Source organism: Ixodes scapularis, unplaced genomic scaffold, assembly GCF_016920785.2.
Source record: "Ixodes scapularis isolate PalLabHiFi unplaced genomic scaffold, ASM1692078v2 PGA_scaffold4__175_contigs__length_147842914, whole genome shotgun sequence".
NCBI classification, from domain to species: Eukaryota; Metazoa; Arthropoda; class Arachnida; order Ixodida; family Ixodidae; genus Ixodes; species Ixodes scapularis.
This window is the reverse complement of record NW_024609879.1, coordinates 121,415,476-121,551,074: the sequence shown is the minus strand read 5'-3', so window position 1 is coordinate 121,551,074 and position 135,599 is coordinate 121,415,476. Positions and strand designations below refer to the sequence as shown.

Below are 135,599 nucleotides of genomic sequence, written 5' to 3'. Positions count from 1 at the left end.
TCTGTTGCGCCCCCCCCCCCCATAGTCTACTCTACGCCTATGGATAGCAGGGTGTTGAACCCAAGTTTTCTTCGTTCCGGTTCAGGGCCAATGGTTCAGGTCCGGTTCAACAACGGAATAAAAGAAACAACCGTCCCTATTGGTTCAAGCTGGGTCCTATTCTCCCGCTAATAATTATTTGTGTATGTATGATTGGACTGCCGAAAGTTAGCCTCAATAGCTGTCTTGCGTCTCGGCTATATTTAAGAAATCTAGTCAGTGCAATAGCACTGCTAGCCGGCGGGGAATTGAACGTCTTTCCACATTTTTGTAAGCTCCGTCAATTTTGACCCCATGAACGACCCATCGGTTTTTCCTGTGGCTGTCTGTCCCCTCCTTTCCCTGGTATCCTGAGTAACGACCAGTGTTGTACACGTTCCTCAAAAAAATAAACGAAAGCTCGTTCCTCGTTCCTTCTGATTTTTGGAACGCGTTCCCGTTACAAGTTCCATATGTGGAAAAGAAACTCGTTCCCGTTACAGTTAAAGAAATGGAACGCATCGTTACATATACGTTACATTTGTATTTTTTGTTAATTACCATATTATTTATATCAAGCAGAGTTTTTTTTTTTTTTTTATCTATCCCATTAGTAGTCAACATACGAGTTTGTATGTCGTGATGGGATGGCACCAGGAGTAGAAAACACGCGGAAGTAGGGTTTCATTTGTTGATATATTCATGTTAAAAATCTCAGCTATTAACCATGTCCATGTTTGTAGTGGACAATTCAGACGAGCCAAATGTACTTTTACCCAAGATTGCACGAGCGTTTTACAACAACCTCACACGCTTCAATTTAACAGAGTCCCATGTTAGAACTTAACAACAGTTGCTTCTCGATGTTGCTGTCCGCTAGACGAGCAAGTAAAGGAGAGGGTAGGGCTTTTGGAAAGTCAGTCTTGAAAGCTACAAATACTTCAATGTGAAGCTTGGATTTGTTGTTCAGTTTGAAGGTGGGGGACAAGAGAAGGAATACGGATTATTTTTTGTGCATCTTTTAAGTGAATAATGTTCGGGATACAAGCGCGAGTCCGATATCTGGCAATCTGTGACCTTGTAATTGTAGGTCTCGTTATTGAAGTTTAAAAACGGCTGCAGTCGGAATAAGATCTCTGGGTGTATGAGGATTTGTGGAACCAAAGAAATTAGCTGAGTTTGAAACAACCTTTTTTTTTTTGTCTTTTCCTACGACTAAAAGTTTTGCTTTTTGTACAGCAGTTTCCGGCACTCAAAAAAATATCAATGCCCACCAGCTCTCCTGCACCTGAAACTGTTAGCAAGCGAGGACCACACAAAATAATCCATAAGATTAGTAGCCAAAAAGTTAAATAGATCCTGCACTTCGTAAAGATATTGTTTTTGAACTTTCATACTTTCCCTGTTAAAAACAAAATAAAAATTACCCCACTGGACTAAAAAAAAAACGCCGTTACTCTTTCCGTTCCAGTAAAAATGTAACGCGTTCCCGTTCCAGTTCCAGCGATACAAAATGGAACGGCGGCGTTCCTTCGTTCCTCCTAAAAGGAACGCGTTCCAGGAACGCCGTTCCTTGGAACGCCGTTTCATACAACACTGGTAACGACCCGGCCGCAGATACGTCTGATGAGTGAAAAGCTGACCTTTTATTGTCAGAACGTTCGCGGCTTGCGCGCGAAGTCAAATTACTTTTTCGAAAGTGTCGTGACCTCAGGCCTTGATGTATATACTGTGTTGCCGAAACGTGGCTTCATGATGACATAGATTAAGTATTTTCCGGTTGCATACAATGTGTTTCGTAGCGACAGAGACTACAAACCCGTCGGTGAGCGCTATGGTGGAGGCGTTTTGATTGCTCTCAACAGTGCAGTGCTGGCTCTACGCCGTTTTGATCTTGAAATGCACGAGGAGTGTGTCTGGCTAGAAATTAAGTTCGCAGGTGGCCAGCATTTGTTAGTAGGAAACTACTATTTGCCTCCTTCCATGTCTAGTGTCAAGTTCGGTGCCGTTCTCCTTGACTTCTCGAGCAAACTTGATCCTGAAAGGTACAAAATCGTTATTTTTGGTGATTTTAATGTTCCTGTTACATGGTGGGAATTGGATCACAGATCAGACGGGTTGAGCAAGGCGTTGCACCGCGTTAACTTCTTTAGTTTTAATGGCTTTGAGCTGGACGATTGATTGGCGGATGCCTGTGGTAATGTATTGGACGTATTTCTAGTAACGAACGAATATTCAATTGTGCCAGTCACCGAACCGCTCGTTCCCATTGATATTTCGTACGTCCCGTTTGGTGTTATCTAAATATTTCTAAACATGTGCGGCGTAGATCGGTTGATAGATTCGACTACTTCAAGGTTGATTACCTTGGCCTTTGTTGGTTTCTGGCGCTGGCAGTTGGGAGGCCGTTTATAGCGCTGCCTATGTCGATATAGCTGTTTCTGAATTGTAACTGAAGGCTTGTCACGCTGCATATCCAGGAATGTACGTCGCTCTCAAAAATATCGTGCGTGGTTTTCCTGCGAACTTCGTCGAGTCTTACGTAAAAAATTCCATCTACGCAGGTTGTCAAAAGGATCACACGCCAGGCATTGCGCACAAAAAATACCGACAATGCAGAGCGCTGGCTAAACATCTTACCAAGCGTGACAGACAGGTCTTCCATTCCCTTGTTCAGCAGAACGTGATTCGGCGCCCTGAAGAGTTCTTAAACTTCACGCGCAATCGCACCAAACATAAACACATCAGATATAACATCACCAGTTCCACACACAGAATAGAAGAAATCAAGAACGTACAGCTGAACTATTTTTATCAAAATGTTGGGGAAGCCAGAAGCAGTTTATAAATCCTACATAAAAAAAAGAACATGCATTTTTTTTTCTTGAATTGATAACCACAAATATTATTTTTCTATTTTACTCCTGAACGAAAAAAAATCAACGTTTCGGTCGGATTTTGGTTCGCAGACAAATAGAGGCGTTTTCAGTTCCCGCTGGGTTCGATACCCTGGTTATGGCGGCTCAGATTTGACGCTCGTGAAGAAAGGTGTAATAGAGCCCCGTCGCGCGCATCAGATCTGAGCCGCCATAGCTGACCTGATGCCTCGCCGGGATGCCCAGCTACTGAAATGGGCTGGACATCTTGTTCTTGTATTAATTCATCATTAATGATGAATTCACACAAAGCCAGCGTTGTGCGTCTGATGTCTAAAAAGGTTAAGAACCTGTTGCACGGCCACAGTGTGGGCCTGTCGCCTTTACGCAAATTACGTATGGAGGGGCGATCGTCTGCCCTGCTGAATCCATACCATCTAGAACAGGGGCGCCCATAAACTATGGCTCTTCGCGGGCTCAAGTGCGGTTCGCGGCTCCCAGGTAAGCGTGTCTTCCTTCCCCTCCTGTGCCCCAGGACCAAATGAATTCTAAAAAAAAACTAAAAAAAAAGCTCAAGTTTTGGTTTAGTTGTGTACTACATTACCTACATAAAGCTGGACTGCGTTTTGACATAGATATGTCCAGTGACTCTGTTTCCTTTATTGTTCTAAAAACAATTTCGAGCCGGATACGCATAACGGGCGTCAGGGGCAGTGGCTGACTAGCGAACTATGCATCCATAATCACGGTGAATTAACCTGAGACTGCGGTATAGAAGAGAAGCATCAAAACGTAGAAGGGGCAAAAAGTAGAGAGGACGAAGTCTCATTTGGGATGTCGTCCTTTCTATTTTATGTCCCTTCTACGTTTCGATGTTCTATACAGTAGATTAAACGGGCACGTCGAATTATGGCTCCACTTTTATTCTCCCCTTTCAGAGCGTGCAAAATATGCATGCAAAATACTCTACATCTTAGTTGCATAAGGGGCCCTAAGGCATGCAAGGCACGCGATCGGCACTACAAAGAGACAGTCGTTATCCCACGAATTTACACCAACAACTGTCTCTCAACCCCGTTACCCCTTGTCACCATGGGACACCACCAGCGGCCACTGCTTAGCAGGATAATCCCACTGAATCTTGAAGAGTAGAGAGCCATTACCACGATACAGGTCGCCGTCCCCACAAAGGTGAGACAGATGATGACACCCAGCGTTGCCACCCGCTGGTTTGAGTCCTGATTCACCATCTTCAGCTCCTCTTCAGCCGCCACGTCAACGAGCGTCTCGTTGGGCATCAGTAGGGTGTGATTGGCGATGATGGTCCAACCGGCGGTGCCACTTCCCGTCGAAGAGGGCACCGACGAAGACACGCCGAGTTTTGTCGAAACTGCGTACGTCGAAACGTCGTCGCTGCTGAGGCTGCCTGTCCTCCAGACACTCCTGCTGACTCCTGGCGTGCTGGGCCTTTCGGTCGTGTCGTTCAGCAGCAGTTGTATCTTGTTGATGAGGTCGCTGAGGAAGGTCCGGCTGTCCTTCGTTTTGATGAGGGACCCGAAGAACTTCTCGTCGAAGCTGTTGTCGAAACTGTTGTCGAAGTCGCGCTCTCTGAAGCACGACACGGCGGTGGTTGTCGCGGCGATGATCCACAAGCCCAGCGCGTAGCAGCTTGCTCCCTGCACCATCGTCGTGGTTCGCAGTCGGCGCAGACGAGCCCCTCTGCCCGCTGGTCGACTCTGCTCAGCAGGACGGTGCTTGGGCAGCTCGGCCATGGCACGTCGGAAAAGCTCTAACGGGGAGCTTTGAACGTTGGAGGTTCCGACTGGCTGTGCCTGCTCTTCTTCCTCTTTCGCGGGATGATGGAGACCGAAAATCAAATTTGCTTCAAAACTGAAATATGATGTATTGCATTTGGGCATCTGCTTAGATATTAAACAAGAAGTAGTTGTTTTCGCAAGAATAAAGCATGTAAAAAAAAACCCATTCAAAATATATTTTTTTAAAAAATAGCAGTCCTGTGTTAATCTACAGTTCAGTCACAGCTATAGCTGCGACACCTCACGGCGAAGTCTTTGGGCCTCGGCGTCGCTTCACGCACCGTAGGACGCATGAACAAAAGGGTTCGGAACAAAATGGGCATGTGTTTTGTTCCGAATGCTTTTGGTTTGTTACATTTGGTTCGAAACTTTTTGTTTCTTTCTTGTTCCGGAGCACGTGAAAGCGCATCTCGCGGCCCGAGCTCTTGGCATTGACAGTGACTTTTTTTTTATTATTTTATTTTCGAGAGGGCGCATGCAATGGGCATCGGGTACTACAAAAATTGAAAGACGTTTAAAAATCTCTAATGCTTAACTAGAGCGCAGCTCTTGAGGAGAAGAGGAGGGTAATGTCCTCTTCCTTTCCTCCTGCCCTCCTCCTCTCCCGTCCTCTACTCCTCCCGCTGAATTTGTTCATGGATGACGTGACACGAGGTCATGTGACGTCATTTTCCCCGCTAAATTTAGCGGGGCGGTTACGCCGACGGCGACGCCGCGAAACGCGGAAACGGGCGCCTAAGCTGCGCTCTAAAACTTGCTAACGCCGTGAGGAAAAAAATTGACCGCATCTCCACGTGGTGAATGATGTTGATTGGTGCGAAGCTCTGGTGGTGCCTGTCTGCGTAGACGCTGAGCCGCAGCATGCCGAGCCTTTTGTTCGTTTCCATCCATGTCAGAAAGAGAATGTGTGGTATGGAACGTGGTTATATACGCATGTGAGCATTTGACCGCAGCGTCCTCTCGTCTATAAACCTTGAGCCAATATATACAAAGTTTAACGCGATTATATACGCATTTGACTGCAGCGCCCTCTCCTGTATAGACGTCGAGCGGCTACATGCAACGTTTCATCCATGACATCCCCAGCTCTTGAGTTACTACCACATCTCAGAGCCCCCTACTCGTCCCGTAGTCGTGGCCGAGTGCTTAAAGGGGTCCTGCAATCATATATAAGCGTCTGCCTTTTTTGCGATTTCCACGTCTCTTGGGGTTCGGGCCAGCCAGCGGGCACGGAGGGAGTAACTAAATATCAGTGCGTCATATTCTAACCGGACGACGCGGAAACCTCCTCCACCGACGAGGGCGACCCGCGGTACCGAAAGCGCGGAAAATGTGACGTCTTTGGTCCTGCGCTTACTACTTGTCAGAGCCGCTAAAAGCTTCTTTGTAGTCGAAATAAAAAATATAAGTGGCGCGAACCCTTTAAATTATTTAATAAAGTAGTTTTTATTCAGTATTTTAGATCAGACAAGAAATGAATGCAGTTCATAAAGTACGGAAACAAGAAATGACCCGTCGACATACCCGCCACCAAGCGGTGGAAAAGGCGGCGCATTGTAGAAAGGAGTAGTGGGATACATAGAGTTATTATAATGTACGCTAGAGGTTCAACTGGCGCTAGTGTCTATGTGACTTCCGTGACGCAAATCGAAGCAGACAGCAACCAGTCTACTTTTGCGGTGCTCCTGTGCATTCCTATGGGAAAACGCGCGTGCATTTTGTCTCTTCGCCGGAAAATAACACGGAACACTTTGGTTATTTGGGTCGTACCAAATAGTATGTACCCTGATTAACACTGTAAGAGTGTAATTGCTTTAGTTAGCGCATTTTTCTTCATTAGTGAACGATTTTTAACTTCGCTATATTTCAACTCCAAACGTGTGTTCCGCAGCAGGTGTGTAAAAACAAGCAACGATTCAAAGCAAAATTACAATCGAAATGAATATAGAGTGTATTCAAGGCTCCCCAGCGTTCCAGTGACGCTTATATATTGCTAATATGCCAGTCCTGTCACTATATGAAAATGACCCCGTCGTGCATGCGCACTGATAAAAATATTCAAAACATAAATAATAAAGTATGTGGGCTATGAAAGGTGTCACTTCGTATTGTTTTCTCAGCCGGGCAGCTTTTATCGGGCACTTGTTCTCAAATATTTTGATCGTGCTGGTGATATTTTGGACGTAGAAGTTCGCAGAGCAGAAAGAATAAAGCGGTATACTTACTTATTTAAAATCGGAATATATTACGCGGCCTTCAATTTATTTGGATCGTACATGCGCAGGTACTTACTGATCCAGTGTTTCTGCGTAGTTCTTGCCGTCTCCCTTAATTTCCAGATGTCCTTCGTTCGTACGTCGTGTTCGCGCTAAAAGTGTCCGACAGTGCACATAAATATACGTACGAAGCCGTTTTAGCACCGTTTTTAATGCGATGAATTTGAAACAAAAACGCCGTAACTGGCCAATTATTTCGTCGGCCTGTCTGAGAAATGTTCCAAGCTACCTAGTACGTACGAATTATTCGTGATATTTGCTCTTATGATCGAGCGCAGGGAGAAAATGCACTCACTTTTTCCCATAGAAATGCATTACCGGAAGTCAATTTTCGACTGGTCGCTGTCTGCTTCAATTTGCGTCAGCACACCAGCGCCACTTGAACCTCTAGCGTACATTATAATAACTCTATGGTGGGATCCAACCTCCTTGAGTGGGATTAGGCGCCGACACGGAAAGGTCCCGGATGTACGTGGCGGCGCTGCGGTCGTATGGACAGGATAGGACAGGAGGATCCGACCGGCTCCGAGCGTTCCGAAGGCCTTCGGCGAGAAGCTTTGTCTTGCGGTTTGGCCGTTTTTCGGAGCTCAAAGTGGCTCCCATTCTGAACTGATCTTTACCCCGTGTTTGCTGTCGTTTGTGGCCAATGAAGTGTCATGCCGAATTAGTATTTTATCACGCAGCAAATGTAATGAGAGCCGCTCTGGCTGCTCGCTGCATACAGCCTATCCAAAACATGCTTTAGTGGCGTCCTCTCGCGCCGTCGACACGGAGTGCGGCGGCCGTGAGCGCTCGATAAAGTTCACGGCCACTCTCAAGCAACCAAGGACGTCATGAGGGAGGTTGTCTTTTGCTTGTTTTTGTAATTTTAATTCGCCTATAACTTTTAAAATTAAGGGAATTTCGAGAAAAGAAAAGTTTCACTAAATTACTATGTTCAGTGCGCTCAGGTTCGGTGCAAATTAAAAACCAGTAAAAAAGTACTTGCAAAAAGTACTAGAAATCCATTCACCAAAGTAAAAAACTTTCAGCCTTTTTACTTTGGTGTAGAAGAAAGACCAGCAAAGCTGTACTACGGTGGACGACCTGAAGGACAGCTTCTTGGACGACCTCAAGGGCGACGCCTAGGACGACCTAAAGGACGACCTCAAGGAGGATTTCTAGGATGTCCTCAAGGACGACTTCGAGGACGACTTCTAGGACAACACCTACAGGGTGAAACAAGGAGACGCCAGGCTCTTTAAATCGACCGGAAAATTCGGTTTCTTAACCTATCGCGCTATGACTTTGTGCAGCGTTGCCCACAGATGATGCTTTTTTTTTTTTTTTTTTTTTGTAAAATTTGCGAAGAGCGAACTTACCTGAGGAACAAGTAAAGAAAGAAAAAGGCTTAGCTCCTATGGAAACGCAGCGACGCCACCGGTCTGCAAACAACACGGCGCCGTTTCGTACAGGAGACAAGAGATGGCGCAAGCGGTCGCGACGCCAACTGCCGCCAACGAACGAGCAGACGACGCCGAGAGCCGGCCCTTTAGCAGACAAGGAACTGCAGTTCCTTGCTGTTACCGCCTGTCTTTTTTGTTTCTGCGACTGCCGCCGCCTGCAGAACGCGCGCCGCTTTTGTGTCGAAAAGATCGTCTGCTAAAAAGGCCTGCTCTCGGCGCCGTATTCGCGACTCCAACTAACTATAGGTGGCGCCACTCATTTTCCAAGATGGCGGGTTTAGTGAGGGTCAGAGATGCGTGCCGCTGTTGAGCCTGTCTAGTGTGCTGGCTTCACTGAGCGACATAAATTATTCCTGGTAATACGAAGAAGCTAATGTTTTGTGAGCGCAGGTCACCTCTTTAACCTGAAAACAAGAACGGTGTTTAGCGTTTTATTTGCGGAAGATGGCGCGTTTTAATTCTGGAGCGAAACCGAAACTTACCTCTGTTTTGGATTTAATTTCTCGATATAGGTCTCAATTCCGGATTCTTTCATGACTCAAGATGTGTCTTACATCGTAATTATTTACTTAGAAAACTTGTTCGCGGAAACTTTATTTTGTGACATACCGTTCCATCAAGGCTGATATTCGTAGTTATTGAAAAAAAAAAAATCAATGCTGATATCTGTGCGTTCTCGCTGCCTATTTCTCACTCAGATAATTGTCATGGAAATAATGACAATTATCCCAGCACAAGAATAAAAGAATAATTCAAATTTTTACATTATGTCAACGAAACGCATAAACTAATAAACGCTGCTCTCACTGCGACAACCCAAAGACGGAATCCGAGTCAGACAGCTGAAGTGTGTGTTTTTATAGCACCGCGTGACGCGTTGGACTTCATATTACATCCAGTGTTTGACTGTTTGCCTATCTTGATAACTATGTCAGTTTTTTATATGCTAAAAAGAAAACAGAATTATACCTTTATTATACCTTTCTGGAAAGACTACTATGGTTAAATAGCGTATTCTCGTGATCTTGGCGTTAATTGGAGGCATATATTGCCGCGATTTGTATTAATAATAATAATATTAAAATTCACATATTTGAATAAGTAATTCTGCAAGCTCTAATATAATGTTGCTTATAATCTAATTTTAAGCGCGCGAAGAAATATGACAATGAAAGCTGTGCTAATTATCATCACTGGTTCCAATTGCTGCATTTTAGTTACCAAGAAAATAAAAAAATAGTCTAAAATCAGTGAAAACATTTTAGCTAATGTGAGAAATTCATGTAAAGTTACATTAATTGTGGGTAAAGTATATTGTGCTGTCAAAGTCGCGACTTTTGACAATCGGCGAAACGTCCAAAGTCGCCGCCAATATACTTCCAGATCAAATGCCCTAAAATAAAAAAAAAAAAAAAAATAAAAAAAAACGTTTTTTTTAATTACATTTTTTTTATAACATTTATTGACTTTTGTATCTGCTTGCCGTCCTTTTGCCAATCTCAGCCTTTCCAGTTCGAAAGAACACCTACCTGCTTGCACGTCTGCTCACTGCAGCACGTTTCGGTGGTGTTGGAAGGCGTTGAAACAGTAGTGAGTTTCAATATTGCGTATACGGGCGAACTCAAGCCCTGTGTGTTTGCGTTAGCTTTGCGTATTCCACACTGCGCGTGCGCGGAGCCCGAAATTGCGGTCTTGGATGGCGCATAGCGATGAGGAGCACGCACAACGTGGGGCACGCAACTCTTACACAAAAGCACATCGCTTGCGTTTGCTTCTATGCGCAATACTAAAACTCTCCAGTAAGGTACAATCCCATACCGGCTGCAGCACTACGTTGGACAGTGAAGAGTGTTGTTTGCATTCAGAAACGACATTTTGAGAGCCATGATCGCGAGCAGTTCGGCCATGCCCGCTGAGCTGCAGAATCGGGGGACCCTCACTAGAGCGCTTCCCGTTTCCGCCGCGGGAGGGCGAGCGTCCAGCTGGAGACGCGAATACTCGTTCCAACGTTACTAAAACACTCAGTTGGGAAACTCCCATAGAGACAGCTTTGAAAAAGTGGCCCCAATCCGTCTCCGAGCACCGAGCTAATGACGAACACAACGCCACCATTTCTCCCGCAGCGGCCTCTCGAAGAACTGCACGTGACTTCTATTTTGGCTTAAGAACGGATATAGCGGTAGAGGTTACAGGGGTGCCACCCCAGTCTCCCCGGCGGACGCGCCGCGTTCAACTACTGACGTTAAAATGCGCCTAGGTCAGGACGTGCTACCTGAAAGGCCCGCTGAGGCATGGTTGTATGAAAACTATATTAATTGTTCCGCAAAACCTTGCGAACTAAAGATAATAAAAACATCACGCGCCCATCATTTGGTACTAAACTCCAATAAATTCCATACAAAAAGAGTCTTTTCCGTTTGTTTTTACGCAAAAACAGGCTTTCAAAAAGCTCAAGGGGACCACAGTACAGACAAACGATAAAGAGTGGCGCTGTTGTCGCATTTAGCTCGGTCTCGGTGGACGCCAGCGGCCCAGGTTTCGACGGCGAGTTTCCCAACTGAGTGTTTTAGTAACGTTGGCTCGTTCGTTGGCGGCGTTTGTTGCGCCATCTCTTGTCTCCCGTGCGAAACGGCGCCGTGTTGTTTGCAGACCGGTGGCGTCGCTGCGTTTCCATAGGAGCTAAGCCTTTTTCTTTCTTTACTTTTTCCTCAGGTAAGTTCGCTCTTCCCAAATTTTCCAAAAAAAAAAAAAGCACCATCTGTGGGCAACGCTGCACAAAGTCGTAGCGCGATAGGTTAAGAAACCGAATTTTCCGGTCGATTTAAAGAGCCTGGCGTCTCCTTGTTACACCTTGTAGAGAAATTCAGCATCTCCACTTTGGTGAAAACCAGAGTGGAAAGGCTAAAAATGTTGCCGCCGTCGCTCATAGATAGCGCTAGCTGTCCAGAGTTTGTGTCGACATTCTTTTGGTGATGGACACGGAGGGGAACTATCCTTAACAGCTCCGCTGTAAAAGAAATAAAAGGCATGAATGGCTCTAAAGGCTGGACACTCGTTACACTTAGTCTACAAGCCGACGTCGTAGGCAAATATTTGTATACAAAGCTGCTTCATCTTGGGGTGGCAGAATAAATTTTAGGGGAGGGCCCGCCACCCGTCGCCTCCCCTCGGCGCTGTCCTTGCTTCACAGTAAAAGCACACTCCGGTGATATATCGACACGTTCAGATTAGTACGCCAGGGCCGTAGCTTCCGCCGTACTGGCATGTTATGCGACCGCGGCTTCCTAGCCTATCCAGTATTTCTTGCTACCTGGGAGTGGCAGCCGCCACTCCCAGGCATAGGGAGGCTGGGGAGGCTCTAGTGAGGGTGGGTGCAACTCAAAAGCTGGAGAGCGTTTGCAATTTAAGGGCGGCGCCTGAGAGAGAGGATTCGAGAAAGGATATGCGCCAATGTTGCCTGCACAAGAGCAGACGCCCGCTTTGTTGCAACTCTGTTGCTCCTCTCGCCTCCCACTGCAAGCAACGAACGCCTTGGCGCAGCCTCTCTCGCTTCCTTCTCACTCCGAGAATGGACTTCTTCCAAAACCGACGCGCCCCGTCGCGGCGAAATACCACGCAGTGCACTCTGGGAACTAGTTGGCCACTCAGTTTCGGTTTCGACTGAGCAGCTTCATCTCATGCTATCACGCCGCGACCGAACGCGCTGCTTGCGTTTTCGATTATCTGACTTTTCACGAACGTACAATACACTCATTCTCGGGCGATACAAAACGAAGACCGGGGCACTTTCCTTGGTTCCCGAAACACCGGATATTGTGCGTGCGTATGCGAACGTAGTAAGTCGTGGCTTGGTCACCTCACCCCACGAGTGCATCTTTGAGCTCACTGTCAGTAATCCCGTCTAGTACCAGTAAACTACAACTGAAATTTGTTCGTCTGGATTCTTACACGCATTTTGTTTGCCAGATGTCCGCTTCTCGTTACTTCATTGGGCGAAAAGCAAGCCGCATCCTCACAGGAGTATCAAAGCTGAACCCAGCGTTGACGCATAAACTTTTTAAGAAAACGCAATAAATTCGACCTCACTACTGCACAAAAGTTACTATGATGTCTTCCTCGTGTCATCATATATCTCCCACTAGCATTTTATGTTGATAGAGGATTAACTTTTCACAAACGCTGAGATCGGATAGTTACGACGGAGGCCCTAACAAGCGTCCTCTACTCCTCGCTAAGCCTTTTTGGACGAGCTTTTACTGACGCCCGAGATCTGTGCCGGGAACGGTGTGTCTGAAATTATCTCGGCATACTCAGGCAGGAAGAAAGCAAACACATAACAAATATTATGGCCATCAGCAGCCGTCAAATGCGCTTTGAATTCGTTCGAGCACTTGTCTGAAGAATGTCGCACCGTGCGCCGGACGGGCATGCATGAACCCCAATGCGGTGCGCATAGGGGTTCATGCCCGTCTGACGCACTACCGGCGAATGGTGCGACATTCTTCACACAAGTGCTCGACTTTTGCATTCTTAAAACGGCCTGTATGCGCGAATTTGCCTATATGATTGCAGGATAACTTTATGCGCATACGCGATGTTGAATATTAGTGGAATGCAAGTGGGTGGGGGGGACTTACTTCGTGCAGTGCTGCGGGTCAGTACAGATAAGAGATACGTGTGTTAAAATTGAGCTTTTCAATGGCCCCTCCGAGTTTTACCTCGCGTACTCAGGCACATTAAGAAAAACAGTAATTGCAAAAAGTAATATTTCGCCTATGGATGCACGAAGCAAACTTCCCGGTCAACAACACTAACGTAAAGGCGCGACCTCGATATATGCATACCTATTGGTTGCTACAGCTTGTTGATTCGTACACAAGCAAGATCTCCGAGCACCCGAGCTTCGCAGCGTCGAGATTCCCAGCACTGGCTCGTCCACATACCTCGATTGGAACGCTAACAGGAAGGCTCAAGTACAAAAATACGACAAGCATGTGTTAAGACAAGCTATACGTCTCGGGATTGTGCTAAAGCTTCTAGGTATGACCATTTAGGTTAGTTTAGAGACCACAAATGACGCTCTCGGGACCAGAAAACAAACTCTTGTCGACGTGTCTATCGAAACCGAAACCATGCCACCCTCCTCCCTGGCCAACTAGTTCCCAGAGTGCAACGCGCGCCGTGTTGCATGCAGGGCTTTATGGAAACGTCGAGAGGAGAAAGCAGGGTTGTCAGACAAGCAGCAACGTCCAAGATGGCGGAATTTACCATTTTTCGCGTTAAAAAAATGCTTAACCTATCGAAACAAAACTGGTGGCTATGGAAAAGTAATCTTTTATACCTTGTGTAAATTATTCAAGCACCCCAATGGGTTCTTATGACCTGAGTAAGGAAATAAAACGACCCTTTGCCCCGTAGACTCCCAGCAAAATTTAGCAATTAAATGGCGTCCAAGTCCCGTGATCCTCGATCTAGCAGTTGCACCCACCCTCACTTGAGCCTCTCTACCCAGGCATACCCGATATTTCTTGCTTCAGTCACTAGATTATCACCATAACTAGATAGTGCCAAAACATAAAGCATTGCAGTTTGCTAACTATTGAAAAAAAATACAGCATTGATTTTTTGAAAATGCGCAAATCGGATAGTATAAAAGCTAAGGTTATTGAGGTTAAGAAAGTGTTCTAACGTTTGGCAACTACTACGTCAATTTCGCCACTTCCCGCTGGTTTCAAAAGAACCAAATATTCAGTTGGCAACGCCGCGACAGTAGCAATGGCCGCCCTTGCTCGGAAGGGGCAGTGTAAATACGAGAAATCGAACTGCTTATTCGCGTACCAGGTAATTTAAGGGTAATGAACGATCACCTGGAGCCATTTCAAGTTACATCGGGAAGACATGGGTCCCATTTGTGCCTTCGCAAAGCTCTAGGAGTGAGTGCAGTACCTCTGTAGACGTCGGCGTGCGGAGGTGTGTCAGTGAGGACACCTGTGTATTTCGTAGCGCTGTGTTGGTGTAAGCTTTGACAACTCCGATGCACTGAACGTTTAACAGCGAGATCATGATGGTTCGACAGAGAGATAGGTGAGTGAAAGCCCATTTTTTAATTAATATGAATATCGCGGTCGTATTGATTCTAAAATGGTCGGTGTGTGGCGTGCATGTGTGGGCTTTCCTCCGTCTGGCGTACCCAAATTCACCGACCAATGTTGCCCGCTGACCATAGTTGCCAGACTACCGCTACTGCGGCGGGTGTATGAGGGAAAGGGAGAAGATTTCAAAGAAGAGGGGAAGGAGGCGGAGGAGGAAATGTAAATAGAGGGAGAGAGTGTAAATAGAGGGGGGGGGGAGCGTAGCGCGTTTTCTCCGCCGCCAGCGTGGGGTCGCTGGTGTCGTCGCGCTACCCTCGCCGTCGACGACGCTTGTTTGCGTTGTGCTCGCGCCATCCGTTTTGCCTCCTGCTTTGAGACGCTGGCGTCATTTGCGCGTAATTTGACATCGCCGTAAAAACGTGCTCGCGCCGCGCACGCGGGAATTCGTTTAGATGACCCGTAATAATTACTTCCTTGGTTTATCTGTAGCGATGAAGCGATAGGCTCAAGAATGCACCTGGTTCGGCCGTTGATGGAATTACATTTGCCAACGCGAACAAGCGTCGTCGACGGCGAGGGTAGCGCGCTGGTAGCGTGCAGAGTACGGCTCTGGTAGCGTGACGACACCAGCGACCCGACGCTGGCGGCGGGGAAAACGCGCTACGCTCCCCCGCAGGCCCCCCCCCCCCCCCCTATTTACATCCTCTCTCCCTGTACACGCATTTCCTCCTCCGCCTCCTTCCCCTCTCTTCTTTGAAATCTTCTCCCTTTCCCTCATACACCCGCCGCAGTAGCGGTAGTCTGGCAACTATGGTCAGCGGGCAACATTGGTCGGCGAATTTGGGTACGCCAGACGGAGGAAAGCCCATGTGTGTCTATGTTACGTATGAGGTGTAGACATCGGATGCGGTTGCCAAATCGGTTTATTTCCGATGGAGCTTCCGTTGTAGCCTGGCATTCGTGATGGAGCCTGGTGTTCGTTGGTGTTCGTTTCGAGCGGTTGCGTTACAGTTTATACTGCGGGAAGTTTGTCATCTCCAGTGGGCGTCTGGTGTCTTCGATGCAAATGAGATATTTTGCTAGCGCCACTGCAAGCCTGGGATATTTAGCGTGCGTTCCGCAGCAGTGGTATTCGACCGCACGATGCTGATCCAGTTCGAAACTAGCAAGGGTGGACACTGAACCCAGGATCCGTGCTTGACAGCGTTACGTATTCACTAGACCAGAAACACGGTGTTTACGTCGTTATCAAAGTAGCATGTAGTCGTATAAAAATGCGTTGTATGGTAAATTTCGCTGCAGATGAAACGCAGTCTGATAGAAGTAGCTGAGATTTGGCAAACGTTTGGTGAAGTGTGGGTGAGTTGTTGTTTTGTTGACTTCCCAATCGCTTGCTTTCACAACTCTACAGGGTGTGTCTAACAAAAAATAAACAGTCTTTTTTTCTTTTTTCTCCGCAAACATAATTTACGGATTGTCGAGCACTCCTTCTCCTCCCAAACGTAGAGCTAGTGGTCCTGACTGGGTGCCAAAGCTTCAGACCTTGCCATTACCCGATTCAAACGATATAAGCGATTCTCGGAAATTTTATATGAGAAAGGTGGGGTCCGTTCCGGATAGTCGACGCCATTCATCCCTATGTAGTTGTGGACTTCTCCAGCCCCCATTTTCTCCTTAAAAATTTCCGAAAATAGCTTATAAAGTTTGTATTAGGCGACGGCGAGCACCTGATCAGACACTTTTGGTGTCTGATTAGGAGCTTGCCGTCACCTAATACAAAATGTGACGCTAGAGATCCGGATCTCTAGCAATACATTTTGGCAAATGCTAAGCGTTTGGCTATATGTAAAATAATTTCTCTGGTAAAAAAAAAAAAAAAAAAAAAATCAATTAATGAAATAGATATTGAGTTAGTGAGCCTAGATTTGAGAGTTTCCAAATGTTTGATTGGGGCCATGTAGTTTTAGGGCTGCGTTTTACAATATAAGGTGCGAGGAGGAGTCAAAAGTGTCTGAATGTCTGCAGGAGTCTCTCAAGTTTCGCACCGCTATCCTGTCCGCCGTGTGACGGCCCCCGCTTGCGTGCATGTACCTAACCTGCCCAGTAGGTGTTCGCCATTAAATTGCAAGAGCTGTCCACGGTCCCAGTTGCTTCCTTCAAAATCTAGGCTCTCTACCCCTGGTATTCTCTGTTCACGCCAACAGCGCCGTGGAAGGTGCATGCTCATTGGACCAGTCGCACGTCTCTTTTGGCATGTGATCACGCTCCTGCCCCTATCCACAGCAGACCGCTCAGTCGGGTGAAGAAAGCAAAGTGGTTTATTCATCTGGCAAGCGCTTAGCCTCCATCGCACTGTCAACTTAGGAGTGACCAGCTGTCTCGATCTCACTTGTTTGTTCTCTGGTAACTCCCGACTTCCTTAGGATGTACTCCGAGTGGCTGGTGCTTCCCGTGACCGAGGATGCTCGTGAGCGCTGCACGAGCGTGCTCCAGAAGTTTCCCTGCGCCGCGGGGAGGAACGTGGTGACGGCTGTACTCCACTCCCTGGCCTCCAACTTGGGCATCAGCAGTGCAAAGTGCGAGCCGAGCACCCTGGTGTCTGACATCGAGGTCAACTGGTGCATGGAGGTACCGTAGCCATCCCTATAACTGGAATTTGGGTGAACCGTAGTTGGGGACAGGTTAAGGGTTTGGGGGAAGCTCCTCCCACCTGTTTATACTTTAGCTGAGCGAACACTTAAAAGGGGGCAACCGTGTCTCTAGTGTTCACTTCGCTTAAGTGAAAGGACGTTTAGCCGAGCACCTTGAACTCTTTACCTCTCACCAACTATATTCTGTTTCACAATAGTGTGGCGAACTGAAGGAGGCTGTGGCCCTTCTTGACCCAAAATGAGTGTCGGAGCAAGGCACGTGACAACACTTCATGGTTGAAGCTGCAGAGGCCTCGTTACTGCCACGACAACAGCGCTGTCCGCGGCAAAACATGGTTCTAGGCTTCTTTTCCTTTTAACGGCATTTGGACTCGTGCAGTTTTGTCTCTATCATGAATACTGTAAAACCCTTAATGTTCGCGAGCCCTCAGTTTTCGCGAATTTTACGAACTGAAGAATTCGCAAAATTTAAGGGCGCGCGAAAATTTTGGTTTTTAAGATTTTCAATGCAGGCGTCTGGAATTCACGAAATTTAGTGGTCGCGACTGCGTCATCTGTGATCGATTCGCGAAAAATAGGGGCCGCGAAAATAAAGGGTTTTACAGTATGTAAAAAATGAGGAGTCAATATTCACAAATTTATTTGTTTCAGTAATATGTAAACCAAGAAATGACACCACATCCATATCCCCTCCCAATTTTTTTCTTCTTGTGGCACCATGGACATTGGCAATCACAGTCATGTAATCAACCGCTTCCGCTTAAGGCATCGTCATGCATTAGCACCTGCCACAGATTTGCGGTTAAATTGATCGTATGCTTGTCTCATGAACCTTTCCCAAAGAACTTGCTACCTTAGTGACGACAGTGTTGCGGCGGTGGACGTTCACCCGAGGTTGGTTGGTTTCGTGACGACTCTTGGCCTGCAGACGAAAGCGGGTTCCTTCGGGCCTCGCATTTGGCGCAGTGACACGCGCTTCCGTGATGGGGGGTCACATGGCTCGCTCCGATGCTCTTATTGGGTCGTGGGGGTTGTAGTCTCCACGGTTCGCCAAGTTATTGTGATACGGAGTGCTTAGAAGATCTTAAAAGGTGCAATGATTTGTGGTCTTTGGGCAGTTAATTGCAGGAACTGGCCTATGTCGCCTACAAAACGAGAGCACAAAACCGTTTTTTGTTGCATGTGCTAGTTTTTATAAAAGCTAGAACAAAGAAAGAAATGAAGCAAATAGATCAATCTAACCAGCTTGTTTCGTTAAACTGCTGTTGCTTGCATGGATTGTGTGAACTCCAATCTTTCTGCACGCGCGGCAACCGTGCTGGAGTTCTGCGCGAGCTGAGCATGAGACGGTACAAGCCATCTCTTGCGCTTGCCCCTGTCTCCTGTGAAGTACAGTTATGGCGGCGTCATGCATGCGAAGAACGCTTAGTGAGACCGGTCTGGTGAAGGTTGGGACAGTCCTCAGCTCACACCGTTTTTCGAGTGACGTGCTCAATGATGTCAATGGAAGTACCACCTTTGGTTGTCTTCAGGGCCTCCTGCCCTACCTCCATGGTTGTCGACTTTTGAAGGTCTGATTCGGTTACAACCGAGCACTGTACCCGCTCAGCACCATTGAAGATCACGGCAAGCAAGCGAGGCAAAAGGCGGGTAGAGTAGTGGTGGAGAGGAAATGGTTTCGTTGACCTCCAATAGAGGGCGCCTCGAAAACTTGTGCACTCCCTATAACGTGCCACTAGTGTGGCAAAGAAAGAAAAATTGTTTTTTTCTTTGAGATTACGCAGCGGAATCGTGGTAGTTCGGAGGAAGGTGGCATGTTTCCTCTCGTTTTTTGTTTTTTGAAACTAAAATCGTTGCAATGCACCTTTCAGTACAAAACGTTCCCACTTCCTGCGCAGGTGATCTGCTTTGGCCTCCAGCTTCCGCTGTCGGAGCACGAGGCCATCAGGGACTGTGTGCACGTGTACTGCGAGTGGATGCAGGCCCTGACCCAGCCCAAGGCGTGCGTCCCCAGGCCCGTCCAGGAGGATGCCAACCAGTACGTCCGCAGGATGCTGCGACACCTCTACAATCTGTTCGTGCCTCGTGAAGACTGCCGTGAGTCAATCGCTTGGCGCGCTACGGCTTTGACCGTTTTTGTGCTACAAAGCACCAGTCAGTCAGTAAACCAATCAATCAGTCAGTCGTTTGAGCTGTGAGTTGAGCCCTTTCCATCGGTACTGGCTGTGTCAGGATGTACATGAAATACTGTGTTTTAAAAGAACCTGGAAATGTTCTTTTCATTTTGTCTAATTAGGACTCTGAATAGAAGACCTCACATTCATAGAGCAGCAGATAGGCATTTATGCGGCTTGCTCTTACATTTTTGTCTTCTGCTACACTTTTTAATGTGAAAACATTAATTGACCCATGGAGCGAAGCCAGTGTTGTCTGTAACCGTGAAAAACAGCACCGAAATTCCATCTGCAGCAGCGAAAAACGGCAGCATTCGCGCATCGCAGCATTGGCTGCGACGTGTCATAGTTCCAAGAAACGCCACCCCACGGAGAAGCCCTCTCCTGGCGCTGTGGCCTGCGCGCCAATAAAAGGAAAAGGGTGGCGTGTGCGTGGCTGCTGCTCTGTCCCCCCCCTTGGATCATGTGTCAGAGGTGTCCAGAAGGGGGGGGAGTGGAGAGTGGAGTTGGAAATTCCCGCTTCCTTTCCTTGTGCACTACTGTATTACGTATTCTACACTCTGCTTTCAGCCATGTCGCGCCGCCCGGCCGGCCTCTGCGGAGGACAGCAGGAATGCACTGCAATGCTTGTAGGAATGCACTCCGCGTAGGAATACTATTGCATTCCTACATGTAAGCAGTCTTAAGTGTCCTGTAATTTTTTTCTTCCTATTGTACAAACTTGTTTCCAAAACAAAGAAAGAAAGAGTACCTCTTGGCGATGGATGGCCTGCTTGGCTTGCCTCACAAGAGGTTGAACGCAGGGTGATATAAGCCTGAAAAGTACCAAAACATAAAAAAAGAAAGCAGTTTCAGCATAAAAAATACCAAGCCTAGGAAAAACAATTTATTTACCTCGTTAGGGCAGGCACGTCTCAAAATAAATGTTTGTTGAAGAAAAACAATTTTTGGCTCAATATTTAGGTTACAATAGGAATACAGTCTAAGCTCATTACAACAGACCTGGTTACAACAGACATTTGGATATAACATACTGATTTGTGAAGTTTGGTTGGTTTTCCTCTACATACCATTGACTCAACTTCATATCTGCATACAACACAGTACCCTTACAACAGACTGAAATCTTGGTCAAAATCAAGGTCTGTTTTAATGATCTTAGACTGTATTTTGATTTGTGAGTGAAACCGAAATTGTACCCTTCTGGGATGGTGATGATAGCATTTGTAGTCAAATAGTGTGCATTCTGTGCAGGCATGGGCAAAATACATGCAAATATGTATCGAAATACAAATACAAAATACTTCATCAAAAATGTATTTAATTACAAATCTAATTACATTTCCAAAAAAGCATTTAAGTACAAGTTACAAATACAACCAAATGTATTTGGTCTCCTCCAAATACTTTTCCAAATACATTCCTAAAAATTTTGCATTGCACATTCGGGAGTTTGTGTGCGAGGCTCTAGTAACGTAATAGAAATATAATCACAAAAAAAAAAATGTAATCAGCTTGAACGTAATAGGTGAAAAAAGTACAGAGCCTCAAGCAGCTTTTTTTGTCGATTACATTTTGGTATAGACCAACAAAAAACTGAGACGACCAAGACGCGCAGCACTAGCTAGAGAATTGTTTATTGTTGCAACTCGCACCAGTTACGAAAATCTAAACGACCCGCGCATTTAGAATGTTCCAGGCAAAAATATGGATGGAAATCAGGCTGGAAAGCATCACAAGTTGTCACAGGCACACATTTAGCCAGTCTGCCTGTGAACGTCGATTTCCTCACCATTCTTGCCCTGGACTAGCACCGTAATCACAAAGTCACTAAACGCTTGTGCTTGATTGAGATACGCTGCTTTCGGTGCAAAACGTAGTTTTCTTCCTGCTCTGGACAGTGACAATAAATTTGAGGCATGTATTTTCGCCCACAAAATTGTATGTAATTATAATTGTATTTGAAATACCCTCGTTTTAGTATTTAAATACACACGTCAAATACATCACACAATTTGTAATTAAATACAAATGCAGAATACACAAAGTATTTGAAATATGTATTTCAAATACTTGTAATTGAAATACTGCCCATCCCTGATTCTGAGGTACAGCGAACTCAGAGTGCACACTACGGTAGTTGGTTGCAAATGCTATCATCATCATCCCACAGGGATACAATTTCGGTTTTGCCTGCAAATCTAAAACTTTGTATTGTAACATAAATATTAGGCAAAAAGTGTTTTTTATTCGACAAACATTTATTTTGAGACATGCCTGTCCTAACCAGGCAGAAAAAAACTTTTTTTTTCTAGGCTCAGTGTTTTTTTTAAAGGGAAGTTGAAGAGGTCCTTGAATTCAAACAAACCGTAAAAGTTGTAATGTAGGCTTCTTAAAAATTATGTGTCTTAGTTTTATTTCGATATTATTAGTAGGAGCATCGTAATAGCCATTTAAACCTTCGGCATATATCCGCCCGTTGTGGTGCGCCGACAGTAGGAAAGCGCGAGAGCGGAGAGTTAGATGTCCCTTGCTCACCACTAAGCTGGCTTGGGGATGCCATCAATTACGTTGCTACCTCCGGACAGATAACAGGCGGCAGAGAGGATCACCGCATGCCCGGTGGCAAACACTGGACGAATTTGTGAAAATAAACGCTGTTTACATTTCCTTCTGCCCAAAATAAGTGTGATAACTGAATTCACAAGACAAAAATTCTAGAAATCCACACCTAACTCAGATTTCTTGAAGAGTGCTTCAGCTTCTCTTTAAGCCCAGTTTCAGAACCAGGTGTAAATCTCAGGTATGCCTGTTGCCAGAAACAGTTTGTTTTTGCATTGACATTCCACTCATAACACTTGCTCTACTCTAAGCATATCTGCCTGATGCAGCTTGGCTGGGGTAGGCATTCTTGATTGCACATAACGTTTCCAAGAGTTGCGGTAGAATTATTGTAAGACAAGCACGTAAACAGTGCTTTGCATTCCTTTGCAGAGAATGACAACATGATCAGTCGTCAGGCCGTGCTGTGTCATCACGTTCTCAGACGACTTCAGTCAGTTGCTCAAGACTCTACAACCATTGAGAAAGAGACCTGGGACGAGATCCTCCTCTTCCTATTGGCTGTCAATGATGTCCTCCTGGCTCCACCCTCCAGAAAAGGTGCCAGTTTTTGTCTGATCCAACAGAGCAAAAAGCTATATGAATGGGATTGCCCGCTCAATAGTAATGCAGCATCTTAAAAGGTGCCATGCTGAAGAGGCATGGAGTGTTTCTGAAAACTACCAATATCAATCTATTGTTGCCAGTTAATCCCTTCGTCCTGAAAGTTACACTGGAACTGGCGTATAATGACCCTACACTTGTGGAAATAAACTGTTGTAATAGGAACCCGCTACTGTAGAGAAACCATCAAATTTCCAGTGGGGCTAGTTACTGTACTGTAAATGATAGTTTTTTTGTAACAAACTACTGATCCAACTAACTTCTGACATAAGAAACAACTGTTGTAATAGGCTAGTAATAGAACAAACTAACTACTGATATAACAAATGGCTCATAGGACAAAGTGACATAACGAACGATAACAAACTCGTGATGTAACAAACTACTGTGTAATGAACTGCTAATGTAACAAACTACTGATGTGGCACACTACTGATGTGACAAACTACTGATGTAGCAAACTTCTAATGTAATAAACTACAGTTGTAACAAGCTACTGATGTAAAGAACTACTGATGTGCTACCAACAAGCTGCTGATGGAACTAACTACTTTTGCTGGTGTAACAAACTGCTGATGTGTCAAGCACATTTCTGAAAACTGGGAAGTTTGGTTCAAAATAGTCAAACCATGCCATTAAAACGGCTGTAGGACCGTTCGTCGAATGACAATTCGTCACATGTCAACTGATAGCAGGGCTATTCGTCATTTAGGGCAATTCTTCATAGGGCAGTTCGTCACCGACAATTCGTCAAACTATTAACAGATATTTCTTATTTTTGTAACATTCCTGGTGTTTATCAATCATAGTTCTTCCAAGTGAGTACAATTACCAGCAACCCCCTTCCTTGATTTTATTATTTTTTTCTCGACACGAAAAGTTAGACTTCTACTAGTATCTAATAGATGCTGACTAATTATATCTTGTCCACCACAATCTTGGCACTTCTCTCAGTCGCTAATGAAAAAAATGGATGTGACGAATTTCCCCACTACGAGTTGCCCTATTGCAAATTGTTTTTTGATGAATGGCCCGTATCCCTCCCCCTTGAGACAATCCTAGTTTAGCTTATTTCGGACGTGTGGGCACAAAGTGTGAAACCAAGACGGAACGGTCCCCGCGAGGTAGAGACACATCGGCGCGCCTTGCGGAGACCACTTTGCCGAGTCTCCGAGGCTTCCTCGGTGCAGACGACATGGGCAGCCACCTGTGCGAGCGAATCCTGACTGCACTGTTCGAGGTTTGGCTACTGGCCTGCCACCGCTGCTTCCCCTCGCCCAACCTGTGGAAGACCCTGCGGGAGTTGTGTTGCACCTGGCGGCACCGGGGCGCCCTGGTGGAGCAGTGGAACAGGGTCAACCTGCTCCTCACTGCCCGCATGCTCAGGCTCATGTACGGCCACCATTATCCGGACCTCAAGCTGGGTGAGCATCCGGCATGTCGGTCGCTTCTTTTCCTTCTTTGGCAAGCAAGACGTTGGTGTGCTGGAAATAGGGTGTCATCCTATTTTCAGGTTTTTGGTACGGAGCTTTGGACTGGTGGGATGAAAACTGTAGTGAATCTTTTTCGAATGCTCGTTGCCTTTCGCCGTGCATTAGTTGCATGCTTGAGGATCACGAGATGCTGAAGTGTTAAAGGGGGACAAAAACCTAAGTTTCAAAATTTTTTGAAAAAATTAATTTTTCAATTTTAAGGTTTTTGGTTTTAGAAACTAATTATACACCCTTACACTAAATTTCATAACCGTGCGCCTAATAGTTACATTGATATAAAATATTTTCAACACATTGTGAGGCACTAACAAAGTAAAGGAGTTCAATGTGTGAATGCATTTTTTTCAGTTCCAATTTTGCTGCAAATTTCATACGAAGGAATCTTTTGTTTGAAGATAAAATCATTCTGATACCACAATCAAGATGTTTCTGAACTAAAATTTACTGGGGGAATCGGGCTATCTACTTCATTTTGTTTTAAGTTAAAGTCTTCATTGAGAAAAGGCAATGTTTTCAAAAATTGACATAGGACAGTTATACATCTCATATTTCGAGGTAATCACTCTTCCTGAAATATTTACATTTGAGTTATAAAAAGTAGATAGCCTGAAGTCCCACATCCTTCACTTTATATTCAAACAGTTAAAATGATGCTTAATAGCTTCAATGCATACCATAGATTTCTTAACGAAGAGTGACACATCTTCTTATGCAGGTATGTAGAGTTGTCCTAGAGAGCTGAAAGTTTCCATAGTGCATCTTCATCTGAAGTTAAATTTCCCCCGCAAATTTCATTCCGATCGCTCAAGTAGTTCAGAAGTTCAACCTTTATCCAGTGTCCTCCCTTAACGTAGGTGAGCAACTTGTGCTGGAGGCGGGACAACTGAAAGATATCCCTGCCGTTTTCGTCCTGTGACCGACTCTAGGCACTCGATTTGTGCAGAAAAGTATAAGAACCCCAGCTCTAATGCTTTCTCGGAGCTACCTTCTGAGGCTATTCCTCGAGGCAACTTCCCGTAGCTACTCCCGAGGCTGCTGCCTGTTCTTTGACCGGTCCTGTCCCTAGCGTGTCCCTTGAACTTCCTGATTTGCCCGTCTGCTCGGTTCGCTGCACTCCGGACCGACTTTTTTTCCGCTTTCCCTTGTGGCACGCCCTCCAGAGGAGGATGCCCAGGTACTTCCAGCGGAGATGACCGGGGAGCAGGTGGCGCAGGCCTGGTACCGCTTCCTTCAGCTGCTGGGGGACCCGGTGGACCTCTGCCGCCCAGAGCTCATCAGCCAGACGCCGGGCTTCTACAGCCTGCTGGAGACTGCGGACACCGTCGTGGACCCCTTTCAGAACCCCTGCCTGTCTGCGCTGCCCCACATATTCCAGAGGGCCATGGCGGGGCTGGCCACTCTGGTGGACGCTTTCCTCGGTGAGGGGGGTTGGGGGTGGCACATAGAAAATCTGATGGCACCCGGGAACCGAAGGCTGAAAGCCCAATCGTACGGCGTCGTTTTCTTGCATTACGGGAGCTCGCATGTGCTGACTTTGAGTTAGGAACGCGAGTCACGGGGACATCCGTGTTTAACCGTGGAAACCAATTCACGGAGCAGCTTTGCGTGTGATGTGGGAAGCACGGGTGTCCGGGCGGCTTGCATTCAAACCACAATGTAAGAGAATGAAAGAAAAATTTGTTATGTGAAAGGGCCTTAAGAGGAGGTGCTCACGATACATGACATGGGTCGGCTTGAATATGCGGTTTTCAAATGTCATAAAAGAAAGGGGAAACATATTCCTTTTCCTTGTTCAGAACTCTCTTTGTATTAAAGGCCTCCAAGTTGAACCAGCACCTGTCTTGTCATGTGTGTGCATTTGCTTAGCTTTCGTTATTGAGCTTTCGTCACGCTTCACGAATACCAACTGGCCCAAGATAAAGACGGGCACGAAAAGAAGCATGAAAATAAACAGAAAAGCCATCTGTCGGTCACCCCACTCTTTTTCATTTTTCCGTTTCTTCCGATTAAAGGGCAACTCCGCTCAATTCCGAAAAATTTAGGCTTACATGTGATTCCATTTCACAAAGCACTACTAAACAGCTCTACGTCCTCAAATTCGTGAAATGTGGAATATTATTTGTGTAATCTTAATTTAAATATCAGCTGATACCGAAACCGAAACTTCGGTTGCGTCAGACAACATTGATCTCGTGTCGTCAGAGTCATGGCCACGTAAGTCGAACCACGCGGTCTTGTGATGTTTTGTGGGGGCAAGGTACAGAACATGCAACGTGGGCAGGTCGCTTCGCATAGCGTGGACGGTGATGGCCCGGGGGAGAGGGGGAGGGGGAGAAGACGAAAGAGGAGAAGGGGAGCGGAGAAACAGACCAATAAGCGCGGAGGGCAGCGCAAACTAGCGCATCCGCGTTACGGTGATCACGTGGACGCCGTTCAGCCAACACCGGTAAGAGAAACTCATGACGTCATCATTCAGTTTCGCTCTGAGAAGTAAAAACAAACATAACGTGAGAATGACGTAGTCATGCCTCTGACCTAGTGGCTCAACGTTGGCTGCTCCAAATCCGTCACATTGACTTCGCTGACGATTGCGCCTCACGTCGCACGCTGGAGTTGGCAGATTTCGGCGACTTGGTTGATTTGAAAGTTTGCTGGCCAGTTTATTAAATATATAGACGGAATGAGACAGTAATATTTGACATGGGGTCTTCCTATATGATACTGAAGAGGGCTACATAGTTTTCTAAATATCAAAAATTAAGCGGAGTTGCCCTTTAACGCCGTTTCCCTTCGTCCGTGTTGTGGCGTCTGCAAGAACGAATTACACGAGGCTTCTTTTTGAAACGAAGCACGAAATCTATGGCACACAAAAAAATGAAACGTGTTTCGCTGCGATAATGCTTAAAAACAGAAGCTGCTGCCTGTTGTGTCTCTCAAGGAAGCCGACGTTATCCGAGAAACTCCCAGAGAGAATGTGCCCTCTGTCTGTGGTTCAATAGTTGTTGAGAGCCTAGGAAATGTGGGGCATGGCTTGTCATGTTCACGCATCTTGCTTTTCGGTTCAATCTTGGGCCTACATGTCAGCCAGTGCCGCAGTCTCATTGGCTGAGAAGCAACGGTGAGATACGTGGGACTCGCCATGCCTTGCGTTAGTGACTATCATGGGTTTCTTTGATAGAAGTTGCGAGCTTTTTGGGGCGAGTTAAGGACGTCATGTGGTAATGCTGTGTGGCCAACCGCTTTTGGTTTGCGTTGACCCAGAGATGAAATCCCATCTCGCGGTCTGCCGTTGTGCTTGTGGCAGGAATCAGCCACGTGGCCATTGAAGACGATCACCAGAAGTCCTTCTCGTCTCACTCGAGCGCGTCGTCCGTGTCGGGGGCGTCGCAGACCAGCTCCGGTCTGACGACGACCACTCCGCCGCACCAGCGGAGGGGACCGAACCGCATCACTGCCATTCCCAACTTCAAAGGTAAGCGAACACGATCCACTCCGGAAAGGAACCAAGGATTGCAGGTCATCGACATGGCATTATAGAAACTCTGGTGTTATTTTATGATTGAAACAGACCGCGAAGGAAATACCACGTGTCTTAGACAAACTACTTACTGTTCGGGAAACTTTAGGTGGTCTTGTGACGACGTGATGCCACATGACTTAGCAGTCGCACGACGTCATGTGACTTGACGTCAGGGTGTCGCGTGACATGCTGATGTCAAGGTTATATATAATATATAGACCTAATGGGGCTATACTGCTTATATTTTTGTGGACAAGAAAGAATTGACAAGCGTAAACTGAAAATAAAGGTTTAATCAACGAACTTGTGCCAAAAACGAAAAAAAGAATGAGCGTCGAGGTGTCGGCATGACGGCTGGCTAGTGCAAGAGTAAGTTGGTAAGGCCACGCTGGGCTCTTTGTTTAATACACTTGGTATCTCGAACATTTGGCCTAGAATGTTCGAGCGTCGATCTACGGCGAGACTTACTCGGCAAAGCCATGTTGGCCTCCTTATCTACCTTAAAATACCGAGTGTCTGCCGATACTACCCTAAGCGCCCATCCCTAAATGTTGTAACATCTGAAAAAAAATATGCGCAGTACTAAAAATGGTGACCTATCAAGAGCCCATCCCCCATTTTTTTGCAATTATCTCAAAATTTTGAGTGGGTGCTTGGTCGGTACTTTACGGTATTACACTCTGTATCTCGAACATTTGGCCTAGAATGTTCGAGCATCAAATTTTTGGGGTAACAGTTAACGTGTAGTATTTTTTAGAAGTATGGAGTACGTAGTGTTGCCTCTCGGCCATGCATGCAGCAATATGACCTAGACCTGTTCGTCGGTCAAGCATAACTCGTCGCTTTTTCTTATGAAACCCACTCCCATAAAATCTTTTCTGCTAGATTTAGTGGGGAAATTTTTCCGCTAGATTTAGCGGGGAAATTTTTCCGCTAGATTTAGCGGGGAAATTTTTCCGCTATTTAGCGGGGAAATTTTTTCCGCTAGATTTAGTGCGATAATTTTTCCGCTATATATAGCTGGGAAATTGTTTCCGCTAGATTTAGCGGGGCAAATTTTCCGCTAGATCTAGCGGGGAAACTTTCTCGCTAGATTTTGCGGGGAAATTTTCCCGCTAGATTTAGCGGGGAAATTTTCCCGCTAGATTTAGTGGGGAAATTTACCCATAATGCACCGCGCGGTTACGCCGACGGCGACGGCGCTCAAGCCGGAAACTGGCGCCTAAGAGCTGCGTTCTAAAAATACCTCAGATCTACTCGACTGCGTCTAACAGGCATGTCCAAGCCCGGGGTGTTCAACCGCTCTGCCACGTCTTCGGGCGGTGCGCCGGTTGTTGTCGCCGGCGCATCCGCGCTGGCGGCGGTGCAGTCGGTGCTACCGCCTTCGACCCAGCCAGCGACGCCATCGCCCTTGCAAGTCCGCTCGTCGCCGGCGTCGATGCGTCCGCGCTGCAACTCGATCCTGCACCTCTACGGGTCCTGGCTGTTTGAGGCGGCGCTGGTGGGCTCGGAGCTGGACACCCAGCACACTCCGTCACAGTCTCAGGGCGACGGTGAGTCCTTGGCGTGTTGTTTCTTAAATACTATAGTTGTTGGGGGAGAGCGTTGGTAAGGATGTAACTTTAGAAAGAGCTTTATGCATAAAGACAGTGGATGGAAGGACACATCTTTCAACTTTCAACACACAGATGATTTACTGCCAGCACGCATCGTCTTGGGAGACTCACTAGAGGAGAGGGAAAGTTGGAAGTAAGGGGAAGGGGAAGAAGGGGGGCGGCAGAGGGCCTAACCAGATAGGTTAGGCCCTTTGCTGCTTCTTCCCTTTCTGAGAGTAACGGCCAGCAGGTCGTGCGGGTATCCGGTGTCTATAAATATGCATGACAGTCTATTTGTTTCAGGCAAAGCAAGAAGGAAAGCGAATTAGACGCTCACATTTAGACAACATAATGTTGTTCTAACTCTGAGAGGTGGCAACAGCAGTTAGTACTACTGCTAGCCGGGGGTACCTGATTAGCTCCACACTGTAGTGACACATGCACGAATGCAAATGCATGTCAGTATGATGCGCATCCAGATCAAAAGGGGTGAGGATCAACCCTAGGATCTCTGGGTTCTTCGAAGCAAGCTTTTGCTCCACGCCCTGCAAGGTGTGGAGCGCTGGCACACTTTGCATATAGATATCAAGGTCGGGTTGCATGCTATCTGGTTAGGCCCTCGAACGAATTCGGAAAGGTTTATCATTCCTCGATATCACCTGCTGCAGTTCAGTAAAAACGTAGGGGTCTACTGCGGTCAGACGATTGCATATAAAGGATTCAGTTGTACTGCCACTTAACCAGTGATCTGAACATAAATGGCAAGGATTTAATCACCAGACTTATGTCTAGAGCAGAGAAGTGGGCGCATCACGATTTGGTGCTGCCAGCTCCGTTGCCATGCCGGCCTCCGTCGTACGCGGCATCTTTTTGCACGTGTTACGGATTCTAGTCAGTCGGCTCCGAATGCTATGGTCTCGCTGTCCTCGGCATCTTGTCTCGGCCGCGACGGCTGGACGCCACAACCTCACTGTACTCGATATCTTGTTGCAGCCGTAACGGTTTTTGGCCTGTCAGTTCTGAACGGTACGGTCTCTTGGTCGTTGGATCCCAGGCAGTGCCGAGAGCAGCGTCCACTCCCGCTCAAGCTCGGTGCTCGACTCCGGGGGCAGCGGCCGTGGAGGAGCGCAGTCGAGCTTGCCTGGCGTGCCAGAGTGGATCGAGGTCCCGCCGTGCCTCAGTGCGGAGAGCTTCGAGGCCGGGCAGGCCGAGGCAGTGGGTGCCCTCTGCCGCCTGTTCTGCGCCAAGCGCACGGGCGAGGAGGTCCTTCCGGTGTACTTCTCCCGCTTCTACCTGGCGCTGCGCCACAGCCTCAGCAACATTGAGGTGACGTGACGCCTGCTCTTTAAAAGCGACGGTTGCATGGGGGAACCCTGCACAGACCTTCCTTGCCCGCATTGGTTGTGCCCTAGCTAGCAAAGAGAGTATCAGCAGCAGAGTGCAGCTCTGTTGCTGACACTCTTTTAAAGTGGGCTGGACATAGTCCAGAGTTTTCCCCAGAAATTTCTGAGATGTGGACATTTGTCAATTTCCAGGGTGTTCGGGGGAGAATTGCTGAGAGTTTTGAGGCTCTCGGTACTTTCTCTGACGCACAGTAGTGATCTTGTTTGCAGGTATTATACAGTTCTGTTGCATAGTGCCACGTGAGTCTGCCTAAGGTGCCACTCTAGGGCGTTGTGCTTTTTGAAGATCGGCTTCATCTTGTCCAGTGGAGGCAGAATAGAGAGGTGGGCTGGACGTAGCAGGGGCGGGCTTTTAGCCAGACTGGTGGGCGGGAAAACCACTGCCACACACTGTGGGGAGAACCCTGGGTTTGACACTCACCCATGGCTGACCATGGCCTCCGAGATCCTGAAGCGAGCGAACGGCACGAACGCTTCTCTGGCCGTCCCATTCGTGTGGAAAGGGTGTATGCGGAAGAAGAGGAGGCGCTCTCAACCCAGGCATAGAATTAGCCGTTTCAATGGTTTCAGCATGACAGAAGGGAGACGATTCAAAGAAAAAGTTGTGTTACGTCGAGTTTCTGCAGCTTCTACTTATAGATTTTTTTGTCTTGTGGTAGAACAGTGAAAAGATGCTTTGGGGAAGGAGATAGGGAAGTTGTGATGCTTATTTAATTTGAAATATTCATCTGGACATGTGGCAGCTAGTGCTACAAGCACGCCTTTTGATATATTTAACTGCAATCTGTAGTGCATAAAAAGCCCTAGAAAAAATTTAGCTCCGCACGTAACGAATTCGGATTTCCCGAAATAAAAATAATCATGCTGTACTTCTTTTTTTTTTAATCTTCGCACATTGTTTGACATAGCTTATTGAGCTTGAGCACGAGATTTGATACTATCAAAGTGCAGTCCTCGTGTTGTCCTTCTTTTTATATATTTTTTTATTACTTATTGCACAATTTATGGGGGTCATATTGCAGCGTTTGCTTCTACTAGAAGCACCTTGAACCTGGCGTCACACTGCTTATACATCAAACAAAAGACAGTCTGCAGATATCAGTCACCACGATATCCGTGGTTCAAATGCTGCATGCCAAGTGTCTCCAACCCCTTGCCATGCGGCATTCAAAGCGCAGATCTCGTGGTGACTCGCATTCGAATCTGTTTGCAGACTGTCTTTTGTATGTTGTGCAAGCAGTGTGACCCGGCTTTAAAGTGATACTTTAACGAAATTTGAAATATACCCGTGGGGTTCAAAAATAGGTTGAATATGATCCACAATATCCGTAAATGACGATCACGTGTTTGTATTTTGAGCCTGGTGGATGTATTTTTGGTTATAAACGGCCCACTCTGGCAAGCGCTCGGAGAGCAGCCAGCGGAGAGCACGCGACATCCAACGCAATCGTGACGCAAAGCTGCGGCAAGGCCACGGGCGAGGCTCATGTCGAGGGGATAGCCCAGTCGTTCCAGCCACCGAAGCGGCTGCTTTTGTATGAATTTATAGTGACAGGTTAATCTTCTGTAATCTTGTAGGGGGACAATAGCGACTTCTGCGACACACAAAAGGCATTTTCGGGAAGAGGGGAGTTCCTCCTGCCCCTCTTCTCTCGTCGTGGCCGGAGGCGAGACAACCTCCGTCACTAGCTGTTAAGGTTCCTAGACGGGCATTACAAACGAGGCGTTAGCAACATCCACCAGGTGCTCTTTGCTAATTGTTTAATTCGTTTTAAAATTCCTTTTCGTGTCTTTGTTAACACGATATTGGTGTGTCCGATTGATACTGCTCCTTTGAACAGATATAGTCAAAAAATAAGCGCCGAAATTTTGTTGTAGTATCCCTTTAAGGAAAAAATTATGGCGGTGAAATACGACCACCTCGCAATGAATTTGCCGTTTTATTTTTATAAACTTTGTGATAATTGTAGGTATTGAATCAAAAGGTGGGGCGTTATCTAGTAAACATCTGGTTTTTGGCACATGAAGCACAAACCGCCGCATCCCGTTATGCACCTTGTGATGTAACTTAATTGATATGCAAACAGACAATGGGACCTCAAGAAAAATAACTCTGGTTTATTAATAAATTTCAACCTCATTGCAGCCTGGTTTATTCGGTATTCAAACTTCCAACCTGCTTTATTTACAGATGCCAAGCATTGAATTTTTAGATTAGACGTGAAGTACTTTGCGACGCAGTGCCTTCGAGCAGTTTCTTCCGATACGCAGCTCTGCCTGTCTGTCATAGTCATGCCTATGTTGACCAGGAATGGCCATTCAAACTTCTCTATTACAATTCTAGAATTTTTTGTCTCATGGTCGTCTCTTGTAGTGCAAATTAAACTCCAGATAAAATTAAACTTCGTTCAGGAAAAAAAAAATAATATTTTCTTGAATAAAAACAGCCATAATGTACTTTTTTTTATATTTTCGCATATTGTTTGACATAGCTTTTCGATCTTGAGTACAAGCTTTAATACTACAAATGTGCAATCCTTGTGAGATCCTTCTTTTTGTATTTTGTTATTTATTATGTAAATTATGCAAATCATAATGTTGTTTGCTTGTACTCTAAGCATGTTTAGGGCAAAAATTATGACGGTAAGATACGACCCATATTGTGGATGCGCGCACTTGTACGTATGTGCCGGCGAGGGTATGCGTTGTGTAGTCACGTATGTGTGCATGTTCATGGAGAGAGGCGATAGTATGACGGCGGCGCAGCCGGTGACGAAAAAAAATGCCGCGTTGCTCGTGCTCTGGAAGTGCATTCGCTGCACGCACACTGAACAGTACGAAAGCATATACATGCACACACACATGCTTCAGCATCTGTTTCTCCCCCAATGTGGTTTCTCTCCCAATGCCCCAAACATGCTACCAAAAAACATGCTGCTAAAAAATAAAGAAAAAGTGCTTTGTAGACTTGAATGCAAGGTCCGTACCTGGCCTGGGTCGTTCATGAATGTAGCCGTAAAGCCCGAGCTTGGCGCGCAAGCTCGACTGGGCCGTCCTATGGCTTGCGGGCTGGCCTGTACCAGTGCAGATCGCTACCTGTGACACTGACGGCTTCGCCGCTCTGTGATGACTAGGAGGATATCACCACCTCGTGGTGAGCGACGGAGTTAGCGCAATTACGCTCATACTGCTAAGGTGTTAGTCGAATGTGACGGCCAGAAACGCTTTCGCACTCGCGCTTCAAGATCTCAGAGGCCATGGGCTGACACACTTGCATGGTTTGATGTGTTTGCGCGTGACCAGTGGCGTAGTGCCACGTGGAGGGGGGTGTGTTTAGCGGTACGCTAACACTCCTCTTTCAATGGGGACTGCGAAGTAGGTTAAGAACTGCGCACCATCTGTAAGGCTCGGAGGCACTTTTTTTTTCAGGTTACACGTGCGGTGGCATTTCAGAGAAAACATTGCGATTCCCCCAAAGAAGTGCGCTGATGATACAGACAAGAAGTCCTTTATACACTTACAATTCCTTTGACACGCGTCACATCGTTGCGATAGAGAGGGCTGCTCGTTAAAAACCCCCCCAAGTGCTATTGCAGCTTCATCGCCTTTGACAAAAGGTCTGAGCCAGATGATTTTTTACAACGATAGATGTTATGGGCTCTTCTCTTGACTGAAAATGACGTCCGTTGATGTTGTAGTAACAGTTGTTGTAGTAATTGTTGTCATTGATGTTGTAGTTGGCCATGTAGGGTGTCCATCGCTGGAATCAAACCTGGGTCTGTCGCTTGTGAAGCGGGCGCATTACCACTAGGCCACACTACAGCATTAATAGCCCACTCTAAACATAGGGTTTTTGTAGTACACGATTGCCCACTGCACGCACTCTCCGTAAAAAAAGTGGCCTATAAAAAATTGCTGTCGTAGCATTGTCAATGTCAAGAGCTTGTGCAGGAAGACACGCTTTTGCGCGCTCTTGATATAAAAAAAAGAAACAAAAGCGTTCAGAACAAAATAAAACAAAACAAAAGCGTTCAGAACAAAACAGGTGTTTATTCTGTTCCGAACACTTATGTTCACTCACCCCACTGCCCCACTGTGCGTGAACGTGACACCCATGCCCAGCGACTTTGCCGTGATGTGTCGCAGCAATCGCTGTGACTGCACTGTAGATTAACGCAGGACTGCTTACTTTTTTTTCTTAAATGGAATGTTTTGCATGGCTCGCTCCTAGCAGTCCTAGAGCGCAGCTCTTGGGCGCCCGTTTCCTGCTTGAGCGGCGTTGCCGTCGGCGTAACCGCATGTTGCATTATGGGACGTTCCCCATAATGACGTCACACGCAATGATGTCACGCGGAAGAAATTTTCCCGCTAAATTTAGTGGGGAAATTTTCCCGCTAACCTTAGCAGGAAAATTTTACCCTCGTGACGTCACACGTGATGTCACATGTGACCCTCCCCTCCTTTTCCTCAAGAGCTGCGCTGTAATTCGGCATTACAGAGAATAGTGAACGCTTTTCATTCCTTTGATAACACACTCAAGTTCACATTCAAAGTTCTTTATTTTCTTCATTTGGAGATGAGAGGCAAAGAAAAAGGCAAGTCTGATGTTGCTTGACAGGTCCCTGTCTGAATGTTCGCCACATTGGAAATAATGCAAACGCAACATAAACTAGTAACAGCTGTGTTAGGGAGAAAAACAAAGTGATATGATAACCCAAATTTTGGCTATTCACAACAGCTACCGGAAACTCCTTAACAAACATTGAACATAAATTTTTTTTTTCTGGTTTCTTATTTCTATGTTCAGTTGTAATGGTGCATTCTTAAAGGGGCTGTGTGACGATATTGGATAGGAATGTTATTCACTTTACAAGAGCTTACTGGCACTGATGGGGCCCAAGTATTCGCAACTCCAGCCCGCCGCTCGCCCGCCCTCTCGCGGACAAACGGAGAACTAGAAGAGCAAAAAGGTGTGTGGCGGCTGCGCAGAGGTGGTGGCAGGGACTGTCGGCCTTGGTGCCTTGCTACTGCTATTACCGCATGGTTCTGGTCGGCTTGTTCGTGCGGGAAGCGCTTTTAACGAAAAAAGTGAGCTCGTTGAAAAAGGGATTCTTGTGTTCCACTTCGCAACAGCATTGCATGAAGAAACCGGGATGTCTAATTTCACGAGAAACGTTTCGTATATCGCATGTGCTGCAGAATTCTGGTCTTGTCGTCTTCAGCTCAATCTGTGCTCAACGTGACTGCAAATGATCCTGTTAGTATTGTAGAGCTCTAGCCTGCGGTCAACGAAAGGTTTGTTCTTTGCCTTAAGTAGGAGAAAACTGGTCGTGCAACGGTATGTCGAGCAATAGACATCGGGAATGAGTTTGTGTTTTAAGGCCAGTACAGGGAACATGACCATTTGTTCCAAGCACTTTCAAAAGATAGGTTACACCTAGTTGCTTTCTGGAAATTACAAAGGCAATTAAAGAAATGTTCGAAGCACTTTAAGAGTGTCTGTGTTAGCCGGGCGTTCGTGACGTGTATAGAAGGGACAGTTTTGGCGAGGCAAGTCGCAGCATTGCAAATGACAAGGTAGACAAATGGACAGTATATGAAACACGCTGATCACGTTAATAGTCAGTTTTAGCATGGTGTTACCGCAGGCTATCGTGAGCACTGCAACGCTCCTGGCGCACGCTGAAAATTAGGCTTCAAAGGCGCAGCGTGAACTTCCGGTTGCAATAATGCACCGTACGGTAGCCTGCAATCACGTGGTCCTAAAACCTCATATTAGCAACCATAGCGCAGTTTGATCACGTGTTGCTGTACACTAAAACCGCGACGATGAGCAGTGAGTTGTGAGCCTGTGACACGAAGACATCAATACAGTGAACGCTGCTTTTCCGCAGCTTGACGGTTGCCATGCGCAACACACCTTTTAGAGCACTAATAGCCAAGCAAAGCGCAAACATGATATCTTCATCACCCTCAAACATATTCTGCCACAAACAGTGGCGCAGCCGGTGCCTAAAATGCTTTCACCTTCCACAAAGCTTCTCAAGTTGAGCTTCCACGACTTTTAAACATCACCATGTTTGTTTTTCTAATGCACATCAACGTCTCCGTCACCTGTAATATGCTCCTGCTTTGACTGCTTGGCCTTTGTAGATACATAAATTATTTTGAACGCACCGACCAGCGTCAGCGAGCAGGTGCACGGGAAATCCTGCAGAATCTATCCCCGTCTCTTCCGCCATCTTGGAACTACCGCTCCGCCATCTATAAGGCGTTGGAGTTGTGAATACTCGCTCACAAAGCCACTGACCAAAAAGCTCCTTTTTCACTGCGTAATTTCGAGACTACAAGTGGATGCTTTCTTTCAGTCCCTCCTTCACTAAACTTGGATTGCATTATTGGTGTTGTCAACAATGCGATCCCCAGTATTTTGTCATCAAGCCTGCCGACCCCTGCAGTGACAATACTTAAATGCGGCTCATGCAGCGGGAGACGAGCACTGCATGAGGCATTCAGTTTGGGCTCCTGACAATCAATGCCTTGAAATTGCGTATTGGCTCCTGCCCATTAGCTTCAATGCCGGGAATAGCCAAACCTTAACTGTGTGTGTTGTACCCAGCACGTGCCTTGTGCCTTGCTAACTGCAGTGCATGGCTATGATAGACATTGTTGCATATATATGCGGTCTAAGCTCGTTATAAACAGACCTTGATTTTGACCAAGATTTAGGTCTGTCGTAAAAGGAGTATGTTGTATGCAGATACGAAGTTGAGTCAATGATATGTAGAGGAAAACCAATCAAACTTCAAAAATCGGTATGTTATATCCAAGTGTCTGTTGTAACCAGGTCTGTTGTAATGAGCTTAAACTGTAATGGGCTCCAGACCATGTGGCCACTTGTTCTGGCTGCGAGTTGAGGGGTTGAACGCAGCTCGTTTTTCTCATTTTTATTGCGACTGTCGTTTTTTGTGGAGAAAAGCAACTAACGTGTGTTTCACAGGTTATGAATATCAAGGAATAAAGGCTGGTTCACACTGCCCCATTTTGTTACGTTAAGTTACGTTACGAAATATTACGTTGAAGTCACCGGGACCTCTATGCTTCGTATTAAGCGAGGCTACCAGTTTAAGGAGAAAGCATGACACACGACGTTCGAGACACGAATGTTTCGGTGACTTATACGTAACATAACTTAACGTAAGAAAATGGGGCAGTGTGAGCCAGCCTTAATTCTAAGCGGTATTTACTGAAGGTACCAAAATTGTTACATTGCCCCTGTAAGGTTTACAGTCAGCAACCCTTGTAGTCTTGTAAACTGTCCTGTCACAACATTCTGAGGAGCCTGTTATTCCTAAACCTCCATGTGTTTCTTGAAACCCAGATTCCTAAGAATGATTGCTTAATGCACCGCTTAGAGGGCATGGCGGTCCTTGAATTTGCTTGCTGCTTGCTACCGTGCAGAGCAAGGCCCAGGTGGTTGCGAGCGTGCTGCTCAACTCGTGCGACCTGTTCCGCCAGGACATGGAGGGGGTCAACGTCCTCCTCCCCCTCTTCTTTCAAGCCCTCGAGTCTGTCTTCTGCCCCGACCGGGAGTCCAAGATAAGGCAAGGAATCTGGCTTCTGCTTCTCTCTCGACCTACCATATTGTTGCGAATGGAAAACGATTGACAAGCTAAAACTGAAGATAAAGGTTCAATTGGCAAACTCGTGCCAAAAACAGAAGAAAGAACGAGCATTGAGATGTCGGCGTGACAGCTGGCTTGTGCGAGGGTGAGTCGGCAAGGCCACATTGGGTCCCTTATCTACTACGCTGAATATTTCAAAAAATTTGGTCTAGAATGTTAGGGCTTCGAGCTAGGGCGAGACTGACTCGGCAAGGCCATGTTGGCCTTCTTATCTATTGCTCTCGGTATCTCGAACATTCGGTGTAGAATGTTTGAGTGTCGAACATTTGGGGTAAGAGTAAACTCGAAACTTCTAGAAGCATGGAGTAGCGTTCCCTCTCGGCAATATTTGTGGATGTCGACATGGTCCTAAGATCACCTGGTCTGGAATCTTTTCATCAAGCTGTGGGAAAGTTTTCCCTGTTGACAAACTGAAGCACCAGATGTGCGTTGCCGACGTTTGGAGTCAATTGATCAGACTGCTTGGAGCACCTATAACTAGAGGTGTGCGAATACCAAAATCCTTCGAAGCGAATAGAATCGAATAATAAATGTTACGAATTGGATCGAATATTTTCGAATACTAATAGTAGTTTCGAATGAGAACATCATTTAAAACAAATATTTTTTATTTGGTGTGAATTAAACAAGAACGCTCAATCAAGAAACAACTGTTTTTTTCCAACAAACCTTTATGAAAAGGTCAATTTTATTGCAATAACAAAAACGACACTCATGTGACTGATAAAACACATGAAATAAAAGATTGGTCAATCAAGGAGTCAAGTTACAGCACGTAAATGAAAGTACACAAGTGGAGGCGGGGCGGCAAGTAACGAAACCACGTGACTGTAAACGAATGTATACAAGCAGTGGCGGGTCGGCAGGCCACCATACAAAGTTGAAGACCGCGTCGCGCAGCTGCACCGACTTTGCGCCATTTCTTCCCCTGTTTAATAGTTCTGCCATAAGTGGCTGCCACAAAGAAGCAATAAATTAAGAATACATTGTTTGTTTGTTGTTTTTTTTTGGTGGAGGGAGCAAGTCCCACTTTTACCAGTAAAAACGGGTAGAAATAAATAACAAAATAAATACTGGCGAACTGATGAACCGGAAAATCAAGCAAAAAAATAACACGAGCCAGATATCGCCGATAGTCGATGTCAGCCGTAAATCCATATCCAAATCCATATCCGAATCCATAGCACCTTGGCTGCCTCGGCTACTGTAGTGAGTGTGGTCAGTCGCTTTTGTGCTCACGACGATGCGCGTGCCGTTGCAAATCAAAATCCCTCATCAAATCTATCGCAGCATTTGTGCTACGACCACTTCGCCAACTCCGCAATACAGACATCATGGCAAGCAAAAGACAGATCGCGCCACCGCGTGCAATTACGTTTTAGTGATTGATACAAAAAGAAAGGCACTTAGGTTGGCTTTTTGGGTTCGCCAAGCTCGAAACCATACTCCGTTGTCTAAGAACAAAACAGGGAACTTGACCGCGAGTTGACACTAATCAGCGAGTTCCGCATTATTCATAGTTTTCGAAGTATTCGAAGAATTCAAATACTTCGAACAGCAGAAGTGCGAAGCGAATCGAATCGAATGGCAAGCATTATTCTCGAAGTATTGGAAGTTTAGAATATTCGCACACCCTTACTTATAATGGATGGGCGTGGGTTTGGAGAAACCATTGTGAAAGAAGTTCCTGGATTTGTGTACTCTCATAGAACCCTACGGACCTGTCGAAAAGATGCATGATTAGAAACGCCACCATACTCGAGACCTTGGGATCATTTTATTTTGGAATTAAAACGCCATACGAGGGTTGAGACATCCGGTTTAAAAAGATTATCAAAATATTTCAACGTGCATCTTTTTTAAACTTTCTTTTCACTTGTTTTTAATTTTGCGTGGATCAGTGCTGTGGTGACAAAAGTTACTAGGGCAGAAACCGCCAAAGCTTTCAGACCAGTCAGTAGTTTATCAAGGACCGTGATATAGATTTTTATGCCTGTTACGAGCATTAATTGTATCACATTATTCATGGGTATTATAAAATTAATGTGCAAGATTATATAACTTTTTCACAGGGCTATTCTACGAGACAGAGACATAGTTTTTCCATAGTTCCATTCATGCCTCGTAATACCGTAATTGTTTTAAATATTCGTTTTTTCCACGGACCGTGGAGGAGTGGAACGAGCTTCCCCAAGAGACAATTGAGCAGGGATCTCTTGATTTGTTTGCCGCGCGTTTAGTATAATAATATTTTTTCTGTCTGTTACTGTGTGGCGGAGGATGTGAGTGCCTGTACAGTTGACTTTGTGTATTGCGTTTCATTATGCTTGTACCTCACCTGCTATGATCTCCATGTGAGATTAGCAGTATTACTAAATAAAAATAAATAAATAAATAAAATAAAAATAGTAGTGGAAAATCGAGGATCTGTTGTGTTATCTAAAAAACACAAGTCCTGTCGATGCTGATACTGTGGAAAGTTGCTCAGCTTGACAGTCGCAGTGCGAATTCTAACGTCGAAGCCAGTGAGAGTGGGTAGTACTGAACTCGCCATGATAAAGCCAACTCATGTTGTATGTTTCATTGGGCTCAGCTGCCAAATTGAATGAAAACAAAACTTCAGGGCTGGACGACATACCTAGTCGTATACGAACGGAGTGTTCTGGTATTTTGTCCTACTTTTTGTTTGCATTGTTTGATAGTTCAATGACCTCTGGATGCTTGCCCACCAAATGGAAAAGAGCTCATGTGGTTCCGGTTCTCAAATACGGCCAAAAAGATAGGGTTAACATTTACAGGCCCATCTTCCTACTGTGTGTGCACTCAAAAATACTACCGTATTTACTCGCATAATGAACACACTTTTTTTCTAAAAAAATTGACAGATATTTGGGGGGAGCGTTCATTACACGGGTAAAATTTTTGCATTTACACACTTCCTACAAATGTCAAATTAGGTGCCAATATGGCACAACAAGGTACTGTGGCATGTCTCCAGTGACGGAGACGCATTCACGGCTGGTCGGGGGCGCACCACAATAACCATGCTTTATAAATTGCAAACCTTTTTAGGGCGCTTTCGGGGTGCCTTTTGCCGAAGGAAAAGCGCCCTACAAAGCTCACTTAGCACAAAAAGCAACGCGACCGTTCTTAGGCGATATATAATTGCTAGTATCTGGCGGGCGTGCTCAGGTATATCCATGACTACGACTAGTGACTACGCCTATAAGAACTCAGGGTATAAGAATTCGTACAAAGTCCAACCCACGACCGACCCCCGAAGCCCACTCGCATAGATCAAGCTTCGTTCAAGGAGACAAGAACTCGTACAAAGTCCAACCAACCGCGGACCCCGAAGCCCCGCACAGATCAAGTTTCGTTTAGGGAGAGGCTACCAGACACTCTCAGCCTACAGCGCATCTGTTCAAGACTTTTAGAATCTTGATCAGCGAAACATATAAAAACATATAAAAGCACTTTTCCCGTAAAAGAACATGCTTCCACAGGGGGCTACTGTCAAAGAGTGATTTTGCCCTCTGTCTTCAGATTGTGTGGGAGTAACGTGCCATTGAACTTTAAACTTCCTTTTTATTTGTGCCGCAGGTTGGTGCCCAACATTTCTCAGGTGGAGCTCCGCTGGTCTTCCACCCACCTGCTCTTGTCCATGCTCCCACTTCCACTGCATTACGGAAACCTTCTGCTGAAAGGTATGCTCCCGCTAAAACCTTCTTGAGATCATTAATGCTTGTACCCTTGACTTTAGGATGATATTTATACGTCATTACCTGATTGAGTAAAAAAAACAATTACACTAGAACCTCGTTGATATGTTTTTCAGGGAAACGCAACAAAAAGAAAGGAGCCAAGAAAACATAGGAACCGACAACGCTTTGGGGGCCCATAAATGAGACAGGAAATCAGTCTCACTCTGTGGTTCATTTCAAGCAAACTTTTGCAGCTGTAAAAAATGACCAGAGTTTTTCAAATATAGGTTGACTGTTTGTTGGGAACTGTTACTTAAAATTAGGGGTCTTTATGTAATCATAATTATAAACTGTTGACTTATGAGAGAGAGCAGAATTTCTGAGCCGATCAAGCGATTCCAGGCGCTTTCCCGTGTCAGCCGCTGCTCCTAGCACGTCGGTGCAGAGCGGTGAAGACGCATGCATCGCTGTAAAGGGTGCAAATATTTGAATCGAACGATGCAAGCTCTGAAACTTTGGCATCTGGTCCTAACCACTAGAGCTAGATTTAGACGGAGACCGAGCATTTGGCGAGGCTCAGTTTATTTTTGCGATGAAAAAAAGCAGTTCTATTTTATCCCAAACCTGTGGTACTTCATTTGTACTAAATTCTTTAGGGGTATATAGTATGTATCTGTTGCATTGTTAATAAATTTTGGTATATATATATATATATATATATATATATATATATATATATATATATATATATATATATATATATATATTGATAAAGGATATGGTATTCGGTGTTAGCTGTGCCGGACGTTTCGCTGCCCATGCAGTGCATCGTCGGTTTGGTTTATGTCGTCCTCTGTTTCGATCTCGTCTGCAGACTTTGGGTCAAGCCAGACAGTGACCTTCCAGTCCCTGAGACCACGCCTGATGAACCTTCTGATTGGAGCGCTCCAGAACGAGACGGATTCAACCAACACGCAGATGCTTCTGGGTGGGTGTTTGGTTCCGCTACCATTGAGAGATGCTTCTGACCAGCTAAAATCCGATTCACGAACACATGGAGACACTGTGTTCGCTCCCAGATATTTCTGTGCGATACACATACAATATGAAGTGCTCGTGTTAGAAATGTGAAATAATTACATAAAATATGTGTGCTCTATTAGTAACGCAATTTTTTTTTTCAGTCTTTTGAATAGTATATGTTGAAAAATTCCAACTAAGCACATTACCATAGGCGCTTGAGGAAAAGATTAGCGAATAGCTACCGGGATCGTCTTTATTTGTTTGTGCAACCGTGGGCGTGCAATGCAACAGTACCGACAGTAGTACGGTACTTTTGGGCAAGCGAGGAGAGATGAAGCAATTAGAAGCGTAGCCTGTGGCAACGGTTACACAAAGACAAGCGGGTGCTACAGCTATGTGATGCGTGGTCACGCAATTCTTTATTGGTCTCAGTTTGGAACAGAGAAAGGTGTGAGCAGCGTACACACAAGGTACCGCTGTGGAACATGTTCCACAGCGGTACCTTGTGTGGAGGCTGCTCGTTGGTCATCCTCAAGTTTGCGTGTGTCTCGCCTCGTACCTCGGCAGTGCTTGATATTTGACCAAGTTTATGGAGGAGAAACTAGGAAAGTACTATTCTTGTTGTTCTAATCCCGATCGTTTCTCTGATCTGGCCGATTTCAGGCGGTCTTCTGTTCTGCGTGCAAGACGCAACCGCCCACGAGGAGGCCAATCAGGTGACCCAGCCGGCTTCGACGGGTCAGGACAATGCCAACATGACCTACTCCAACCTTCTTTGCTCCGGTGAGCCTGACATCTTGTCACCTTCTGCTTTTTTGAAAGTTAGTTTTCACGAGTCCCCATGATGCCTGCAACTTGCTATAAAATGCAGAGCACGCGTTCCTAGAGCCATCAAGTGAGTTATGCTTACGGTAATGTCGGCACTCCATTCTCAGTCTTTTTGTGGACGCCGCCATTTTGGCACGCAGTGCAGAGTGAGTGCAATTGACTATTTTTTAAAATAAGAAATTGTGACTTTTCCGAGCCTTACATGCGGTGTCGGGAGGTTCAGGTGATGCCGGCTTCCACAGTCACAGACTGTTTTAGTGATTCCGGAGGACAAAAGACCGTTTCCGACGATTTAAAACAATGCTTCGGATAACTAGCAACGCTGACTTTGAGCACCAACATAGCCAATGCGTAGTAACTCCAAAGCACTCGCAGCTGTGTGAACACACTCCTCTATTTTTTTGGATCTCGGTGGTGGCCGGGATACGTAAAGCTGGTCCTGAAGCGAAGCTTTGCCTGAGCCATGCCAAGCGCAAGTTCGTCTGCTTCTTTTGGAGGAGTTGCGGTGACGTCAGAAATACGCCGAGCTTTGATTGGCTGTGGTTGAAGGATAGTGGGTAGACCTTGAGGTCTGCCCACTATCCTTCCAATGGGAGCCAATCAGATCTCGGTGTTCTGACGTCACCACAATCCCTGCAAAAGAAGCAGACGAACTGGCGCTCCGCATAGGCTCTTCAACCGGGTTTCTAGGAACGCAGGGGTTCAAAGTACCCTCGTAAGTATTTCTCGGTCATCTCCACCCCTGAGTAAAGCGTTTTACATGTTTAAACACTATTTTAGAGGATTTGAGTCACCTTGTGATGCACAGTTAGGAGTCAATCACTCCCTAGTATGTGAAATATTGTTTCGAGGGCCTGTTGGCTTCTGCACTGCTTTATTGTATCAATGCCAAGTTTAAAGACCCATGGTCTGAGCGAGTGCCAGTTCCCACACTCTTGACGAGATTACATTTAGATTTCAGCCCTGCGTTTTTTCGGTGTTTATTGCTCGGAATACTGGAGGCAGCAGCAGTGCGAGCATGTGACTTTGAAGATGATTTGATGGTGTTGACCCGTGTGGCGGTATAATTGGTGGAATTGGATGAGGGACTGAAACATTTTAGAGAACAAGCCAGGTTACTGAAAACTGGGACTTGGATTTGCAGCAGCCGGTGTTGGTCGTGCGATGAGCAAGCGAATTTCGCGGGGAATGAAACTCTCTCGGTGAAATGCAGGACTGTGTTGGTGGATGTGGTTTCTGTAACCAAACAAATTGCTTGTTAGAAAGTGATACATAATTTTTTTGTACATTCCAACTTCTAAGTCGTGTTGGTGGGCCAACTTGAGTTGTAACCAGACATTTTATGACCTGTGAATTTTAGTCGAGATGCCAAAAGTTCATGGTTGCGACATTTTTTCTTTTGTCTACATCGAATTCTTTTTTCGGCACAAACTAGAAGGCTTTTTGATCCTTTTTTGTGTCCTGGTTGGGTGAAAACTTGTACGTGGTGAGTTTTGAAGTAACATTCTACTTTTTTGTGGGCGGTACTTGGCGAGAATTCCCATTGATTGCACCTTTGAAGTTGAGTCTGTTTGCTTTGTTAGGACCGTCTTCAAAAAAGAAGATTATCTGTTCGCAACATTTTAGTGGCTTCCATCTGTAGGCCACAGAGCAAAGTTACAGTAGTTTTCAGAGTGTTTGTGACAAGCGTTTCTGACGTGGAATATGTCAGAAAACCTTCTTTCTTGAACTGTGCTGTCTCTCTGCATGGCTGGTGCTGGGGCTATTTTTAATTTGAAACTTGGTGCCTTCGCTGGATGGTTGGTTTAAATGTGCAAAAGACTAACCTTTTGGAAACCAACTTTCGTTGTCAATCAAATAATTTATGACTTATTTTTCTTTCCTGTTTTATTTTGGTGTTAACTGTTTAGTTATAAAAAATAGAATCATAAGAAACTTGACAAAAAAAAAATCGGCATGCATTTAGAAAATTTGCGGATTGCCCTCGCACATTTTCAGGCACAGCCGTGCCTTGGGATTTTTAGACGTAGCACAAGTAATATTCATTATACTCCATTTCGCCTTAAAGTCTACTGCAACAGAGCCCACGAGTCATGTTCGCCAATCCAGAGCTCCACGCATTCCAGGTGGCTTCATGCATCGCCCATCCAGAAGGTCACATGATATGCTCTGAGCTATGAATTGGTTCTGGTGGCTCGTAGCATCCATTGCAGTACATCCTAAGCCAAGACTCACACATGTGTTGGGGGATGCTCAAAATGTGAACCCAGGTTTGTCTCGGTGCCTCAAAAGCCCGACTAAACGGCAAACCGAATGTCGTTGATAGTTTTTGGACCTCTTTCCTTTCTAAAGTGTGGTTTCGGCTGGCATCCCACCCCAAATGCTCTCACTTCCTTTTTTTCTTTTTTTTTTTTTACAGCAAAAGTCATGTAGAGCTAAATAAAGGGAAAAAGAAAGGTTTTTTCAAGGGCTGCCATTGTAATTTACAAAAGTATGTCTGGATGGTGCATTGGTTTTGTGAAGATGTTGGAGTAAAGACTTACACTAATAAAAAATTGCGAGCTAAAAAAAACAAAAAACTTCATACGGCTGTGTGGGGTTAGGTCTTTCTAAATTAAAAGTGAAAAAAATAAAACAAAACAAAAAAACTTGTGGGTTATTGGGCTGTTTCGTTACACAAAACAGGAAACAAGAACAAAGTCAATTACTTCCTTCACTCAGTTTGTTATTTTTATACAATCAAACATATGAAACATAAAGAACGACATTTTTTTTCTTTCACATTGGCCAATAAAAGAAAAAAAGCTTAGCTCCATGCTGCTTCTTGGAAAATTGTGCTTTTTTTATTTGTAACTGTTGATTAAAACATACTTGCTCTTTGATAAAAAGAAAAAAAGCACAACCCAGCCACACTTTTATGCTAAATTACAGTGTTGGAGCCTGTGAAACCAGTTGTTAAGACTTATTTAAAATAAATCCGATTCCTTGGGCCCCCGCTGTGCAACGAAGCAGGCAAATGGCGCTACTACCACTTTGTTTTGGTTTGGGGGCTGGCTGTTGTTGACCTTGCTTGCAGATGAGGAGTCCCCGCGGTGGTTGCGCAGGGAGAAATCGCATAGCTTGTCCTCAGAATCTGACTGGGACCCGTTTGGAGCTGATGGCCTCGGTAAACCCTCAGTGAGCTCTCTCACCCGTGGGGCTGCGCTTGCCTGGTGGCCGGTGTGTCTGTGTCGGGTGTCTCTTTTGGTGTTCTTGCGTGGTGCGGCGGTGCTAATGCTGGATGGCTGCTCAGTCGTTGCGACGGTTTGTGGTTTTCTGTGGTCTGCTCGGTGGAGGCTGCTTCGCTTGGCGTCCCGCTTGTGGTGTCGAAAGAAAGCTGTCCTCTACGAAAGGAAGCTGTCTTTTTTCGTTTTAACCCCTTAAAGGAAAGCTGAAGAGGTTCTTGAAAGAGAATGAGTCAGGGGTAAATTCTAGAGTGTTTTTATGACGTGAAACTGGATACCGCATTCGTTTTCCCCAAAGGTGTAAGTAAATGCAAGAAAACACGAAAAACCTCCAACCAGTTGTTACGTCACGAAAGGATCTTTCGGCCGCCAAAAAAGTGTCGCTTGTGTAGGCAGCGCGAGTATTCACAAGCTTGCTAGGTATGTTCCCCCACACTGACACCAGTCGGGACGTCTTTTTCTGGCCGTTTTGAAAATAGCAAGAGTCGCCGTGCACAGCTTTGATAGTCGCTGAAGATGCGCGAAAGCGGAGATCCCGAAAACTCCTTTTATGACGTAACGCTCCGGGAAGGCTATTTTAGTGGTACTTTGAAAATGACTTTCTGCAGCCTCCGTGCACCAAACTGAAAAATAATTCCTATGTTCGTGATCCTGGAGGGCAAATAAAAACAGTTTTACAGTTTCCCTTTAAAGAGCAACTCTGGTTAAATTTTGATGTGAGATAACAATGCAGTCCTACATCGTATCATCTGAAAAGCCTACACGTAAAATATTGCGACACGATTCCGCCTAAAGTTTATTAAACCGGCCAACAAAGCCGGAGCAACTCCACAGTCGCCGAAGTCCACCCAATCTAGCGTACAATGAGTGGTGCGCGGAGCAGTGCAGTTAGCATCGCTGTGTGGACACTGCCAACACTGTGCGGAACGCCAACAACTTGAAGGATTGTTTTGTTTATTTCTTACTTTTCGAGGCGCGAGGGCGAGAGAGAAAAAAGAGAGTGCAGCGCGCCGTTCACAGCTTTCGTTGATGACAGCCGACGTCTCCGTACCACTTGGTGTCCAGTAGTTGACGAGCAGGACCAATGTTGCCTGCTGCAGGCAAGGTTTCGGTTTCGCCTTGTGATTTTCGTTCAAACGAGGTTTGGAAGGAAACTATTAAACTTTTCGGAAACGAATGACATACAACTGTTTATTAGTAGTTTTGACACAATAATTACCTGCAATCCCAGAATTTTCGGAATTAGAGTTGTTTAAAGCACAAAATAAGCAAAAATTAAAAAAAAAAAGAAAATAGTTTTTTTTTTGCAATTTGAAAAGTTTATTTATTTCTGCACATTTTCCATTGTCACAGTGTTCCTAGAAAGTCCTATTTCGGGCTGAAGATCACTTCTTTCGAAAGCAAGTAGCGGGTGACCACGCCTCCTTTTGGGATACGCTCCTCATTTATAAATTTTCCAACAAAACAAATTTCAACACCAGATCTAAAAGCTTGTCCAGTAACAGATAATCTTCAAAATTATCTGGCAACTATTGCACACCTTTTTTTCTTTTTTAACCAGGACAATCCCGAGACGCTGTGCGTGTTTTTTCCACGTGTGTACCGTGTGAACTTTCAAGCACCTGTGTTTTTGCGACGACAAAATGTCGGCATTGAATGCTGTTCTTTCATTCAATGGTGGTAGCATTGCACAAGCAAATATTTTGAAGTCCTGTTGATGAAACCCCGTGTGGAACACCATCAAGTGGCTGAGGGAAGTTGACTGCTCACAAATATACTTTACGGACCGAGCGACACAACAGGTCACAAGAGAAGCTCAGCAAGCAAGGTGATAAGCCTAAAAGCGAAGTCATGACTTTAGCAATGACTTCGAAGTTGGCGGCTATCGACAAAATGACTCTGAGGCTGTTGGTGCCAATAGCAATTTGGTGTTCACCTGTTTTTTTACTTTAAAGTCAGTTACCTCAAAACAGTGTTTTTCAGTACATAGGTACCATTATTTCTTTAACCTGCCATTATAGAGGGTTGACTTTTTATTCCTACTACCTAAATAGGCTTGAAAAGTACTGAACTAGAATTAAAAATGTGCACCTAACAGTTTTTGTTTTACAGATTTTTTAATGCACTAAGAAAACTAAAATTTTAGTATTAGAATTAAAAAAATTGAGAAACATTTATTTTCAATTAATTTATATACTTCTAGATCAATAATACATTTTTTCGAACAAAATGATATTTAATATAACAGGAATACTCCTAGTAGTCACTGAGAAAATGTTCCTTAGCATGGCCTAAATTGCATGGAGAGTATAGGACTTACCCTGGTCCCCTTCACCATTTTTGGACGAGCCTAGCTTGTCAACTTGGAGTTGTCCCCAAACCGTCTGGGACGAGAATGGCTTGTCTGCTGTCCCCTGTTCACGCGCTGAACCATTTTGGACAAACCAGGTTCGCTCATGGCTTAGTTTGTGGTTAAGTTAGCGGCTCTGCCAACAAATGGCACCCCTGGATGTCTAAAAATTTTGTTCCCATTCCATTTGTGGTCATAAGTTTGATTTTGTGGGCAATGAATGTGCAATTTCAAAGACAACAATATAACAGTTGAGGGTCAGAAGTTCTCCAGAACTAAAAACGGTTAAGGGGTTTAATGAACCTTTTTTGAGTAACAGGCGCACTCTGGGGGTTGTCTACAAACTACTGATGGAGGGCAGCCCAACGTGCATCCACCTCTAGCTCTCCACCGTTGTGAGTTAACCTGGCACACGCAGGGCACAACCCGTATTAGACCGCCATATTTGCCCGATAGTGGCGTCCCCTAATGTCGCTAGAATTGCAAACACCCCTAACGCTAAAAAAAGAAAAAGAATTGTTAGAAAGAAACGAACACGCATAGATGGGTGTTGACAGTGTTGGTCGTGCGGGACGGTGCTCTCCAGAAATGGTAGCAGAAGGAAGCAAGGATCAGGGGAGAGTGTGTCATGCATGCGCAGAAACCTTTTGGAAAAAAGTTCATTCGATTCGGTATATTGTAAGTTTTTTTGTTTTGGTATTAGAAATTTCAATATGCCAAATCTCTTATTTCGGAATATTAGAATTTACAATGTAAACCAAAGTTTTAATTTGGAATATTCGATTTTCTAATATGCCATATTTTTCATTTGGAACATTAGAATTTGCAATATACCAGATTTTCAATATGAAATGTTGGAAATTCCAATATACTAAATTTTCAGTTGGGTGTATTGGAATTCTGAATACTATATGAATTTTGGGTATTGAAATTTCCAATATACGAATTTGGTATATATTGGAAATGTCTGGGCCATTACAGAGATCCTTTTGGGATAGGCAGGTGTCGCAGTGGGGAAGGGGCACGTTTGTTCCCGATGTTCTCTAGTGTACCGCATTCACTCGAGAAACATGCGCACATTTTACAAACAAGGCCCGCACCTTCTGCTTTCCCGCAGAGCACAGATGCATCCAAGCTTTGCATTCTACAAAAGAAATGTACCTAATACAGAATCTGAGACAAAACAATTATTCGCAAAGGGAATGTCGCCACAACTCGAATCACAACTTGGCCTCCCCCTTCTAAAAACACGCAGAACCGCATCCACCCTAACCATACTGCCCAAGTTTTATCACCACTTCCCTTTCCAGATTAACTTGTACTGGACACGCGCACCACACACCTCACGTCGCCTAGATGATTCTTGCAAACTGCTCTATTCCTAGGACTAATACCTTTAAGCTTTCCTCCTTGCAGCTGGCTATCAGCTACTGGAACAGATTGATTCAATAGCAGTGATATTTTTACGACTTAGACAGCATAATCTTTTCATTGTTATTCTTTGTTTTTTCTTTCTTTCGTTTGGCCAATGTGCCCTACATACACAAAGGACTGTGTGCCCCGCCTATGTAAAGCCCCACGTAATAAATGAAATGAAATTTGCACAGATAAGATTTCCTCGTGATGTCTGTCCCGTAAGCTTCTGCGATGCTCCCGTCGATCGCATGATCGGCTATTTGTGAGTTCTGTGGGAAAGTGGACTCGCAGTCTTTGTTCGTGAACAGTGCTCCTGTTATCCGAGCAAATGTGGTTAGTCAGAATCAGTACGAGCCTAAGTGGGTTACGAAGAATTGAGTCAGTTGTTCGTGGGATTTTCATTTTACTTCCAAAGAGTGGATGGAATACGGGAGGTAGGGTCTGCATTTCAGTTTTACAATGTAAACCACCGCCCTCTTATATTTATTTTTGTCAATAGTGTAGTGTTAGTATCATAAGAAGCACATAAAAGCTTGAATTAACAGAAAATTACATTAAAAAATCTTTTCTTTGCCAGAAATTCTTTATGGATGCATTCGTCATTGAGCAGTTTATTAACTTGGGAAGCATGCAACCCAGTAGGCGCATACTGCGACGTCCTTGTGCAATCTGTACTCCAGTGCTGCATTTCTGAATCACATTGTTGCAGCATTGCATTTTCATTCAAAGTTGGGACAATGAGAAGAATGTAGGATTTAAACAAGCCACCTAAATAGTATACTTCTATAATTCAATAATGCTTTTAAGATAGCTTTTGTTTTTTTATAATTTAATGAGGTGAGTTTCACGGCTACCTGCAGTGCCATATTTTGCTAAAGCTATGATATGGGTCACATATTATGAGTGTTTATAATATGATTCTTTTACAATTTTCTACTTGGCGACAAAAGCCATACAATTTTCACGAAATGGGACAACACACTGTGTCAGGAGGCTGATTTACGATTTTTGCATTAGAAATTTCTTGGAATCTCCTCTCGCAGGTGAGTACGATTTGTATCGCCTTTGTTGTTTGGAACTTCCTGCCGGTCTGTTTGGGTTTATGTTGTCAGCTTCGCTCATTAATCCCGTACTGTTTCTACAGTTGGTGATGCCAACACTTTTTTGTTTGTTGTTTTTAACATTCGGCATTTATGAATGGTTTTGTGGCGTGTTTGCTTCCCCGGCTTTTAGACCTGCCTGGTGTGGGTTCACTTCTTGTCAGCCTGTCTGTATCCTGCGACAATCAATGTTACTCTGTCTTTTTGTGACTAATACCTGCTTTCTGTGGAATGATGGCCACTTTGCATATGGCCAAGGCACTGTCGTTGAGCTGCAAGTGTTTCGCTTGTACATATTCTTGTGTTGCGCCTCGTGCAAGAGGTGAGATCTCTGTGTTTGGTATAATGTTCAGTTATGAACCTTTATATTTTAATAAAGCAAACCTGGGATTTGCCTTAGAAAGTATAAAATTGCTAAGGAACCATGTGCCCATGTCAATTGTTAAGCAAGCTAACCCTTGGTTTGACGGTTTATTTTTATTTTCATTGTTTTTGGTAGAAATTCCAGTCATCCCTTTCGTTTTGTTGCTTTATGACTTGCCATACAATACCGATCATATGCCCATGTCTCTATACCCAATTGCTACCTACTTTTGAAACATTTGAAATATTGGCAAATTACGTATCAAGTGCCCACTGCAGCAAACCTCGCAGCCTTTACTGAATCACTCAGCTTTGTGGAGAGTCAATCCTGTGTTGCCTGCATTGAGCTGGCTGTCTTAGAATCACTGGATAGGTTTCCTGAGTATTGCACTCCCTTTCTCTTTGCCAACAATTTTTTTTTTTTTTGGTTGGCGGTTTTGGACTTGCTCTAAATTAGTCACACCTGGGTCGCTGTGACGCGTCATTGCACTGTGAGAGTTTTTCATTCTATCATCAACTTTTAATCTGTACGTGCAATCAGTTGATTAATCTTCCTTATCTGCATTTATCTCCAAAAAGGGTATAGTAATCTTCATTTCTTTTTCCTTGTTTTATAAATTATTTTTTTGATACTGCCACCACTACCAAAATTCAGCTCCACTAGTGGCGGCATCTAGTGGAGGCAGTGGGAACCTGGGTGCTCACTTATCTGGCTCTTTTTCCGTTTGCGAAAGCATCATTTTGTTTTAAAACAAAAGGTAAAAGCCTGTTTGCAAGGTCTGTTGTTGGAGGTCAATATGGAACGATTGGTGCTTGAAAATTGATCACTTGGGGGCATAAAAAAATGTTGGTGTACGAGAAAATTATTTTATAGAACAACCTGTCACTGCGCATTCGAATGAGCTTACTCAGCTCAAAGTAGAGCGTACAGAAAGAAACCCTGCTGGCAAATGGACCAAAAAGGGAGTTTCAGTACTCCAAAAACCCATCCAGTGACTAGGCTATCTTCTGCAAGGATTTCTCTTGTGCTAATCGCGATGCCTGGTGGCTTTCCCCGACGGTCTATTTCGCAAGATTCGGCCAATGCACTGTTTGTGCGTTCCATCTACCTGGTCTGCCACCGGCTCATCTCTTCGTGGAAGACGGACATGCACGTTTCGCTGGCTGCCCTGGAGGTGCTTTCGGGACTGGCTAGGATACGCCAGCCCCAGCAGGGTGGGTGGCCTCTCCTTGCTTCTCGGGATTGTTTTCTTTTCTCATCTTCTATTGTTTTAAAGCAGAAGGCTTTAAAACAATAAAAGATTGTTTAAAAAAACTAAAAATTTTTTTTTTTTAGAGCAATATTGACGGCGAGAGATTTATCCGAAATTCTGCGCGAAAAGTCCATGACGTCACGGGTTATTCTGGAATGACCATCTCGGTTGTGAAGGCAAAGCCGATCCACCTCTCCTCCGCATGACCGTAATGCCGAAAGAGGAAACACGTGGAAAGGAGGTGACTGCCAACTAAATTGCGTCTCGTGCCATCAATATTGCTCTAAAAAATTTTTTTTTTTTCTTAAAATTAATTTTTTGATTTACATGTCCCAAGCAGTCTGTTAAATTTTTTTTTCTTTTCAGGGACCCTTTAAGTTTTAATTATTGATTTTATGGGCCATGTTACAATTGTAATTTCGAAAACGCCGCCCTGACATGTCGCAGCTGTCGCCGTGACTATACTGCGTATTAACACGGGATTGCTCCATTTTTTTCTTTGACTTTGACCTGTGTTCGTGCGCTGCTTTCATTGATTCCTCTTGTATTCACGTCAGACTCCCTGGAGTGTCGGCGTGCCGTGAAGTGGATCTGCGACTTCGTGGTGTACCAGTGCCAGCGTCCCCCGCCGTTCCACTCCCGCGACCTCCACTCGACCATCGTGGCGGCCTTCCAGTGCCTCACCACGTGGCTCATGGCGCACCCACTGCTGTTGCAGGACAAAGAGTGCGTGCACTACGTGCTCGAGGTGGTCGAACTCGGCATCTCCGGCTCCAAGTCTCAGGCAGGTGGCAGCACTGTTTGAACCTAGAAATAACGTGTGCTCAGGTTTGACAGTGTTTGAAACCGTTTGATTGAGCGCAAGAACTCTGACTTCGCGAGAAGAAGTGCCCTGCTCAACGTCCGACGCCTCGAGTCGCACGGGGCGTAAGGGTGCAGCTTTGTTTTTTTGGGGGTGCCGGTCTTGACGGTTGTTTCTTTTTCTCTTTATGTGATGTCAGAAAGATGGCGTGTTTTTACTGAGATTCTGGTGATGCCATTTTTCTCTAAGAGTTTGGTGGCAGGGCCTCTTTTGTTCCAATAGACTAGTAATAATATTTTACAGCCATAGATCTAGTGTATTTGGAGAGGATGTCTTTTGGCTTTAAGCGAGTGCAAGTTACGGCAGTCATTCGAATCGGAAGGGACCAAGCCCCCGAAATACTATGTCGATAATACAGTGATGGCAAGGGCGAGCTGGTATAAGTTCACCATTTTCTTAAGATACCCGAGTCTGGGTGGAAAAACTTAAAGCAACCAAAGCAGAAGAAATCAAAAAGGTGACAAGAAAGCGGTGCTAACTACTTGCCTGCAGTGCGCACGTAGGTTGTGAGACGAGCTTCAGTTAAGAAACAGTGCCTACATTTGTATGAGATGTTTAAACTTCTTTTTATGAAAACATTATTTTGGCTTTTTACGCCACACAGATGAAGTTAATAACTTCTGATCAATGGTACTGTTTAGCTACATTCCCCCCATCCCACAATGGTGATTTCATGCATGGCAGTGCATAAAATCACCGTTTCGCCTCATTTCGTTATCGTCTTTCCCAAACGGCAGGGGGGTGTACAGCGTGTACAGCCTGCCTCAGACAAGGCTGTACACGCAGTGCACGTCTGCTATGACGGACGGCGAAACTTATCCTTCCGCCACCAGTTCTCTGACAAGAAATAAAGTTTCTGATGACGAAGCTTCGGGCAGCGGCTGGCATAACCGTGAAGGGGTCATTTTTGTGTGCTTGCAGCCCAAGGTTTCCGACGTCCCCCTGCTCAAAGCCGAGAAGGAACTGAAGCCGTCTTCGCTGCGAGTCAAGGATGCTGCGGAGGCTGCACTTTCCTGCATGATGGACCACGTGGTGAGACTCACTGCCCCAAACTGGTTGCATTATTGCGAGTCAATTCTAGTCTAAAAGGTTAAAGTGCAAATTCCCGCAAAAATATTCCCGAACATATTTTTTTTATTTATTGTTTGTCTATAATTTAATGCTTCCTACGTGCATTGAAATCAAAGACTAATAAGTAAGAAAGATTTATATCTCGCTGAAAAAGAGCAGAAAGCAGTGCTCTTCTCGCCAAATCGGGGCATTGAGCTTTCTACTTTCTGCTTCGTTCGCCTGTTACGTCGCGTCCCATGCAACCAAATCGGAATGCAAAAGATGGGAACGACAACTGGAAAAGTAATGTCTTATTGCAAGCAAATTGGACTGCGAAATAAATGCAAATAAAGATTTATACCTTATGTTTTTGCTCTAGTATGGTAAGGGTTACATAAATAAAAAGTTGTTAAGCCATACTTCAGATTTGCAGTAATTCTTTCCTCCACATTGTTATCAGTGATAGAAATTAAGGCCCATACGCACTTTCGCGTTTGAACGCGTTTGAGTGCGTTGCGGAGTCCTTGCGGCCAGGCGCGGTCGCTTGCGGAGCGACGCGCACCTTCCCGCAACGCTCGGTAGCGCGACGCAAACGAGTAGAGACTCGCTCAACTTTCCGAAGCATTGCGGTGCGTTCGACCCATCAGAAACCGAGAGAGGGGAGGAGGGTGACGTGTTCGCTCGTGCCACTTGGCCGACTCGGCGAGACGTATCCGGTTCTCCGCTCGTAGAACTTGCTTTTTCGTTTTGGGAAGCGTTGGGGAGTGTATTTTCCAAGGCTGCAATGGTTCAAGCTTTACAAAACGTCGGGAAAGCCAGCGGGATTGTCCCAAGATCGAACAGTTCGACGCTGTCACTGTGCACCGCCATGTTGGCTTGGATTTCGCTTACTATTGGTGAGCCACTAGCGACGATAGCGCATTCTTATTGGCTCTTGACTGCGGTTGACTGCGTGTCAATACAACTGTGCGTACAAGTTTGGCGCAAGCGCTCTTCGCAACGCAACGCGTCTGCTTGCCGCTACAGAACGCACCGCGCTCAAACGCGAATGTGCGTATGGGCCTTTAGAATGGGTTGATGTATTAATCTTATGTTTAAAACCACGTAGAGTGATAAAGAGTCACTATTTTCTAGCTACAGTGATTTAAATCAAATGAAGCCAATTTAAATCAAATAGTAAATCTAAATTACCAAATTAAAAAAAAAATTGTGATTTTTTTTTGTTATTATAAACGTGAAATTAGAAAAATAAATGTACGGACAACTGCACACAGTGTCTCTGAAATGCTGAGCATGGTTGTGTTTTTCTTCTTTTTTCTGCCCCGAAGTCAGGTTTCTTATGGAGGTAGTTCACCAGCTTTCATGTGTTTTTATCCTTTCACTTTTAGTGTAAGGGCAAAGTTGAGATGTTCTGGGGATTTGGTGGTGTTGAAATCGAAGTGTTGCTCGCGACTTTTGGCTGGAGAGTTGATTCGATTAGGACTGGTTCGGTAGAGAAGGACCACAAAACACAGTTGTACTGCATTTTGTACCAGTAATAGTCGCTTTTACAAGTTTCCCGTCATCTATTGGTGGAGGTTAAAGAATACACGCGGATGCCATAGCCAGTCACCGTCGCCACGATTGACACGTTGACGGTGTTTTGGGAGCTTGTGTTCTTACTGATAATCCCACACCGCTCGGATGGTGCGTTTTCATTAGAGGTGCGCAAATATTCTAAACTTCAAATAATTCGTGAATAGCATTTGCCATTAAGTTTGGTTCACAGCACCCTTTTACCGTTCGAAGTACAGTAGAACCTCAACAATTCAATCTCGGTTTATTCAGAATCCTGCATAATTCGCAAAATTTCCACGGTCCCATGATTTCTCATGAAAATATGACCGGATAATCAGATGAGCACTCCGCGTGTGCCTACACGGTCAGTTTGCCAATTCAGTCTTCCAGGTTCAATTTTTAGTCGCTAGGTGGTGCCAGTTGGCATCCAGATTCGGCAGAAAAAACAAAGATGCCACGCATCTTCGCTGATCTGTTTCCTGCTTGCTGGTCCATGCGCTTTGTAGTCTCTTTATTTTTTTGGGCTTGGGCAGGTGTTGGGCAGGCTTTGTCACTCTCGCCTCACTTGGAGTTGATGATCGGTGTCAGTGACCGGTACTCTTGGTGCCGTGCCGCTGTGTTTTGGGACATTACTGATCCACATGTAAGCGATTTAGCGAGCGACGAGATGAGCGACGGCGACAGCAACGAGAGTCAGCGACAAGCGACGGAAATTTCTCATTGTTACCCGTCGTGTCGCTCATTGCCTTGGTTGCTTGCTCCTGTCGCTTTTATGCGATATGCCTTGTTGCGCGATTGACCGAGCGACAGCGAAGCAGGTTGCCGTCGCTTGTCTCGTCGTTTGCCAAATCGCTTACATGCAACCAGTCATGGAGCAGGAAGATACCACCAGTGCTAGTGCCTGTATTGTCCCTTGGATTGACGATGAGGGAGAGAAGCTTTGCTCCCGCATTAAAGGACAGTGACGGTGAGTCGTTCGGCATGAGGTTGACTGACTTCTTAAACACGGAAGAGAATGAGTAAACCTACTATGCAGACCTTGAGGGCGAAATCACTGAGTGTGACGGCAGAGGTTGATGACAATGATGAGCCACCTCGGGGCCCCACTTTAGGGGAAGTTATACAGTCGCTGAATATCGTCCGCAGCTTTGTGGAATGTAACGACGGTGATTCTGAGATGTTGCGCCTAGTTAGACTTCTTGAAAATATGACGGTCGGCGCCGCTAGTTACAGAACGCAACAGTCCCATATCGCTGATTCCTTCGGGTAATGCTCTCTCATTTTGACTACTCGTTTTGAATCAAATGTTTCCTTCAAGATTCAAGGCTTCGTGCACAATTTTTTGTTGTTTTCTTTAGTTTTTAAATAATTCGCAAACTCGCTTAACTCACATTTTTTTCGGTGCCTGACTGACTTCGAATTAATGAAGTTCTACTGTATTAGAGCTATTCGAAGTTAGTATAAAATGACAAATAACGTCTTTGGAATTTTTTACTTCTCGCGTCGAGCTTCACCGCTTTGCACCGGCGCCGCAGCATCCATCTTTCCTGCATCGCACCGGTGCACACGCGTCAAACTTTATTGTTCTGCACCAGCGTGCTAGGAGGAACAACCAATCTCTGGGACCATCTGAGTTGGCTGGACGATCGCAGACATCTTGCTCGCCCAATCTCAAAAAAATTACCGGCGTGGGAGAAAGTGCTTGCTTAGAACGTGAACCGAAGTGGTAGCATTAGAGGCCCGTAATACCCCGTTTGAGAAAAACAACATAAAGGGTCGACGCCCAGTTCACGTTACCCATGTCACGCGGTGCATGTAGGTGCACCGTGAGCTGACTCACGCTTAATCCCCGGCAGGACAAGAAAGGCAGAGAAGTCTCTCGGTCACATAGCCCCTAGCGTTAGCTTCCCGCCCGAGATAACGCTTCGAAGTATTGTGGGCTTTGAGCAAAATGTCGTTCTCGTCCTGCCGGTCACTGGTCACGAGTGTCAACAACACGGGTCTCCGACGATTGACGGCCGTCGCAGTCGAGAATCGCCGTTCTCTCCTGTCGCGACAGGGCTACTTCCCCAAGCTGGCGGGTCCGGAGACGCTGTCGTCTCTTCTAGACGAGGAAGCGCTGCTCAAGTTTGGCCACCCAGACTTGGCAATGCCCGTGCCGGAGGCCGTCGGGAAGCACTTTCGCTACTTCGTCACTCAGAACTCCGCCATTGTCGCCATCCTCGAGGAGAATCTCGGCAACGATCAAGGTGCGGAGAATTTCGGTACACCTTGAGTTGAAGGCACTTTGAGCTCTCCCCCAGATCATTTTTAGTGCTTAAATATGACACGGACAGTCGCCGACTGATTTTTCACACTTTGCAGGGACCAAAAGAAAATGTCCGAATAATAGAGCAGGCCCAAAAATCATGGGATTAAAAAAACTTGCCTTTATTACGTTTAAGCAGGGTTAAAAAAGGCCATAAATAGTGCTATGCTTCAGGTTACGGCTGTGCGCCTTGCTTCAGGTTACGCCTCCATTTGCATTCGGCAACTTTTAGCTTTAGAATCGCTGCCTTCTTTTCTAGCATTATGGCTGAGTACTTTCTGCGCTTCTTAGGGACACATCGTGGCGGCGGAAGAACGGATGGGGCAATGACGTCCAAGTTAGCATAGTCCGAAAACTTGATTCAGCGAGACGAGATTGAGATGAGAGGTGCAAGTCCACGACTGCAATGGAAAATGAACAAAGCAAAATGGTAACAACAGTGATGATGATAATGATGCGCACCTAGAGAAAAAAAAACATATAGCGTCACCTAGCAGTAGGGCTTAGCAGTGCTCAAGCAGTGCTGCCAAACCAAGCCATTCCATGTAAGCCCAACATAGGATACAAAATGACCGCTTCTTGGTGGTGTTTCCTGCTGATTGCTCGCGATGAACTTCCAGACTTGAAGCCGTTCTAAACATCGGTCGTGAATATGCACTATTTCTACAGAATAGGTTACGGTTTCTTCTTTAGGTCCGAAATATCGAAAAGTCGGAATTATTGGCGTCCGAAAAATCGGTCGGCGACTGTATGTGACAAAAACAAAAGCAAAAATACCTTGCAAAAAAGAAAAATTGTGAAATGTTAACGTTGTAAGACACATTTTGAGTCAAGAATGATTCCAAACATGCTTTTTTTTTTTTTTTTGAGACGTTGACCCCGAAATAGAGGCGTGTTTGGAATCGCTCTTAACTCAAGATTGGCCTCACGATGTAAACATTGCACTAAAAATGTTTTCTTGAGCTGGGTGAGGGGGGGTAGTACATTGTTTTTGTGACAGACGTGTCACGTTCAGGCTCTTAAACAATGTTATTTTTGGCAGTTCAGTGTCCTTTTAACTGCTATTAATTCTCATGACCTGTTGCTTTCAGGAGCCCTTCCAACTGTGACCTTGTTAGTAAGGGTGCCATTTGGAAGACACGCCTGGACTATGCAACTACGTCATCTTCCGAGGCACAAGGTGCGAGGCATTTGATTTCTTTTACGATTTTCAGCTCGTCCTATAGCAGGCTAGGTAGGTGGATGCATCTGGCTGGGTTGGGGCCAAACTCCAGGCATATTTTCCCGGGTATAGTTGGGCTTTTTGAAGATGCCTCCAAACCAGTTTAGGCTTTCTAGATGCGGTTCCAACTGGGCTTGGTGGGGCCTTTCAAATGCCACGTAAACCGTGATAAACGTTCCAGATGATCTAGATCAGGGGTCTCCAAACGTCTTGGCTGAGGGGCCGGATCGGGGATCTGTCACACTCTCAAAGGCCGGACTAAAAACGAGTGAATGTAAATGAGGAAATACTAAAGTAAACTTTATAAAGCATTTAAGTGATAAATTTTAAACTACAGTAGAAAAGGCACTCTTTTTCGCCCACAATGTGGGAAGAAGTAAAAGCGATAGCTGCAGCACGTTCGTGCAAGCTGGCAAAATGGTGTCGTCACGCACCTAAGAACAGTGGTGCAAAGTGTTTCATGCACCCTGCCGTCGTGGTTGGCATCATGGATACCACCGACGACTGCCATGAGCGCTCTGCGACAGGTGAAGTAAGCAGGCAGGGTGAGACACCGGATGCGTGCGTCGATTTACTTCGTAAACTTGCCAGGTCGACGGCGGTGCCAGCGTGCGTCGTCGGCACACTGACCTCGGACGCCATGCGGAGGCTTAATTCCGCCATGGCGAGGCCGCTGAACTAGTCATTTTTGCAGTTACTAAGGTCAACGTCGAAGTCGCTGGTTACGACGAGCGGGACGGTGTTGTGGTGCAGAGCGCGGAATCGGCGAAGCGCGAAATCGGTGAAATGTTGGTTGCGGGTTGGCCATGTGGAAGGTCTTAGCCCTCGGGCGCCACGGAATTCTGCCGTAAACCGAGCCGTTCCTTCCGCGCTCGCTCCTGGGACGGAGTACGGCCTTGGCGCGGCAGCACCATTAGGAAGACTCTGACTTAAACCGAACCACCAGCATGCCAATGGTGGCTTGGTTTGTCCTTGGAGAGCTTTCCTGTATCGTGACGACAAGTTTTCAGGCAGGAGGCATCCGAAGGCCGGTTTACACATTTTCATTTAAGTGTGATCAAGCACATTGTGACCGCTCGTAATCGCTTACGAGGAGAGAGAGCACGCAGGCACTATCTGTCGGATCTAACACCTTCGACCTGCATATCTTTCGTACATCATTCCTTCACTGTGTGCTTGATATAAATCATACGACATTAAAAAAGATACTCTTTTTTATGGATAGTGCGTAGATTTTATTTCGCAAGTACTGTAAAACCTTCACTCTAGTAGTCAGATGTACGGGGCCCGATCGAGCAAACGAAACGCGGTTTCTCGACCTGCAAAAATAAACTGCATCGCAGAAAGCCGAAACTCTGTGAGAACGTGATGCAAGCGGCGGTGACAGAATGCAAAAGTCTGAGAACATGACGTCACCCGGATCGATTTATATGTACGAGACAACGAATTTCTTCCACGAGCCGACGTCCATCAAAGTTTAATATTTGTCGAGCCAGAAAATTACATGTGGGTGCCTGTAGCATTAATTGTGGTGAAAAAAAAAAAAAAAAACTTGTCAGCGAGAAAGACGATACTGGTTGCCTTCTTTCTGACAAATCTCTTTTACGAAAACAGATGCTACAGGTGCCCGCAATGTCATTTCTTGGTTCAATAAATATATTAGGCTTATAGAAAATTTTTTTTTGTATCCAATATCTTTTGAGCCATGTAAGGTCGTGTTCTCTAACTTTCGCATTTTGCCACCACCACTAGCATGACATCCTTGTTGAGTTCCACTCAAAGAGAATGTGTAATCCTGCTCAAATGCAGACGTGTTATCCAGCCTTGTGGGCCATGGTGTGACAACCAAGTCTTTGCAAAATCATTGCAGTTTCTCTTTTTGCCAACCCTAAAGCGGCGGCCTCTCTTTTCGTTTAAATACGCAGTCCGGGGCTCGGAGTACGGTTGCCAACCCGGGACGTCCCATGCCGCAGTACGACCCTCCGCTGCACAACCATCCGCCTCCGAGTTACTTTCCTGAGACCACGGCGGACATTCCCACCTGCGAGATGTGAGCACCCGGTGGCAGGAGGGTTGAGTGTTTTGGCGCAAAAGGTTTCAAAGTCATTTCAGTGAAGATGTCATTGTGTTACGTGACACCCTGACATCAAGTCATAAGTGAAGAAATCATAGTATCATATAACACCCTGATATCAAGTCAAATAAGTGAAGACGTCATAGTGTCATGTGACATATGATGTGAAGCCCTCACATCAAGGTCATATAAGTGAATATGTCCCAGTGTCACGTGACATGTCATGTGACATCCTGACATCAAGTCATATAAGTGAAGACGTCACAGTGACATGTGACATGTCATGTGACACCCTGACATCAAGGAGATATAAGTTGTGACATCATGTAACATCATGTCACTTGCCATGATGATATCCATTGAGATGATCAAGTCACATGACAGATCATCGGGTCATGTCGCATGACGTCACGAGGTCACATGACATCGTGCGACCCCTCAACGTGACGTGACTTAGTCACGTGACCTCACAGGGAAAAAAGTAGCCTCACGAACAGTGCTGTACAGTGCAGACTGTGTTCTAGATCAAAACAAAGTAAAGCCGTATATAAAAACTTATTTCCCAGAAGTTTGGGTTTTTCTTATCAAGGACAAATCTGATTCCAGGGATTTCTTTTTTTTTTTTTGGTTTTCCTTGATTGTGATAAAGCTGGGTCAGGGGCTAGTTTTCGGTGTTCATTGGTAGGTACGAAAACATAAAGACAGAAGCCATTTGTAATCGAAGAGTCGAGACTTGTTGTGACCTCTCCCGTGATGGTCCTTGTCGTGGTAGCGACAAGAGCATTCCGGATCCGACGAGCTCCACGCTGACCCGGGAGGAGGCGCAGATGTTGGGCTTCCTGGACCAGCAAGCCAAGATGGAGAAGAGCGTGTGCCGGCGATGGGAAGATGCCATGTGGCAGCCCGGAGCGCTCAGCCCGAGCACCGACTGCAAGGCACCGAGGCAGGGAACACTCTTCTTTACCTTGTTTTGCTTTCAACTTTTATGTACCCCCGCACTCCTCACACGGACACTATGAGCTCTAAAGCTCTATCTGACCTTTTGCTGCACTTGCAGCTCTCACAATCCCCGTTAACACTGTTTGTGAAAGAGTTTGGATCGCATTTCACTCCTGGCCTGGACCGGCACTAATTCTAAAATCGACGGGCATCTCAAAGAAACGTGGCAGTCACTTCACGCTTGTATCGTGTGTAGCATTATTTAATATACTTATCTCTGTGGCAACCATCAGGCTACCCGGTGATGGAGTCGAGTGCTTTGATATCCGAGGCTTTTGGTGTCTATTTCTGTGAAGACTGGACGTGGTAAATCTGCATTTCTTTCGCTATGATAAAATTGTCATCTCTGTGGGCTTAGACAAAGTAAATAAAAAAGTGAAAGCCGTTTACAACTTCCTGTAACGCCGAATTGGAGCGCAGCTCTTGAGGAGGAGGAGTGGAGGGTATATTCCTCCTCCTCCCTCGTGATCATGCCTGCTAGTCCTCCTCCCCTCCTGCTCCCCCTCCCTCTCCTTTACCACCTCCTCGTCCTTCAAGCTCCTCCCCTCCCCTCACCTCCGCCTCCTCGTCTCTCCTCCCCCCGTCCTCCACCTTCGTACTGCTTTCCTCCTTGCCGCTCAAGCCGGAAAGGGTCGCGTAAGAGCTGTGCTCTGAAATATAGAGTCAGGACAAATAATTTGGAGGGTTGAAATTTTATTGATTGGGGAAAAACCGTGGTGTATATTGGAAACTGCGTTGCATATCCGGCCAAGGTTTACGCTAATAACGTACAAAGCCAACGTACGCAATTGTTATACCAATGTACCTTAAAGTTTGCTCCGCGAGTTTCCAATTTACGTCCTGGATGAAAACCCCATTATTAATTTAACTAAACCGCCATGATCAGCCGCCGTGGCATGATGTTCAGCAGCCTCTCCAGTGTAGCAGCCAACCAGGACATGAAAAAAAAAAAGCATGTAGTTAAGCAGTGGGCAAATGTTCCCAGGGTTTATGCTTGACATCCACGCTTAGACAGTTAGAAGTTAAAATGCTGCCTACCTTTTTTTGTCTGCTGTGTGTAAGCAGCAAAACTTTTCACTTCTAAGCTTACAAGGGTTTCAAGGTGACGTGATCACCAGACTAAAAGTGTGATGGACACTGGAAGATGGGCACTCGGCCGAGTATAATATAAAAAAGAAAACACTTATAATAAGTGAAACAAGCGTAAAAAAAGACACTTTAGAGAAGCTACAGGCAGGCACACCATCTTAAACTTGATAAGGGACTTACCCCAAACATGGTGTTGTGATTTGTTTAGATCTGACGCAAGATGAACTTCAATACTTGATGATGAAAGAGGGTCATGAAAGTCGTCACATGCTTGGAACACACCTATAATGAATGTAGGGAAGCCGGTCTGAACTGTGTTAATGACGTTTACAATGTTTTCGTCGAACGTCTTAACAATGCTGTCGGCCATGTTAAATTCGAATGAAAAATATTCAAGCTCTAGATACTTAGAGTGTGTAGTTCCAGTAGCAAAGGAAGGAAGAGGCCCCGAGCTATGACATTCCCTAAGTTCCAAATGTGCTCCAAGCAAGGGGGGGGGGGGGGGGGGGGGCGGGGGCGAGAGGGAACGGAGGGGAGGGTATGCCCCTCCTCCTCATCCGTACTCTCTCGTCGTCCCCTTCTCCTCCTCCTGTGCTCCTCCTCCTCTTTTGAGGTATCTCAATTTTGCGATATACCGCACTGAACTATGTAATATATTGTGGTATTTTTGCTCACCGCTTGTACGGAGAAAGGGAATATACTTGTCAGATCTGGAAGCTCCAATGTGATTTACGATTGATGAGACCACTTGCTTGCACAACACGTATCTGGCATCTCCTCTCCTCCTCCTCCTCAACCTCACCGTCCTCCTCCTCCTCTTCGTCTTGTACGACTTGCACGCTCCAACTGATAACGAAGCTGGTAGATGCTCCTCCGAGTGGCCCGCCTAACACCTCTCAAGGTACGCAAGACCGTCGGAGGGAACAATTTCCCAGCTTTCGTTCTTCTCCTCCTCCTTTCTTCCTAGCGTGCAGTGCATATCGTCGCCAAAGTTCGGCGTCCAAAATCCCCACAATATATACAAATATAGAGCAAGCTCCTCCTATACTGGTGCTTTAAATAGCACTCTTATCCCAGTCCTTGATTGTTATGAAGGAAGCCTTGTGATCTGAGAAGTGGCAGGATATGTGTTCCAGGTGATGGACCAAAGGCTCATTTTGAAAGACGAGGTCTATGCACGTGTTTCGAGAGGTCGTCACAGCGGTGTGAGCTGTTACGAGGGAGAGAAATGGGAGGTTTTCCTGCATAAGTGGTATGAAGTTCTTATTCTTCTTTAAGTCTGCATTAAAGTCCCCCACTACTAACATGGGTGTGGACCCACGTGTGCTTAACGCAAGTCGCAGAAAATGCACGATATCTTTGGTGAGTGCTGTAGGCGAGATATACAGAGCCACCACTACCAAGCCGTTGTCGAACTTGGCGCCACAAAGTTCTCCAACTTCGTCTGACGTTCCAAATATCTCGATGGGTACGGCAGACAGACCCTTACGCACGTAGATGGCCACCCCTGCCGCTCTGTTGTGCTCTCTACTGACGCCGCAGCAGTACTGGTAGTCCATGATTTCTACCGCCTGTTTTGGATCCATCCACGTTTCCGAGAGGCAAAGTACAGATGCATGGCGTAGGACGGGGTCGTGGTGCACGTCCTTGGAATGCGCCGGCAGAGAGCGAACATTAAGTGCGGCGACCGAGAACAAGTGCGGTTGCTTAATCATTGCGTAGCACTTAGCAGTGACAGTTTGGAGTTTGTGTGACTGCAGCCGACGAAACTCATCGAGTAGTACCCTGTCGGGATTGGGCTTGCCGTGGTAGAACGTAAAGTCATTGTCCACATTGGTGAGGTAGAGCCCGTTGATGTCTGTAGCACGACTCAGTGCCACGTATACCAATTTCTGTGGATGACTTTTGGCATACGAGTACACCACGTTTTCATACGTGCCTCCCTGTGATTTGTGAATGGTGATAGCACTTGCTTGCACAACGGGTAGCTGGCATCTCCTCAGGGATATCCTTGACTTCTTATCAATGACGCAAGTGACTGTGCGTCTTTCGATAGGTGTCCAATTTTGCTGAATATTTCTGTCGAGTGCCCGTAACTGCCGGGATTTTGCGGCCGCCACGGTTCCAATCGCAATTTTGGAACCAAGCTCACCGAAATGCAGCCAGATGCGTTCCGGCTCTCGGAGCGTATCGTATTGTATGTACTGCAGTATTCCAACAGAGCCATTGACCAGACCATCGGAAACATCGACATTGAGTGTGAGCATATATGGTTTTCCAATGCATAGCATTATATTAGCTGACAGGTTTCCGAGTTCGGCCTTGGGCAGCGTTTCGGCCTTGCGCATTGCCTCTGTCTTCTCCTGCATAGACCTGAATCCAACGATTGTGTCCCGTGCCGGACATGCCACACAATTATCTTCGGTTGCAATGGCCGTGTTCGTATTGTAGTAGTCCGATTCCTTGTTGGAGTAGTACAAGCGGATGCCACCGGGACAACACGTTTCTGCTTGTTGTTGCGTGACGAACCGACTCTGGATCAATGCGATTTCTTCGGAATCCAATTCTGCACCGTCTCCAATTTTGGTAAGTATGGTGGAAAACCTGAGATCGCTTTGCCTTACAACCTTCGTGAGGACAAAGTATGACAAATGGTGCCATGCGATTTCCGTGTTAAACACACTGTTCGTCTTGACGCGCTTGAAAACCTCGGCGGCACGAACGGGGGGAAGCTGGCGCAGGTCTCCGCAGAGGATGATGTCTAACCCGCCGAAAGGCTCTAGATATTTGCAAGTGATGATGCGGAGTCGCGAGTCCACTTTCTGAAGCATGTCGGCGGACATCATGCTAACCTCATCGATAATCACGCACCTGACGTTCCTGAACGCATAGCGGAACGTGTTCAACTCGTTGTCCCGGAGTCCGCCATCCCTATTGATGGTAAGTCTGAACGCTGCATGTACAGTTATTCCACCAAGCGCGACCGCCGCTTTTCCAGTTGTAGCACAGGCAACATAGGCGTTTACATTATCTGAACCAGCAGGGTTGCAATATCTGTTGTAGACGTCCATGATGAGACGCAGTACAAATGTCTTCCCACATCCAGCCACTCCCGTGAAGAAGATTTGTAGTGGCGGAGAGTCCGGTATAGTGAGTCTATGCACGACTTCTCGGACGATCTCGTACTGCTCCTCATTCGTCTTGCGCATTGTGTCCAGGTATTGATCTCTGCTCATGACGTCTTGGCGCGTGCACACGGCGGGGCACTGCTTAAACGGGGCATTGGATTGGACCATACCGATGTCTAGGAGATCGGAGTCGTTGTTTTCCATGGCCATCGGGTGCAGTCTCACATCTGGGAGCTCAGAAGTGGCACAATGTTCCCCGTCATTTGACTGGAGCATGGAATTACAAACGGCACGAATTTGCTCAATGTCTACGTCACTGTGGTACCGTGCCTTGTTCTCTAGAATGACGTCGATGTTTTGCTCATACAGACGCTCGAAACAGTTTTGGTCTAAGATGTCAACTTCTTTGCGGAATGGATAGAAAAGCAGGACATGTTCTCGCTTGAAGTTGACTGAATCGTCTACGGAGTAACCGCGGTAGCGAAGTATCCGTCGCTGATTCCTCTTTTTGTAGGTATATATGTTGTACTCGGTAGCGAACTCTGCTAGAGTAACAGGTTCCAATTCGGGAATGCGGTCTTCGTAGCGCTCGATCATCGTCCGTTTCCATACATCAGTGCTTGATTCTACTAAGCCTTCCTGCGCCATCTGAGCGTTAGACTTCCGAATGCGCGTCCTTTCCTCGGGCCATGCAGAGTTCACGAAGACAACTTTGCGACTCGTCTCCGACATATCCTGGTTGAGCAAACACCATGCGGCCTCCTGTGCGGACAGTTCAATGGCATTCAACATTTTCACACCTAGATGTCTCAGTGCCTGAGAATAGGCCATATCCCCCTTCTCCTTGACAATTTCTTGCACTGCTCGATTGAGGTTCGACATACCTCGGTTGGCCTTGTTTACATATTCCACCACGTAGGCAGCACACGCGTACGTGTCGAGGACGATCTGAAGATCCATGTTAGAATCGAGAATTGATGCAACCCATGGGTTAAAGTAATTCACCCACTTTTGGTGCACAGTACGGGGTAGCATGATGGTGGCACGAGGAGTGCCTGCTCGGAGAACAGAAATGTACTCCGCCTTGTCCGCGACACCGTGATGTTCCCAAAACTGCTCCATGGAGTCATAATTTGTCGTTTCCAGGGCCTGATGCATGGCCTCGTACTTGTTTAGGAGGCTCTCGATTTTCTTCTTCTGCGCTTCATTGTCCACAGTGGGGAAAGGCACTACGACCATACATTCATCGATGGGCATAAAAGGCGCGTTAAAGCGGCATCTGGTGGTGTTGTGCTTGTAGCAGGTATGCGTGTGTTGGTGCACCTGAGTCCGCTCCCGCTTCAAGCATCCGTTGTCGATGGAAAGCAGAACGTTGGCTATTTCAAGAGTCTGGGGCATGAGCATCGAGAGCTCCTCGTTGGGCGCGTTATGAAGCCAAAGGAGAATGTGCGCGTGTGCCGACCCGCGGTGCTGAAATTCGATCCGCTTAAAGTAGTCGACGACTATGTACGGCCTAAAAGGCGATACACGGGTGTTGCGGAGAATGTTGAGAATGACACGCACCAATCGGTCGAAATATATGGCACAGACCACGGGATCGTCATTTACTAGCTGTGCTCGATAAATGCTGTTCATTTGCTCACGTGGTACTTCGATCTCGCCGGGCTTCAACCGAAGGCGTTGAAGCAACTGCAAAAGGTCGGGCCAGTGCATTTCCGAGGCAGAAAGAGTGAGGAACGCGGTCGGCTTACCCAACTGCCGTATCATAGCAAAGAGGTCTTTCTTGCGTTTTGTCCAGTACTGCACGGTGTTGGGAATACCATGCATGAAAGCCATGTCGTGCTCGACCGCTTGCTGCACAAAATCCTTGTCGAGCAACTGTTGCTTCGTTAGTGTTTCCAGTGCCTTTATGTTACGGAAGGCCACACACATGTCACCGGCTACTCGGTGCCTAAACACTTTCATGGCCATGTACAGTACGTGCTGCGGGGTGGCCCCTCGACGGTCTGATCTGCGGATCTCACTCATGGCGTGTGTGAAGACTGTCGGTTTTGCGCTGGCATCTACTCGGCGCGGCTCACCGAGATAGATCTGTGGGAACGAAAGCTCCTCTGAGTGTTCGTCATAAAGTATGCTCACGGGCCTTTTTCCCTCACCTGGCGCAATCGCTAGAAACTTGTCTTCGTCCCATACGAGAGTGTGCTGAGCCAGAGTCATGGCTGTAGCCACTTGGATCGGATCGTTGAGGTCTGAGCATTGCGGGAGCAACTCGATCTCGTCGTGTTCGTCCACTTCTACGATATCCCCCAAACGGGCAAAATCGCACTTTATATTATAATGCTTGTACAGCGTGCTATCACACAGCAGCTTAAGCCACGGCAGCAGATCACATTTTTTTACTGCCCCTGCCAGGTAGGTCGTCTTCGCAAACATGCGCCGCTTCAAATGTACATTGAGGGCTCGGTCTTGTTCGATGGCACGAGGCAACATTGTCACCATGTCGTCCACATCAACACAGACGTTCACTACTGGTCCCTTAATGCCGTGTTGACCTGCACCGTGCATCAGCCGTCGCAGTTGCATGAAAGGAATTCGTGGAGATATGAGTCTCTCACTCACCGCGTTCAATTGTGGGAGGTGGGCTGGCTTCGGGGGATATACATAACCGTTACTTGAGGAAAGATGAGGAATATGACCCTTGTGCACTGATTGTATGCAGGTCGAGCACAGTTTGAATTGGGTTAGGTCCGAGTTTGGAAATGATTGCTCTAGGGTCTCGTGACATCTGTCCGGTAGCGGTTGCAAGTCGTTTTGGAACCAGAGCCGATCACAGACTGAACATACGCTCCCAAACGGGTTGTCTCTAAACAGCCGTTGGAAAATTTTTGTTGCACCGTCAGGCTTAGCGATCCTTGCCTTTTGCTTGGCTTCCGCTGTGGCGGCGCTCACTCCTGGCTGCTCTCGGCGGCGGCGATGAGCCTCTGCCTCGGCGTCGCGCACTTCCGGGTCCTCTCGATAGCGGCTTCTGGCTTCCGCTTCGGCGGCGCTCACTCCTGGCTGCTCTCGGCGGCGGCGATGAGCCTCAGCCTCGGCGTCGCGCACTTCCGGGTCCTCTCGACGGCGGCGCTTAGATTGAGCTTCAGCAGCGCTCACTTCTGGCTGCTCTCGGCGGCGGCGATGAGCCTCTGCCTCGGCGTCGCGCACTTCCGGGTCCTCTCGATAGCGGCTTCTGGCTTCCGCTTCGGCGGCGCTCACTCCTGGCTGCTCTCGGCGGCGGCGATGAGCCTCAGCCTCGGCGTCGCGCACTTCCGGGTCCTCTCGACGGCGGCGCTTAGATTGGGCTTCAGCAGCGCTAACTTCTGGCTGCTCTCGGCGGCGGCGATGAGCCTCTGCCTCGGCGTCGCGCACTTCCGGGTCCTCTCGATAGCGGCTTCTGGCTTCCGCTTCGGCGGCGCTCACTCCTGGCTGCTCTCGGCGGCGGCGATGAGCCTCTGCCTCGGCTTCGCGCACTTCCGGGTCCTCTCGACGGCGGCGCTTAGATTCAGCTTCAGCAGCGCTTACTTCTGGGTGCTCTCGGTGACGGCGATGAGCTTCTGCTTCGGCGTCGCGCACTTCCGGGTCCTCTCGATAGCGGCTTCTGGCTTCCGCTTCGGCGGCGCTCACTCCTGGCTGCTCTCGACGGCGGCGATGAGCTTCTGCTTCGACGTCGCGCACTTCAGGGTCCTCTCGACGGCGGCGCTTAGATTGAGCTTCAGCAGCGCTCACTTCTGGCTGCTCTCGGCGGCGGCGATGAGCCTCTGCCTCGGCGTCGCGCACTTCCGGGTCTTGTCGACGGCGCTGTTTAGCTTCAGCTTCGGCGGCACGCACTGCAGGATCTTGGCGCCGGCGGCGCTGAGCCTCTGCTCGGGCAGTGCGTTTAGCAGCAGCTGCTTCATCTGACTCGCTCATTTTGTGAAAAAAGAACTGCCTGATTACGTCTCGTCGTCGTCGTCTTTGTGATATCACTCATGCTGGATCACGGCGCCGGCGGTGCTGACCCTCTGCTCGTGCAGCACGTTTAGCAGCAGCTGCTAAAGCCCCTCCATCCTGACAAAAGTGGCTGCATTGATTGTTGTGGAAATGCTCGAGACACGTGCCGGGCACCAATTCTGGGAAGAACATGGCCAGTGTAACATGGCATCTGAAATCTAGTTTGAATGTGCACTGTGCCGCCATGATCTTTCCAAAGTCTGCACGTTGCACGTGCCTTGTGCATCGACGCACCGTGCGCTACTTTTAAGAAATGAACGCACTTTAGCAGCTTTTAGCTTCTCTTTGTTCTATTATTTTTCTGCTGCAGGGTTTTTCAACCGTGCAGCAGGAAAGCCGAAGCCGGCCGAGGGATAAGAGATAAGAGTCTTTTAAAATAATTTTTCGGAGAAATGAAAATTCGGATTTGTCCGCCCTGCTCATCCTCCCTGCTCCCCTGCGTTCTCCTCTTCCCCTCGCGGGGGCCACGTGATCTCGGGGGGGGGGGGGGGGGGGGGGGGGGGGGGAGGAGGAGGAGGAGGAGGAGGGAAGGGGAGGGGAGGGGGTAGTCACGTGACCCTCCCGAGGCCACGTGACCCCCCGCTGAAGTCAGGTGACGTGACCTTGGCGGGGGGAGGGGGGAGGAGGAGGAGCGGAGGGGGAGGAGGAGGAGGGGCGACGCCGACGCCGACGCCAACGCCGACGCCGCACAGGCTGGAAACGGGTCATGTGACCCCCTCCCGCCGAGGTCACGTGACCCACCCGGACCATACTACACAATGAGGGGAGGAGGAGAAGGAGGGGGAGGAAGAGGAGGAGGAGGGGAGGAGAAGGGGGAGGAGGAGGAGAGGGAGGGGCGCGGTTACGCCGACGGCGACGCCGCTCAGGCCGGAAACGGGCCCCTAAGAGCTGCGCTCTAAAATGGATGGTAGAAGGAATTATGTTAAGAGGTGAGCTGTAGTGCGCAAAAGCGAGGGGAAAAGCAGCCATGTACGGAATATAAAATATGCTCTCACACCGGGTTTGGTGAGGGACAGTCTAGAAATACAGAACGGCAGATTGGACTGCCTGGTCGTGGCCATCGCTGTAACATTTAGTGGTTTTGCTGGCTTTCCTGCAGCGTCTGCCAAGAGTTCCAGACAGCTCGGCTCTTCCTGTCGCACCTTGGCTTTCTCTGGGACGACACTTCAAAGGTACGACGCAGTTTTATGCACCCCCAGGAACAAAAGACACTTCAACAAACTGACGGTAAACTACAGGGTGGGGTCCCTTTAGTGCAAGGGTGCACAACATGCGGCCCGCATACGTGAGACTGCGAGATGGGCTCAAGACAGAAACCAGTGGGATGATGCCAGATATTGAAAAACCTGTCTGCCAGATATTGAAAACCTGCACGTTCCCAATAAACATTTTTTTGGCTCGCGTCATTTTTGAGTTGTCACCCCTGCACTAGTGCATTATTGTTTTGAAAGAAGGCATTAATCGGTTTCTTGCAGCATATTCTGCTATGATTAGTCGTGTGCAAATTGTGGATTTTGAGTTCAAAGTGAATAGTGGTTTTGACCAAATATTTTTTAATTGAATATTGAATAGTTTTTCTGAAGCTTTTACTACTGCTGCACCGTGCTTCATTGAAAACCCAGCTAAACCGGTGAAGATTGTTCCTAACCTTCCTCTTGTCCATTTATAAGCTAATTTTAATCTAACTATATTTATCTACTGTGACCTCAGGATCGTGACGTCGGAATGCCTTGGGATGGTAAGTAAACAATGAATTTTACATAAAATTAAACCTTTAAGCCCAGCTACAGCTAATTGAGTAGATTTACAGATCGTGCTATAGCATATGCAAATAATCTTTCTTAAACCTTGAACTCGAAAAAAAAAAAAAAAGGATCACGAATGATGAACGTCGGTTTTCAGGGAATGTCTGCATAAGATATACTTTTGCATAACAGCCACAGTTTAACTTAGAAAATTTTACTGCAATGTAGATAACAGCAGTGACAAAGTTTGTTTCTTTTTAAACACACTAGGCGCACGCGTGCACCACCCCACTTTGAAAGTGTGCTTTTCTGCCAAGCACGCTGTTGTGATATTCAGACTTTTTCAAATTGTTGATGGCGGCGCTTCTTACCGAGAACCGGTGCATTGTGGAAAAGCAGCACCTGTGGAGGCTCTGCAGTGCACCTGTGCTCGGTAAGAAGCACTTAACGAGGCAAGGGTTTCCCCAGGAACTGAAATTAGGGGGGGGGTGTCTAAATTTTAAGGGGTGGCCGGGGCATTGAAAAGAGAGGAGTCGTTGCGAATTAAGGAGGTGCCTTCAGAAAAACAAGGGGGGGGGGGGGGGGGGGGGTGTCCCCCTAGGGGGTGTGTAGGGAAATCACTGCAACGGGGCTAACCCACCGCTATCAACACTTAAAAAAAATGATTATCGCCGTTCATCTCAAAGCGAATATCGAATAGTGTATTATTTGAAACTACTGTTCGAAATTTTGGATATTTGCACAACACTAGCTATGATTTACTAAGGGAAGAAGGCAGATGAAGTGATTTTAGAGGGAAATTAATGAACGAGTAAAGGACCATAGGTCACAATCGATTCTCATTGTTTTTAGAGAACATTACTGCTGGTTTGCCTCAAAATTAATTCAACACATCGATAGACACGTTGTGAATATGAGGAATTAGGTCCTCAAATTGTCTACAGTACCAAAAAAAAAAAAAAAAAGAAAATAATTGCGGACATTTGTGCATAAGTCATTACTAAGCGGTTTTTAACGAATTTAACGGGGCTTTATTTGCCAATAGAGATTATTATTATAATTATATTATTAACTAGTCGCCCAAAGTATAGGTCAAAATGGTTTTCTATTTTTTTTTTCGCATAGCTGTTGAACTTTTATTTTGAAATTCATTCCTCACCATTTTTTTTCAAACTGAAAGGTTCCACTGGCAACACTGTAAACATGACAGGTGTTGTAATTTGGGCAGTACAACTATGGTGCCTGGATCGGGTCTTTGACTGGTGTGTTTAGCGTCCTATCCCACCCATACATCAAAAGTGGTCCCGATGTGGCAACAAATGACGCGAGTGTCATGCTGTTGCCTGTCGCGATCCTGGCGGTTGGCCGTAGAAATGCTGGCGAAAAGCTCGAGCGAACGCGAGTGTCGCTGTCTTCACGGCGTCCCTTTAGGCGTCCCAACTCCCGCTGCTTTAGCTTCCGTGAACTGTCACAGTGCAAAGCGACCTGCAGCAGAACAGGCATCTGCTACATACACCACAGCTGGTGGAACGCCGCCAGGGTCGCGACCGGCGACAGCATGACACTTCTATGACGTCATCAGGCGGAAATCGAGGGACCACTTTTTTGGCCGCGGTAAACACACCAGTCGAAGACGCGCTCCAGGCACCATAGTACAACTTGTTCTCAACAGGTTAAAGTTTGATGGTGTGCAGCAAGTGCTGGGGAAGCTCACCCTAGCACAACAAAACGAATATGTGACATACCGCGTTTTTTAGGGGCGAAGCTCCTTAGGGTCTAGCCTTGTCCGTCCGGCGTCCATGCTCACATTGATTGCCATCCCATCTGTCTTCTTAAAAAAATAAAAAATGTTTGTGCAGTCGACAGGATTCGAACCTCTGCGGGAAGACTCCAATGGATTTCTGATCCATCGCCTTAACCACTCGGCCACGACTGCGAGACCAGTGGGGGGCTCTGAGATGTAGTAGTAACTCAAGAGCTGGGATGTCATGGATGAAACGTTGCATGTAGCCGCTCAACGTCTATACAGGAGAGGGTGCTACGATCAAATGCGTATAAAATCGCGTTAAACTTTGCATGCATTGGCTCAACGTTTATAGACGAGAGGGCGCTGCGGTCAAATGCTCAAATGCTTACATAACCAAGTTCCATACCACACATTCCATACCAATGCAACCCGGAACTCAGCACTACCTATGAGCAATAAAAAAAAAAATCAGCACCATCAGCACTACCTATGAACCACCAGCACAGCCAGAGCTTCGCCCCAATCAACATCATTCACCACGTGGAGATGCGGTCATTTTTTTTTAGACTGCCTGCTCAGCCTGCAAGCTTCACAACATGTGATGTCACCCCACTTGAAATTGCGGGAGAATTTGAACATCTGGTCTCGGTACTGCCTCCTGCCTCTTCGTTTGCCTTTTTCTCAATAGCTATTCTGAATTTGTTAATAATACAAAATACTATTAAAATGTGCCGGCAAAAGTGAAGTCAAGATGTTCCAAAAATTGCATGTTCGCATTCGGGTGGCTCAAAAAGAGCTGCCGGAGCTCTCCTCGAAGAGCCAAGGTACAAATCAGCGAATGAATCGATTGGTGTCGTTCCAGGGATCATCTTCAGACGGACAGCCCCTCATGGCACTCGACCAGAACCAGCCAGGCTTTTACGCTGCCCTTGAAGCCCTGGACAACATCTCGTCACGTACAAATGACACCGTGTTCATCTTCTACGTCAAGGAAGGCCAGTCCACCGCTGCCGAGATTCTCGGTAACGTGGTGAGTGCACCTTCACCAACGAGAGAGACGTAGACGTGGCAAGCGGCTGGGATGAATAAAGCCTGTAGGGAATTGTTCGATATCTTTGCTCGCCATATTTACCCGATTCTAACTCACACCCAGGTTTTTTTTTTACAGCGAAGCTGTTTATGGGTAGGTTTTTCCCTGGATCCGTGGATTTTTCGTGTGCGTCAACAAAAACTCGGGTCCTGCATTTGATGCAAAGTCGCTTCATTCTATGCAAATGCTTATACATTGCACTGTTACATTTTGGAAGTTGAGATTGATGTTTATTAGCGTTTCTTAGTCACCTTGAAGCACATGGTTTAAATTTAGAATGTGCATCAATATTGTATAAGTGATTAGAGACCATAAACATACATTTTAGTCGGGGTATTTTTCGACGGATCGAGAATAGTGGCAGTCCTAGTGTTTTCAACATACCTAGAAGTGAGTCAAATCGCTTATATTTGGATAAAATAAAGCTCGCCGCCTTTCTTAGAATTTTTAGAGTTGATCAATATGAGTTCTTTTTTAAGGGTGTGCGAATACCGAATAGTAGTTATCGAATTGAATACCGAATCGAATTAAGAAAAAGAAAAGCCAAATATCAAATCGAATATTGAATAGTAATTTTATTTGTAGGAATTTTTCAAAATGTGCTGTGAATGAGATTTATTATATGTGCAGAGTATGCGCCTGGTGCAGAATATGCATCTCATTCGAAACAAAAGATCAATTGTATAAAAGTTCTGATGAAAAAAAAAAAAAGAAAAGCAGTTGCTAATGGACGTTGGGCGCTAAAGATCCAATTTTATGGCGCAAACATAATCTACCTACCCCAAGCGTCCCGAAAAACCTAAAGTTACTGCCACGCGTGCCTTATTTTCTTGTTAAAAGCACGACCTAAAACTGCGACATATTCTTTTTTATATTTATATATCTCAGAAAAGGGGCATTTTGCAATATTTGGTCTCAATTTTAAGGGAGAAAAAGGGCACCCTGGATTTTATTTTATATAAATAAACAGATAGCTGTTAAATCTGAGTGAACAGGCTTAAATGATATAATCTGAAGTAAGAAAAAACACGTGGTTAGGTGGTGCAAGTCACCGTCCAGTGGCCGCTATGCATCCATTTCTCCGTCCATCTATCCTGTTTTAAAGAGCCTAGATGGCTTAGATTTAAAAAAGGGAGCAAGCAGAACTGAAACCATGGAGACGGCTCCTGCGCAGACTGTGCAGCACATGCGTAAGTGCGCATGTGTTGTGTAGTCAGTGTAGTCGCGTGGAAAGAAAACAAGGGCAAACGTAAGAGCAGCCTTGACGCCTGCCCGATCGACGCTTTTTTTTCGTTACCTTCTCGGAGTTTGTAATTCAAACGCAGCTATTAAACGATTGGAAACCCTCTCAAATCAAGGTACACTATTTTTTCGTTCCGTTTCGTTTCTGATTGGAATTTGCGGCTTGCTGTTCCGAAAGAATGATGACAACAACGTGCGGCTGGTTTCATCGGCGTAATTAACGTGGTTTTCTTTTGTGATCTCGCAGTCGCCGATTTCTGTCAGTGTGGCAAGTGTGTTCTACATCGGCGCTTCGATTTGAAACGAGGGCCTTTACTCGTGAAAAGAATTGACCAGCAATTCCCCTCTGGAAGCGGCGCAAGCGGGATGTTTCGGTTGTGATTAGAGGTTAGATTGCGTCCCGATCATGAGTAAATCTGCGTGCTACAAAGTTTGTGGCCTTCGTTACTTTTCTTTTTCTAACCTGTGCGTTAGATTCTTGTGGAATGATAGGACCAAAAGGTGTTTCTCGCATGGTTTGTCGAACATCACGGCGCTAACATCGGGGGAGAGACTGCTCTTTTGTCAGCTGTGCGCCGACCGTGCGTCTTTGGCCGAATACCTATATTGAATATTCGAGTGGCCGAATACTAGGAATTCGATTCGCGAACCAAATCATTCGGGAACTTGCTATTCGATTCGAATTCGTATATTCAAGTATTCGCACACCCCTAGTTTTTTTATATGAGTCCCAAATCATCGCAGCATGCTCTAATGTAGGCCTAATATAGGTTTTGTAAGCCATTAACTTTGCCAAGGGTAGAGAACTGTTAGGATTTCATCTTAAAAACCAAAGTTTTTTCATAGCTGTACGACATATTTCATTAATATGTTTAACCCAGCTTAAGTCTTTCGAGATTGTTAACTCGACGTATCTAAAACCGTCGACCCCAACTAATGGACAACCACCAAACTCGAAAAGAAAATAAATATTATTTTTGTTTTTTTTAGCTATTCTATCAAAAACAGTTTTCTAGTTATTTATTTCCATCTCCCACCTTGAACACCGATTCTGAATAGACCTAAGAGACATACTTAGCTTGCATTGGTCATTTTAATTTATAATTGTTGAATAAATTAAATAATTATCCGCAAATAACCGTACAGTAACATCCGGATTTACTTCAGCAGGCTAATTTTGAACACATGCCGTATATTTTTATGTACTGCACTCAGTTTGATAAATATGCCCCGATCCTCTCTATGACACTGCGATTCACCCCATACAAAGACACTTTATGAAGTAGCTTACAATGAGGCACTCGATGAAATGCTTTAGTTAGGTCAAGGATCTACCTAAAGTGGTAAGAGACATCACAGTCCGGAATGTGACGGAAGGCAACACTTGGAGGCTGGGTGTCGGAAAGAGATGCCCGGTGACTATAGTAGAGGCACGCTCCCGCAGTCTCGACGATCGTGTCTGCTTCTTTTCCTGTCAACTCCCTCTCAACCTCCGCACATCTTCACGACTCCAGGCGAGCAGCCGTAACGTGCACCCCCAGTTCCTGGAGTTCCTGCGGTCTCTGGGCTGGCCCGTTGACGTTGGCATGCACACGGGCTGGACCGGCCACGTCTCCACCTCCTGGAGGGTCACCAGCGGCGACTTCAACATCGGTACAGTCTTCCCGGCTCTTTCGGATCGTGGGGCCGCACCATCGCTCCCGTAGTTATTGTTGGGGGAGATGGAAATTTATTGGTTGGATACACTGCTGTGTGGACAAAATTTTCAGGAAGAAGCTGCGTAAGTATTTGCATTTTTGCCTCGTTATTATAGAAAATTCACATTATCGAAGATTTTTCGGGGGAGTCAAAGATGGTTTTCATACTCATACTCATACAGCTTTCATACTTTGCACAAATACCGCTTAAAACGAATCAATGGCGTTAATGACCTATGAAGCACGTCTTCGTTTTTCATCACACGCAATAGAAGTCGCAGAAAACAATTTAAGAAAAACGAGCAGCGTTCAGCCCCTCGACATGCAGCCAGGACAATCGGCCACGTGAGCTGGAGTTGATTACATGCCGCCAGTATTGATCATAGTCACGCGCTGAGGTTGGCAAGGCTCAGGACATGCACTGAGTTCCAGACATTGTTATGGTTCGGCTGTTGCCGTCATTGCAGCGATTGGACACGGGCCACTACCCGAATGCTGGTCCTGCTATTGATTGTCACGAGTCGTAATTAAAGGGGTACTCCACCGATTTTTTGAGCTACCTCAACTAACTATATTTTCTGACTCCTCGGCCTTTAGCCTTTCCGGTATGCTATTTAGCATCGCGAAATTCATAATAGGTATTGTGAAATCGGCAAATGAAAATGGTGCAAAAACCAATATTCAAATATTCGCACACTTTTCAGTGCCGTGACGTCAGTGGCAGGCAGGCTTGCCAGTCAAGCAAGTAGTCTAAAAATAGAATATGCCAATCATTTGTTCCGTGCTGGAGCGCGGATACGGGAGCGAGCTTCCAAAGCACTCATTTGACACCAAGAAACTGCTTCAAATCCGTTGGGAACAGCTTCTGTAGTCCAAAAAGTTAACCCCTGCCTTCCACTGACGTCACTTTGTTGTTGCCAGTAGAGACTTTCAGTTTGAAAAACACGGTGAAGACCAAAACTGTAAATTCAATAAGTTCGCGAAAAAACAATATTTTGACCTAATATTTGGGATACTATTTTAGCAATGTTTGTTGGTTAGTTTAGCAAAATTTCAAGCAAATCGGAGACAATGAAAAAACCGATGGAGTACCCCTTTAAGTGCCCATGGAATGCTTGGGTCAATCCACTAGTGCTAGTAAGCTCTTGTAAAGTGAGACATTCCAAGCAAATATTGTTGCACGGCCCTCTTAAATTCAAAGGTGGCCTGGAATGGTATTGGTGCATTTGTTTTGTTTACTGATTTGCATGAAGGACGGTCACGGGGTGAACGTTCGAAAGCTTACACGGATGTGAAAGACATAGCTTATCTTTGGTAAACCTGAAGGCGTTTTTTTCTTCTTCAAGAGTTCAAATAGGAAAGGGGAAGACAATCATGCTGTTGACTATCGCCTGTGACTGGATTGCCCTTGTTTTCTTGCCTGCAGGAAGGTGTCCCTCTAGGCTGTTAGAATTGCCAAGATTCTCTGTACCTTCTCGTAGGCTTTCTTAGTCCAAAACAGCTTTTTTACAGCGGAGCTGTTAAGGGCTAGGTTCCCCACGATTGGGGAACCTAGCTTCTTGTTTGGTGCATACATGTGTGCGTCTGTTCGTGGCGTGCTATCATTGCGAGCTGAGACGGCATTGCTGCATGGCGTGGACGGCACCACAAACACGGAGCTCAAAATGGGACGCTTTACAAACGTCTGTGTGCAGCGTTCCACTAAATCTTTATTTACCCATCGGCTTTATCTTAAACATTGCGCATTCTTACGAACCGCGGTCGCGAAGATCCGGGAGGTTGAGCAGGTTTGCGGTGGACCTTACTTTAATGGAGACGGACTTTGATTTTACACTCTGCCATTACATTCCAGGATATGGGGTGTTTGCTGACCTTGCGATCCCTGAATGGGTTACTACTTGTGTCATCTTTCTGACTTCATTTCTTTTTGTCCGAACTAATTCTTTTGTTAACGAAACAAAGTTTTATAGTGTTATCTCCATCGTTTTCCTCTCACATGCATGTACTACGACTTCGTGGTTGCGTAAATCGGGAAGGAATTGCGTAAACAAAGATAAGTGTCTTTTCTTCCTTTGTTTCACTTTGTCATGGACGTCCTCTAAGTGTAAGGTCCGCGGCCGCGTCATTTGGGTAGAACAAATGTTTGTGGAGTTCGCGTAGGGGTATTTGGGTTGGGCGGTCACTCTGTGGTTTTTTTTGGAAATCGATATTCGTCCAGAGAGTGGGGTGGGTGATGACTGGGGAGATTACGGTAATTATGTTTTACTCGGTAATGCTGCGACGAGATGTTTATAACCAAGGTTTGTTCGATTAAATATATGGTCAGAGAGTACTGTAGTGTCCCGTCCACGTTCAAGGCTGCTGGCACTGTTTTTTTGGGCTCTATCGCTTGTATCAAATTACCTCTTATATCAAACTTCTTTGCTGTCCCGTTAACTTCGTTATAACGAGGGATTACTGTATTAGTAATTACATTTGATAGTATAACTTTAACGCAAAAGGACGATAGAGAGATCAACTCGCCGACGGTGTTGTCCGCAGCCGACCTGCCGGCGGACCACGGGGGCAGTCTGTACAGCGGGCACCATCAAGTGCTGTACTGGTCGGACGTCCTGTCGGAGGTGGTCTTTGTGGTGCCCTCTCCCAAGAGCCTGCCCAAGGACGTCCTCTCGGGAGAAGTCACCCTCAGGCCCAAAGGTGGGTCTGAGGCCCAGCCTCTCGTTCGTCATGTGCAGCCTTCCCCTCGGCCAGTGTGCATTGTAGCGTCCGCAAGAAGCGACCACAAAAGAGCCATCGTAGCCTCCGCTGGGATCTTCGCTAGCGTGCTGGCATAGAGAGGCGTTCTAGTATCCTGTCGTGCATGATCCACAGGCATATAGGAAGTGTTCACTGGATGCCATATTCAGGGGTGGTGTTTAGAGTACATGCTCAGAACAAGCTCGCATTAATAGGTTGCTAAGACCAGCAATCTTGATGGTGTGGAATGCATGTTGCAAAAGAAATGTGGAAGCTCGCCATCAGCACGTGTTCAGTACTCGCGTGCACAACTATCGCCGCCAGGGAATACTTCCTATGCAAGCATCTGTGTCAGCATATTTCCATGCGTGCTAACAAAGTGTTTTAAAGCAGTCGCAACTTCGAAAGCAACAAAAGAATGGTGCACTTCGGCATTCCACGAAAACACTACAATGATTTCCTCTTAATGTTTTTGTTCTTATTGCTTTATTTCACGAGTTTATATTAATCTGGGTGAGGGTGATGATGGACAACCAAAACGCGGCCTGCAAATATCCTTTGCTCGGCAGCGGAGTTGCTCAACACTTGAGAGCAACGAATCTATAGCTTTGTTTCTGGCGAACTTAAAAACACACTCGATTCTCCAAAAGCATTTTTTTTTTTCTTTTTGCTTGGATAGAACACGTTTGTTACAAAATAAATTTTACACAATTTTTTTTTTTTTTTGCATATCATGTTGCAAACGTTTTGAGTGGGTAGCGATTATGATATTTTGGCACATCGACCTGTAGAAGCATACTATTTCAGAATCTCTCCTAAAGACGCTAACTAAAAAAAAAAAAAAATACTTTTTTGAGTTTCTGCTTTGCAGATTTGTGTCACAGAATGAAATTTTCTCAGAAATCTACATTATAGCATGTATTTACATCGCTCATTTTGCTTTGAGTGAGGAGTGATTCCAAAACATGCTCCTATTTGAGGTGTGTGGTGAAATTAAACCACTCAACTTGAGTCTCGCGATCTAAATATTGCACTTAAAATTGTTTTCTTTCCAGGGAAGCTTATTTTGTGGGCACGTGTTCAACCCCTACTTTACAGCTACTGAAACATTTTAAGATAGTTAACTTTACTACTTCGTTTGTGTGGCAGCATGTCTTACTCTTTTTAGCTCTTTCCAGCATTCAAGCCTAACTTAGCGAAAGGCAAAAGCCAGGGTTCTAGCGAGCCAATAGGGGTGTCTGAATGACACCTCGATTAGAATGACACCGGTATCAACATCGCACCGTTGAAGTGCACTTCTCCCATAGAGCGCAGTCGCTTCGCCCCATCTCTCCGGTCGGCTGACAAGGGCTGCAGCTTTATCCCTTTGCCAGGTTACGCCGAAATGGGGTAACATATACCATAGAGTTATTATAATATGCGCTAGAGGTTTAACTGGCGCTAGTGTCTATGCGACTTCCGTGACGCAAATTGAAGCAGACAGCACCCACATGAAAATGAGCTGCAGCTTGCAGCTGGAAATAAAGGTTTCCAGATAAATACACGTACGAAGTCGTTTTAGCACTGTTTTTAATGCGATGAATTTGAAAGAAAAACGCCATAACTGACCAATTATTTCGTTGGCCTGACTGAAAAAATGTTTTAAGCTACCTAGTACGTACAAAATATTCGGGATATTTGCTCTTATGATCGAGCACGGGGAGAAAATGCACTCATTTTTTCCCATAGAAATGCATTACCGGAAGTCCATTTTCGACTGGTTGCTGTCTGCTTCAATTTGCGTCAGCACACTAGCGCCACTTGAACCTCTAGCATACATTATAATAACTCTATGGCATATAGCACCGTAGCTTGCCGTTCCTTGGTTTAATCCGGTGCCTGGAGCGCCTCCGACTGGTGCATTTACAGCCTCCTCGAAAGTGGTCCCTCTGTTTCCGCCCAATGACGTCTTAGAAGTGTCGTACTGTTGTGTGCTACGATCTCGGCTCTGCAGCCGGTCAAGACGGAAACCAGAAAAGACGAGATGCCAAGGTGGCAGCGACCCTTGCGTCTGCTTGCCCTTTACCGCCGCCATTCCTGTGATTGACGGCCGGGACTGGCCATGGGTCGTCGAACGTCTGCGCCGGATGTCGCAATGGGATTGCGACATCCGACGGCGCGAGATGGCAGCCCCCGTGTCGAAATTTGTTGCCGCCTGGGGACCACTTTCGATGCGTGGGCGAGATAGGGTGGTAAACACGCCAGAGCCCTTTACACTGGGAGAGTTTGGCACTTTTTTGAAGATGCCGACAGGCCTGGCAACCGCAGCTGGAAGTCAGGCGACCAGGAGGTGGCACCTTGCCTCCGCCATTTTGTGTTATTGAATTTCGAACCCACTCTGGATTAAACACGCCAGGTACGAGGTGACCCCCTGTGTAATGAAATTGTTTCTCGTTAATGCACATGGTTTTGGCACGCGCACGTAATCGACAGCTCAAACCCACTTTCCTTATTTCTCTTTTGTGAAAAGTTAGTATTGAATACTTTGACTATTAGGTGTCATAAATGACCACTGCTAAAATTCAGTGCTGCGACGGGCGCCATCTAGGTTAGGCGCTGCGAACTCGTGCGCTTAGTTGCCATATTTCTTTTTGTTTGAGAAAGCATCATGTGGTTTAAAACCGAAAGAAATAAAGCTTATTTGTAAGTTGTGTTTTTGGAGATCAGTAAAGGATGGCCAGTGCTTGAACATAGTGTCCAATTGCAGGCATAACCAAATCTGAGAGTACAGAAAATTTTGTTTATGAAACAACTACTAACCGCGCATTTGGACTAGTGCACGCTGAGTAGAGTGGCCAAAAAAACAAACTCCTCCATTTTGTGCTAGCGTAAACTGCTTGTTCTAGCGGACGACAAGCTCCGACCATTGGCTAAACTCTCCCAATATATGGGGCTCTGAAACACGCCAGCCGAAGTTGCGTTCCTGATACCATACCCAGAAAGTAGTTACCTCTCTAACCTCCTGTCTAATGACTCTCTGACCTGCTACCAGCCGACAGCTGCTCGGAGCGTACCTCGACCATTGTGGGGCCCAGCGACGACGCGGGCTCGACGACGCCACTCGAGGTGAACGCGGGGGAGAAGGCGAGGGCGATGTCGCTCAACCTGGATGCGGGGGAAGGTGTGACCAGGCCTGCCAGGTCGCGCCCGGCTCGCTCTACCCACGTGACCTCCGCAGAGGTCAAGGTGCTGGTCGTCTGGCTTGAAAGCTTCGAAGATGCCCTCTCCTTCCCTCTGGGTGAGCGGGACAGAGGGACAAAGTCCGGAGGGTGCATGTTTGTGACTGACCTTTTTTGAGTTGGGCGCCGTCTGGGCCATTACTCGCGAAGCAACAAACGAAGGACAGCCCACACGGCCCCCTACCCATCGGAAGGCGTTGACTTTGGGCCGTTTTATCGGTTTTAATGTGAAACATCCTTTGGCTGGGTGTTTGGCATTTTATGAAGCCCAGACAAAAGTGGAGCCTGGATAAAAGCCTGGCCATGAAATTCGACACTGGTTGGTTGATGGGTGGGTGAGGAGTGAGGTGTTTCACGCTGATTGGTTAACAAGGAGATCATGTGACCAGGGGTGGAGTGAGGAGGAGAGGGAGGGCGAGCAGGCGAGGTGGCAGAGGAGTGGGTTACAAGGTTCTAGAAGATCACTACGTTTATCATTTCAAGTGTACACATGCCACACTTTAAAGGGGCACTGACACCCCAAAGGTCGTATTTATTTTTATTGTCTAAAACGATGTAAGTTGCAGTCATAGACACGCAAAAAAAAACGCACCGCGAAAAAAAATTTTCCCGGGCCCGCGCGCGCCTTTTTATTTTTGGCGTTTGATTTTCCCGCCTCTCGCCTCCTCGCTTCTTTTGATCGGTGACGTCAAGAATCAGGAAATTTAGAAGCTTTGTAGGCGACATCTCTATAACATTTAATTACGGCAATCCTAAAACATGTTTTTTAACGCAATTGCGAACGCACTACGGCCCTTCTTTTTGAAATACCAAAAATCGGGAGTTCGTTGTGGTGCCGTCTCCTGGATTGGTATCCTCCCACGGAAAACAGGCGACACCGCTCAAAACCGGTCCGCCGCAACGAGCCGGCGCTCGCTCCTTTCCTCCTCGCTTTGGGTCGCCATGGCAACAGCAGGGAGTGGAGAAGAAAAAGTGGACTCTCAGGTCTCACCAATTTTTGACGTCAAGGCACCGGCGCCGATCGCGCGGGAACTTCGAATTCGGCATTTGGAAATTGTTTTTTTACTTCACGAATACTGAATTCCCAAATTTCAAATTTTGAGGGTAATGTCCTGGCATCGTTTTCGATCGTTTCGGATAATAAAAAAAAATATGATTTTGATGTGTCAGTGCCCCTTTAAGTTATCTGACGGAGAGCGCCGTGAACGTAGGTGTCTTGCTGAACAGGCTAGACATGATGCTAAACAATGATATAAACATTTGTAGTGCTTGAGTGTTTCACATATGCAACAAGTGCCTAGCAATTTGCCATACATTTTCATTGTTTTTTTATCTCCTATGCAACCAAAGCTAAAAAAAAGATTGGAGGAAAAGACGAAATACGTGCAGATAGGGGCTCACAATTGCTGCGTTTGATTTATGTGCCCCTCTTGCACCAATTGCACACCGCCATATTCGATTTACGAGAGCAGCCTATCTCAAAACACGTCACGAAGTGCATTGCCCTGCACTTTTCTGCACCGGTGCAAGCTGGGCCAGGTAAATCGAACGAGGCAAATGTCGGTTGTGCGGGGCGGTGCCCTCCGAAAATGGTGACAGAGGGAAGCAAGGGTCAGTGTAAAGGGTGTACGTATTCGCAGAGGCTTACTGAAGAAAAGTCGAGGGTATTCCTCGTGCCATGTCTGCAGTGCCATCTCCCGAGGTCTTTTGCAGGCTAGAAAGAGCGAAACAAGCTCCTCCCAACAATGCCCCCCACTCTTTCCACTTTCGCCGAGTCAATGCTTTAGAGGAGGAAACTGCAAATCAAATATAGAAGCTACGGTACAAGCACGAGCATGTTGCGTCGAACGATGCTTGCAGTGCACGAGCTTACGTTCTGGGCAGGAATGCTGAAAACTTTGAGCTCACTTTCGTAGCTTCTGCTTCGCTCCCACCTAAAGTGAAAGGGGGTATAGTATCGAACTCAATGCCTCTTTGTTTACGTCCAACTTCAGTGTGCTCTTTCGACTTGCTCAAGATCGTTCTTTGTAAACGTTGAACGGCGCAAATGAAGTATATACGCGCATCTTGTCGCTCACTCTATCAGTGATGACTATCTCGAAAGACACGTGATAGGCCTTTTTCCAAATTACCCGAATACCAAGGAGAATGCTGGGAACATGCATGTGTGTGTGCTGCACGTGGTCATAGGGTTACCAGCTCTTGAGTAAAGGAAGTGGGTAGGGGGTTGCTGCAGCACTATCAGTTTGTGCTAGACAAGCAAGATGCCCAGAGTCGTGCTTGCATACTCGACAGATGGCCAAAGCTCCCTGCAGCCAGCCAGCCAGTGCTAGCCATTGCAGTGATCACTCCCTCAGTTCACCGACCCGTGGGCATCGCCCTTTCGAGCTTCTTGACCTGTCCGAAGTTTGTGTATGGTGCGTGCGAGTCATGCAAATCATTAAAACTAGGGACGGTCCCACAAAATCCGGAATGGTTAAGAACCCTACGCGGTCGCCTTGTCTTTGTAAGAGATTCAAAATAAATAATCAAGATAACGTGTCGAAAAATGTGTGCACAAAGTGCCAATTCTTTTTTTTTAATGTAAACCAGTTACTGCTGCAGACAGCAGCCATGCAGCATGTATAACTATACTTGCAGCATACCCCTTGTGCTTGGGTAATTTAGACAAAAAATCTATTGAGTTAGGTTGCCACAGAACTCTCTTCAGATGGTTCTCTTGTTGCAACCTCGTTTCACTGGTGAAACGGGGTTGCAAGACAACCTGATGCGTTACTTACATACATCCGTCGACATTTTCATTAAAAGGAAAAATTTCTGTAACCATGTTAAGTTCCTCCGTCATCCGTTCTGAAACCAGTCTTTGTGGTTCGTTTGTATCAATGGTCAACGCCTTCTTGTTATACTGAAGTTACGGTGCCTACTAGCCATTATTGGGCAGTATTTGGTGATAAAAGCATGCATCTATAGTCACAATAAATACAAACCCACCACTTTTGAAACAAAAAAAAATAAGCAAAAGACATATCAAGCACCCAACCCAGATTTCTGAGCATACCTGACCAATTGAGCTGCTTCTTCGAGCACGCCGGTTCAAGCCAGTGAAGCTCGATGCACACGCACCGATCCTAAGTGGTTGCCAAACCTACCTTGTGCCCCTTCTGCACTTCTGCTCTCGGGCCCAATGAGTGCCTATCTGCCAGAATTTCAACATTACCTCCAAATTTTGGGTGTGCGCTTGCTCAGTATTTTACGCTAGTCAACGATGGCAGTTTCTTGAAATAACAGTGCAAACCTTTGTTCCCGCTACGATGGCTTGTCGTGCCACTGTTGTTTTTGGAGAGTACCTAGTCTATTGGTATAATTTCTAATTGACGCCCATTATTCCCGCGAAAGGCGACCTGCTGCCGGCCACCAACACTGGCCAGGAGTCTTTGTGCGGCCGAGGATCTGAGCGAGACGTCTTCGTCATCTTCGTCCACGCACTGCAGAGTGGACTGTTCCGCATCAAGGTCCAGAGCCGGGGAGCAAAGCAAGTTTGCGCTAATTTTGTCCCGCTTTGCATATGTTTGACCTTGTCGACCAAATTATGTGCAGGTGGCGAGGCAAGATCTCTGTCCCTTTTGTTTTCGTGCTCCAAATTCTAGCGTTTCATCGACGGACGTGTGTCGCGCCTCGGAAGGGTTGAAAGTTGTGTTTGCCCGTAGCGATTCGCGACATGCAAAAAGTGTGCAAAAGATGAGGACAAAGTGGAGAACGGTTGTGGTCCGTTCTTTGTTTTGCATGCTTTTTATGCATCACACATTTTTTTATTCATTTATTTAGTACATACTGTGGGCCTGTCGAGCAGGCCCCCATAGGTGTGGGGTATGAAACGGCAAAAATTAAACTGTCGGCAGAACATTTCTACCATTACTTCACACTGAAATAAGCAGGTGCACTAGAAAAGGAATGCAAACAAAGAGAAATGTAATTACATTGTAACCATAAACAACCATCAGTCTGTCAATCGCATTGCATCGTCTCAATCGTGAAATTCATTAAAAAACAGTTAAACACAGCTATTGTTCATTATGCTGCCACTTTTCAGTGTTACTTCATAATCATTGTAAACTCACGCGTGTTTGAGATTCTGGCACAAAATAAATGCGAATAAAAAGGTTTGTTTTATACTTAAGAAGGTCAGCTCACAAGAGCCGAAGAGGTGGTTAGTTTGCGAGTGAGCCAGTATAAGTCAAGTCGAATCTCAGGCTAACACGGGGGCTAGTATGCTACTGAAGTCGAAAAATGCGCTTTTTTGCCTGGAGAGCTAGAAAAACGAGGCAAACGTTATTGGTGCTTTTTCTGGACATTAGTTGTACCTCTTTCGTCTTCCAGAAATTGGTATGTGAAAGTCGCAGGACTAGGAGCTGCCATTGGGACCGAGTTTTCTGATGCATTCTGTGTGTTCTGTCATCTCTCCAGAACGACGCAGGCGCTGCCGCTGGTGGACGGAATGGTCGTCAGCCGCCGGGTGCTCGGCGTCTTGATTCGCCAAACGGCCATCAACCTCTGTCGGCGAAGGAGACTGGAGGCAGAAATGTATGTCCGTTTTTGTACCACCCGGTGCCTCCATGTGGTGCGCTAGACACCATGGGAAGTATTTTAAAGTGCTGGCAGGGAGTTTATGCTCGCCGAGATTTTTATTTGTACGCGACGTACGAGAGCCAAACTACCCAGAAAGCAAGTCGCGGCTCGAAATTCGTTTTCTTTCCGCCCGAAAATCGCCGGTCGAGAACTGGCCGGTTTGAGTCGTGCTCACTCTCTTCTCAGTGGTCACGTGCCGTTTTCTGTGGTTTAGACACAACCACCAAAGATAATCAAGGTCATGGGTTATCTATGGCACACACACAATATTAAAAATAGAAAAGAAATATGATAGCCGTTTTTTGTGGCTTCTAAAAAAACTGAAAATACTTTGATTGAAAAAAAAAAGTTCTTCCTCCCCAGTCTAGTTTCGGTTTCGAGCAGTTGCGTGGGCTCCAGGAAAAAGGAGAATAAAGACAGGCTTTTTGTCTCCACAAGTGAAAGCTAACATGCTTGTTATACCACCAATTAATCACCTCCCTTTTACACCAGACCCCACTGTGGAGTTGAAAAGCTCGTCTTTATTCTCCTTTTCCCTGGAGCCCACACATTTCACTGTCATCTTAAGTGTGAATGGGGGACAATGTCAATTTCCTTGCGTTGGCTTGCGCACACCGGGGGCTGCTGGCTCGTGGGAAGATCACATGCCACTTATTATAGACACTGAATGTGTGGTTCAGCATCCCTTTAAGTACATTAAAGTACCACTTCAAGTAGGTTTAGAGAACTTGTACTTCACTTGAAATACATTCTCCAAGTATGCGCTTATAATTTACTTAAAAACATTTTTTTCTCATACTCTCCGAGGAAGGTATGACCCCGGACTTCAAAGTATGTTCCCCGAATTCGGTCTCGTTAAATTTGCATCACAAAATGATGCCTTGTCAACTCCGTAGAAATAGTAGTAAGCTAGTAAGCTGGGCTAGCACCAATGCATCATGTTTAAATAATTGGTATGCATTAAACATGATGATAGACCGCGCACAAATAGACAGAAGAGAATGCGCTTCTCTTCCGTTCTATTCCTACCTCGTCTGTTCTGTCTGTTTGTGCGCGGTCCATCATAACGTTTTCCGCCAGCGCAAGCGGCGCCAAATTCAGAAGTCGGAGGGACTTTTGAATTTGGCACAATTTCTCGAAATAACAAGTACTCTGTGGTCACTTGACTTTATCCAATATTCACCGCCACTTCCGAAAGTAAGCGATGCACCCCTGATTACCCCTGGGACAATGCCTACCAGTCACTATATAAGGGAATGAAAGAGCATTATGAAAGATTGTGTTAAAATGTACTCGCACTTGGCTCTGAAAGTATATGTTCTATTTAGTTCTGGGAGTTTCCGAGAAACGAGAACCTTTTTTTTTGGCCGAGGTAAATAAACTATGCATCGCATAAAGAAGCTCCTTGAGAATGTGATGCTGGCGGTTGGGATAGAACGCAAAAAGTTTGAGAACATGACAATACCTTGATCAAAAGATAACCGAGAAAAACTAAGTTTATCTACGAGCCAACGTCCATCTAAGCCCAGTATCGTTAAAATAAGAAATGACACTGTGGGAGTATGTAGCATCTATTTAAGTGAAAGAAAACTTCTCGGGAAGAAAAAGGATATTGTTTTCTTCCTTGCTGACAAGTTTGTTTTCTCTGAAATACACTACAGGCGCCGGCAGTGTCATTCCTTGTTTTGACGTCGAGAATTTGAGTTTTTCTCAATTATCTATTGATTCAGGTGACATCATGTTCTCAAATTCAAAAATACGAACGAGTTAGACAAAGGGGACGGACAGGACAAACATCTTTCGACTTTCAACACATTGAGGTCTTCTATTGCCGGACTGGCAGTAAAAGACCTCAATGTGTTGAAAGATTTTTTTCCTGTCCGTCCACCTTGGTCTAGCTCTTTCGTATTTTTTTAATCTATTATCAACGCGTTCAATCCAAGTTTATGTTCTCAAACTTTCGCGTCCTATCCCAACCGCTAGCATCACATTGTCACGAAGTTTAAGCTTTCTGTGATGCTTAGTTTATTTACCCGGGCCGAAAAACACAGTTCTAATTTCTCGCAAACTACCTGTACTTTACTGAAAATACATTGCATCCGGTGTACTTAGTACTTTCCGTAAGTACATCACCTCTCATTTACTTTGTACTTTACTTAAAATGATTTGTAGATGTACTTCACCCAGTACTGACTTTCCCCCGTGACTTTCTATGCGCCGAGGCAGTGTTTTTTAGTTCGCTCGAGTCCTTTTGCATCGTGATCGACTATGTCTGTTGGGATAGTCGGGAACATAAAGGAGTATCGGCTGGTACTCGATTTTTGTCTGTAGTACCAGTCTTTATCCGACCGAAGACGAGCCGGCGATAAAGAAGTCGATTCGTCGGAGGCCAAATGGATGGATCGATGGACGTTAATGGCTATACCTTTTGTAATGGGTGGTAGCTTGCGGCACCTAGCCTAGTCTGGAAAGCAAACATGTGAATCAACATTTACCGGGGCCAAAATGGCCCAGTAGATGTTGCCGGGCAGACTTAGAAAGAAAAAAAAGAAGAGGAACCTTATTGGCTATATCCCTTGTAACGGATGGTAGCTTGCGCCACCTAGCCTAGTCTGAAGAGACAAACATATGAATCAATATCTGCGGGGGCCAAAATGGCCTCAGTAGATGTTGCCAGGGCGAATTAGGAAGAAAAAAAAAAGAAGAGGAGTAAGAGCGGGTTTAAGCGGCCCAGATACATCAGCGATCATACTTATTGAGTTCTGGCGTCGACGGAGCCACTCACCATGCTCGTGCGTTTCACGAACCCCAAAAAACGACACCAATAAGTAATCGTCCGCACGCAACTCGTTCCAGGTGCCCTCCTCCTCACGTACGTCGTAGGATGAAGATCCAGGAAATTGCCAACAAGTTCCAGGTCCATCAGATGCAGCCTCAGCTGTATCAGCAACTGTTCAAAAACACGCACTGAACGGGCCGTCGAGAGGCCCGTTCCAAGCTCGCCGGGGTTCAAAGACGACCCCACGGCCGAAGCAATGCGGCGCACCCATGCCGCCACGCGTCCTCAGAAAACGTCCACCGCAAACGGACTGCGACTGCCATAGTTTGACCGTCTGTACCGGGATGTCAACCTCGTCCAATTGTACGGCTTCCTCAAAGGAATGTACGAGGAACGTGGGCTACGAGCACGGGAGGATCAAAGCACGGCCGGGAAACATTTTCTTTTAGTCTGTTTGCAGGTTGAGGATGGCGGGACAAGCTCCACCCACGGAGTCCTCCATCCTTTCCACTTTGGCAGAGCGAATGCTGAGAGGAAGAGAGTGGAGAGCAAGAAACCACCAATCGTGGCGAGCAGAGAGCTTAGTGGGCGGGGCCTGTTGTGCTGTTCTTAGCCCACAACAGGCTGTAAGGATGTTGCCGTTTTACGTGCAATTTTATTCAAAGTTAACAAGGGTATTTGTTTTGAGTCAGCGACTCAAGATATTTAAATTATTTTCAGCCTCGGCATGCCATTTGTAAAACTTGCAATGAAAGTTAGATTTTTTTTTTTTTTACTGTATGGAAAGCAGTAAAGCTTTTAATAATTTGAACAATTGCAGCCTTGTCTCAGCCATCCTTGCTAGAAGAAATCAGTTTTTATTTTTTCAGTTCTCTCGCATGGTGGCTGGCTTGGCTTCAGAAACGTGCATTTCCTGCAACTGTTCAAGTCTGAGATTACGTAGTGGCCAACTTGAGCAGCAATACCTCAAGGTCTGATACCAGTTATTCCATTATATAATTTCAAATGACAATTCAATGAAAATGGAGACCAGCATTTGAATCAGGCTGGTACATGAGGTTCCTGTCAATTTATGACGATACCGTAAAAATTTGCACCACCATTTCTTCTCAAGCTTCTGAGATTGCCGCAGTTGGTTTCTAATCGTCGAGTGTGACTGGACTGGACTGCTACAGTTGTGTGAAGTGGTGCCTTGGTGTAACACAAACTATAAAAATATATAACATCTGCAGTATTGTTAATAAAATGGGTACAAAGATTTTCAACAAGCGTTCTGTCATACACAAGAAGTTATAATAAAATGACAGGAGGACACTCAAGACTGCTTACGCGTAAAAAGGCGAAAGCATTATAGTCCCGTGGGAGAAACATTTTCGAGTAATGTTTTTACTTATTAAAGTTTAGAACGACGTATAGGACGACGCTGAGGATGGCATCCTAGAGATCGACACCAGGTACGGCATCTAGGACGACGTCGAGGACGGCGTCTAGGACAACGCCAAGGACGACCTCTTGGATGACATGTAGGATGACTTCGAGAACGATGCCTATACTCGTTTTCACCTTAAGGAAAAAAAATAAAAACCATTTACACCTCGCTGTAATGCCGAAGTAGAGTGCAGCTCTTGAGGAGGAGGAGGGAAGGGTACCGAGGGTCACGTGTTCTCGGAGGGGGAGGGGTCACGTGACCTGGGGGAGGGGTCACGAGGTCCTCCCGAAGGAACCCGAGGTCCTTCGGAAGGACCTCGGGTTCCTTCGGTAAAATTATCCATAATGCACCGCGCGGTTACAACGACGGCGACGCCGCTCAAGACCGAAACGGGCGCCTAAGAGCTGCGGTCTAAAAGCAAGTTTCGTGCATTGTTCATATGCTGCGCCAAGTAGTGCTTACAAGATTTGGTTGTTGGAGGAAGAAGCAATGCTTTTGGCATTTAAAACACATACATCTTGATAAGTTAACATTTATCTAATCTAAAATGCAGCAACATATATCTCTACATAAAAGGGGGAAATTTAATGTTCTGCAAGGAGCCGGACTAATTTTACTACAGTTCTTGAGTTCAAATTCAGTGTAGAGGACGACATCTAGGATGACGTAAAGAGGACGACGGGTAGAGGACGACGTCTAGAATGACCACAAGGACGACGCTTATACTCTGTCTCACTAAAACCGTGCAGTACAGCCAAAGCTACAGGGGAGAGAGCTTATTTTAACCTGTTCAAGATAAGGGAAAGGAGGAACAGGAGAGAAGGGCTGGGAATCCCCTTTCCTCCTTTTTCTCCTCTTTAGCCAGGTCAGGATACACTCTTCCCCCCTGTAGCTCTGGCTGTACTGCACGGTTTTAGTGAGACCAAGTACCTATAAAGGACAATGGTCTAGGACGACCTCAAGGACGCCGCCAAGAACGGCGTCGTCTTTGAGCATACGATTGAGCAGCGCTTGCTTGATGACATATTTTTATGGCCATCTTTCGGGCACAACGACGGCGCTTTTTCACGCACAATGAAACAAGTAAAGGCCCGTGATACGAGCATGGTTTCACTACTACGTTGCACACTGATGTAAAGAGCACGACAAACTGTGCCTAAACAAGCAATCGCCGCTTTTTTCTGCGTTTCTCTCGCAACTGGAGGGTTACTACAATTCATAGTGTGCTTAAATTTTAGTCGTATATGAGTCAACAGCTTGGGCTATATACATTGGCATTTGTCAAAAATATTTCTGAGCAAAACGGTTTAAGTACTGTTCGTACTAACACGTTGCACAGTGTACAAAGAGTGTGGCAGTCAGGCATTCCCCTCCTACTGTGTCTAGTGAACAAAATAATGGCAGTAAGAAACCAATTGAGGCATTAAAGCCCATTGTTTTTTTTAGTGCTTTCAAGAAATGTAAGAAAGCATCCAATAGCCATTTCATAAGAATAGTACATGTTAAGAAAGAAACAAAACTCTGGCTTTCAATGGAGAAAGTGACTATTGCCACAATAACTTTATTTGGGCTGCGCTGTGTGACCAGAATGTACATACGAGTGTTGTGAGCCCGTTTCCTTCGCTTGGGAGACGTGTGGAGTTCTAATAGATCTCGATATGATGTAGTTGTAAACCCCCCCCCCCCCCCCCCCCCCCAGCAACTGAATTCTTTCACTGAATATACAGGGGGCGGCAATTAACATTTGCGATTCATTACACGTTCTCCTCTGGTAATCCAACAAAACATGCTCACTTGTAGCCGACAAAACCAGCGAAATGGTACATGCTCTTTGGTGTAACACATACTTCAATATGACTTCGAGTATTATGTTAGGCTTTGCTCGTAGCTGCTGTAATTGTAAAAAAGACTTCTAAAAATATGATGATATAAAGCTCAGTTCACTTATCTTGAACATACGTATAACACTCTGAATGACTTGATTAATTATGAAAGCTGTTTTTTACCATAAAATGCCGCTCATAAAAAACGAAAGAAGAGCTTCACCCCTAGGCTAAGGGTGTGGTGGGAGCTACGCGCTTGCTGGATTAATCGGCTGCCTCCTTTACATCACTTGACCCCACTCTCTGTACATGGGTATGAGTGGGAGTGCAATCACATGGCAAAAGATGCAAGACTAGTCCAACCAGCATATAGCTTACACTGCTCGGCCTTCACCCGACTGTGCGGTGGAAGCTGCATGTTGGGGGGTTGGGCCAGTCGTATGTCCATAATCTGGCATGTGATCGTGTTCGCACCCGCACCGACTGCGGGGTCAGGTGATGAAAGGGAGGTGGCCGATTGGTTCGGAGAGTGCGTAGCTTCTACCGTACCGTCAGCCTAGGGCTGAAGGGTGTATAGCAATGTTGCCATCATACTCCAGTCAGGAAATGAGCAATCTCGGACGCGGGAGCTCGACGGTACAGAAATACAAGTGGCTCGGCGCATCCTCTCCGACGTCCTGGCAACGTGGTTTCTGTGGCCACCTCGGAGCCACTTCCAGAATTTACCAAGCACAAATGGAAACACAGACTTGGCCACCTAAGTAGTGTGCTTGTCGCGCTCCAGTTATGGAACTCGTAATCTCTGCTCTACGTGCAACGCTACAGAAATACGAGCGGCTCGACGTATCCTTCCGACCCCGTCGCGACAACATCGTCCTTCCTTCGGAGCCACTTCCAAAACGTGCAGAGTACAAACGGAAACACTGTCTTGGCGATCCGTGCCCTGGCGTCCGTCCTGGTGCAAGCGAGTAGTAGGGCAAAGCCTTGCATGTAGAGCAGAGCGGCGACCACCGCGACAACAGCGACCGGAACATTCTCCGCCCGAGCCCATGAGAAGCGGCTGCTGCTTGGGTGCGACGCACGGATGGACACGAGGGCACCGCGGTCGGTCAGGCGTAGTAGCGGCTGGACACAGAAGAACCCGGCACAGAGGTAGATGGAGAGTGCCACCCATGCCGCCCGTTGGTGAAAACGCATCCCGCGCCGCAGTTGCCCCGATCACCCATGAGTGTGCTGGAAGACGGGCGGGAAACCATGTTTACATGCGTGGACCGTCCCACCCGCTTGTGCGCCACAATGACCGTAGTCAGTTGTCCTAATCTGTTTCGCCTGTGGACAGTCCTAACTCCTCGGGAAAGAGATGTGCTTCTGTTAACGCATTAAGACTGAATTAAGCTTGTGCCGGTTGGTGGAACATGCTTTCAGGCGATTAGAAACAGCCCACGCACAAGACCACAAGCGAAGGAACTGCTCGCAGAAAACGGAGTGCTGACCCTACGTGATGAGCTCCACTTTTACCATGGAGGACAGGAAACAAATTTTGCGACCATACTTTGATCACATCGGATCAAATCATACGTAAGAATGTTTTTGGGTCAGTACATCTCGGTACAATTGTCTATGTAGAGAAATTGTAACGTGACCTCCGACGACAAGATCATTGGTTGTCGCTATGATCACAGGATTACTTACCCTCGCCAAAGAATATGCTTTCAGCTACGGTGACCAATTCAGTTTGGGTCAACCAGGTAAGCATGTGTCAACTCGGCACTGACGGTGTGTAGGTCATCAACCCGATTTACGTCCCACTTAACCACGCCATTGCCCACTAGCAGCACTGTTGGACGACGTAATGTATTTCCGAAGCATAGGTCGTCGCAGTCGTACAGAAATGAAGCTACCCGAAATTTTCATAATAAGGCCGACCTGACAGTCGGCAATCGATGCAACGACTCGAACCAAGACACCTGAAGCTGTCTTGGCAGGCCACCTTACAAAGTTTAAGCACGCAATTCTCACATAGGCAGGTTTTTGAATGTATGACTATCTTAGGATAATCATAAACCGAATTTTCGTGCAGTTGACAAGTCGGAGAGCTTATGAGTTCATAGTGTGAATCGCTGCTATGACCACCGAATGTAGTATATTGTTATAATGGGAAATTATTTCACCTGGACTCGTTCAAGATTCGCAGCGTTCACGATCAATATAGCATGCACTTGTCGGGCTGAGGCATCTTCCCAAGAGTGAGGAAACGCATGCGACTCACCGTAACCGTCGAGGTCCGCTTATCACAGCCAGAACGCTTCTTCCACTCATAGGGGTATTTTTGTTATCAGGAAAGACAAGAAAAAACAAAACGGAAAACGTCACACGATATCAGTTACCATTTGAGATGTCACGACGAACTTCCGCCGCTTTCGTAGGCTTTCGTTCGTTGTTTAGTCAACCGAGTGAAATCTTCGGCCTTTAAAAAAAGTTTTAAGAAAAAAATTGGACTTTCTGTACAATGTTACCAGATGTTTACAAAAACGCGTCTAATTGTAGACAAACTAATACTTTAGGGTGTTTTATTTAGCTTTTATGTTTGAATGATTAATAAAATGGACATGTATCTTTTATTATTTTAATTATTCAGTTTGTTTTTGACTGTGTTGATCGCGCGACCTTCTGCCGATCAGTACCCTTGTCAGTACCACTGATCAGTGGCGCGTTTGTGTTTGTGGCTTTGTTGGCTCAGTTGACGTCAGGCCAGGTCAGGCTGGCATGGCCGCATGGCCGCGTCAAGCGCGTGGCGCCAAGTGCGGTATTCGTTGTGCAGTGGTGCAGCTTGTTCGGCGTCTTTTGGTGTGTGCGCGAACATTTCCCGTTGGCGCAGAGAAACGTTTGTTAATTGTCGCTACGTGAACGGCTGAGGAACTTACAGTGCGCAGCGCGCGTTTTTCTCCACCTTCCACCGGGTCCGAGTCTCTTCAAACGGGGTCCATATCACATGAGCGAACCCAACCCAGCCTACCCGTAAACGCCGCTTCGCGGCGGCCGACTAATCGCTAAAGTGTCTTTGGATGAAAATTTGGCGTTCACTGAATCGTCCTTCGACAACTGAGTCCCATCCCTCCAAATGCGCGTGCACAAGTGGCTTCAGGCTTCTCGGGACTCTTCGCACGGGGCACCGCTCAGGAAAGTCCGAGGTAAGCGATGACAGATTTCCGTTATCGAGTGAAACAGCTCGCTGGCGCATATTAATAATAATGTGATATTCATTCACACGCGCTGCGCCACACGACGCCGGACCGAACCCACGGTCGGCAGCTCCCACCGCAACATTCCTCGGGGCACCCGGGGTGTTAGAATGGATCACCGGTTTGAGATGAGCTAGTTGGTACATTGTCATTGATGGTGAGGAAACTTCTTGAACACTAAACGATTGCACACAGGCAGACACACGCAAAGCTTCGTGTTTGTGTCTGTCCTGTCTCTAATCGTTTAGTGTTCAAGCCGTTTCCTCGTCATTGTAATGGAGCACTGTTTTAGGTGTCAAAGAGAACGCATATGTCGGGCGATGGCGGGCAGAACGCCCTACAGTCCGTCTGATGATTCAATAGACTGTCCACGAGTAAATATGCTAGTTGGAATCAGCTGCCTTTTCAGCTGAGCTGGTGTATGGTGAAATATACCCAACCCAGTTGGAAATGCAGCTTTTCCCAGCTGGATAGATGGATGAAGACGTTTATTGTTGTTACAAGCAATCGTGTGACGCGGGGCTTGGTCTTCGCACGCTGGAGTCCCGTCTAGAAGGACGACCCCCAGGCGCGACTCCTCTAGACAGAAGAGCAGGGACTCCGAGAAAATACTAACTTTTTCAGGGTCTCCAGGTGCCCAGATTCAGTCTTGAAGGGTGACTGGCCTTAGTTTGAGTGGCCTTTGTCCCGATTCAAAGAAAGTTTTGGCAGTTCCATGGGTGATGGGTGAGGTCTTCTACAAAGGGTCCTGAGGCAGTGAGGGCAATCTTCGGGCTTGGCAAGGTTGCAGAACAAATTAAAAATTGATTGATCTTTCTTTTTTTTTTTTTTCCGTTTTTTCGTGCACAGTTTGCCCACAGTCTTCTGGTCTGGGGAGTAATATCACTGGACGTTAGAATTCTTCTCAGAAGCACAATGTGTCTCCTAGAGAAGCCCTTGGGGATGGGGTGCAGGCCTCTTGGAAGAGAGCGAAGATATCTTTTCTTTAGGTATTGCGTGGTTTTTCTCAAGTTGTCTTTCGGGTCGTACCTCTAGTTGCCATCGGTTGAACTTCCTGGCTAGGGGGAGTCCCTGGTTGGCTGGGAGAGAAAGTGCTCTCTTGCAGTCAGGTCAGCACCGCCTAGAAGACAAGGCAGTAGTGCTGACATTTTTGCCTCGCCAGCAAAGGCCAATGCTGGACACAGGTTGGAAACAAGTGCTGCATCAGCGCTCGGCTTCGAGTCAAGTTTGAGCCGAACGTTGACGCATTCGTTGTGTCAAATCTGTGACCAGCGTTGACTTTTGCTGATTACGACATCTCTATCAGCACTACGGCTTTGTTACCTAGGAGGTGTTGACCAGGTGGGCCGCCTGGTTACCGGGAATCTAGTGTATGATGACCTGGGCGTCGCACAGTTCTTTAATCTTGTTTGCCATGAAGAGAATCCTCTTGATTGTTCAGCGGGTGGGGTCATATGTCCTGCATTATCTTATAACATCCTAACAATCAGTGTAGACACAAATCAATTTGGTAGGAGACTGGCGAACTTGTTCAATTTTGCAGAGCATGGCCTGAGCTTCGGCTTCCACCGAAGTCTTGTCAGTTTTGGTTTCTTTACCCCAGGTACCTTTGTTTGGATTATGCCACTCAGCAGTAGCAATGCTGTCACTGGGACGCATCAGTGTAGATAACGGTTGTGCCAGGGACTCGCTTGAGTTGCTCTACCATGCCGATGTGCTTCTGCGCCAAGTTTCCCCTTCTCTCATAGCCGCGTCCCACTAGAGCGACAGACAGCATCAAACGACAGCGACGAGCGACAGACGACAGCGACAGACAGCCTGTTTGTCGGAGTTTGCCGTCTCACCTGGTGGACACGACGCAGAACACGGGGCCAAGGAAACTTGTTTCCTAGTGGGACTGGAGTTGTCAACAAAACACTTCAAAATACACAGACAAACAGAGTCTGGCGATGCGGTTTTCGTGTTTTGCTCTTTGGGGCATAAAACGCGCCGACAAACACTGTGAAAGTGGAGATGATTGCTTTATTTCTTGATTAAAGCTTCAGCTTCCCTTCATTTGCCGTTGGCGACTTTCTGCAAACAGTCGTGACAATCGGCACCAGTCTTTTTCCCAACTAGAATACCGGAATCGTTCCTTTTTTGGGCCATTCGAGGCATTCTAGGTGAGCGCCACGGAATTTCACGCCGATTTTGAGGATGTTTATAACTTCTTATTTGAATGATTAAGGGCAGGCGTTTTTTGGTGGACAATACGGCATCCCGATTATCACAGAACGTGATGACAAGTCTCGTCTGCCGGAATGGCTTGCCGCGTAAGTAAGACCGCTCGCCTACTTCGTGGTGAGCGGTCTTACTTTGGTCGGTCCTCGCACGTGGGTGCATCCATCCTGATGCAGGGGTGTAGACTTCGGCGTCTTGAAGCACCGCCTCGCGCACCAAGTTTTCGCGGGCAAAACTAGCTATAGCAAATTCCCTTTCGCAACACGACTGCCCGGTGCTAGCCAGCAAGTCGCGCCCGCGACCACTACGTGCAATTGAGGGACTGGAGCTGCGGGAACGAGGAGTGGCTGCCAAGGGCTTCTCGTTCCAAGAGGAAGGGTAGAAGGGTGCGAAGGGAGGCAACAGAAGGCACAAGTGGGCGAGGAGGATGAGTTTGTCTTCGAGAGATATTCCTCAGTGTCCCACTGAGGAATACCTCTGCTACGCTTCAAGTCTAACGACAGACAAGAACTTGTCCGTCGTCTATCGTTTGTCGTCGCTTGTCGGCGATTGTCGCGGGTGTTGGTCGTTGCAGTGGGACAGCATCGGCGACACGGAACTTTGTGGTGTCGTCGGACAAAAACCGGTGTTTGTTGCTTTAGTGGGACGAGGCTATCAGGGTGACTTGCATTCATGTTCTTAGGGATAGGGCAGCTTGAAACAACATCTGTTATTTCCCAGGGGGGAATGGGGCAGCCTGGTTTGCGTAGCTCAGAGATGTTTTCTCCCATGTGACGACGTATCTGGAGTGTCGGAGAGACATGTGGTGAGTTTCTTGAGCCTTTGCCATGTCCCACAGACTGGGGAGGGGGACACATTTGAGCAGCTCTTGTAGTTTTGTATGTTTTGGAAGTCCAGCAATGCAGCGTCTGGCATCGTTTTGGAGTCTTTTGAGTGTTTCGCAGTGGCTTTTGCCAAGTTTGTAATAATTGGCTTCGTACATCACATTAAACACAAGTACGGTTTGCACTAAGGTCTTTGCAATCTCCTCACCGGCTCCTCCCTTTTTCTGGGCAATGCGTCAAATGGGTGACGTGCCCTGCTTAAGGGGTGTCCAAACATGACACTACAAATGCACGACTCCGACTAATCGTGAAAATTGAAGCGGATGCTTCTATTTTTATGATTTGTCGGAGTCGTAAAAATATTTGCACGAGTCATGAAAAGTTTTACGATCACGACTTCTCCCCTCACCTCCTCCACTTTTCTCTGACGTCGGTGCTCATCAGGTTTGACGTCACACGCCACCTACGTCTGGCTCACCTCACCAACGCCCTCGCGTACCACCGTCGCATTGGCTCAAAGGCCAAGGAGGTTTGGCTTCAAGTGGATTTGGGACATTCCTGCGTCGAGGGGTGCGTTTCGGCCACCCTGGCTCAGCGTCCTTTGTCAAAATCCACGTTCGTAGCTCGAAAAAAATAAATAAAGTGCAGTGCGCAACAGTGAGACTTTTAGTTCTATGTAGGAACACTGAGAACTTAAGAATATATCATTTATTTTATTAAACTCCAAACCAACCAGGTTTGTTTGTCTATACGAGGTACGTTAAGAACAAGAGCCGTGGGAATCCAATCCAGTCCACAGAACTGCTGGAAGATGACACGACCTTGGATACCGCGCGCGCTCGCCTGGCTTGCCCCTTCACACTCTATCTTCCCTTTTCTGTTTTTGGGATTTGAAAAACGGCGGAGGCCTTCAGCGATTGACCGACAGCCAAAAAAGCGTGTGAGTGGCTCTCCGGACCCACGTGATAAGCAGAGCAAGGCCGCCGTGGAGGAAGCGAGGCGGAGATTTGACAGGGGGAAGTTTTTTCCCGTCGGCTTTGACTGAGGGAAATTTCCCCCCGACGGCCGGAAGCGGAGCGCGGCACGATTTGCCGGAGTCGTGAGTTTTGTAGTATCCTGTTAGAGATTTGGGTGATCCATTCTGTCGGGGATCTTCTATACTTGTGGTCAATTTTCTGTGGCAATGCAGTCACTGCTAGGGGACAGGGTGCTTCAACCGGTCTAGACGCGCTTTCCGCCTCTCTTCGGATTGCCACAAAAAGCTGACCGCGAGTATAGCATCTAATAATAATAATAATAATAATAATAATTTTATTTGCACTTCCAAGGGCGCAGGTGGTGGTGTGCTGGGCTGAACAGACAGGTGAGAACCCTTACGCGGAGCGCCTGTCAGCCCACCACCACCTGCGGGAAAAAAAAACAATAACTTAAAAGACTGAATAATGGGCTGAACAGACAGGTGAGAACCCTTACGCGGAGCGCCTGTCAGCCCACCACCACCTGCGGGAAAAAAAAACAATAACTTAAAAGACTGAATAATAACTGCATCTGACCACTGCAGAAAGGAAGGGAGGGGGGGGGGGGGGGGGAGAAGAGAGAGAGGTAGTATTGATCATGAGGATGCCAATGTGGCCCCATACACCTTCGACAGTTCCTTTGAATCAGTTCTGTTGGTGGGCAAAGGGTTCCGCACATTAGGGGGGAGTCTCAAAAACTCTCTGATGGCTGCTGGGAGCGTCGAAGAAATGTGGCGCATCGTTCCCCCCCCAGCTCTTCGGGTTGTCCGGTCCTCCTCCCAACTCGCACAACTGTGGTGAGGTACGAGCCGGTCAAAGAACCGTTCAGGACCCGACAAGCCAGGCTCACGCGGGACACTTGCCACCGATAGTGCGAGATGCCTTTCGCTGGATGCTCTCGATGCGGTCGACCAGGTGCTGCTGAGATGGGGACCACACGGAACAACAGTACTCAAGAGTTGGGAGCACCATTGCCGTGTACAGAGTGCGTAGCGCACCTGGCTCACAGGATTTGGTTACACGTGCGACAAAGCCCAGCATACGCCGGGCCCTGACGACAACACCAGCGATGTGGGCTGAAAAATCCAGCGTTGGAGAGAACACCACTCCAAGGGTGGTGAGTGTCTTGCAAGGCACCAGTTTGGCGCCCATAAGTCTGTAAGCGGGTGGATCAGTTTTCCTGCTGGCACTGAAACGCATCACGCCACTCTTGTTGGGGCTCAGGTGGAGGTGGTTGGCGAGGGCCCAATGCTCCACTTCCTCAAGGTAGTCCTGGAGGTGCTGACAGCTGCTAGGGTCAGAGGCGGGCGACAGGATGGAAGTATCGTTAGCGTACTGGATCTAAGGTGACAGCTAAGATTTAGTGCGACAGTTTTTTCGATCGGTGTGCCATCAAATATCAGGCGTAGAGTTAAGTTTCCTTTGTTGGTGAAGGCCATGTACTTTGTTTTTTCTGGTGAAGGTCTTCCTTTGTTCTTGGGTGCGTCTGTAGGTCCAGATCATCATATCATTGGCATACATCGTAAGTTTGAGTGTTGGGGTCTTGTCTAACTTGCACGCTAGGGGGGAGGGGGGGGTTTGGGCCATCTTCAAGTTGAAAAGAGCCGGGGAGAAAACTGGGGGACTCCGATGTTGTTGTCTTTGACTGGACCTTGGAGGTTGCCAGTCTTAATGGAGAATTCTCTTGAGAAAGGATTTTACGAAGTTTAGTGGCTTTTGTGTGATTCTGCTGCTCTGCAGCTTGTGTACAATGGCTTTGTGTGGGAGCGAATCAAAAGCTTTACAAATATCTACTGCCACTAGGGAGCACACGGCGTTCCTCTTGTGGCAGGCATCTTGTAGTATGTCTTCTGCATGCGACCGGAAGCCAGTTCAGCTGGTTTTAACTATGACGGCTCGCCCGCCACTGCCATTGACGGCAGCATGGTGTGAACACAATACATTGTTAAGTTCCTTTGACATAAATAAGGTTAAATTGAAATGGATTACATGACGACTCTTTTACTGGCGAACACTTTGGTTACACGAGTTTGGAATGTGTATTAGGCTTGGCCAACTAAGCCCATGTTTTAAAGTGCCGTAGGTGGCGCTAGGGTATGCATTATATATAACATCCATGAAAAAAGCCTATTTATTTCAAAGCTTAGTTTGCGGCTAAAACTTCATCTTCATTCTTTCCTCTGAACACCTTGCGTCCTGGCATTTTTCCCTCGGGAGTTTTGAAATGTCGCTGACTTATTGCAGCTGCTGCTGCCGGCTGTTTTTCCTTGTCTCCCCAGTAGGAAATTGCAGCTAGAAATGAAAGATATATTGTGTTCACTAATTGTTAGCTGTTACAGATGTTCTGAGGGCTGACCCCACTGTGGGCAGCCTTATAGGCAAAACATAAAATGCTGAGACTTAAAGAAATATCAATTGAATTGAGATTGAGGTCTGTTTTCCTTCATACAAAATTGGTTGTGCCAAAAGCAGGCAAAGCGACATTCAATGCCACTGCCATTAGGTAAAACTTTCCTTTGGTGTTTTGCCACAGTATTGAACAGCATTGGATCCACGAGATGAAAGGGGCACTCAATATATATCCACCCTGGAGACTCCTTGCCATGGTGTCCGAAATTGACATTTTTATGAAAAAATGGTTAAAGTGCAAGCGAGCTGGTGTAAGTTATACATGATGATTGAAAACCTGAGACTGGTTTGAAAAACGGAAACTCGTGGAGTAGAAAGAAAAAGGGACAGACAGCGTCTCAAACTCAGCTAAAAACTTTATTGCCTCTACGCCTTATATACAGCTCCCCCGGATGTCGAACGTCGCCACCACCACAACGGTTGGTCACTGAACTAGAAACAATACACCGGAATGACAATACACCGAACCGCAAACAATACATAAAAAAAAAGAAGCGTTATACAAACAGAAACATAAGGTCGTCACGACCGCACCCGGGAGGACTTCGACGCGGACAAAGTAACACCAGCACTTGGAAACACAAAAAGGCCGTCTCTAACTTACCCCCCTTTCCCCTGAACTGAACCATGAATCACATAGTCTCCAAGAATGCCCCCCATTACGATCCCGAACCTAATAATGCAACCAACACTGCAAAGCAGCCCCCTCCCCTTTTATGTTCACCCGACACTAGGTCTTTAGAGTCGAAGAAACTTTTTGGACTCACTCCCAATTTGCAGTGACGCTTGGCTAATGCAATTTCCCGATATTTTTATGCGAACAGTTTCTTGCACGACACGTCTCATCTCCTCGCGCTCTTTGTGCACGATTTCTGTCTCTGACCAGTTCGCTGTACATGCATTACACTCTTGGAGATGCCTTGCTAGTTCAAAGTTTGGGGCATTATTCTGCACATTCCGTTTATGTTCTGTCAGCCTATTGTTAATGCATTTTGCAGTCTGACCTACATATTTAAAGCCGCATTCCAAAGGAATTTCATACGCTACCCCCCTGACACAAGGAACAGATCTGTTGCAATGCATTTTTTTACATTCTTTTTGCCCTGCCTCAAAAGGAGTCCGTTTAGCTAATTTGAAATCACATGTGAAAACGGTGTTAACCCCAAATCTCTCGGCACATGCCTTCAAGGTATGTAAAATGGCGTGAAAATATGGAATGGCAGCCCGTCGGTTCTTGACACTTCGCCTATCTTGCTTATCTTCAATCTGTAGAGCAAGCTGCCGTTTCATGAAGGATTCTTGATAGCCGGCCCTCTGCAGTCTTCCCCACTGTCTTTTTAAATACTGCTTCATGTAATGAATGCATGACCTTTGTAGAGCGTTCTGGGTCAGAAACTTCGCTACCCCTGCCTTTACAATTTTAGAATGACAACTCTGCTTCGATAGGACAGGTTTTGGCGCCTGCTTCCCATATTCCCAACACAGCCCACTGCCCACCACATGAGTGCGTAAATCCAAAAATTTAATGACATTCTCCTCCGGCTTTTCCACAGTGAAACACAGCTCCGGAGCCGCTGAACTTATTACATTTTGTAGAGAATCCGAAAGGTTATCTTGAAAAGTGCACACAATTATATCGTCTACATATCTTCGAACAACACCTACATGTGGTGGCAACTCTCTCATCTTCTCAATCACAGCTTTGTCTAGGGCGTTGAGATAAAACTCGGCCAAAAGCAGCGCGACCGACGAGCCTATACAGACACCCTCCTGCTGTACATACATCCGTTCATCGTATTCAATAATTGTTGACTGCAGGTATCGGTCCAGAACTACGAGAAAACCATCTACCGACACTCCCGACTCTGACTGAAATTTCACTAGGTAGATTTAACTCTAACAGTTCCTTCAATGCCGACATCTGTCTTTTCTTTTCAAGAGAATAATATAGATCCTTTATGTCCATTGAGAAAACTGTACACTTTCTTCCATGATTGCTTCTCATGGGACATCAATAAGCTCTCCAGAATGTTTCAAGGATAGAGAGTTATCCAAAGAGATTAGCCCTAACCCACGTTGGAAAAAAGAAGAGACAATCTTCTGCCAAGTGCCAATTTTATTTATAACAATTCGGAGAGGCATGCCAACCTTGTGGTTTTTTAGAAAGGATTTCAAACATAGAGTCGTCTTAAAAGTAAACATTAGACAGAAGTCTGTCTGTTTGGGGAAATGATTATTAAAATATGATGACCAACCAATCCCTAAATCAAAAAACGATCAAAGAGGAAGATGGGATCGTGCACATTTGCCTCCGTTATTGAGAAAAAAGATTACGACTCCTTTCCTCTATAGTCGTCTCTGAAGAAGAAGCCGAACCGGTTTCGAAACGTTGGGCCCCTGATTTAGGGATTGGTTGGTCGTCATATTTTAATAACAGAGTCGTCTTGGATTGGGCCGTGATGCTCTTCACTACACTTTCCTTTTCCTCATCTTTTAGTACGTTACAAATGTCTCTCCATAACTTTCCTAAGTTTCCTTTCCATTCCCTGAACAACGACCCCAAAGCATAGTCTGTCTTTCTCCGGAATACCTGCTCCGGGAGGACAGCAAACCTTCCAGACTTATCCGTTTGAAGGAGTTTTAAAGACTTTGATTCCAGCTCCCTCTTCACCATGTTTACACATTTGAAATTCCTCCTCTCCGACAAGAATGCGTCCCCCATAGCCGTTCCTAATCCCCCTACAGTTTGATCGACAAATGAAACTCTTTCATCATGATTCACTTACTGTGCAACGGTCTGGACCGCGGAAAACACATCCAGTCTGGAAGAAGGCTTTACATTCATACAAAACTTAGGACCTTTTTCCAGGATTGCTTCTGTTCTTTCCGACAGCTGTTCTTTACAAGGGTTCACTACACTTGGTTGATACACCGAATCAACCTGGATATACATCCAAACGTCGGGCACAGTCACATTCCGTAGTTTCATCATCTTGATCGAGCTCGAAACATGCAATCTTCTCACATACCAAATGTGGTTGGACAGCGCCTTCTTGACATTGTCCCAGTGTCGATATTTCTTGCTTGTCCTGATAAACTTTTGATGAACTCCTGACGAACTAGTGATGAACTTTTGAGGGATCCCAAACCGAGCATAGATCTTCTTCAGGGTTTCACCAGAGCTGCTGCTGTGGTCGAGACAATGTTCTTGAGTTCAGTGTACTTTGAATAGTAGTCAGTGACCAACAAGTAATTCATCCCTCCAAGGTGGAAGATGTCCATTCCCAGCTTCTGCCCAGGTAGACTTTGTAGCGCTCGGTCAAAAAGGGGGTTGTGAGGGTTAGCTCTCTGATGCTCATGGCATGTGGTGCAGTTTTTACTAACGCTCCAATGCCTGCGTTCATGGTAGGCCAGTACAAAGCCTCTCTTGCCTTGTTCTTGCAAGTTACTATCCCTCAATGACCAAGATTGTATGTGAAGAATTATGTCGTGGAATTGAGGGCTTTCTACAATCTTGAATTGCAAAGCTTCAGAATAGACTTCAGAGATATGTGAATCTTGTCACTGGCCTTCAAAACTGCTTTCAGTTTTGAGTTTTGGCATTCTACCCAGTTCATAGTGTTTTTTTCGAAGTTGAAATGCTGGTCGCAGCGGTAGCGTACAAATGTGTTTGATGGATTCCCAGTTCTTCTTGTAGTACTCTCCGAAGCCTTCACTGACAGTGCGATTTTACCAAGAGACTGTTCACCATCTGTTTGTCACTGTCACCCTTGCTGCTGGCTACAGCTCTTTTCAGTGCTTTTTTCACTTGGAACTCACAGAGCTTTAACAACGTTGTTTAGTGGGAAGTTCTCTCGGTTGGCCCTGATCTCTTCAAAGCTCATTTAATTTTATTAGAACAGAAACAAATAGCTGAGTCGTTGCTACACTGTACGATTGTTACAATTGTCACAACACAGTACTCAGAAGTTCAGGATTATTTTTCATTATTTGTCGCCTGTTCGGGTGGTCTAATTGGTTCCGTTGAGCGCTCTTCTTACTGCGCACTGGTGCACTGCAGAGAAGCTACGCTCACGGAGTGGCTTCGCCGCAGCGCAAACTTTTGTTGAGGAGTAAACTCTCTTCCAGGGTGGAATAGTACACAACCCTGCATCGTGTCTAAAAAAAAAAAAAAATAAATAAAATAAAAGCGAATGCCGATTCACAACATAAACGTGGCAGTAAAATTTGTACAATAAAATTGTGTTTAGTTTATATATGACTGCAGCATTCTCACAACTTGCACACATCATTTGTTGCAATTATGTTTTTTTTTGTTGTTTTTTTTAATTGAGATTTAAGGAAGGGCAGTTGGAACTTTGTTATTGGGAAAGGGTTGATTAATCATAGTGATTAGGTGTAGCTGGGCTGCACCGTAGGTTTATTTCTTAATGTTTAGTTAGCACTTCTGAATAGGCCCCCAAATGTTTGTGGACACAGTCAATAAAGTTTAAATTAAAATTCAGTTGACATAGTGTGGAATGAAAGCTTGAAAATACCATTCATAAGTTTAGCTATATTTTTATGGCATATTTATTATAGTCAGTTGCAAGCTAAGAAAAAAACGGAAATGCCTTTTAGAGGGAAATGTAATCCTACGCCGAGAAACGCCAGCCAATCGTTTTCATGACGTCACGATTCCGTGGACCAATCGCAATCCTTTTGAAAAAAAAAAAAAAGCTCAACATGGCTTCTGGCCTTAGCAATGCGACGCTAGTTTCTCGTGACAATTATTCTGCTTTTTTGCACCGTGTTTTACGTGCCCGAGGTTTCGCCACGAAATCTTAATGGTATCGGCTTGCGTTTGCAGCAGTTTTTGCGCGACAACGTGAGAATCCAGCGATGCTATCGCCAACGAAAATTTCGAAGGGGGCGCGAGGCTTAGCACTGCTGAGAGGTGAGAAGCTACACCGGACGTCGTCTGCTTCGTTGGATTTCTGTCGCCTCTGCCCCACGTTGCTACTCAACATAGTACCGGCACCGCTGCTTCAATTCGCTGTGGTTTCCGCGGGGTGAGCTGAGATTGCCGTGCTTATCAGTCGCCGGTGAGATCTGTATATTGGGAGTCCCAGCGCACGGTTCCGTCGTAGAACGGACCGCGTAAATCAGTCTGTGAACGGAGCGCGATAAAACTTTCCACGGAGGTGTATTTAGACGGTGCATTTATCATACTAAATTTTAATGAGCCTAGGTTTTCTAAACTCAAAGCGAGAAAAGAAATGCCGTAAATCCGTGAAGACTGGGACGCGGTCCGCTTCCCAGTCTGCCTGCCCATAGAGATTTACGGCTTTTCTTTTCTCGCTTTTCATTTAGGAAACCTAGGCATGAAATTTTAGTATGATAAATGTCCACGAAGGTGTATCCAAATACACCTTCGTGGAAAGTTTCATCAGGCTCCGTTCACCGACCGATCTATGTGGTCCATTCTACGACGGAACAGCACGCTGGGACACCCTGTATATATACCTTGCGTGAGATCAGCATGAAAACTTCCAGCACAGAGTTGCTTCACCAGACGTCGTCCACACTTTTGGTGGTGCTACAGCAAACAAATAAACGTTGCGAAAATGGGTTTGTCAGCGGTATTCATTTATATGACAAGCCTGCCGTTTTCAGTTTTCGTCGTGATCAGTCGTAAGGTAGCATGATTGCCATAGTGCCTTCCGTCAGAATAGCAACCTGATAAAGCCAGTGATATTTGAGACTCAAACCTTTCCCTGGTGTCATTTTGGTTATCACCGTGCAGGAGACGTTGGTCAGTGTGCGAGATATTTCAAACCCTGACTTGCACCCCTAAATCATGGGCCCCTGGGGTCAACCAACTTGAGACACTGCAACACTACCAAAAAGAGAAACAACACTGCTGCTATGCCCTCGACTGTGAAAACCAGAGCACCTTAAAACCAAAGAATACCATTCATTCCAAGCAAAAACAGTTCCAGAAGCAAGTCGGGCACCGTATTTACTCGAAAATAAGTCAACCCCTTTATATTGAACCCCCATAAAAAAAAAGAGAAGATAATACGAATATAAGTGGACAGGAGCAGCAGCAACTGGAGAACGACACGGCCAGAGAAACAGCTTAAAAATAATGATAGCAGGTCGAAGAAGGTTCGCAAAAGAAGAACAAATAGTTATGGAACTAACGAATCGACCCTCGCAGTCATGATAATGTTTTGTACTTCGCTTCTCTTTTCTGCAAGGTGGAGTCACTGTGCATGCCACTGCTGTTAGCTCTTTTCAGTTTCATGTTGTTAACCGAATTCCATTATTTTGATCTGTTTCATGATGATCGGTATGAACTGAACACACTTAAAACATGTTTACAGACGTACAGCGCAGATGTAGTGATGGGCGCAAGGGCAGCCCATGATCTTTGATGACGATTACAAGTCGACATGCTTTGGTCATGTTGATCTGGGTCCCCCTCAGTCTTCGGTTGAAGTTGTTGAAGTTGAAGGTGTAGGCTTCACACTTCCTCGAGCGGCTCCACACCAGACAGGTCGCTCTCAGATGTGTCGTCTTCACCCAGTTCGATGACGATCGGCTCTACATGGGCACTTGTAGCACTGCCTCGTCTGTAGCCTTCCTCCACTCCAACGACATGCCTCACAGCATTGCGCCAGTTGTCAGCCGTGACCTTTTCGGCTTCTTCCTTGAGCAGCCTTTCAATGTCGCTGATCTTGAACGTTGTGTTCCTGGCTGCAACGCCGTTCTTGATCTGTGCCCAGATGGGTTCAATGGGGTTGAACTCACAGTGGTAGGGTGGAAGTCTCACTACCGTACAACCAGCCTTCTCTGCAGCAGTATCGACGCGATACTTCAAATATGGTGGCTTGACTGACGCCACGATTGCAAGGAGCTGCTTCTTCTTCTTGGCATCCCACGAGATGTCCTTTGACGTGAGCCACTGCTGGATCACTTCCTTCCGGGAACCCGTCGTTGGCACTGCTTCCAACCGCCGAGAATGGTAGGAAGCATTGTCCATTACGATGACACTCCCTGTCGGCAGCATCTGAAGAACAGCTTCGAACCACGTCTCAAATCGTGTGCCGTTCATCTCCTTGTGGTAGTCGCCGGTCTTTACTCCGCGGAAGACGTCCAGGCACCCAGCGACGAAGCCGTCTTCGCTGCCGATGTGCGTGACGATGAGGCACTGGCCCTTCCCCGACGGCGGCTTCAGGCCCGTCGTCAGACCCCTCATGAAGGCGTCGTGGGACGAGGTCACGGTGCAGTCCACCCATACCGTCGAGACAGTGTGCCCTGCCGTCGCCCGCGTTTCATCGAGGTAGAAGATCTGCCGACCCTCTTGCCTGTGACGTGCAATGTCCCGCAAGTACCTCTCTTGCCACGTGATGATCTCGTCTCGCTCGATCATGCGCGAGTTTTGACCAGTCTTCTTTCGCTCGAAGCCAATGTCATGCAGAAGGCGAAGCACAGTCCATTTCTGCAGCGAAGGGAGCTCAGGGCTTACACAGAACTCAGCCATTATCTTTGCGACAGTTTTGTATTGCTACATCACCTTCCAAATTTAATTATATGCTTCGCTGTGGATGTTAGCAAGTCATTGTACAGAAATGAAAAGGCAAATTCGAAGTACTGTTTTCTTTTTTTTTGGACAGGCCAATGCATGAATCTTGAAATAGTTTTTGCAGTGGAATAAAGGGTTTGCTCGTGATCCCACACTGTTTTTTGCTGCTCCAAAATGGACTTTTGGCTGTTCCAAAAGGTGCTCCAAAATGACTCGCATCAATTGCATCACTGACACGGGCATTGTGGTGCAGCTCTCAAGTTGGGTGCGACGTCTGCACAGTCTGCAGTCCCTGCTGTGCACAAGGCACTCGCTGTTCACGAGGGGCTCGCTGTGCACGAGGGTCCGCTGTCGACGGAGGGGCTCTTGGGGCATGTGGTGCGTAGGCTGGTTGAGAAGTTCGATGCGATATTGATGAGCCCCTGCGAGTTGCATAGCTTGCCATCAGCCATACTTTCCACTGGCGAACAGCCATGCCCTGGTCGTGAGGACTCCCACTCAAGGGGTCGTCGCTGTCGCTGTCGCTTAAATCGCTCGACTCTGGCTCAACGACAGAAACTGGCTCTGGCTCGGGGGTTGGTTCGAGTGCATTGATGAATAAGCACACATTGTGCAGGATGGAAAAAGCAGTGACGATGCTGCACGACTTGATAGGATTGCAGTGCAAGGTTCGGTACCTCCGCAAGCATTGGGACCGGTTCTTCAGCATGCCGATGCACCGCTCAACCACGAATTTTGTTGATCGATGAGTCTGGTTGAAGCAAGCCTCGTCGGATCCCACTGAAGGGTTGCCTGGCACGGGTTTGAGGGACCACGGTTTAAGAGGATACCCACTGTCTCCTGCATTGAGTCTATAATGGTTTTGCAAAGAGAGCATACTAGCGAGCTCCAATGGTTTGCTGTTATTTCAATTTCTGGCTTAAGTTCACCACACGCTTATCCTCCGTTATGAACGTCGGGCAAAGAAGGGAACCGATCTGTCATGCTACAAAGGTGTCTGCATCTCCCTGTCAGTGGTGTAGCGAGGAATCTGTTCTTTATTGGGAGTGGGTGTTATGGTATTGGGATCTCTATGAGTTGTGGAGTGATGGAAAATGCATCATGCATATATGTACGTTATAGGGTTGGCTACATTTTGGGGTCAGGGGGGGACATTTCAGCCCATTAAAGGGGCCCTGCAAGGACTTTTTTACTGGTTTTTAATTTGCACCGAACCTGAGCGCACTGAACATAATAACTTAATGAAACCTTTCTTTTCTCGAAATTCGATTTATTTTAAAAGTTATTGGCAAATTAGAATTACAAAAACAAGCAAAAAATATCCTCCCTCATGACGTCCTTGGTTGCTTGAGTGGCCGTGAACTAGAGGAGGCGGAGTGAGCTCATCGAGTGCTCATGGCTGCGGCACTCCGTGTCGACGGCGCTGTATGCAGCGGACGGCCAGAGCAGCTCTTATTGCATTTTCTGCGCGATTAAACTCTAATTTGGCATGACACTTCATTTGCCACAAACGGCAGCAAACACGGGGTAAAGATCAGGTCAGAATAGGAGCCACTTCGCGCTGCCATACCGCAAAACGGCGAAACCGCAAGGCAAAGCTTCTCGCCGAAGGCCTTCGGAACGCTCGGAGCCGGTCGGATCCTCCTGTCCATACGACCGCAGCGCCGCCGCACACATCCGGGACCTTTTCATGTCGGCGCCTGATCCCACTACTCCTTTCCAGTATGCGCCGCCTTTTCCACCGCTTGGTGGCGGGTATGTCGACGGGTCATTTCTTGTTTCCGTACTTTATAAACTGCATTCGTTTCTTTTCTGATCTAAAATACTGAACAAAAACTACTTTTATAAATAATTCAAACGGTTCGCGCTACTTATATTTTGTATTTCGACTAAGAAGAAGCTTTTAGCGGCTTTGACCAGTAGTAAGCCCAGGACCAAAGACGTCAAATTTTGCGCGCTTTCGGTATCACGGGTCGCCCTCGTCACAGGAGGAGGTTTCCGCGTCGTCCGGTTAAAATATGACGCACTGATATTTAGTTACTCTCTCCGTGCCCGCTGGCTTGCCCGAACACCGAGGGATGTGGAAACCGCAAAAAGGGTAGACGCTTAAATATGTATGCAGGGCCCCTTTAAGCTTCTTTCCCTGGCTACACTACTGCACCCAGTATACTGTATTTGTCAGCACCTGCAAGCAAACACCTTTGTAAACAAAGGAGTGGCAGTCATGGTGATTCTAGATACACACTAATGTGCGGCTCTGACATCACATTGCTGCGACAGGGTAGCACGTGCATAAACAGTTCACTTCTTTAATTGTGGTGTGGGTCTGTGCTTGTGCAGCGCCCACACCAGATGTGGGTAATTGTGAACTTGTTGGTAACCCTTGCGTTGGTACATATCTTGCTCAATAGACTGATCTCATTAATTAGTTTTGTTAGGCTGCCGCTGCCAGCATGAATCATAGGAGCTGCAGTTTTTATGCATGTGCGACACCACCTCTTGGAGCTCTGTGTGAGCCAAGCACGAGACTGCACTAGCCATCTCGTGCACTGGCGTCTGGCGCCAGTGCACGTGACTCGAAGAAAGTGCAAGAGTTAAAACGTGGCATTGACGTTCTGAATCTTGAGAGGTCAGCATCACAAACTTGGAAAAGTTGGCCCATAAGTGTGAATATTATTGACCCAAAAAATATACTTGTGGGTTATTGGGAGGGGAAAGATAGTTCTGTCACAAACTGACACCGCTAGATGGGTTAATCGTACTAGGCACCGATGCCTCTCGATGCTGGGTCACACATGCAGTAGATAAACTCAGTACTCGCAATCATCGCATTCAGGGCATAGTAGTACCTACAACAGTAGGCTGCCTTGGTGAAGCGAGGATCATTCTCAAACATGGGCCTTTGATGGCGATTTGGGTGCTGTTTATGCAACCTGTGACATCATAGGGTTATTGGATCCAGTTATAGGTAAATCTGTTTACAAAAAGTGAGAGTTCAGTGGCCTGAAAGGAGCGGCGCAAAAACGCACTCCTGTCCCGAGCACGTCGCGAGCATTCCGTGAGCCATCGTCCTTCGACGACCGCTCGAAAATGCATGCATATCTTTTCCTGACAGGTCTTGAACACGTTGAATCAACAAAATCACCCATTACGTAGTGATAACGCCGCTGATTTTGGTGACTCCCCAGTAGCCCTCCTTTGCTCTGGCTTTCTCCTCCTCCGTTGCTGGAAAACGAATCCAGCGATCCACCAGGCGCTTGATGATTGGGGTCGTGATGGCGTGGAGTGCCCGAGACACCATACTTTGATGCACCACCAAGTGCTCGTCGTTAGCCGCCATTCTTTGGAATCGACCGGTCATGTAGAATCGCAGGGCGCACAACGTCTGTTGCTCAATGGCGATCACGCGCATGGTCGTGAGGTCTTGTTGAAGGTCGAGGCGAAGCTGCTCACATAGCCACCTCGTCGCTCCCCTCGTGAGTCGGTAGTTCGCAACAAACCTATCGTCCGAGAGCAGAAAAGCGTCGTAGTGTTCTCAGCAGCAGCACTCAGCAAAGTTCCGCCATCTCTACCAATAAACTTTCCCAACTTCGAGTTCCCAAACTCTCGAAGTTTTCTTTACGGAAACAACTTCATCGTGACGACATTCTGACGTCAAGGCAAACTTCACAATTTTGACGAGCATGCACCAAACTTTATCGCCAGAACTTGACTGTGACGTCGCACCTCGTCCTGAGGTGCAGCAGCCAATGGGCGACTGGTGAAGTTTTCTTTGCAATGAAGTTTGCGCCACCAGCATAGATAGACCGGTTTCAGCGGTTTCATGGTGGATGTGTTCTGGTCTCCATGCTTGTACTCTTGTACTATTTGAGCGTGTTGGTGCTTTCAAACATTTAGAAAGAGGAGACACATAAGGGACGATACAGACGGGGCAATCTTTCAACTTCCACAACATTTATTTTCAGCTTCAAGCTCAAAGCCCACCCGCTTTGTGGGAGGATGGGAAAGGGAAAGCAGGGGGAATGACAGGAGGTGGATGAAAGTGAGGAGGTGGCCAAACAAGGAAGGGAGAATGGGGAAGGTTGGGCCCGATGGGAAGTGCTGGATAATGAAAGGAATGGCCGTCTCTGCTCGTGACGTTGTCGTCTTGCCGTGTCTGTCAACGTTCGACTTCCATTGTGGCCTCAGAAATATCTTCTCCTTTCTTGAGAGCAAAATGGAAGGGGTGCTTATGTTTTGCTGGTTTGTCGCCATCCAATAGGCCTCAGTTATTTCTCGCTCAACATACTCGCGGTGGCCCCCCATGGTTGCCGTGCCGGCGAAATTAGGCGCAGAGCCAGGGCAGTTCCTCCCGTGCACGATGATCGGGTGTCGGGAATCCGAAGCAGCTTTTTCGGCGTCCATGTGATGCTCTCAGAGTCGGTCGTTGAGGCATCGCCCCGTTTGCCCAATGTACCTGGCCCCGCAGGACAGGGGGATCAGATACACCTTCTCCGTCATGCAGGCAATAAACATGCTTGCGTGTTTTTTTGTTCCTTTTTCTATTTGACATGTTTGAAGTTTTTGCTGGTGGGCTTTCGTTGGGTAGTTTGGAGTTAGTAACTTTGGATGTACGAAAGCAGTGTGAAAATATTTCAACCCATCAGCATTTGTGCTGGAGATGGCAGCGTGGACGTTGGGCTTGAGCAGCAGGTGAGGATGGCCATGTCCAGGTCCTTTCTTGACTGTCCTGTCTTGCAGTGTTTCCTCTTGCAGTGTTTCCTCTTGGCCATTACACCGAGGATAGTGTAGCAATGATGTTTGGTGTATGATGGACCATAAGGCATTGAAGTCTGCAGATTCCTGCTCTCAAAGGGAGGACAGTTGCCCGAGATGATCTCATCACACCTTGTCATAGAATTGAAGGTTTCACATTTTGTACAGAAACATAAAGGACCGTACTGTATGTGTTAATCAGTGCGCATTTGTTTTCTTTCGAGGTGTCATTTAAAACAAGATCATGGAAATGTACAGCACTCACAACACTTTCAGAGGGTTTGTGCTCAATCATTTGCACTTGCTGAGGTTCAGCGCACAGTAAATTTTCAGAGGGTTTGTGCTCACTTGCACCTCCTGATCTTTAGGTACTCCGGTCGCTCTCTTTGGGAGGTTCTGTCATGGTTCAGTGACTTTGCATAAAAACGAAATCTGAGGAGAACATAAAACGTGACAATTTGAAGTGCGAGTTCTCTTTCATGCGTGCAACAGCTAAGTTTGGGGAGCTCCACAGCTTGCAGAAAACTAGCCAGGTCGTACATCCTTGTAGCAGTGATCTTTCTGGTGCCAAAAAAAAGACAGTGAATGAGTCTTCCAACAAGTTGATAAGATCTGCAAGTTTGCCGGACAGGTAGAGTAGCCCACCACAGTCAAACTGCTGAGTGAAGCCCCTTCTTCAGTCCAACCTTGCGAATGTCTTGGTGGAAGTCAAGTATTCAACACAGATCACGCACCCCATTGTTTGGAGAATCTCACTGGCCACCTACCCTGAAACGCAGCACAATGCATACACACACACACAAGGCAGCTTGAGCTCTCTTTAGCGATGCAGTTGCTGTGATGCTGCAGCGTAGCAACCTCCTCTTCGAGCAACATTTTTTCCTTTCATGAACACTGGAGTCATGGAGCCTCTTCATTTTCCCCCGATCGTGGCACCTCAATTTTTACCAGCTTTTTCAAGGCTATTATGCTTTCATCGCTGCTAGCACCCAATTCATCAAATTCACACTCAGCGTAGTGAAATTCCTCTGCGCAGCTTAGGAGGGCGATTCTTGACCACGATTCCGGAGTTTTGCGACTTGCGAATGGCAAACGTTTGCATGGCAGATGCCTCATTGCTCGATCCCTCATTGTCGCTGTTGGGCAATCTGCAATGGTTTACTTCGGCCGGTCATGACTTGTTGTCAGGCGTGTTGAATACTTAAATAAAATTGACTAATTAACTTTTTAATGAGGGGCTTTATGGCACATGTTTATATTAGAGAAATGGTCGCAGTCAATGTTCAAAGCGAGCTCAGCTTTTAAAAATTGTGAATCTAGCTCGTGGTTCGAGATGTCCATTTCTTAATTTTGCTCCAGAAATCGGCCGATACCAATACCAAAGGTGAGAGGAGCGCCGGAAGCACAACCCCCATCCTACTTCGGTGGAAACGTCTAGTGACGAAATTTTCGTCTCGATTTTGATTGACAGCGGCTCGCAGATGTTCGTGGTTTCCATTTGGCTGCTGGGCAGATAATGGACAAGTCATCTGACGGACCCGCACAAGATGCCTCGCCAGGCGTGTTATATCAGTTACGAGTCGGTCGCGAGGAAGCGTGATGATAAAATAAAGAAACAAGCTTAGTACTGATAGCTAGACAAGTAATGAGTTCTGTGATTGCGGCTGCCTGGTGCTTACTTGTCTACCGTTCGGGAGTACATGGCACGTGCGGATTATTTCACACGGGGCTAATAGCAAAGAAAAGAAAGTAATCCCCAATGTGGCAACCACTGCAGTTTGCATGCAGCACAGTGTTGCCAATCAGCTGTGAGTGGCCTCTAGGTGATCTGTTATTGTCCAGCCCATAACAGGAACAAAGTGTTGCTGCTGTATCCGCAGGTGTGCTCTGGTAGAACCCTGGTCCTGAAAATTTTTTCGTCGCAATTGTTACCTAGAGTTTTCACAAATACGAGGAGTATGTGTTTCTTGTTTTATTCCGTTCTGTTTCATGAAGTTAGATAATGTCTGCAAGCTATTAGGCCTTCTTTGAAGCTGCGGCTGGAAACCATAATAGCTAAACCACGCGGCTAAACGGTGTGGCTTGCTCGCATATTTTGATACCGGTCGGCTTCCGCAGTGATAGAAATAAAGTCAAGAATGAATGATTTCCGTGACAAGACTGATCTAATTCGTCACCTAGACACAATAATTGATACAATTAGTATACCTGCCCTGAGCATAACTGGATGGAAAGCAACATTTAAATAAAAGGCTCAGTGTCTATTTCCTCTGCTGCGATGCACAGCATGATCCTCTTTTTAACAGAGCTCACAGCGCTGTGAATTGCATCTGGTGGAATGCTGGGACATACGGAGACTATCCTTCGCTTGAGGTCGGCCAGATCAAGGGGCTCTGTGGGGTAAACCTGATCTTTAACCACGCTCGTCAAGGCTTTCGCGATCCTAATCGGATCACTCAGAAAGTTTCAGTGATCCTAGTTGGATCACTTGGATGAGGAAGACTTGATCTTCTTGATCTAGGATTATAGGTATCTCATTTGAGGTACGGCGCTAGTCTCAAACATATACATGTTGAGGTAGAGACTATTGTTTGCCCCGGTGTGGTTTGCCGTAGCTATCTACGTTGCTGGGACACCGGCGTAGTTGTTGAAGAGTTAGACACACCAGTTATTGATGTCTCCTCCTGCTGCTACTCGCCTAGGGCTTCTGTCTAATGTGGGACAGAAAAGGAGTCCAGCGTTGGCCAGAGTTGCATCTTGGCGATCGGCTGAACGTGTCTCCAGATTACACTGGAGGTAAGCCTCAGTGTTGAGGACAGTTTGGTGAGGATTCACTCTGAAACATTTTGTCTGTGCTTGGCTACCCTCGAGACATCCTAGCTCAATGCTAGACATCTTGAAGCAGACGCACTCAGGCATGCTGGAACTTAGGCTATCTAGAAGCTGTGCGTTCACAGAAATGGAGGCGTTTGAAGTTGGGAATTGACCTTCTGCGATTCCAACGTTGGCGAACCAGCTTGTCTGATAGGCGTTTAGCTGAATGGCCATCCCATAGCCAATCATATTTACGGTTTGTCTTCCTGGCTGGATTGCTCCTTGAGTGATTTGCAGAGAGATCTGTTCTGGCAGTTGCCAGTAGGGATCCATCCCTGCTTGGTGAGCTAGATCGGTTATGATTCTAGCAGTTGCTACTGCTAGACAGGGGTAAGCACCATAGAGGTAATGGGTGTTTGCGGTTACAGGACCGAAGTACCCAACATCCCCGTTGGCGTTGGTGTATTCTCGTGGGGCTAACCGAAATCTGAGAGCCGTACCACTTGTGAGCTGGGTTTTTCTAAATGCTGCTATTTATAGGCTCAGTGGTTCGGGTACCACACAAGAGCTACTGTTGATGAGTTGACGAATTCAACCTCATCGTGAGTCAACGTGACTTCGTTGAGTTGCGCTAGACGGAACAGCTTTGCATAAGCAAAGGTGCAGCAGTAATACGAAAAGGCGCTTTTCGCAGTTTGGCGCAAGAAGTATGTATTTGTTGCTGCTAGCTGGGTGTACATGACGTCCACCAGTGCGTTTAGTCCTGTGATTTCATGTGAGATGCAATCAGAGATGGTCAGCTGGTGAAAACCCATGCCTTCCAGCTTAAAGCAGTCCTTCGCTAGTGCGTCGGATGGGCTGTTCTTAGCCATTGACTGAGAAGCAGAAGACTGAGAAGCAAAACTCTGTTACCAGAGTTTTGATTGCGCGCCTCAATGGGCTCCGCGTCAGTTGCTGCCTCTGCCACAGGGTCGCGCATGGCTAGGCGTACCTTCAGAGAAAGAGGTCCAGCGGTGTTAAGTCGGGGTACCTCGTAGGCCAGAACTGTCCCGAGCGTCCAATCCACCGACCTGGAAAGTTCTCGTCAAGCCATGTTCTAGCGCGACCTGCGAAGTGGGGGGGTGCGCCGTCGTGCTGAAACCATGTTTGTTGAAGGACTGCGAGTGGCAGATTGCTGTTAAAGTTGTCCACGACTCCGTCCAAGATATTTGTTGTGTAGTCGTTGCCGTTAAGGCTTCCCTAAAAGAAATAGGGTCCGATCAGTTTGTTGCCCAAAATGCCACACCACACGTTGACTGACCCCTTGACCTGGTGATTATGCTGCCTTAGCCAATGGAGGTTCTCCTCCGACCAGTAATGAGCATTGTGCAAGTTGTCGTTACCGTCCCGGCAGAACTCCGCCTCATCTGTCCAGATTATCTTGTGAAGAAAATGCTTGTCCTCTTCCGTCTGAACTAGACCCCAGTTGCAGAAGCACCCGTAAGTGGAAGCGAAGCCGATGCTGCAAGCAGGAGCAGGAGCAGGGTGTTTTGAACGGCGCTTATTTCCACGGCACGGGCGTCCATGCATGACGAGTCGGCAGTGTTGTGCTTGCTATTACATAGCTTGCGCTTACGGCGAAATGGAGTGCGTGACTTACTCTAAGCAGCTGCCTTTTTGCATTCTGGTGAGCGTTATACAGAGCATCTACCTCACATAACTTTGCGGCTCTTTTTGGATTGAAATCTTTTTGTCTGATTCGGTGAAGCAAGATCTTCCTTTGAGGTTCATTTTCAGATCCAGAGGGAACACTGAAAAGCTTGTTTCCCAATTTTGGCCATTTTTTGCACCAGTAGGTGCAGCAGCCCGTCAGCTGTGGCGTGGAAACAACTTGGGAAAGTAGTGGCTGCCGGAAGCCCCAACAGAAAGTAGGATGTCATGTGACTTGACTGGCCAACAGTGTGCGTGGCGGCTTGTTGAAAGGATAGAGTGAAACCCGTTTAGAACGAACCCACGTACAGCGAATTATTGTCGATATCGAACTCACGAAAAATTTAAACAAAAATGCATGTAAAAATAACGTTTCATAACGAACAACATATTGGCCATATCGCACTTTTTCTCCCCGGGAAGGCTTCCAAAAACGCGTGAAACGTCTTTTAGCCTGTCCCGTCCACCAAAAAGAAGCAGGAAAGTAAAAAAATTCGAAAAGCTCTGTGTGGCGAACAAAACTGAGCGAAGAGAAGCAACTCAGAATGGGAGAAAGCTAAAAAAATACACTCTGCACGCACGTACAGAAAAAAGAAAAATTCATCCCAAGCGGTTGCCCACGAAGAGAAACAATTCAGAAAGAAAAATAAGCTAAAAAAAAAAAACACTGCGCAGGCATGCAAAAAACAAAAAAAAAAAAAAAAAAAAAAACTTTTTAGCGCTTTGTTACAAGGCGGGAGTTAAGAGATGAGAAATAAAGAAAAGCTCTCGCCTTACAACGAACTCATCGCGGAAGTTCGTTGTAAATGCTTTTTTTGCTATATCGAACTACTTGCTATATCGAACTGATCGTAGCGTTTCCTGCTGTTCGTTATAAACGGGTTTGACTGTAGTGCCACTTTTCCCAGGATGGAGGGGCTTTTGTGGAATTTACTGTGTGATTGAGGCTTTAGCCTGCAAGAGGCCGTCCACTCACTTGTCTGGGTTTTGGAGAGAATCTCCAGTGGCCCGACTGCATCTCTGGCGAATATAAGTTTGAACGGTGTCACTCCTCTAGTCTCGTTTGGTACCTCCCGATAGGCCCACAAAAGGGAGGGGACGTGTTTGTCCCATTCCCTGCCACATTTGTGAACAATGTGATGGAGCATTCTTTTGAAAGTACCATTCCATCTTTCCACCAGCCCGTTGCTTTCTGGGTGGTTGGGAGGTGAAAAGTGTGGGGTGCGCTATTCTCTCTAATAGCAGCGTTGTCAGCTGCACGGAGAAGTTGCTACCCTGGTCTGAGCACACCATTTCGGGCACAGCCATACGCATACCAAGGTATCGCAGGCAGCCCTCGCAGTGAGCAACTTAAGGCAAACCACCTCCGGACATAGTGTGCAGACATCGACAATGCTTGGTGCAGAACGGTATCCCCAAGCGACCTGCGGCTCGTGCGGGCTGATGCAATCCATAACCACTGTGGTGGTGATAAGCAACCTCAGCTGGCAGGCATCGCATGATTGACAATACCATTTGATGTCGCTTACCACACTGGGCCAGTAAAGGGATGCCTTCACACGAGCTTTCGTCTTTCTGTCTCCCAAGCGCCCCGCCCACATGGAAAAGAGGACCTTTGCCCTCTTCTCGAGTGGCAGTACTAACTGCTTAATCAGGTTCCTGTTTATCTCCTCCTTGTGGAACTAAAGTTTGTCCTCCACCAACATTCCATGGGTGAAACTTTTAGCCTGCTTACGGGAACTCTTCAACGTCTTGTCGCTCATCTTGAATTTCCCAAAAGCCCGGCGACGACAATGGAAACGCAAGTACAGGTCCGTCTATGTTTTTGGCGTTCACCAGCACGCCCATGACTGTGGTGTCTGCAGTCAAGAAAGAAGTCTCGTTGCCTTTGTTTTACGAAGCACCTGTGGGCGGCAGACCTAGCGGTTCGGCTTCAATTGCCCCATGGTTCGCTCTCAAGCTCTTGTAGTTATCCAGTGTCAGTAGCTTGCCAATACCCGCTCATACCTGTGGAGGCAGAGCCATCAAAACAAGCTTAAAAATGGTGCTTATGTTGTCCCCGAACGCTTTCGTAAGCACCACCTTTCCCAATGACCCATTTGCCTCTCAGGCACAACCTTATCACGGACTACGCTAACTTCCGTGTTGGGAGTCAACGACAGCATGATTGGTCCCCGCCCAGCATCAGACAATTACCCTGCTCCATTCAACCTGCCCCCCGATTTGTTTCAAAGGTGATCCAGCTGCGTCTAGCTGGGTTGTAGTTTCTACAAGTTCTTGTAGGTTGGTCGTGACCTTACCTGTCACAGGTAAGGTCCATCCTGTGTGTGCTTTCGAGGACAATCGCGGGAAAAATAAGTCTTTGCACGCCAGTTGAAACACTGCCCCGGAGGACTTCAGCTTTGAACTACTCCCAGTTCCTTTGAATCCTACCTTGGGGTTGTCTACACGTGTTTTTTGTGTACACGGCCCTTGGAACTAGGGACACCGGAAGTATATCGTGAGCAGGTGTCCGAAGCGACCACCTGCTCACAATATTTTATTGTTTATGCACTAAAGTCTTTTTTGTACTATCCACATATCAAGGCAATATAGTATCCACATATTAAGGCAATATAGTATCCACATATTAAGGCAATATAGTATTTTCACTGTTCATATATACACGCGTGCAAAAGAGAATTCCATGTAGTCAACAATTGAAGCACCACGACACAAACGGGCATACTACAGTACAAGTATACAATTTCTGGTAATGTACACAACCTTGTGGGTCGTCACCCAATCGACGCCCGCTCGGGTCGTGCTTCGCTCGCTCCCCAAGAAGTCACCCAGCACAGTGTGTGGTCAAAATAGTTTACTGTGACTCACGTCGTTAAAGAGTCACTCGTCGCCGTCGTCCCATGACCGGTCCCTTGTCAAGTCGGCAGCCAGAGAGAGCACCCTTTGTCTCCGTTTCCCTTTTAAGACCTTCCCAAGCCCTTGTCCTGCCGACCGTCCGATTGGACGGTTGGTGGGACAAGGTCTCCGCACCTCCCCTCCCTCAAGCTTGGACTCCGGAGGGCTTGAGTCAGCAGAGGGTGGACGTTCCCTTTCAAAAAATTCGTTCAGCTCCGCCATCACCGTGTCTTCGGCGGGCAGAGCCGGCAACGGGGCGGCGAGGGCTCGGCCGGGCAGGAGAGTGGCAACAGCGGGGGGCGGCAGTCAATCCGAGGCCAATATTTCCAGAACAACAATCTCATTTTATAACCTTCACAACATACACGATGGATTCACATATCTTTAGTGCCTTTCAAAGATCACATGGCACTAATGACACTTTGACAATCAACGAAGGAATCAATACTTCAACATTTCTAACATCACCAACAGTCTGTGCTATTCCATGAAGCAGAGCTGTAAAAATGCTAATGCTACAACAGTAATCACAACAAGAAAACTCTTAATATGCAGCAAAGCTAACCAAGGGTCCAGTAATGACCCTGGGCTTACCTCAATCATAAGAATCTCCCTTTTCCCAGACACGGGCAATGCCACACAAAGCCAGGCACCACAAAAACCGGATCGCTGCTCGTTGTTGTGGTGAAGTTTGCACCAAAGAGGAACAATGTGCAGTGATCCGGTTTTTGTGGTGGGAAAGTGTATCAGGGGCCAAACTCTATGAAAGACTTTCGGCGCAATACGGGAACAGTGTCTCGCACAACGGAGTGTCTACGAATCGAGTGTCAACACCTTCTGACCACAAAAACCAGATCCCTGCTCGTTTTTCCTCTTTGGTGCAAACTTCCAAGGGAGGGGCCATGATCTATTTGCAACAAAAGGAAAACAAATGAAGAATTATGGTCAAACTTTCATAGCAGGACCACAACAGCATAACAAAAAAATAAATGAAGACGGAAGTCAGTAAAAGCAATGTACGAAAAGTTATAGCCACATTGTAGATAATTTTTGACTTACCTTTGTATGTTTGTGCCCCCAGAGTGGCTTTCAGTGACTGTGCCGAAAACCAGAATGCAAACTGTCGGGAAACCGGCCCCTGATTGGGGGGGGGGGGGGGGGGGGGGGCCTTCACCACACAGAATGGCAGTGGTAACCTGCTGTGCTGGCCAGGGCGCCACCACAGCTGCAGGACGCACTGCCAGTAGGCGGCGTAGCGGTAGCGCCTGAAAGAATAACCACAATAATTTTCTGTAAGACGCAATACCACAACCTTTTAAAACTGCAGATTCTGGGCTCTACCAGGAGAGATAAAATAAAGTGCTGCAACGGGCTCTCGTGCCTCGAGCAGCAACATACCTAAAATAACCCGAGGAGCAGAGCAAGTTCTAGATTGTGTCAATTATTTTCCCCACAAATTCAAGTAGCATGTGTGAACATTATATTATGTTGCTAATTGAACCGCAGTAGTGTATACTCCATGTACAAGGAAGTAGCAGCGGTTATGGGGCACAAGTGCAACCATTTTTCTGTTGTAGTTCTGCATTGTGTAGTAATGGGCCATAAACCATCACAAAGAACTGTTAGAAAAAGTCAATTCCAACAGACCAGATGATCAAAGACTAACATGCACAACAATATCCATGTCACAAACTCTAAAATGTGCGGCAGCACTGTTCATGCTAACTCGATTGAACTACTGCATCTCTTTGTGGCAAAGAACAATCTTATAACAGCCAGAATCGGAGAAAAAAAAAAAGATGTTACAATAGCTTGAATTGCAGAAGTTCAACGGGAGCAATTATTGCCCCCAAGAGCAGGGACCACGGTGCGCACGACGTAATCTTGCCGTGAATTATGCTGAACTGCTTCTTGCCCACGCTTGCCGGGTGTTTCCCGGAGGTTGTTACGAGGTTTCCGTCTGTTAACTTTGTTTCCTTCCTAAACCTCCAGGACGGTCCATTTGCTGCGCACAAAGTTAGTTGATGAAGCTGTCGCCTTGCGACGACTGAATCCTTGGCTGTTGGAGAACAGTGAGTCTTATCACGGACATCCTGCATGCCAGATGGTTTTTCTACAGCCTGGGTTCGCTATGGATGTTCAGTGTCGAGGGTTGGTACCGGCCTACAGGAGTCTTAGAGGGACATAATACTTTGTCGGACAGCAGTGGAGGGTCATGTTAAACTCCTCCAGGCAGTGTTTTGCCTTATTGAGATTAAGCAAACATGAGTGTGTGCGTGATAGGCTGCAAAACCATAATGCTCATACCTGTTGAAAAAAAAAAAGGCATGCACTGACAGTTGGGGCACTCCTACAAACTAAACATCATATTGAATTGAGACTTCATAAGAACTTGTAAATTAGCTGCTTTTAAATCCTGCAGCCTGGGAGCTTCTAGCCTGCATGCCTGACTGTACAACAACGAAAGCTTTACATACTTTCAAACAACCGAAAATCGCACAAAATTTGCAACATAAAAACACAATTCCACACTAAAAAAAATGTGTCTGTAGCTGTTTAACAGAAATCACAAATGTGCTATGAACAAAATTGTATTCTCAAATTTTGTGCAAAAAATATCTCATTAAAAAAAAACAAGAAAAAAAACTGGGGTTGAATTTTACTTGATCTAAATCTCGTACGATATGTCGGTTGGCTTTTTGCACATGTGTTTTCAGCCTTTATTGTATGATTTGTATGCACTCCCACTCTAATGAGATGCTGGACTATTCCACGTGCTCGGTAGCTTTTGTATCTTGTATACAAAGCATGAAAGGGGGGGGGGGGGCATGGCAGTTGTTACGCAACTCCGCCACGGTTGGTGGCCGTGGCAGAGGTCATGCACTCTGCAAAACAAAACAAGCACTGCAGTTAAAACTTGCTTCAAAAGCTGTGTTTTTTCAATTCCCTCTGCTTTTACTTGTGAGGTACTCATTTAGGACTTTACATTTACAACTCCAAGCATCTAGCTATATCCTACTCGTAGCATAAAGTTATGGTTTTCAGGAGATACAGTGAGCGCATACTCCCCACCGATCCTCCCCATGGGATTCCTGACCAGAGTTTAACGGTGTGCACTGTGCGCACCTGCAATCTAAGGTTTCCCAACATGTCGTGATGCTTGTCGGATATTTTATTGGCTGTGTAGTCGCAGTGTGCGGCTAAACCCAAAATTGTTTGCTGCAAACTCGGGTTTTGGATAACGGGAACAGGCTTTGACAGTTGAGTGACTGAACTTTGACAAAATGTTTTCATTTTTTATACATGGTCTAGACATGAAACATGCTACTAAATATTTCAGATGCTGAATGTAAACACTTGTACAAGTATACCCATACCATTTTTCAAAATACTCACTCTGGTTGCACAGCTTTCTGTCTTAGGTACTAGGACTGGGACAGAGAAAAAGAAAGCACTTATCATTTAACTGCAGCTCTATATGTAGCACTTTAACTCGTTTATTAAGATGAGAACTGACCTTGGGAGTGCACCGACCAACTTGGGTGTGGCACACTGCTAGGTCCAGCGCCCGGGTCTACGACGAAAACCGAAAATACAACGTAATATTTTCACGATTTTATAATAACATTGAGATATAGTGAACTTACAATCGGGGAGAAGATCTCTAAATCACGATTGGCAGCTGCTTGGGTTGGTTCATGACGCTCTAGAAAATTGAAAAGAATCGCTTAGTTTTTTGGTCAGCTTTTTCATGTTTCTAGTGCTAGCAATACAAGTTCGACTTCATCCACATAGTGAAGCCTCCCAGTGTGGGTGTGGGGGGCACGTTGTGCATTGGTGTACATTTAGCACTGACCCAACTGCCATGCTCCAATGTCAAAGGCCTCTTCAATTCCTACTAGGGACTTTTCTCTTGGGAAGCCGATCACCCGCTCCTCGGTGTCCGTCAGCTCCGGCTCTTTTGGGCCAGCACCTGTCACATTCTGGCTGCACCGGACTGCAGCTCCTATGCATTGCAATAAGTGATAAATCTAGAGTAAATCTAGTGGGTCCCCTGTCAATATCGCCCGATCAGGCCGAATTCCATTCGCCCCGAGGAAGCCACACAGGGGAGCGCTATCATGAAGAAAGGTTTAATTGCTACTCATGGGTCTTTCCTGGGGCTCGCTGAGGTCCGGCTATTTCCTGGGCTCGCTGAGGTCCTTTTGTGCGGCTCTTTGTGCACTCCTGAGCACCGTCTCTTCCCCTTGGCCTCTGCCCTTAGAACTCTCTCTTTGCGCACACACCACGAGCCTCGTATCTCTTCTTCCTCGCTCACAGCGCCGTCCATCCACGTGCAGTGCAGCTCATTGTCCCCCACAATCTACACTCACATAGTTTAACTGAATAGAGAATCCACCAAGCCTTACCGTGAATTTCGTTAGTGCTCTTGTAATCCGTCCACTTTTCTTTAGCGTCGTTGACGTTTCTCCGAACTTTGGAGACTGCGAACGGCAACGCGGTGATGAGAGCCCACGCTCGCTGCTTGGCTAAGGAGTTGTGCGGGCCACTTTCTTTTGCTTCAGTGGTTATCTTGTGGTCCTCGTAGCCGTCAGCCAAAGCGGCAATCTCCGCTTCCATGACAAGGAGGGATTCTTCAAAGCAAGGAGCCACCGCCGAAGCCGCCACGTTGTCAACAGAGAGCGGAATCACAACTGGCAAACAACGCATGCAGCTGCACTCTCCTCGACCCACAATTGGCCTGTCGGTCCGGTCATTCCCGAGCGCAAGGGAAGAGGTCAACTCCGGTCCACTCCTTGCATTGCGAACGGACACAAACAGGGGCGTTTCACACTTTTTTGCCATGGCAACCTGTCTTTCTAACGGGTTGTGTTTGTTCATAGTTGTTACGGTCGCTCCAAATGCTGGTGCGTGAACGGGCCTTTATCTTCAAAGCTTTCTCAGTCGTCTCCTCACTCCATGCTATCCTTTGCATTGTCGGCTGGTGTAGGCCTTTAAGCTGGCCCTTGTTTAGAGAGGTGTGGATGCCTGAATAACCCTTATGGACTTTTCCAGACTCGGTTTAGTCCAGATTATGAAATCGGAATATAGTCTGGATCAATTTTTTGTGAAAACCTATTCAGACCAACAGATTCCGGAACCTATTCTGGAAATCTATCTGCATTGACATATCCTGGAAACTGTTCTGGAAATCTTTACCCTGGAACCTGCTTTGGAAATTTATCTGGATGGCCTTCATTGATTTGGTATGCAGTACACCCAAATTTTTTTTTTGCAAAAGGCAGGGAAGTCTATTGGCACTTCCGCCTCCAGCGCGGGCTTTCTACATTCGATAACACTTTGGCGTCTCGTGAGCATGCGAGTATGCATGGGCAGACGTGTGCAGCTGTGCGTGAATGCGAGCATGTATCCACGGCGAAAGCTCAGCATAATTCAAGGAGCACACGACGAAGGCATGTCATCTGAAAGAGATGCCCTGTGTTGAGGCAAAAATTTGAGCTCTTTTAAGTGCCATACTCACCTAAAGTGATTCCGTAGCGTTTCGAGAATTCTCTCGCCTTCTGATGTCCCTTTAAGCGATCTTTGATGGCAGTGTTTTTGATCCCTAATCAAATATGAGGGTCAGGCAAAGGAAACGGGCTAAAGTGCTTCTTGGTGTGTGTTAATGCCACAAAGCAGAGCGTGCACGACATCAGCAAAACACTTACCGCTTGCAGTGAACAGTGTGACCCGTAACGTCGCTGGAGATTTGATCTGGGATTTTGTGAGATTGCTCACCGTATTAATGATCCTGGAGGCACTGATCTGGCTCATAATGGCCACATCGCCCACCACTGACTATAAAGTGCTGCTCGCGTAGAAACGAAGCACCAGCAAGACTTGGGCTTCTTCGGGCAGTGAATGCGACCGAGCTGTCAGTCGGCGAAGTGCTGGTGCTAGCGCATTGCAGAGCTGCTGCATAGCGGGCCTCGGCAGTTGATAGTAGCGCTCAAGGTGGTGATCAGGTATTGAGTCTATTGTCCAACGAGCCCGGAATGCGCGCTGCTGCCGGAAGCTTCTTCTTGCGTCGCTTTGCTGCTCACTCACGACTGCGATGTAGGCAGCCATTTTGGTCGAATGGTTGTGAAAAAGTTTGTAAGTGCATTCTGACCCCTGTCGTGGGATTTTGTCTTAACTTCGCAAAAACTGAGAACATTTTGCTTTTGGAATACCAAAAAGTTTGCAACTTTTGCATAAGTTATATTCACAAACTTTTTCTTGTAAGATAGATTTGAGAATCCGGCCTCAGAAGATTGACTAGAAATTGACATAGTCTACTGTGCAAACGACAAATGATGCGTTACATTCTGGATAACATGATTTTCATTTGATATTTCCAGTGATGCACAAGGTAGTTGCAACATTGACTGACACATACTTTATAGCACTTCTCACCATTATAGCTATCCTGTTCTCGGCTCACAAGTAGTTTGGGCCAAAACAAAATATTCTTACTTTTTAATTTGCGTTATTTTGCGGTTTTCATCTGTCCGTATAAAACTAAACAGAGAACTATCATGCTCGATGTTGCACGTCCGACATTCCTGACTCCTTAACGTCCGTGTGTGTCCTAACATCAGGAACCAGAATTTTAAAAGTTAAAAACAGGACGTTGCAAATATGAGACGCACACGTTCACGCAAAGCTAAACCAACTCAAATTCAAAAAACAAAAAGTCATATTTACAATAACATTGTTATCTTTTCTGGTGCAAGCTCAGCAGCAGCCTTTGCATTCATTTTTGTGCACGAAACAGTGTTACCACCTTTATTTCAACAACGTACAGTGGCATAATTTTCTAATAATATCAAGCAAGTGTCAACCGCCAGGACAGCCAGTGTTGCGCGGCGGAGGCGTGTGGGGATATGGGAGAGACTAAGTGTGTGCGCACAAAGCCCTTTCTGGGGGGAACGGCGTCTGCTAGGCTATTCTGTTGATCGCACACAGCCCCTGCTCCGTAGCAAAGGAGCGCAGGCCGCTTGCAATGTCGATGTGCATCGCCGATACGTTCCCTCATGGAATGTGTTCACGATCCTACTGACGGTAGCCTGTGTAACCCTGACTGTTGTTTTTATATCCCTTTGCGTCGTGTCACTCATTGACATTCACACAACACGTTCCCGTAATTCTGTGGACACTCGAGGAAGCATAAAAGTGTGCTTGCGCCCGCTGGTCAAAGAAAAGTGTGACACCCGGCTACATAGGCTAGATGACGACAGCAACAACGCAGTTGATAATACAAAACACCAAACGCAAACCCTGTCTATACTCCTTTTCACTTTGTGTTGTACCGCAGCCGACGCTATGAGCCATCTTGCCCAGTCCATCGCTAAAAGTGTCGCGTGACCTTCCCGTTGGGTACAACTGCATGTGGAAGCACAATGTCACGTGGCAGGGTGAAAGCACTGGATTGGTTTTGATGGCTCGCAGAATTGGCTGCGGTATATAGTTTAATGCATCGTTGCACTCAGTTTGTCGTGTTAAAATATTTTCATGTATGTGTTGGTGCTTGCAAAATAAATGCAAAAAAAAAAAAACTAAATTAAACTCGAGATGATGCACGGTTTATGCCATGCCTGAGCAGTATCACGCAAGCAAACGCTGTTCACATCTTTGCTTAAAGGCTCTGCCGAGAGATTATGAACAGGGGCTCTGTGCGGTCAACGGAACAGCCTAGCATACGATGCTCGCAATGGAAAGAGCTTTGTGCCCACGCGCCTAATCTCTCCTGTGCCACCACATCCCTCCGCGGCATGGTGCTGGCTGTGCCGGCGGTCAACGCTTGCTGGTTATTATTAAAAGCTTTGGCCACTGTACATACACAATTGCAGGCTTGCGCTGATGAGACCTCAAAAGTGAAACTCGCATATCGTGACTGCACTCACTACCCCGCTACCACCCAACCTCGTTTTCACACCACTTCAGCAAAAGTCATTGTTTAATTGCCAGTGAACACAAAAATGACACCGATACAGTTACCTTGTGGAATGTCACCTTATTTAGTAACAATTGTCATTAAGCATTTAATAAGAATGCAAGAACTTCTTTCGCTTGGAGAAACGAAATATCAACTTTTAGGTGTGGCTACAGTGTATTTTTGCGAATCTTCGCCGAACCTTTAGAAAAGTTCGGCCCATCACTTTTTGGTGCACACAGCATTGTTCCACACATTCATATCACCACTGCAGTTTTTACAACCTACTGCTGAGCATGTTTTGCCCGCTGGACGCTTTTTACACGTGCCATTGCCATTGCCCATCGTGTGCTAGCACCCACAATTGATGTATCCTGTAGGCTAGAATAGCAAGCGCGATCAGATTTGAAGGGCAGCCATGGCGGCCCGGTTGAGCGCCAGCTGGTGGTGGTTCGAGTAACTGACTGTTGAAAAGCGTCTATAGCAGCTGCAAAATTGATTCTCTTCACCTGCCTTACATTTGGTTCTATCATAGAGCGACCAACTACTGAGTCAGTTTTAGTTCTGTCCGTATAAAAACTTGTATACCCCTCACATCAAGTTTGTATCTGAAAAAATTCTTGTGTTATATAACTTCATTCCAAGTATCTTTTTTAGAAAGCTTGGTCAATGTTAAATTGCAGTTAATAGGATTGTAGTCCCACGGGGCTAGGGCAGACAAACATTGGACCACTTGAGGATTGGATCACTAACGGCAAGCGTAGACTTGCTGTTAGAGGCTGCCAGATTTTTCGGGGCATTAAATGATGACATAGGTGACTTTGCCTGGTTGATGCATGGCAATAAAATACCAAGAAAAAAAATTGTGAAGGCAAAGTTGCAGCAAAAAGGACAGCACATGCCTTATTTATCACAGATTTAAATGAAAACTACAAAGGCATAACAAAAAGTAACATACATTTTTGTTTAAACCACTAAAATAAAGATATGTTCACATCATGTATACTAATTTAAATGCAACATTCATTATTTTAAACAATTACCTAAGGACTGTAAACATATCTTGAAATGTAACTAACTTGTCCAGGCCCATATAAAATATCCTCTCAATTTTGTGCACCTAGTCGATGGTGCACCTTACTTTTTCATATGCCCTTGGCAATTACAATACACCCATTCTGATGTGAACGAGTTGCCTCCAGGTAGACAGAATTTGACATTAAGGCTAGAAATTGAGGTTAAATTGTTTTAGATGAGGTATATATTTACTCATCGTTTTCAGTGTTCACGTCTCTTCTGGTAATCCCGCACTAATTTTAGCAAGTTAAATTTTGCATCACTAAGCTCTTCAGGGTGCACGAGCCGTAGCTCGTTACACAGGTGGACCGCAAATGCCATAAGGGGGTCTGTCATATCTAACTGCTTTCGCAGAGATGCATTCACCAACTGCCTCGTCGACTCTGCAATGACCTGTAGTAATAGAGTTATCTTGCGGCCGAGGAGGCCCTGTCCTCCTTTCCCGCCTCCTAGTCGGCGGGTGGAGTGCTGCCTCAGCAGAAGCAGGCTGCTGCACTGGAGCAGGCTGCTGTGCTGAAGCAAGCTGGTGCGGTGGAGAGGGCCCTTCACTGCTGGTACCAGCGGGGGCTGGTTCCAGCTGTGAAGGGCGGGGCAGTTGATGCTTTTGTTCCAGCTGCAGCAGCATCTTGCATGTTGCTGAAGGCATTAGGTCATCCGGCGTTGTCCTATGGAAAGGACCGGGCCGGTACAGCTTTGTTTAGTGTTGCCACAACTACTGCATATAGTATATTTGCTGCCACAACACATTTTGTCGCATAATATTAAAAAGAGGTGTGAGGTCATTCATTCTTTGGGTGTACTCATACATTGGGTTACGTCCAGCTGAAAAACGGTTGTGTCAATTCAACACCATGCATTCTTCTACTTCCAATGCTTCACCCCTGTGTGCAAGACTCAACTTGTCTATGAGAGTTGCAACAGACTATAGTCCGCTGCAACTCAAGAAGAGTAGGAGACTGAGCCCTTCCTTTCCTCTTTCCACATTGCCACAGCAAACACTGGGGCCTGCTCTTTTCCTCTCTAGCATTCACTGAGGAAAGAGCGAAGAGCTCTGTCTCCTGGTGTTCTTGTGTTGCAATAGACTATGGAGCACCCCGTGCCAGATGTCAGCGGTTCTGCCGGCATTCACATTCTGCCGGCATTCACATTG

At 46.5% G+C, this 135,599-nt stretch overlaps 4 protein-coding genes and 1 long non-coding RNA gene across 6 annotated transcripts; 1 reads left to right on the top strand and 4 right to left on the bottom strand.

The window, feature by feature from the left end:
- Positions 1-3,787: 3,787 nt before the first annotated feature.
- On the bottom strand, positions 3,788-4,841 carry LOC120844099. The gene has a single exon (XM_040215725.3). It carries the CDS (start codon positions 4,811-4,813, stop codon positions 3,944-3,946), a length of 870 nt encoding a protein of 289 aa, XP_040071659.2. The 5' UTR covers positions 4,814-4,841; the 3' UTR covers positions 3,788-3,943.
- A 9,341-nt stretch (positions 4,842-14,182) lies between these two features.
- LOC120844098 (ral GTPase-activating protein subunit beta) lies at positions 14,183-93,994 on the top strand. Of its 2 annotated transcripts, XM_040215723.3 has the most exons (29): positions 14,183-14,516; positions 16,948-17,152; positions 19,074-19,272; positions 22,344-22,511; positions 23,765-23,998; positions 25,228-25,485; positions 27,372-27,539; positions 28,862-29,140; positions 30,237-30,508; positions 38,047-38,189; positions 41,874-41,977; positions 42,849-42,962; positions 43,661-43,780; positions 46,902-46,991; positions 53,353-53,493; positions 54,089-54,315; positions 55,315-55,425; positions 59,060-59,249; positions 60,400-60,488; positions 62,456-62,580; positions 63,377-63,547; positions 72,949-73,021; positions 76,204-76,371; positions 79,188-79,326; positions 81,912-82,067; positions 85,138-85,383; positions 88,721-88,856; positions 89,789-89,905; positions 92,807-93,994. In XM_040215723.3, exons 1-29 carry the CDS (start codon positions 14,494-14,496, stop codon positions 92,919-92,921), a joined length of 4,581 nt encoding a protein of 1,526 aa, XP_040071657.2. In that variant the 5' UTR covers positions 14,183-14,493; the 3' UTR covers positions 92,922-93,994. The 2 variants fall into 2 exon arrangements, with proteins under 2 accessions (XP_040071657.2, XP_040071658.2); XM_040215724.3 differs by lacking the exon at positions 46,902-46,991 and having other exon boundaries at positions 14,196-14,516.
- LOC121047475 lies at positions 64,545-66,986 on the bottom strand. Its single transcript, XM_042293412.1, has 2 exons — positions 65,368-66,986; positions 64,545-64,974 (listed from the first exon to the last, which is right to left on the bottom strand). Exon 1 carries the CDS (start codon positions 66,981-66,983, stop codon positions 65,748-65,750), a length of 1,236 nt encoding a protein of 411 aa, XP_042149346.1. The 5' UTR covers positions 66,984-66,986; the 3' UTR covers positions 64,545-64,974; positions 65,368-65,747.
- Positions 93,995-95,684: 1,690 nt separating the features above from the next.
- Positions 95,685-98,489, bottom strand: LOC121047549. The gene is made up of 2 exons (XR_005798600.2): positions 98,251-98,489; positions 95,685-97,214 (listed from the first exon to the last, which is right to left on the bottom strand). It is a non-coding gene; the product is annotated as an uncharacterized LOC121047549 (long non-coding RNA).
- Positions 98,490-112,200: 13,711 nt separating this feature from the next.
- Positions 112,201-112,935, bottom strand: LOC121837857. Its single transcript, XM_042293695.1, has one exon. The coding sequence runs from the start codon at positions 112,933-112,935 to the stop codon at positions 112,201-112,203; it is 735 nt and encodes a 244-aa protein (XP_042149629.1).
- Between the last annotated feature and the right edge of the window lie 22,664 nt (positions 112,936-135,599).

Bases quoted from the DNA above. Each gene is read 5' to 3' on its own strand.
- LOC120844099 (XM_040215725.3), bottom strand. From the start codon at position 4,813: ATGCCCAAATGCAATACATCATATTTCAGTTTTGAAGCAAATTTGATT.
- LOC120844098 (XM_040215723.3), top strand. From the start codon at position 14,494: ATGATGGTTCGACAGAGAGATAG. The intron at 25,486-27,371 runs GTGAGGGGGGTT...TGCTTGTGGCAG, and splicing joins TCTGGTGGACGCTTTCCTCG to GAATCAGCCACGTGGCCATT. The intron at 42,963-43,660 runs GTGGGTGTTTGG...GGCCGATTTCAG, and splicing joins CAACACGCAGATGCTTCTGG to GCGGTCTTCTGTTCTGCGTG.
- LOC121047475 (XM_042293412.1), bottom strand. From the start codon at position 66,983: ATGCTATGCATTGGAAAACCATATATGCTCACACTCAATGTCGATGTT.
- LOC121837857 (XM_042293695.1), bottom strand. From the start codon at position 112,935: ATGAGGGGTCTGACGACGGGCCTGAAGCCGCCGTCGGGGAAGGGCCAG.